Below are 144,179 nucleotides of genomic sequence, written 5' to 3'. Positions count from 1 at the left end.
CACAGCACTGCATACATACAGTTGAAGTCTACATTTACGTACACTTAGGTTGGAGTCATTAAAACTAGTTTTTCAACCACCACAAATTTCTTGTTAACAAACTATAGTTTTGGCAAGTTGGTTAGGAAATCTACTTTGTGCATGACAAGTAATTTTTCCAACAATTGTTTACTGACAGATTATTTCACTTATAATTCCCTGTATCACAATTCCAGTCGGTCAGAAGTTAACATACAATAAATTCACTGTGCCTTTAAACAACTTGGAAAATTCCAGAAAATGATGTCATGGCTTCAGAACCTTCTGATAGGCTAATTGACATCATTTGAGTCTACCTGTGGATGTATTTCAAGGCCTACCTTCAAACTCAGTGCCTCTTTGCTTGACCTCTGTTCTGATGAAACAAAAATAGAACTGTTTGGCCATAATGACCATCATTACGTTTGGAGGAAAAGGGGGAAGCTTGCAAGCTGAAGAACACCATCCCAACCGTGAAGCACGGGGGTGGCAGCATCATGTTGTGGGGGTGCTTTGCTGCAGGAGGGACTGGTGCACTTCACAAAATAGATGGCCTCATGAGGGAGGAAATTAATGTGGATACATTGAAGCAACATCTCAAGACATCAGTCAGGAAGTTAAAGCTTGGTCGCAAATGGGTCTTCCAAATGGACAGTGACCCCAAGCATACTTCCAAAGTTGTGGCAAAATGGCTTAAGGACAACCATGTCAAGGTATTGGAGTGGCCATCACAAAGCCCTGACCTCAATCCTATAGAAAATGTGTGGGCGGAACTGAAAAAGTGTGTGCGAGCAAGGAGGCCAACAAACCTGACTCAGTTACACCAGCTCTGTCAGAAGGAATGGGCCAACATTCACCCAACTTATTGTGGGAAGCTTGTGGAAGTCTACCCGAAACGTTTGAACCAACTTAAACAATTTAAAGGCAATGCTACCAAATACTAGTTGAGTGTATGTAAACTTCTGACCCACGGGGAATGTGATGAAAGAAATAAAAGCTGAAAAATATAATTCTCTCTACTGTTATTCTGACATTTCACATTCTTAAAATAAAGTGGTGATCCTAACTGGAATTTTTACTAGCATTAAATGTCAGGAATTGTGAAAACTGAGTTGAAATGTATTTGGCTATGGTGTATTTAAACATCCGACTTCAACTGTACAAAGTTAAAAAATCTCATGTTATGCATGAAAACACAACTCCTACCTTCCCTCTCTGTCTAGCAGTTATACATTCAGAGAAGCGTTTGATACACAAGTTACTATACAGAAAAACTAATACATAACACAATTATAACATCAACATTTATAATTGGCAAATGTAAAAATCAATTAGCTAATATATAAATAACATTGTCTTGCTGATACTGCCAAGTCTTAACTATGGTTAGCATCATCACGTTGCATTCGGAAAGTATTCAGACCCCTTCCCTTTTTTCACATTTTATGTTACAGCCTTATTCTAAAATGTATTAAATATGATTTATCATCAATCTACACACAATACCCCATAATAACAAAGCTAATTTATTAGAAGAAGAAAAACATACCTTATTACATTAGTATTCATACCCTTTGCAATGAGTCCAAGACCATTTCAAGGACAGCTTTTTTCCATCTACGTAACATTGCAAAAATCAGGAACTTTCTGTCCAAAAATGATGCAGAAAAATTAATCCATGCTTTTGTCACTTCCAGGTTAGACTACTGCAATGCTCTACTTTCCGGCTACCCGGATAAAGCACTAAATAAACTTCAGTTAGTGCTAAATACGGCTGCTAGAATCCTGACTAGAACCCAAAAATTTGATCATATTACTCCAGTGCTAGCCTCTCTACACTGGCTTCCTGTCAAAGCAAGGGCTGATTTCAAGGTTTTACTGCTAACCTACAAAGCATTACATGGGCTTGCTCCTATCTATCTCTCTGATTTGGTCCTGCCGTACATACCTACACGTACGCTACGGTCACAAGACGCAGGCCTCCTAATTGTCCCTAGAATTTTTAAGCAAACAGCTGGAGGCAGGGCTTTCTCCTATAGAGCTCCATTTTTATGGAACGGTCTGCCTACCCATGTCAGAGACGCAAACTCGGTCTCAACCTTTAAGTCTCTACTGAAGACTCATCTCTTCAGTGGGTCATATGATTGAGTGTAGTCTGGCCCAGGAGTGGGAGGGTGAACGGAAAGGCTCTGGAGCAACAAACCACCCTTGCTGTCTCTGCCTGGCCGGTTCCCCTCTTTCCACTGGGATTCTCTGCCTCTAACCCTATTACAGGGGCTGAGTCACTGGCTTTACTGGGGCTCTCTCATGCCGTCCCTGGAGGAGGTGCGTCACCTGAGTGGGTTGAGTCACTGATGTGGTCATCCTGTCTGGGTTGGCGCCCCCCCCCCCACCCCCCCCCCCCCTTAAGTTGTGCCGTGGCGGAGGTCTTTGTGGGCTATACTCAGCCTTGTCTCAGGATGGTAAGTTGGTGGTTGAAGATATCCCTCTAGTGGTGTGGGGGCTGTGCTTTGGCAAAGTGGGTGGGGTTATATCCTTCCTGTTTGGCCCTGTCCGGGGGTGTCCTCGGAGTGGGCCACAGTGTCTCCTGACCCCTCCTGTCTCAGCCTCCAGTATTTATGCTGCAGTAGTTTATGTGTCGGGGGGCTAGGGTCAGTTTGTTATATCTGGAGTACTTCTCCTGTCCTATTCGGTGTCCTGTGTGAATCTAAGTGTGCGTTCTCTAATTCTCTCCTTCTCTCTTTCTCTCTCTCGGAGGACCTGAGCCCTAGGACCATGCCCCAGGACTACCTGACATGATGACTCCTTGCTGTCCCCAGTCCACCTGGCTGTGCTGCTGCTCCAGTTTCAACTGTTCTGCCTTATTATTATTCGACCATGCTGATCATTTATGAACATTTGAACATCTTGGCCATGTTCTGTTATAATCTCCACCCGGCACAGCCAGAAGAGGACTGGCCATCCCACATATGCTCTCTCTAATTCTCTCTTTCTTTCTCTCTCTCGGAGGACCTGAGCCCTAGGACCATGCCCCAGGAATACCTGACATGATGACTCCTTGCTGTCCCCAGTCCACCTGACTGTGCTGCTGCTCCAGTTTCAACTATTCTGCCTTATTATTATTCGACCATGCTGGTCATTTATGAACATTTGAACATCTTGACCATGTTTTGTTATAATCTCCACCCGGCACAGCCAGAAGAGGACTGGCCACCCCACATAGCCTGGTTCCTCTCTAGGTTTCTTCCTAGGTTTTGGCCTTTCTAGGGAGTTTTTCCTAGCCACCGTGCTTCTTCACCTGCATTGCTTGCTGTTTGGGGTTTTAGGCTGGGTTTCTGTACAGCACTTTGAGATATCAGCTGATGTACGAAGGGCTATATAAAATAAATTTGATTGATTGATTGATTGAGTCTCGAAATTGAGCTCAGGCACATTCTTTTTCCATTGATCATCCTTGATTTGTTTCTACAACTTGATTTCAATTGATTGGACATTATTTGGAAAGGCACACACCTGTCTATATAATGTCCCCCAGTTGACAGTGCATATCAGAGCAAAAACCAAGCCATGTGGTCGAAGGAAATGTCCATAGAGCTCTGAGACAGGATTGTGAGGCACAGATCTGGGGAAGGGTACTAAAAAATGTCTGCCGCATTGAAGGTCCTCAAGAACCCAGTGGCCTCCATCATTCTTAAATTAAAGGAGTTTGGAACCACCAAGACTCCTAGAGCTGGCCACCCGGCCAAACTGAGCAATCAGGGGAGAAGAGCCTTGGTCAGGGAGGTGACCTAGTACCCAATGGTCACTCTGACAGAGCTCCATAATTCCTCTGTGGAGATGGGAAAACCTTCCAGAAGGACAACCATCTCTGCAGCACTCCACCAATCAGGCCTTTATGGTAGAGTGGCCAGACGGAAGCCACTCCTCGGCAAAAGGTACATAACAGCCCACTTGGCCCACTCCACCCGTTTGCCAAAAGGCACCTAAAGGACTCTCAGGTCTGATGAAACCAAGATTGAACTCTTTTAGCCTGAATGCCAAGTTTAGCTTCTGGAAGAAACCTGGCACCATCCCTACGGTGAAGCATCATGCTGTGGGGATGTTATTCACCGGCAGGGACTGGGAGACTAAAGATGAACAGAGCAAACTACAGTGAGATCCTTGATGAAAACCTGCTTCAGAGCGCTCAGAACCTCAGACTGGGGTGGAGGTTCACCTTCCAATGGGACAACAACACTAGGCACACAGCCAAGACAACGCAGGAGTGGCTTCGGGACAAGTCAATGTCCTAGAGTGGCCCAGCCAGAGCCCGGACTTGATCAAACATCTCTGGAGAGACCTGAAAATAGCTGTGTTCCCATCCAACCTGATAGTGCTTGAGGATCTGCAGAGAAGAATGGGAAAAGCTCCCCAAATACAGGTGTGCCAAGCTTGTAGTGTCATACCCAAGAAGACTCGAGGCTGTAATCGCTTCCAAAGGTGCATCAACAAAGTACCGAGTAAAGGGTCAAAATACTTATGTAATTTGGTATTGCATTTTTTTATTTGTAAGAAATTTGCACAAATTTCAATATAGCTGTTTTTGCCTTGTCATTGTTTTTTTTGTGTACATTGATGATGAAATAAAAAAAACAATTTAAGAAAGTTTAGAATAAGGCTGTAACCTAACAAGATGTGGAAAAAGTCAAGGGGTCTGAATACTTTCCGAAGGAACCTTATGTACTGTGTCTATATCACCGACTTCTATCCTCTGCTCTCCTCGCAGTCTACTATATTGATGACAGACATTATGACCAACATTTCCTTTGGTGATGTTTGGTGGTTGGCAACTGTAATGGAATACTTGTTAAAAATAGAAGAATGTGCTTTAATTTGTCAAGGGGATCTAGGCTGACAATTTTCGTAAAGTCCACTATAACAGCCTTCAAAGGCCCCTGACCCAGGGAGGCGGCAACCCTTGACCTTATTTGTGCCCCTTTTAGGACTTTTTTCTGGTTCTGGCCAGATGGTTAAATTATCAAAGAGTTTTTATGAGAAAAATCTGCAGGCAAGAGTAGAGGAGTATATTTTTCTCATTGTGTGGATGCTGACTGGAAGGAGTCACGGAGCCTGCGTAACATCCGACTCGCAGTGGGGAAATGGAATTGAAAACATGGGATGAGGGTATGTGTCCACACGTGGACACTACCAAATACTGATCTATGGCAGTTGTTCTTACATTGCTTACTTGTTATTATAAATATCGACTTACAATGTAATGAGTCTTCAGAACTTCATAGTAGCTTACTAAATTCTAAATACATACAATCACATTTTCTCATCTTTGTCCAGTGGATATTACTTGAGGTAGCCTGTGGAGTATTATGACTCCCTCTGTCCCCCGAAAACAAGCTGGCGTGTTTTTTATGGGCGGTTGCAGTGCCAGCCAGCAACTGATGTGACAGTGAGTCTTCTGAGATCTGGGGTGAGGGGTAGAGTTGTGTGTCCCAAGGTCACAATAACCTGCTCTGCTCACATCACTCGTGGCATCTTTATGAACGACGGGCCATTAGGCTGGATTAGGTTTGTGTGTGGAACCCCTCATTCCTCGCACAATCTATAAACCTCTCAAAACAGGAATATGTGAAGAAGAAAAGTGTTGTGTGTGCACGCGTGTTAGTGTCTGTGTGCATTTTATGTTGCAATGACAATTGAGCTGCTCTCTGTGTTGTGGAGCCATGATAATGGTCTACTCCCCTCTCAGCAATAGGTGCATGGCTCTCTCTGTGGTAAAGATAGCTGCTGTTAACATTACTATTTGGCTATCCTTCACCACCCAAATTTCAGCTGCTTCCGCTGAGCATAATCATAATCTTCTTCATAGAACTGAAATATCAACACGGCCATGCACTACATGACCAAAAGTATGTGAAACACCTCCTTGTCGAACGTCTCATTCCAAAATCATGGGAATTAATATGGAGTTGGTCCCACCTTTGCTGCTATAACAACCTCCACTAATCTGGGAAACCTTTCCACTAGTTGTTGGAGCATTGCTGCGGGGACTTGCTTCCATTCAGCCATGAGCATTAGTGAGGTCGGCACAAAGGTGTTCGATGGGGTTGAGGTCAGGGCTCTGTGCAGGCTAGTCAAGTTCTTCTACACCGATCTTGACAAACCATTTCTGTATGGACCTCGCTTTGTGCATGGGGGCAATTCCATGCTAAAACAGGAAAGGGCCTTCCCCAAACTGTTGCCACAAAGTTGGAAGCACAGAATCGTCTAGAATGTCATTGTATGCTGAAGCGTTAAGACTTCCCTTCACTGGAACTAAGGGGCCTAGCCCAAACAATAAAAAAGCCCATACCATTATTCCTCCACCAAACTTTAAAGTTGGCACTATGCATTCGGGCAGGTAGTGTTCTCCTGGCATCCGCCAAACCTAGATTTGTCTGTCGAGCTGCAGAAAGTGAAGCGTGATTCATAACTCCAGAGAATGCGTTTTTACCGCCTCAAAGTCCAATGGTGGTGAGCTTTACACGACTCCAGCCGACGGTTGGCATTGCACATGGTGATCCTAGGCTTGTGTGCGGCTGCTCGGCCACAGAAATCCATTTCATGAAGTGCCCGACGAACAGTTATTTTGCTGATATTGCTTCCAGAGGCAGTTTGGAACTCGGTAGGGAGTGTTGCAACCGAGGACAGACTATTTTCACGCGCTACAGCACTGTTTGTCTATGGAGATTGCATGGCTGTGTTCTCGATTTTATACTCCCTTCAGCAACGGGTGTGGCTGAAATAGCTGAATCCACTCATTTGAAGGGGTAACCACATACTTTTGTATATATAGTGTATTTGTGTGGATGTTGCCGCAATCTCAAACAGAAGTAGAAAACCGAATTTGGAATTTGCCCCAATCCCTCTCTTGCAAGTTCTGGGCATACCTAACTATGATAATGATATTTGTTTGTGAAAGTGTTGTGGTGTTTTCAATTCGTTTTAACCCCCTATATCGAATCGATAGACGACCTCGAAGATGAGAGAAGGATTGATTGTGAGGCACATTGCTCAGGCACTTTAGATGGTTATTGCCACCATTTCACCTTGTTTTTTTCCCCTCCAGTCTTCATAACTATGGTAACCTAAGCTGTCCCCAGCCTGGACGTTTAATGTGGCCATTCCTGTTCCTGATTGCACTCTGAGGTTGAGCAGGATCTCAAGCCACTGGAAGCAGTTAAAATAATAGGAGCTGACCACATGTTTGAGGTTATGAGAAGGGGAAGGATGCCCGGGCCCCCAACATGGAAGGACCAAACAAGTGCTATGGGAACTTTTACAGAAGCTCCCAACTTATGAGAATCAAGACAATACTAAAAACCATTCATTATGACAGAGTTTTGTTTATGAAACCGTTGTTATATAAATTGATCTGGTTTGTGATCACTCCTGTCAGAATTAAAGAGATTGGGTCTGTATTTTTAAATCCCCAGCGAAAAGGTTAAAAAAAAAGAGGTTACAGGACAGGTACTTTTAGTTGGCCACCTCTGCCCATCAAGGTATAGTTAGATTTTGAGATATCTGCAAACTTGGCTTATGTTAACCCTATAGTCATTACTGATAGAGATAGTAGGTTAGCTGCCACATCTACTCACCAGTAGTGACAAGGCAGGCATTGTGTGTGTGCATAGTTAGGTCAGTCTGTTACATCTGGTACTTCCTGTTTACCTTCCCCTGTGGGGCTACCCCTCAGATCCAGCACATAATAAAAACTACATTTAATTTGTACAGCCCTTTCCATTACAGTGTTATCTTTAAGGTTCATTGCTCTCGTTTATATGTCCAGGACACTAATTCATGTTTAATATTAGAGGTTGATGTGTACTCTCTCTGTGTATTGGGTGAGCAGTGGAGAACACCTGTTTTCAGTATTTATGTTTTTGTACTCATAATTGCCTATACGTAACATCAATAAATATCCCTTGAAATAATTACACTAAACATTCTGTGCCCTCTGAATGAGATTTGTTTCTCTATGTTTGCTCCCTTCCTCCCTGATGATGGCCAATGTTGTTTTTTTTTGTCACCGTTAAATCTCAAGGTTTCGGGGACACAAAGACCCCATGGCAGTGCACTGGGCTGGCTGACCCTCCCTGCAGATGGCCAGAGGATCAGAGGCTGTTTGTCTGTCAGCACGCTTAAACGAGCGAAGATTCAGGGTTCCTTCCCTGCGGGGGAGGAGGGTGTCTGAATAGGGGCATTTCCACCAGCTTCTATAGCCTCCCACAGAGCATTTGTAAAATGATTTGCGGCAAATTTGTTTAATCAATATGGATGTGGGGGTTGGATTCCTCTTTTCCCCTCTTTTTTTTTTATCTCCCTCTAAGTCAGTCATCGGTCACTGGTGTGTGTTTGCATAAGGAGAATACATAGGCTAAGCTAAGGTGAGGAGTCATTGACCACACATAGAATGTGGGGAAACAAGCTTGGTGATTATTACATCAGGTCACACCAGTTTGAAGTACTCAATTAAGATGAGGGGCAGAATAATAGTTTTCTTTCTCAGGCATTGTGAACTCATTGTCAACTGGAAAGAAGTTTAGCCTACTGTTCAAATCCTTCACTGTGATGCCATGTAAAACACTACATCAGCCAGTGTGAGTGCTTTACAGGGTGCGTCCCCTCTCCAAAAGCTTCAATCCTTGCTCTGTCATGTAGGAAAGCAACAGGAGTCTCTCTGTCATTGAATGTGTGATGTCTTGGTGTCGGCTACAGGCAGGTGGTTTCACTCCCATTCTATCTGTCGCCGGGGACAATTGACATCTGTGGTTTCTTTCCCTTTCACAACTTGTACTTTCTTTCAAGCTCTATAACCCCCCACCCCCCCGCAAGCAGGGCAAGCTAAGGCTGAGGGACAAAGCTCGGACATGGCATTATGTCAACTGTTCTTCTCTTTCTTAAAGATTCATGGTAATTTCATACAACCCTGCGTGTTGATTTACAGGCTAATAGCCACAGGTGGATCACTTGTTTTCTACCTTGTTGTTCAACAGGGAAACAATTCAAACGGATTTAAACATATCCGGATGTATTTTAGCACGTGACAGGTTTTGAGTGAATTCCAGGTCACTTGAATGCCCGTAAAACATGATATGGAAAGGCTATGATAACATGATATGATACAACATCCTTACCCAGTTACAGGGACTTTACAGTTGTCGACCTCTGAGGTAAAACCTCTAGAATATAATGAGAAGTTAACCCTTCACACTCTGCAGGCCTATTCTCTGAATGGAAGCGACCAGCTAACCAGGGGGTGGCTGCTAACACAATTGCTTAGCGCCATAAATGTTTTACACAGAGTCATTTGGAGTGAGGATCATTTCGGCCAAGGTGACATTAGCCATAATCTACTGCTGCATGTCTCATGGTTGCTAAGCTCTGGTGTCATCTATACACCTTATATGGTAAGGGATGATCTAGGTTGGGGAACCTTGTCTAGGGAATAACACCACCAAATATCAACACTATGTAATTTGCCATGTATAATTTTCATTTTTGAGCAAAAATGATCAAAAATCTAACTGCTAACCTATTTGCACTTCTTCACACAGATGGTGACAGAATTCCTAATTTCATTCAAATTTCTTCAGCCTGTCAATTTTCAAAGGGGAAGCAGGATAGAAAAGAATCAGCAGAACATCCCATATCTTTGAATGGAGAGCAGCAGATGTGGCTGTGAATAACAAGAAAAGGACTATTAGACCTCCCCACGTCTGACCATTGTTCACCTCCGCCAAGGAGGCCGTTTATAGGGTTGCTATGACAACAATAAGACACTTTTATCCATTTCCCCCTGCAGTGTGCATGTAAATTTCAGATCAGAACATAGCTGGTATTGTTGACAGAGGATGGAAACCAAACACAAACAATGCCAAAGTAAGCCTAGTAAAGACGTTTGCATATATCCTACTATGCAATGGCAGAATGGCTAGATATTTACACATATTAACAATTTATCATAACTATTCTAACATTTCAGAGAATGTAGCCTTTGGATAAAGATTCCATGAAATATTAAACCTCAAAGAAATATCAAATAATAAAATGGTTTACTAGTTTCGAAAGTGTGCTTTTATAAAATAACTCCATGATAAAACAAAGGTTAAATGAATATGCCACACAATACAAATGAAATGTATTGTGTGGCAGTTGCCCACATTTGATTTCTATTGAATCCTTTCACGAAGTTGAAGCCCTGGTTCGAATCCAGGCTGTATCACATCCGACTGTGATTGGGAGTCCCATAGAGCGGCGCACTACTGGCCCAGCGTCGTCCAGGTTTGATCGGGATAGGCGTTATTGTAAATAAGAATTTGATCTTAACTTACTTGCCTAGTTAAATAAAGGTTAAATAAAAAAAAGTTGAATAAAAAGGTTGAGGGGTGTCTGTCTGCTTCTAGGAATGTTGTAAATACTCAGTGAAGAGCCCAGAAAAACCCACCGCTCTACCAGTTCCTCCCACTTGAGCCCATCCACCAGGGATAGTTCCCCACCAGCTGTCCTGTCCAGACCACCCCACCTTTGCCAGCGCACCAGCCCATCACATCCTCTCTCCTGCTAGCCCATCCAGGCCTCTCCGTCGCCAGTTCGCTACCACCACTAGTGTCTGAGGCTTTGAACACAAGGATAATGGACACACATTGTCAAGTGCCTTATGTTGTGTTTTTGATTCAATTCGCTTAAACTGCGAAGGTCACCTAGGAGTTTGTAGTCTTACGTCTTTGTGATTAGGCTAAATTAAGTGTATTGGAATAAGTAACCGTTAGTTATGACTGAAATGTCTTATTTTGTTTGTGTTTATATATGTGTTGATCTTCCATGAATTGTAATTTGTGTTATTCTGGTTTGGCCAGTAACCGAAAGGTTGCTGGTTCAAATACCGGAGCCGACAAGGTGGCAAAATGTTGCTGTCGCTTAACTCGAATTGCTCCAGGGGTGCTGGACAATGGCGACCCTGGCCGTGAGACCGCTCCCTGCAGGTGTCTCAGGGGGAGTTGGGATATGCACCAAAAAATCAAATCTATAATAAGTCTAACAGGACAAATATAAGCACCCTCCAAATTATTATTAGAAGTGAGAGGATGGAAACGTCACTAAATACAACTACGGTGCCCTCCACTAATATTGACACCCTTGGTAAATATGTAAATATGAGCAAAACGGGCTGTGGGAAAAAAAAGTATTTGCTGTTTATCCTCTTGGTCTTTCATTCAAAAGATTCACAAAAATCTAGCCTTTAATTTAAGTAAAATGATTGTGAAATGTAAACTCAGCAAAAAAAGATATCTTCTCTCACTGTCAACTGCGTTTATTTTCAGCAAACTTAACGTGTAAATATTTGTATGAACATAAGTTTCAACAACTGAGACAAACTGAACAAGTCCCCACAGACATGTGACTAACAGAAATGTAATAATGTGTCCCTGAACAAAGGGGGGGGTCAAAATCAAAAGTAACAGTCAGTATCTGGTGTGTCCACCAGCTGCATTAAGTACTGCAGTGCATCTCCTCCTCATGGACTGCACCAGATTTGCCAGTTCTTGCTGTGAGATGTTACCCCACTCTTCCACCAAGGCACCTGCAAGTTCCCGGACATTTCTGGGGGGCATGGTCCTAGCCCTCACCCTCTGATCCAACAGGTCCCAGACGTGCTCAATGGGATTGAGATCAGGTCTCTTCGCTGGCCATGGCAGAACACTGACATTCCTTTCTTGCAGGAAATCATGCACAGAGCAAGCAGTATGGCTGGTGGCATTGTCATGCTGGAGGGTCATGTCAGGATGAGCCTGCAGGAACAGTACCACATGAGGGAGGAGGATGTCTTCCCTGTAACACACAGTGTTGAGATTGCCTGCAATGACAACAAGCTCAGTCTGATGATGCTGTGACGCACCGCACCAGACCATGACGGACCCTCCACCTCCAAATCGATCCCACTCCAGAGTACAGGCCTCGGTGTAACGCTCCTTCCTTCACCGATAAACGCGAATCATACCATCACCCCTGGTGAGACAAAACCGCGACTCATCAGTGAAGAGCAGTGACGGTGGGTTTGTGCCCATAGGCGACGTTGTTGCCGGTGATGTCTGGTGAGGACCTGACTTACAACAGGCTTACAAGCCCTCAGTCCAGCCTCTCTCAGCCTATTGCGGACAGTCTGAGCACTGATGGAGGGATTGTGCCTTCCTGCTGTAACTCGGGCAGTTGTTGCCATCCTGTACCTGTCCCGCAGGTGTGATGTTTGGATGTACCGAGCCTGTGCAGGTGTTGTTACACATGGTCTGCCACTGCGAGGACGATCAGCTGTCCGTCCTGTCTCCCTGTAGGGCTGTCTTAGGCATCTCACAGTATAGACATTGCAATTTATTGCCCTTACCATATCTGCAGTCCTCATTCCTCCTTCACGTTCCCGCAGATGAGCAGGGATCTTGGGCATCTTTCTTTTGGTGTTTTTCAGAGTCAGTAGAAAGGCCTCTTTAGTGTCCTAAGTTTTCATAACTGTTACCTTAATTGCCCAACATCTGTAAGCTGTTAGTGTCTTAACGACCGTTCCACAGGTGCATGTTCATTAATTGTTTATGGTTCATTGAACAAGCATGGGAAACAGGGTTTAAACCCTTTACAATGAAGATCTGTGAAGTTATTTGGATTTTTACGAGTTATCTTTGAAAGACAGGGTCCTGAAAAAGGGACGTTTGTGAAATAAATATTTTTCTCAGAAACGTGTGCCACAATTATTGGCACCCCTAGAAATTATTATTATATTATTATTATATTATACGTTATATTATATTATACGTTATATTTTACGTTAAGTTCACCTGAGTGATTAAGTGGTAAGCCATGACTTCTTGTTTGACTGGGGTATAAATAAGAGGTGACATACAGGCCAAGTTCCCATCGTCATCCATCATCCAAGGTTGTTGAGATGCACAAATAAGGACATGTCTGTAAGGAAATAGCTCAATAGTTGAAAATGCCCATTTCCACTATCAGGGCAATAATTAAGAAGTTTAAAGCAACTGGAGATGTTAACAATCGGCCTAGAAGGGGACGTGTGTCTATATTGACCCTGGTTTGTGTGGCCCAAAAAATCTCAACGTTTTACAGCTGAAGAATTACAGACGATAGTTGGATCTTGGGGTCAGAAAGTTCCCAGCTCTGACCAGACGCCACATACATAACCACAAGTTGTTTAGGGGGGTTGCATTAAAAAAGCCTTCGCTGTCATCAAACAACAAACTCAAGCGCCTACAGTTTGCCAAACATTAATGGAACAGGTTCTATGGTCAGATGAGACCAAAATAGAGCTTTTTGGAAACATACACCAGAGGTGGGTTTGGCGTAGACAGAACGATAGCCATGCAGAAAAGTACCTCATCCCCACTGTGAAGTATGGTGGTGAATCTTTGATGTTGTGGGGCTGTTTTTCTTCCAAAGTCCCTGGACAACTTGTTAAGGGACATGGTATCATGAACTCCATCAAGTACCAGCAGATATTAAATCAGAACCTGATTGCCTCTGCTAGAAAGCTTAAATTGGGCCGTGGTTGGATCATCCAGAAAGACAATGATCCAAAGCACACCTCAAAATCAACACAAAAATGGTTCACTAACCACAGTATCAAGGTTTTGCCATGGCCTTCCCAGTCCCGACCTAAACCCGTTAGAAAACCTATGGGATGAGCTGAAGAGCTGAAGGATCTGGAGATATTCTGTATGGAAGAATGGTCTCAGCTCCCTTGCTGTGTGTTCTCCAACCTCAGTACACATTATAGGAGAAGACTCCAAGCTGTTATCTTGGCAAGGGGAGGTTACACAATGTATTGAATGAAGGGGTGCCAATAATTGTTTTATGGTCAGAATTTGTTTTTACTTTCAATGATTTTACTTTATTTAAAAGGTTAGATTTTTGTGAATATTTTGAATGAAAGACCAAGAGGATAAATAATAAAGCATTTTTTTTCACAGCCGTTTTGCTCATATTTACCAAGGGTGTCAATATTAGTGGAGGGCATTATACATTCAGATTTGAAACGTTTTTGTTATTAGATGTGTACATTTGTCTCATACTTCTTTGTTACAACCAGGCGTTGGAACCGGAATTATTTTCCTATCGCTTCTTGCTGAACAGAACCATCATTTTTTTTGTTTCCGTTAACTGTTCCAACCAGCAAAATAAGGTTCTGAACCGGTTCAAACCCCCTCAAAAATAACAGTTTAAATCGTTCCTTCCTGTTCCTTTTTAAACCTCTGAAATCATTACATTTAGTTTGATATTAAATTACTTCACCAATCAGTGCGGATAGAGCAGCTTGCTATGGAGCAGGCAAGCTATAGTCGTTTACATGCATTGGACAGACAAGTGTAGGGCAAGAAGCGCTGGACATCTTGTTATTGCATGTATTATCTGAATTAGGCACACAGAATTATACCTACAGAGGAGGGGCTTCTATGAAGGAACTTTGAATGACTTTGAACTTCCGAGACTTGGCTTAGCGTTTCACTAGCGCTAGCTAGCTAATGTTAGCTAGATAGCAAGTTTGTGTGTGAAGAGTGGCAACAGAATTAAAATAAAAACACGTCTTACCTTTTTGCAGTTAATACATCCAATGTGAAACGTGATAACTATAGTATCCTTAACTAGCTTGAAAAAGTTACTCTAATTTAAAAAAATCTCTCTCCCTAATTTCTGAATCACGCTTGTAATGTCAGTAGGCTGCAGGAGCATATGCTTCGGAGGGGCAGGTTCAGGTAGCCTACACATGTACAGACATTGGCAAATATTTTTTGCTGGAAGGCAGACACTGGAATAAGTTTCTGTGTGAAAGAGTGAGGGCTTTGCATGGGCGCTTTGTTTTTTTTTGTTTTTGTGGGACTGCAAAAAAAAATGCCTGGAACGTAAAATAGCGCTATTAACCAGTTCCCATGCTTTTAAAATAACGACTCTGTTCCAGAACATTATAAGATCACTTTTGATCCAGGTTTTGATTCTGTTCCTCGAAAATGTTTGTTATTTTCTGGTTTACAAAAGCACAAAATCTGGTGTAGCAGGTATGAAATAGGGCATGTACCTTAAAGTGCTTTGTAGCTAAAAACGATTCTGTAAAGAGTCATACAGAAAGAAAACACTGACACAATTGTAACTATAGATACTATAGGTTCTATGAGAGAAGCACAGGTGGATTTGGGGTTAGTACAAATCAATTTGGGCAATGGACCATTCCTTTTCACAATATAATTTGGTGCCTTATGGTGCTGTAACATAATGCTGTTAGAATGATTGGTTAGGAATTATAAAGGCCTATCAGTCTGACTCTGAAATTTTCTGGGATACAGTGCTTTCGGGAAAAGTATTCAGACCCCTTGAATTTTTCAACATTTTGTTACGTTGCAGAATAATTCTAAAATTGATTAAAAAAATGTTTTACTCAGCAATCTACACACAATGTCCCATAATGACAAAGCGAAAACAGGTTTAGAAATTTGCTAATTTATAAAAAGAAAAAAAAGATACCTTATTTACATAAGTATTCAGACCCTTTGCTATGAGACTCGAAATTGAGCTCCGGTGCAGCCTGTTTCCATTGATCATCCTTGAGATGTTTCTACAACTTGATTGGAGTTCACCGGTGGTAAATTCAATTGATTGGACATGATTTGGAAAGGCACACACCTGTCTATATAAGGTCCCACAGTTGATAGTGCATGTCAGAGCAAAAACCAACCATGAGCTCGAAGGAATTGTCCGCAGAGCCCTTGAGACAGGCACAGATCTTGGAACGGGTACCAAAATAATTCTACAGCATTAAAGATTCCCAATAACCCAGTGGCCTCCATCATTCTTAAATGTAAAACGTTTGGAACCAACAAGACTCTTCCTAGAGCTGGCCGTCCAGCCAAACAGAGCAAATCAGGGGAGAAGGGCCATGGTCAGGGACGTGACCAAAAACCTGATGGTCACTGTGACAGAAACATTTAGGCTTTGTCATTATGAGGTATTGTGAGTTGATTGATACAATTACATTTAATACATTTTGGATTAAGGCTGTCAAGGGGTCTGAATACCTTCCAAAGGCACTATGTCTACTAACCTACTAAAATGGTAATTTCAAACCAAACAAGCATGATTTTCCCCTCTATCGGTAACCTTGCAACTGAAAGACACAAACAGAGTCACCGCATGTTGCGTGCTCAAAAGTGAAGTAAAATACATGGAGGCATAATTGAATAACCCTATTTATTTACATAACTCTATTTTTAAAATGAGACATTTACTGCATGGCTAGAAAACAGATGAAAGAGACGATAGTTTTGTAATTTGTAGCCTGTTTACCTCATAATACATTTTAGCCACTAAAAAGGAATATTCCCAATTTGTTTGGAGGGACTACTGAACAATGTTGACAGGTTGATTGTATTTCTTGGGGGATTGTGCATGTAAATCAGTGAATCCTGCTATGAATGTGGTCCACAAGTAATCTAGTTCTTGTATGAACAGCTGACATTTAAATAACACTTTAAAATTCCTATTTTTTATTTGCCTGATGTAAGAAAACCACCAAAGTTGACAGACACCATGTAAATAAGTATGTAAATTTCAGGGGTTGGTTCTGTAGCAACAGATGAAGGAGAGGTTTGCCTGTGCTGTAAACAATATCTGTGGTACCAAACAGTGCATCCATATTTCATCACCACACTTTCCAAAACATTGTGTTGGCGTGCCTGTGTTCAATGTTTAGTCAGCATAACACTTTACCAGAAACTAGTCACTTTACCATCTGGCTGCAATTTCTACATATTAGCTAATCAATCAATGTGAGTGCATATACCATGTGGGAGCACTTGTGCTCATATGATTCACCTCTTATGCACCAACCAGGAAAGGCATACAAATCCATCCTCGCTAAGAACTAACTAGGAGATGCTTGATATGCTACTTTACTGATGGTCATGATAGTCTATCAGACCTGGGTTCAAGTAGTATTTGTTTTCTCTCAAATGCATTGAGCGTTAGATTGAGCCTACCTGGGAGTTACATATGGATGAGGTTTGCTTTGCACGTTTGGGACTATTCCATTGTGCCAGGCAATCTCAATCTAGCACAGCTCAAGTATTTGAAAGAAAACCAATACTATTTGAACACCATAGGTTAACTAAAGAAGGGACTCATCTCCTGCAGCCCCTCTTCCTATCCAGCAGCACCTCCCACCCAGTAAACGTTTATAGCTCTCCGGCCCCAGATTACATCTCAGATTTGAAGGATTGGCCCCCTGTTGACTCACAGCTTGATGGTGACTGCCTGGCCCTGTGTGTTTGCCGTGTCTCAATTTCTCTAGCACTTTTTTTTCTCTCAGTATCCGACACCACATCAACCAATGCCATGATAGCTACTTAGTGACACAGCAAAGGACACTGGCTGCATTTCAGTGATCACTATATCAGTGATACATTTCCAAGAGCAATTAACATGTACTCTATTCTGTTTTCAAGACGAATTAAATCAGTATGCCGTTTTCAATTTCTGAATGGAAAAATGGAAAATGGATCCCATGCAGCCAGTCCATTCATGTTTTACTATTGGCTTGTAAATATAGACTCATAAATAATCTCTGGTCAATGATCGACTGGTGGTGAGAAGTGGGCACAGCAGGGTCCCTCCATACATACAGTGACTCCTTGTTCCCTCAACACTTTATTGTTTGTTGATAGAAGCAGTTGTCATAGTCGTGCAATAACAAAAGCCTGACTATTAGTGTGTTTACCTCTGGACAGGAACCCGGTGGGCAATTCTCCATTAAATTACAGCCATGTGTGGGATCCTGAGCTGATCAACCACTAAGAGAATGAATATGTATTGGGTCGTTCCACTAAAAGAGTGCCTTTTGCCCTTTCACATTTTAAAAGCCTGTTTTATTAAATGAATTGCCTTTTAATATAGACCACACGGAGAATTAAATAAATCTGTTTTCTTTTAGGTAAATAAAGACATATAAATAAATAAATAAAATAATGTTCCTCCGTGCATTCCTGGTGGCTTCAAGGAAGATTTTACCCCATTTAACCCAAAATTAAGTTAAGTTTTCACCATCATTGTAAAGCCCTAGTTATTTTGTTGGTTTGACAAAAGTCATTTCTGAATTCATAGTGTTTATTTCATGTGATTAGTGAAACATTTTACGTCTGTCCCTCATTTTAAGGTCAAGTCTGTTACGTGAACTGAACTTTCGTTTTAATATGGTGAAACGAATTCCTTAAAAAAAAAAGAACAAATCTAAAAGAAACATTGAACATCTATTAGTGAAAACAGTGTAAAAGCAGGTGAGCTGGTTCTACTCTTTGGCCACTTCCTGGTGTTGTGTGGTGGAAAACTGAGCAGGTCAAGCCTAACACGTCAACCCTGTTACCCATAGATAGACAGGCTAGAAATATTTAAACAAAAGTTTTTGTGTAGCTGGCATTCAACTGCCACTCCCTATGGCACACAACAAGCTTCCATTCCCCATGTCACAAGGGGATTCATGGCTAATTTAAAATGAAATCGTCAACCCGGTTACGGTCAACCCTGTTACTTTATTTGGCACTTTATAGGTACTTACTATATTCGTCTTTTTATTTAACCTCTTGAGATGGGAAAACGTGTTTTTATGAAGTGGCAGGCCCTTTGAAGTTGAACATGTGCTCTTTATGAAAGAATGTAAAAAAATAGGTGAAATCGAAGTTACACTTCACAAAAGGCACTGAATTGGTGGAGTGACCCTACAGTCAATTATGTCATAAAATGTGTAGTTTTGCACTGTCCACACCTACTTACAATACTCAGGCAGACAACTAAAAAAGACAGAAGCCCAAGAGGTTACTGCTGAGTTGTTTGTGGAATTCCGTGGCACATAATTTCCTCCTGCAGCCCAACCCCCACCTCCCATTCAGTGGTGTGAGACAAATAAGAAGTCATCTTGTTATCTTTGAAGACTCACATCTCTATCTGAAGGCTTGTGTAAATTCCACTTCCTGTGTGGGACTCAGTTCACGTCATGTTTCACCCAGGTGTTACAACCATTTCTGCATCTATTAAGCACTTAGCTCTCTGAAACTATCCTTCCTGAGCGATGGAATACACTTCGTGTAAATGTAGAACTTTAGTCTTCAATAGTTTGAAGAAAAATACTCTTCCACTGAGAAATAACGTGGTTCTATATAACAAATTCAGACTTGATACAATTTGGAAATAATTGATGGTCACCATTGTGACAAAGCACTGGTTGTTCAAACAATACATCAACTCTGAGCTTCAACTTGTGAAACCCTCTCAAACGCCTTTACGCCTCAATGCTCTCAATCTCTATTCTAGCCTTTTGCCCAACAAAATATGTTAATACATGTGTTCATGAAAAGGGAATTGTTTCAAAGGGTGTTTTCCGATGGATATTGAAAACCACCTAACACTATAGATCGGTCGATGAAAGCCTTTGGATTGGCTGGTTGTCACTGCGTGTATAGATGGTTGCACAGTCATAGAGAATAAAAGCAAATAACCAAACAGAAACTAAAGCTATGGTGCTTTAGAAAATAACAACGCTGATGTTATGGCCTCCACTACTCAAAGTTCCACACTTCCTGTCATGGTAAAACCTTCATCTGACCCCTGTATATAAAATAAAACATCATTTAGAAGACTATCATAAAAGAAGTGCCACCAAACTCTTTTCTTTTTCACTCTCATTCGTTCTTCAACATTGCTCATTTATTTTTATTTAACCTTTATTTAACTAGTCAGTTAAGAACAAGTCAGTTAAGAACAAATTCTTATTTAAAATGACGGCCTAGGAACAGTGGGTTAACTGCCTTGTTCGGGGGCAGAAAGAACGATTTTTACCATGTCAGCTCAGGGATTCGATCTAGCAACTTTTCGGTTACTGGCCCAACACTCTAACCACTAGGCTACCTCATCAGTTTTATTGGAAATCAATTATTGCATGTAAACTGTTGCTCTCTTTTGTGTGGACTTAATGGTGTTATTTATGGTTTCTAGTGAGGATGAAGCATTTCAGAGACAGCCAAAGAAAAGACAAAAAGAGAGGAGAAAATAATACAAATTAGATCTGGGGACACACAGAAAATCTGAAGTCGGTGATTGAGTACCTAAGTAACCGTTAAAAGCTCCCAAGGAAGACTGCCTGTGTAGTTTCCGGCTCAGCTCAAGGAAATAAATAATAACTCTTGTGAAATGGTCAGAGGACCCTGGTAACTATGGATGTCTTAGTATTTCATACAAGGTCAGTCCTCAAGAGGATGCCCTTTTCTTCATGTTTTTTGAACAATAATACATTGCCATTTGGCTGGTAACTTTCTGCAATCAATCACTCATCAAAGTATGTGATTGGAGTGCAGGAACTATGGACACAAAGAGACAACTCATTTAAAGCAACTCATAAAGAAGGCTCCTAGATGGACATTTTGATTATAAAATGGGATTTCTGAAATACCACAGATACCACCACCATTGTGACTCTTGTTAGAATTCTATGTCGTTTAAAAAGTATTGGGCAGAAGTATTGTGCTTCAAGTAAACACGTTTCATTGTAAAACAAAACGAAGATAAATTCCAAGCCATGCGTTGTTTCCTAACATTAGGGAACTTAAGAGGACACATTATGTGCTTGGTTCACCTCTTAATGAAACAGTTTACAGTAACACAAATATAATGTGGTCTTAGAATGATCGGTAAAGTCATTTCAGTAGATGTATTTATTTTTTACTCATTATTTTGTATATCCTAATCCAGTGTTTCCGAAATGGGGGAGACCCCTAAGGGCACGTTCTGGTTTAGCCCATTGCACTAAATAACTGATTCAAATAATGAACTCATCCTCAAGATTTGATTATTTGAATCAGCTGTGTAGTGCTTGGGCAAAAAACAAAACAAAAAAACACCCCATGGGGTCCCCATGACCAAATTTGGGAAATGCTCTCCTAATCAAATAAGTACATCAAATATTGAGCTAAAAGAGATCATTACTTTTCTCTCATGGTGTTGATTCTTCTGGGTCCTACAGTTGATTGCGAAACAATTCAAGACTATCATTAGAGAGAAATGTAAATGTCATTCCTCAGCGATGCATTGATATTGACAAGGTCATGCTGGCACTGATCAAATGTTAGATTTATTTGTTCCCTGCAGCGTATGTATTCTTTCTGCTTGGCACATTAACCAGGGTTCAACAAAGTTTTTTACACCTACAGTATGATTACCACTAGGCTTTGATTTTTTTTTAGAAATCCACCATAACAAAAATATATAAATTAAAATGTAAAGTTATACATCCTGTCTTTCCTTACTTTTCCTATAGGTCAACCCACCTGGGAAGCTTGTATTCAATTGCTAACCATCTACCATCTGTTTTAACCCGAACTGCTTTCATCTGTTTTCGGTCTTTTCCTCTTTATGTCTCTTCATCAGTCTATATGAGAGTTTAAGGTTGCCTTCATTCAAATGAAAGCCTACCCGCCATCCTGGTTGTGGGGAGTATCATGCTGATGTGAAATATCTCAACCTTTCCAGACTGCTCCACCGCCTTTCTTGTTTTACTAAGAGTCCTAAAAAAAAAAAGTAATGTTCAATTTACAATTCCTTTCCAAGTGTTAGACCGTTATCGTTTGTCCACTATGAGCCAGTGTAGCTGTTGGTTGCTTAGTTGCTGAATGCCTGGTTAAAAGTACAAGGATATTTTAGAATATCTCTCCATCGCTCACATGTAAGAAGAGTAGCATTCAAAGCTTTTGACTAATGTATGATTTAAAAAACAACAACATTTAGACAATTTATTTTACTAGGCAAGTCAGTTAAGAACAAATTCTTATTTTCAATGACGGCTTAGAGGCAGAACAACAGATTTGTACCTTATCAGCTCGGGGATTTGAACTTGCAACCTTTTGGTTACTAGTCCAACGCTCTAACCACTAGGCTACCCTGCCAACCCAACAATGCTACCTGAAGTCAATGTTGTATGTTTATATGACCCTTAACAACATGTTTAAATATGAAAATGATCAGGATTTAGAAATGTGATGGAATGGCTACTTTTGCCACTTCACAGATGTTATACAGTGCCAACTCTTGACACTGTCTTTCAGAGTTTCCCTATGTACAAACATGTACAATTGATAGATACAGTTCCTTGCGAAAGTATTCGGCCCCCTTGAAATTTGCGACCTTTTGCCACATTTCAGGCTTCAAACATAAAGATATAAAACTGTATTTTTTTGTGAAGAATCAACAACAAGTGGGACACAATCATGAAGTGGAACGACATTTAGTGGATATTTCAAACTTTTTTAACAAATCAAAAACTGAAAAATTGGGCGTGCAAAATTATTCAGCCCCCTTAAGTTAATACTTTGTAGCGCCACCTTTTGCTGCGATTACAGCTGTAAGTCGCTTGGGGTATGTCTATCAGTTTTGCACATCGAGAGACTGACATTTTTTCCCATTCCTCCTTGCAAAACAGCTCGAGCTCAGTGAGGTTGGATGGAGAGCATTTGTGAACAGCAGTTTTCAGTTCTTTCCACAGATTCTCGATTGGATTCAGGTCTGGACTTTGACTTGGCCATTCTAACACCTGGATATGTTTATTTTTTAACCATTCCATTGTAGATTTTGCTTTATGTTTTGGATCATTGTCTTGTTGGAAGACAAATCTCCGTCCCAGGCTCAGGTCTTTTGCAGACTCCATCAGGTTTTCTTCCAGAATGGTCCTGTATTTGGCTCCATCCATCTTCCCATCAATTTTAACCATCTTCCCTGTCCCTGCTGAAGAAAAGCAGGCCCAAACCATGATGCTGCCACCACCATGTTTGACAGTGGGGATGGTGTTCAGGGTGATGAGCTGTGTTGCTTTTACGCCAAACATAACGTTTTGCATTGTTGCCAAAAAGTTCAATTTTGGTTTCATCTGACCAGAGCACCTTCTTCCACATGTTTGGTGTGTCTCCCAGGTGGCTTGTGGCAAACTTTAAACTACACTTTTTATGGATATCTTTAAGAAATGGCTTTCTTCTTGCCACTCTTCCATAAAGGCCAGATTTGGGCAATATACGACTGATTGTTGTCCTATGGACAGAGTCTCCCACCTCAGCTGTAGATCTCTGCAGTTCATCCAGAGTGATCATGGGCCTCTTGGCTGCATCTCTGATCAGTCTTCTCCTTGTATGAGCTGAAAGTTTAGAGGGACGGCCAGGTCTTGGTAGATTTGCAGTGGTCTGATACTCCTTCCATTTCAATATTATCGCTTGCACAGTGCTCCTTGGGATGTTTAAAGCTTGGGAAATCTTTTTGTATCCAAATCCGGCTTTAAACTTCTTCACAACAGTGTCTCGGACCTGCCTGGTGTGTTCCTTGTTCTTCATGATGCTCTCTGCGCTTTTAACGGACCTCTGAGACTATCACAGTGCAGGTGCATTTATACGGAGACTTGATTACACACAGGTGGATTGTATTTATCATCATTAGTCATTTAGGTCAACATTGGATCATTCAGAGATCCTCACTGAACTTCTGGAGAGAGTTTGCTGCACTGAAAGTAAAGGGGCTGAATAATTTTGCACGCCCAATTTTTCAGTTTTTGATTTGTTAAAAAAGTTTGAAATATCCAATAAATGTCGTTCCACTTCATGATTGTGTCCCACTTGTTGTTGATTCTTCACAAAAAAATACAGTTTTATATCTTTATGTTTGAAGCCTGAAATGTGGCAAAAGGTCGCAAAGTTCAAGGGGGCCGAATACTTTCGCAAGGCACTGTATTTGACCCGGTTAAGGTTTTCTATGCCACTGTCATCATGCTACCTTCTACACATTATTTTAAGAAATAACACTGCTGACATTGGCCAATTCAAATTTAGCAATACAACAGCAAGCAACAATCTTCTTCTCGCAAAATGCAGGAAACGGCCAAGGGCTAATTTGTTCATGCAATACTGCCTTTTTAACACATGCCAAACCTAGATGTGCTTTCTTTTCATAAACATATTGTGTGATAGCTCTTCATGTGGGATCATTTTTGCATTCAGTTAAAAGCTTGTGCGAATAGGCGTATATTGTAATATTCTAACGTAATTATTATATTCAGTTTCCTACTGTTCGGTCGTGTGGTCAGGTGCCACAAAGAGGGACTTGGGAAAATTGCAGTTGGCTCAAAACAGGGCAGCATGGCTGGCCCTTAAAAGTACATGGGGAGCTAACGTCAATGACATGCATGTCAATCTCTCATGGCTCAAAGTGGAAGAGAGATTTACAAAAACAAGTAATGAGGAAGTCAGAGGTGTTGATAAGCTGAAGGTACCGAGCTGTTTTGTTTAAAATACTAGCACACAGCTCAGACACCCATGTATACACCACAAGACGTGCCACCAGGGGTCTCTTCACAGTCCCCAAGTCCAGAACAGACTATTCCACATCAGGTAACTGATGCAAGCAGTAGAATCAGATTTAAAAAGCAGGTAAGAAAACACCTTATGGAACAGCGGGACTGTGAAGTAACACAAATGTAGACAAGTGCATACACACACACACACACACACACACACACACGATAACATTCACACTATACACACGTACACATGGATTTTGCGTTGTAGATATGTGGCAGGGGAGTAATGGGCCTGAGGGCACACAGTGTGTTGTGAATTCTGTAATTAACGTATTGTAATGCTTTTAAAAAGGTATAACTGCCTTAATTTTGCCAGACCCCAGGAAGAGTAGCCGCTGCCTTGGCAGCAGGTAATGGGGATCCATAATAAATACAACATTTAATGGTGGAAATTGATAATTACTCTTGAAACGTTTGCCCCAGTTTCATGTACTTTCTAGGGTGTACAGTAGACTATAAAGCGATTTCAATGCTACCATTTGAGTCACCTCATATAAGTCATGACATCTGTCCATTTTCCAAAAGAAGGGACATCCTTTTGGTTCCCACCATTTCAGATTTATGACACAACAGCCTGCAGTTTGAATTGTTAGTTTGAACACAGCAGAAACATTGTGTTCAATTATAGTTTCTTATTGGGGCTATAAAGCGTCTAGACAACCCTCCCCTCTTTTTCACCTTCAGTCAGTCTCTAAGTAAAAAGCATTTGCTTTTCTGGATATATGGACTTGTCTTTGTCTCACAGCTATCAACCTTTTTTTTTCAACTCCCCTTTATTCGACAGTTGCTGAAGCTTACCTTGGCTAAAATGTGTGTAGCCTTTTAGCTGCTTGATATGATTGTCATCTCTATACAGAATGGACTGAATTCCACATCCTCACTGCATGGAAAACTTGAACACCTTCCAGCACATGCACACAACAACAGAGAGGACAATGGGGTGGTCTGTAATCTGGAGTTAGCCATGTCCTTACTTAGTTTTCCATTTTTGCTTTGAATGCCTTTTTTTACAATCTGGATGTCCTCTCATTGTATAGTGGATCTGTGTGTTACACATAAAGTATATACAGCTTAAAGACATCCCCCACAAATACAGTATATTATAGCATTAAAATGATTATTACAGTATGGTTCACCACTAAGTTTCTACAGTTTCGGGCCAGTAGGGCTCTTGATTGGAGTGATTGGAGTGATTGGAAGTCTGGGCCAAAGTTGTCTCTCTTGAGGAAGAGTCTTGTCTGTCTGTACTTCTCTTGCATGTGATTTAAACCAACCTTGAAATATACATGTGATATGTCATTTTTTTAAAACAATTTTAATAGGAATAAATATATTTTCAGTTAACAGAAACACCTTCACATAAGTTATTGGTAACTAAATCAATGACAAAACTGATCATGTACAGTGCCTTAAGAAAGTATTCATACCCCTTAACTTATTCCACATTTTGTTGTGTTACAGCTTGAATTCAAATGGATTAAGTAAAAAATAAATAAAATCTACACACAATACATGACAAAGTGGAAACATATCTAATTTACAAAAGTATTCACAACCGTAAGTCAATACATGTTAGAATCACCTTTGGTAGCGATTACAGCTGTGAGTCTGTAAGAGCTTTGCACACCTGGATTGTACAATATTTGCACATTATTGTTTTAATTCTTCATGCTCTGTCAAGTTGGTAGTTGATCCTTGCTAGATAGCTATTTTCAAGTTTTGCCATAGATGTTCAAGTCAATTTAAGTCAAAACTGTGACTAAGCAACATTCAATGTCGTCTTGGTAAGAAATTCCAGTGTATATTTGGCCTTGTGTTTTAGGTTATTGTCCTGCTGAAAGGTGAATTTGTCTCCCGTGTCTGTTTGAAAGGCGATTGAAACAGGTTTTCTTCTAGGATTTTGCCTGTGATTAGCTCCATTCATTTCTTTTTTATCCTGAAAAACTCCCCAGTCCTTAAGGATTACAAGCATAACCATAACATGATGCAGCCACCACTATGCTTGAAAAGCAGTATTACTGTACAGGCTTCCTTTTCTCTCTGTCAATATGTTAGTATTGTGAAGTAACTACAATGTTGTTGATCCATCCTCAGTTGTATCCTCATCACAGCCATTAAACTTACTGTTTTAAAGTTAGCATTGGTCTCATGGTGAAATCCCTGAGCGGTTTCCTTCCTCTCCGGCAACTTAGGAGTTAGGAAGGACGCCTGTATCTTTGTATTGACTGGGTGTATTGATGCAGCCTCCAAAGTGTAAATGATAATGTCACCATGCTCAAAGGGATATTCAACTTCTGCTTTTTACTCATATACCAATAGACAGGTTGGTTGTTTAGCAACTAAAACAGACAGGGTTGCATTAAATTGTTGACAACATGTTAACTATTTAGTCTCCAATGATTATAGAAAACATAAATACATTTGCACAATGAACTCGTCTCTCAAATACATTTTTTTGCCATATTAGCATTGGCATGAAATCAGTCAAAACACCTCAAAGCAAGACATGGTATCAAGAACAAGATTAAATTAGCTGAAGCGAGTCACATACGATTCCCCATATGGCAGTTTTTTGTCATTGTCGGTAGCTATCTGGCCATCCAGAATCACAACTTTTTTGTGACATTGTCATCTAACCCATCTATTGGTGCCCTTCTTTGCGAGGCATTGAAAATCCTCCCTGGTCTTTGTGGTTGAATCTGTGTTTGAAATGCACTGCTCGACTGAGGGATTTTACAGATAATTGTATGTGTGGGGTACAGAGACGGTAGTCATTCAAAAATCATGTTAAGCACTATTATTGCACACAGGCTTGCCATAACAAAGGGGTTGAATACTTATTGACTCGAGACATTTCAGCTTTTCATTTTTAATTCATTTGTAAAAATGTCTAAAAACATACTTCCACGTGATGTGGTATTTTGTGTAGGTCAGTTACTCAATTTAATACATTTTAAATTCAGCCTGTAACACAACAAAATGTGGAAAAAGTCAATGGGTGTGAATACTTTCTGAAGGCACTGTAAATAATTTTATGAATGATCTTAATGATTTTTTGTAACTTTTACAATTTCACAATACTTTTTCATTCAGCTCACCTAGATCACAATGCAAAGGATAGAGTGCAGGGTTTATGGATCATAAACAACATATTTGACTGGACATTGGAAGAAAATGACAGATTAATATGAACTAAAATCTCTGCAAGGGATTATTAATTTCTCAAAAAGGTTTTTCAAAATGTTCTACATGATGAAATACACTTTAATGTGTACCCTAAACAAACTAAATTGAATGAAATGATTATCGAAGTTACAATATTTCCATATATACAGTATAGCAGATTTTGTAGTTCTGTAACTCTTTTACCTCCCTCCCCATCGTTGCCCATCCACTAGTATCGCATCTCCCGCCCCCTTGGCATTCTGCTATTCTCATCAATGGGCCCTATTTGAATAAAGTGTAAGCACTTGGCGTGGAGCCAATCAGCTGTCAGAGGACCATGATACATCGCAATGCATTATTGATAATAATAATTCCTTTGACATGCGCATTTGTACTTCAGGGGCTAATTTTACAACCCGAAGAATTTGTAAAGAAGGGACGAAAATTGCGTTACTATTTGCTCCCGATGGTTGCACCATGTCGAGGCGCAAGCAAGCTAAGCCACAGCAAATCAATTCCGATGAGCCCGGTTCGTCAGAAAATGGTGAGTTTTTGGACTGTTAAACTACTTTTGGAAAGAGTCGCGCAGGGTTACATTTATCAAATGTTGCAAGGTAGCAACCTTTTTATTTGGAAAGTTATTCATTGTTTCTCCTCGCACTTTGACCTGGCTGGATCATGACCCTTGGAACTGACCATGCATTTAAAAAAAAAATGTATAAGCCTGCGAGTTTGAAGTTACCATTTTTGCCAATATACAGTTTACTTTTTGAAATTGTGTAAGCGGGTTTCTTGTTTGGAAACCTTTTGCGTTTATTCGTGAATATTCGTATGAATAAAATACGGTTTAATCTGTTTGAACATCAATTGATCAATCGATTGCGTTTTGTTGAATAGAGTCAAAGCCCACTGTAAACGACATGATGCCTTAACTTTGAGTTAAGTTTCTCGAAAATGTTACCAATGGAATACGAAACTGGAATAGCTGGGTGACTACTAACGTTATTGCTGTAGGCTATTTAGAATGTTAATGTTTGGCTGTATTTTAGAAGATTAAAAAAGGTAATTGTAGAGAAATCCGTTGCACGTCTTTTGATATTTTTACATAGGCCTAATTGAAGAACTATGTTCCGCACCAGAATTTGATTGCATGTGGTGTTTCTCCTACTTTGGACTGTAGAAGTTTTTATTTGTGCTCAAATACATGGCATAACGTTGCACTTTTGTCAGTGTTTGATGCAATGTATTTTGGGGGCAAGTTTATAAAAGGTTCCAAACAGTGTGGTATGAAATGTGACTCAGAAGTAAGCTGATTTAAAGGGAGGGGGGGGGGGGGGGGGGGGGGGGCAGTGGTAGGTTTGTAGGCAAGCAAGGGTTGGCGGTGCGGCTTGTGTTGCCATGTAGGCTTGCCATAGTAATTAACTTTATGAATGATTCTATTGATTCTACTTACATGTAGGGTACGCTGCTTGATTGGGAGTGTGCATATGTTCGATAACTTCTTGTTGGTGTTTCTTTGATCTGAGAATAGTTACGTTCCATTTTATACAGGTTAACAATGTACTCTCATTAAGTGGCATCCTTGTGTAGTTTCACCTCGTGCCATATTGCATTTTAGGTGATCTGATACAATTTATGCGCCACCAAGTGGTCATGTGATTTTTATTTTACTTGACACAAGTGGGAAAGTCAGTCTTGTTATTTAGAAATGATTTATTTGTTTTCTACTTGCTTTCCCTTAATTTTTCGGGTTCTTGATTAGTTTCGTCTCTGAAAATCGCCCACTTTTTTGCATAGTAAATCTTAAAGGTAACGTTCTCCTCCCTCTGCCTACTGCGTTATGCACTGCAACAGCATTGCAAATTTGTTTGACAATGAACGGATTCGGAATACAATGCCATTTGCCATTTTTTTTCCACCCGATTCCAGTTGCCTGGTGAGCGATTAACAAGGGCAGCAACAGTTTCGTTGGAAGGATGCAGACAGATGGTCTACCCCACAGAGAGTACATTAGCTTTTGACAATGCGACTGGTTGTGAAATGGACTCAGTCGGCAGACATAAAAAATCATCACTTATTTATTCCAGTCCCATTTTGCTAGAATTTACTTTTCATGTAAATGAGAAGTTGATGTGCGAGACGATTGCCCCGGATCATTTCTGGGTTTTAAAGGCAAATCGATGGATGCCTTTTTATATGAAGCCACTGTTCTGACTGATTATTGTGAGCATAGGTACACAGTCGTTTTGTTTTATATTGACATGGGTTTTAAGTTCAATTCTAGTACAGGTCGTATAGATCTTTGTTTATAGTTGAATAGTCGCAGACTTGAATTATTGTGGCAAATTCAGGCATATTACACAATGAATATTGGTTTACATGTCCTTATAATAAAGTGTGCTTGTTATCGGGAGTCATTTACGTTTCTAAAATGAAATGAGTGTCAGGAAAGACAGGCTGGTCTTATTTTTTTTTATCCAGGGGCGGCAGGTAGCCAAGTGATTAGCGCGTTGGGCTAGTAACAGAAGTTGTTAGATCGAATCCCCGAGCTGACAATGTAAAAATAGGTCGTTCTGCCCCTGAACAAGGCAGTTAACCCACTGTTCCCACGGCGTCATTGTAAATAAGAATTTGTTCTTAACTGACTTGCCTTTTTAAGTAAAGGTTAAATGACTAAAATAAATAAATAGACATTGGTTGCTTGCCCCTGGTGTTTTTGTCAGATGTTGCCCTCTGCTGGCAGTAGTGCACTGAGCCCAAATTGCACGAAATCAATGCATTGACTGGAAATGTGATTGAGAGAGGTTTTTCATGAATGTAAATGACTGATTCAAGTTTTGCCCACCAAGCAATATTAATTTATAATGTATATTAACCTCATTATTTATTGAAGTATTTGAATACCACCTTGAATGTGTGTATATAGTAGCAGTCAAAAGTTTGGACACACCACCTCAACATGGAATCATGTGCTAACAAAAAGTGTTATTTTAGATTCTTCAAAGAAGCCACACTTTGCCTTCTCTCAACCAGCTTCATGAGGTAGTCACCTGGAATGCATTTCAAAAGGTGTGCCTTGTTAAATGTTGATTTGTGGCATTTATTTCCTTAATGCATTTGAGCCAATCAGTTGTGTTATGACAAGGTAGCGGTGGTATTTTAACAAAATAGCCCTATTTGGTAAAAGAACAAGTCCATATTGTGGCAAGAACAGATCAAGTAAGCAAAGAGAAAGTACAGTCCATTATTACTTGAAGACATGAAGGTCAGTCAATCTGAAAAATTAAGAACTTTGAGAGGTTCTTCAAGTGCAGTTGCAAAAACCATCAAACACTAAGATGAAACTGGCTCTCATGAGGACCGCCGCAGGAAAGGAAGACCCAGAGTTACCTCTGCTGCAGAGGATAAGTTCATTAGTTTACCAGCCTCAGAAATTGCAGCCCAAATAAATGCTTCACAGAATTCAAGTAACACACATCTCAACATCAACTGTTCAGAGGAGACTGTGAATCAGGCATTCATGGTTGAATTGCTGTAAATAAACCACTTCTAAAGGACACCAATAAGAATACTTGCTTAGGCCAAGAACCACGAGCAATGGGCATTAGACTGGTGGAAATCTGTCCTTTGATCTGAGTCTAAATTTGAGATATTTGGTTCTAACTACCGTGTATTTGTGAGACGCAAAGTACGTGACTGGATGATCTCCGCATGTGTGGTTCCCACTGTGAAGCATGGAGGTGTGGGGGTGCTTTGCTGGTGACACTGTCAGTGATTTTATTTAGAATTCAAGGCACACTTAACCAGCATTCTGCAGTGATACGCCATCCCATCTGGTTTGCGCTTAGTCCCAATATCATTTGTTTTTCAACAGGACAATGACCCAACACGCATCCAAGCTGTGTAAGGGCTATTTGACCAAGAAGGAGAGTGACGGAGTGCTGCATCAGAAGACCTGGCCTTCACAATCACCTTACCGCAACCCAATATAGATGGTTTGGGATGAGTTGGACCGCAAAGTGAAGGAAAAGCAGCCAACAAGTACTCAGCATAAATGGGAACTGCTTCAAGACTGTTGGAGAAGCATTCCAGGTGAAGCTGGTTGAGAGAATGCCAAGTGTGTGCAAAGCTGTCAAGGCAAAGGGTGGAGAATTTGGAGAATCTCAAATATAAAATATATTTGGTTTTATTTAACTTCTACGGGATCGGTATCCCCCACGGGACGTTTAATGTAGGCTAATGTGATTAGCATGAGGTTGTAAGTAACAAGAGAATTTCCCAGGACATAGACATGTTTAATATGGGCAGAAAGCTTAAATTATTGTTAATCTAACTGCACTCTCAAATTTACAGTGAAAGAATACCATGCTATTATTTGAGTGTGCACAATTGTGAACTTGAAAGTTATTAAACCTATTAGGCACGTTTGGGCAGTCTTAATACAACATTTTGAATAGATTTGCAATGATACGCATTGGATCAGTCTAAAACTTTGCACATACACTGCTGCCATTTAGTGGCCAAAATCTAAATTGTGCCTGGGCTGGAATAATACGTTATGGCCTTTCTCTTATATTTCAAAGATGATGGTACAAAAAAACGCATGTTTTTTTCCCTTTGAATGATCTTTTACGAGATCTATGTTCTCCTAAATTCATTTTACATTTCCACAAACTTCAGAGTGTTTCCTTTCAAATGGTATCAAGAATATGCATATCCTTGCTTCAGGTCCTGAGCTACAGGCAGTTAGATTTGGCTATGTAATTTTAGGTGAAAATTGGGGGGGGGGGGGGGGGTGAACAATCCTTAACACTTTTTTGGTTACTACATGATTCCATATGTGTTATTTCATAGTTTTGATGTCTTCACTATTATTCTACAATGTAGGAAATAGTAAAGTAAAGAAAAACCCTTGTAGATTTTTCCAAACTTTTGTGTGTGTAAAAAATATATACACACATACACTACCACTATCTTGTTTGACTGAAATTGAAAAATAACTCTAAATGATAGAATTGAAATTCAACATAGAGATGTACTTATACTGCCTATTTTAATTATATCCAGGCTGTAATTAATTTACATTCGTTGGTTTATTGTTTTTAGCCTGACATTTCCCTATTATCATTACAGGCGTTCTACAAGACGGTCAAACTGAAGAGAATGGGAATGAGGTGAAGAGGTTTAGAATGGACGAGATGAAGGTCTGCAACAAATGTTGTGCTGAATTCATCGATGAGGCTGAGTTTTTAAAACATCAGAATAATTGCACTAAAAGTCATGAGATGGTCATCATGAAAGATGGAGAGGGGAGAGAAGTACCAGATGACTTCTCACAAAGTGACTTTCAGAAAGACCACAGTGACTGCCAGTCCAGCAGTAATACTCTGTCAAAGTCCAATGCAGTGTCTATGGAAAGGATGGAGGAAGAACCAAAATCAAACAGTGAGGAACAACCATCCAAACAAGACCAGGTGGAGATGTCTGACAGTCCCAGGCCTGAGATGAGTTGCCATCAGCACCAAGCCTCATCCAAACCCCAAGATTCAAATGTCACCTTGGAGTCCATGCCTGGCACCAAAGTGGCTGTCACTCAGCACTCATCGAACAGTGGTTTGAACAACTGCAAGTCTCCACAGGCCTCCCAGGAGGCCTTGCAAGCCATCCCTGTGATCCTGGAACAGCTAGTGGCCCTCCAGCAGCAGCAGCTCCAGCAGATCCAACTGACTGAGCAGATCCGTATCCAAGTGTCAATGATGGCTCCACAGAGCCTCCACTCGGCCCTAGGGGCAGCAGTCGACCCCCTCAAAGCCTTAGGAGTTCATCTCTCCCAGCAGCTCTCTGCTGCAGCAGCCCTGATCGGCAAGAGGACTGGCAACCAGAGCCTCTCGCTAGAGTCCCTCAAACAGGGTAAACTACCTCTGTCCAATGGCATTCCCACCTCACTGGATCGAGGCATGGGGCCGATGCCCTTCAAAGCCGATATGTTGAAGGGGCTCCCAGACATGGCCAACCACCTACCAGCGATACTGCCTCATTCAACAGGCTCCGTGGTCTACCAAAGTCCCCTCACTAGCCTCTCATTAGGGATGGATCCCTCTAAGAAAGTAAAGAGCAAGATCCCAAATATGCCTGAGTCTAAAAATGGGTCTGGTGGCGACAGCATGTACAAGCACAAATGTAAATACTGTGGGAAAACGTTTGGGAATGACAGCGCACTCCAGATCCATTTGCGCTCGCACACTGGAGAAAGACCATTTAAATGTAACATATGTGGAAACCGTTTCACAACCAAAGGAAACCTCAAAGTGCATTTCCAAAGACACAAGGAAAAGTACCCTTACATCAGGATGAACCCACATCCTGTGCCAGAACACCTTGACAACATTCCCACCAGCAGCGGCATCCCCTACGGCATGTCAATGCCCATTGAAGAATCCAACATGGTGGACATGAAGCCAATGCTCGGCCTCCCATCTCCAGGTTTCCACCCATCAGCACTGCAGGGGTTCAAGCCTTCATTTGATTGTTTCAGGAGTGACCCGTTCTCCCAAAGAGCGTCATCGGGAGGTGACTGCGTGTCAATTTCCTCAAACATGTTCAATCACGAAATGGGCTCTGATCAGGACCACCAGGTATCTAAAGAGCTAATGGGAGCGCTGCATCACATGAATGGCAAAGGCCTTCCTGGCGACCACAACAGCTCTGAAACTGCCAAGCTACAGCAAATGGTGGATGGACTGGAAAAGAGGACCAATGACCCAAACGAGTGCTACATCTGCCACCGGGTGCTCAGCTGCCAGAGCTCCTTGAAGATGCATTACCGTACACATACGGGCGAGCGGCCCTACAAGTGTAAGATCTGTGGACGTGCCTTCTCCACCAATGGCAACCTCAAAGCTCATTACGGTGTTCATCGGGCCAACACGCCCCTCAAGATGCAGCACTCTTGCCCCATTTGCCAGAAGAAGTTCACCAATGCGGTGGTTCTTCAGCAGCACATCCGCATGCACATGGGAGGCCAGATCCCTAACACCCCCATGCCAGAGACCCAGCTCGATGCCTTGGAAGAAATTGACTCCTCTCTGCCTGACGAGAAGTCCATGGACACCAACGGCTTTGAGTGCATGGTAGACCAAGACGCAGAGCTTGACTCTCAAGAAAAGCCAAGTGACACCTCAGATTCTCTCGCACCATCTTTCTCTGAGGAACCACACCAACCTAATCAGGACCCTCAATTCTCTATGTTCTCCAGCATAGCTGCTCAGGAGAACCACATGAAGAACCTCACCTTGGCTCTCAACCTGCAACGCCAAAGCGGCACTGCCTCGGAGTGTGATGGAGTGCCCCCCAATGAGTCCCCATCAGCCGCCGAGTGCATCCGGGAGCATGAGTGCCGGAATGGCCGCAGCCCTGACATCTCAGACTCTGTCTCCTTCCACTCGTCATCACCAGTCAACGGACTGGCTGCTGCCTACATGGCTAAGTCCCCCGAGTCAGCCGTCCCTGAGGATTACACCCGGAATGAGCATAGAACGGACTCTGACAGCAGCTCTCAGGATGCCAATGGAGCTCTGGACCTAACGGCACCCATCTTTACCCAAAAAAACATCAAAAAAGAGCCTGGCCTACCCTTCACTAATAGAGAGTATGGTAAGTGTATAAGCCCCTTTGATTAGAATGTGCTTTATTGTAAATCAATCACATTCCCTGTAGGGTTTTAAAAATAGGTTGACTGGGAGTAATCTTGATTATTGTTTATTAACTGGATTTATTTTTCTTCTCTTAACAGCTCCCAGCCATTTGCCTCCTTTTATGAGGGTGCCTCCCAGTCTGGTCAAACTGGAGAGGCAGATTCCCCCAGAGAGCTCCATGGGCATGGGCCCTCTATTTGTCTCCCAGATGCCTCAGGGAGTGGGAGGGCAGCCACGGGATGGCTCCAGTGCTCACCGTAGATCCAGCAAGCAGCATCTGTGTAACTCCTGTGGCAAAAACTTCTCCTCTGCCAGCGCCCTTCAGATCCATGAAAGGACCCACACTGGCGAGAAGCCCTTTGGCTGCACCATTTGTGGCAGGGCCTTCACCACTAAAGGCAACCTCAAGGTAAGGCTTTTTTTATAGAAATGAAATGCTATTAAAGCCTTTGTCTTTCATGGACTCTCTGGCCTGGTATGAAACAGCTAACTTCCTGCAATTCTAAACATTTTGCCATGGGGCAAAGAGTAAAATGTGCCGTTTTTTTATATATAGTTAATCTAATGCTATTTTGCCATGAGGCTGAGAATGTTTTGCTGTGTTGACTGTAATAAATGTACTGAATTATGAGCTTGAGGCCTGATGAGCTGTCTTTGCTAAATGAACAAATTAAGTAGGCGTTGGCATGGTGCATATAGCCATAGAAGCACAGTGACATATGCCTCAATGCAGTCATAGTCATGGATTATTGGGGGTGTGGCTTTTAGTTATTTTTGTCCACCATCCCATCAGAGTGAATGTCATTCCAGTGCACTGCTTGGTATGAATTATATCTGATAGTGTTTGTATGTTTAGGTAAATAGACAAATGTCCTATTTGGAACATGAGTAGAAAGCATCATTTTTGTTGTTGCTTTATCTGATTGGGTTGGCCTGGCTCGCCAGTGGCTGGGTCTGGGCCCACACGTGCCTACGTGGCTGGATTGTCCCAAGTGGATGTTAAGTAATTGTCAACATTTTGATTAACTAGCCCTAACCTTAACCCTTATCCTAACCCTAAACTTAACCCTTACCTCAATCCTGGCCCTAACCTAAAACATTACCCTTACCCTAACCTTAGCAAGCATTTGCTTATCAACAGGTGGTTTAATAGTCTGACCACCTAAATGGAACTATACAAATAAGTGTGACCTCATTTTCTGTAGTAATATCTATTCCATGCTTGTTTTAGGTGCACGTTGGAACTCACATGTGGAACAGCTCTGCGAGGCGCGGCCAGCGCCTCTCTCTGGACAACCCCATGGCCCTGATGGCGATGAGCTCAGAGTCTGGCAACATGATGCCAGAGATGATGCCATCTCCCAGGGAACTGGGTCCTCCTCCGCCGATGAACTTCGACCAGTCTCTATGGAACCAGTACACTGCAGCTTTCACCAATGGCCTGTCCATGAAGACTAACGAGATCTCTGTGATCCAAAATGGCGGAATGCCTGGTAGCCTAGCCGGTGGTCCTACGGTCTGCTCTACTGGAGGCCTGATGGAAATGGATGGGTCCCACTCTGGCCTGCCTGCCACCATGGCAGAGATGGAAAGGAATGGCTCAGAGTGTGTGGCTAGATCTCAGTTCCAACATTTCATGGAGGAAGGGAAAATTGCAGTGAACTAGTTGTAAAATGGAAGAACAAAACAGTTTTATCTGTTTTTGTTTTGCTTATAGTTTCTTTGTCGATTGTGTACGGATTTTGAATATTCATAGTAGCAATGTTAGCTAACATTGCCACTTGGTCCTTGACTGGTACAATCAACACGTGCTATTCCAACACTTTCAAGAGATAGTCCATAACCCTTGCTGAACATATTGCTGTTTTTTTGCAAAGCCTAGTTGGAACTCTCAGTAACTTAAATGATGCAGCTCTTCCCTTTTCATTTGAACAATTCACCCCTTAAGTGTTATTTTTAGTTGAAGTTGCTCAAACTACTGTAGGTGTATTTACGGTTATATTTTTCTCCATAATATATGCGGGTATTTCTGTGACACTTTTTAGTCTTGTATCCTGAAGTTGAATGTATGGCTTACTTGAAACCGCTTTGATTCAGAATGTCTCTCTCCTTGACGGAAGAACCTGTAGGATTTTGTCTAGCATTATGAAAGCTTCAGTGTATGACCGATTGTGGACACCATTGTTTTAGTGCAGATAAACAAGTGGTTGTCCTGATTCCTCTACAGTACATAACTACTTGGCTCTTGACCTATTGTGTGCCATACATTTTATGAAATGTGTGTAGTTTCAAAATGGCCAACCGTCTTGCAACGATATTTCATAGGAAAGTGTTTGATATTTCAAGTTGTCTGCAGCTGCTCGGAGGTGGTCTGCTGAGAGTTATCCGTCAGGTGTCATATACTTTTGTTTGATCCAGACAGACTGATTTGCTCAGTCATCTGTTTTGGATGTTGATTATGTTTCCAGGTAGTTTACAGATGCTGAGACAATAGTTTCTTTGCCTTTCTCTCTAAAACTGAAAAACCTCATGCCAAGTGCCTAGCTTGAATTTGAATTGTTTCTATATTGTCTATTTTTTCTTTTTTTAAAGCACCACAAGATTGTAATGACGGTTATATTTGTCTGTGTGTTTTGACTGGTACTATATTTTTCCATATTGCATTGTTCCCGGAAATGTTTTCTTTTCACTAATTTACAAGATGACCTTTTCCATATTTTTGCTCCCAATATTCCTTTTTGTAGAGCTTCTGCGTCTTTTGGTGGGTTGTGTTCTGAAGGCTATGGTTTGCGTCCCAAATGGTACCATATTCTCTACATACACAGGCCCTGGTCAAAAGTAGTGCAGCGTACAGGGAATAGGAATACCATTTGGGACACAACCCATAAAATGCTGAATGCTCTCAATCATGCCTGCACTTTATATTTCTTCAAACTTTTGGTAAAGCTTGTCATTTTAATGGTTACGTGTCAAAACCCTCATTTACATTTACCTTGATCTTCATATAGGAGTGCACATCAGCGATTGTCATATTTTCTTAGTTTGAGGACTTGGAAACATTGACTTCAGAATTTTACTCTATTTAACTCAATTCCCAGCCCTATTAAGTTTGACATACTTCAATAATTCTCTCCATTGACTGGGACTCTACATTATTTTTATCCATTGTGGAATCTTAAACTTTTTGTTTTGTTATTTATATTGTGTATGATGCCAGAGCTTTGGGGGCTACACTCTACCTCATTTAGATATTAGTTTGTCCTCCACCTACCCTCAAAGTTAACACAATGGGTACATTCACTCTCTGATACATTTTGAGTAAGCAATGATATGCTTTCATTCTTCGCACAACCTACTGAGTTGTGTAAGTAATGAATGTATCACTGGACTCTTTGCACAACTCAGAATGCACAGATTAACTCTATAATCCTGCTGTACATCCCCCATTGAAATGCATTTACCAAATTGTGCCTTGTTTTAAAAGTAAAACCATGCATCAGAACTGCTTTGAGGTTGTCTATACAATTCAAGAAATTGAGCCTGTGTAGGCTTGTTTACAATGTAAATGTCCTTTTCCTTATCACGTAAAATGTTACTTTCTGGTCTTTCTGAAAATAGAAATCAGGGTGACCTTTCCAACTTTGGTTTGCATTCCTTTGTCAGTTCCCAGCATGCCATGAATTACTCTAAAAATCGTGTGTTTTATTTAATTGTTTGTATGAATTTGATTTATTTAGTTCAGTCTATGGAAGAGTTAGCGTTTCAGTTACAGGATTAACTTTGCTCTGTCTCCTCAGAGCATGGATTTTGGATTAATTACCTCATGGGTTTGTTCTTGCTACTTTTCTTTAATTTGCATTGTGCACATCCCTGATTTCCATCTTGTCTCCTTCAGATGACTTTCTTGGAGTTGTTGGTTTGGTTGTTGATCTCACATGTGTCCCAGAAATAAATGTTTGGTCCCAGATTTTGCATCAACTAAATTAATTTGCATCTCCAACTAGCCGTATGTTGTCTGTTCTCATTTTCTTCCCACAATCAAAGCTAACTATCTGTTTTGTGACCTCTGATCAAGGACTAAAGTGGTCTTCAAATGTATAAGTAGCCTAATTAGTTTATCCAACCATTAAAAAAAAAAAAGTTTTTAAAGATAAAAGCCCCATGGCCATCTGTAGGTGTAGACCTATTCCAATTTGAATCTCTTGACATGTGCAGGGTTAAGATACACTATCTTGAAATGGTCAAGACTCAAGCATTGGCTACTGGGTTCAAGTTATCTGATTCAGTGCAGTCTCTCAACAAGCCTAGGCCAATATTTGTGGACCTTGGAATGACAGTCACTTCCGTCCATAGCTGTACTCCATCTAGTCACAACCCGCAGAGACTGCTAAGGGGAGTTTGCCTGGCGTCACCGTCAACTGGGGCTGCAGGAATGACGGACAATATTCCTTTACAACCAGTAAGACACAAAAAAAGACACGACAATAAAAACAGGAATGGGTAAGAACAAAAAAATAAATTTACACTAAGTAGAAATGAGAACATCGATATTAGGAGGATGTTAGGCTGTTATTTAGCTCGTTGGCTAATAACATAATGAATTGTTTACCAAACCGCGGACGAATATATTCGCTACATTGTAACCGTTCTAAACGTTCAAGATAAATGCTATTTTTCATTAAAAAAATAACACAATGACGGGATTTGCCTTGGTTGGGGAAATGTGTAATCGAAATGAGTATTTCATTGTAGCGAAAGGGATGACACAACCTTGTTCCGGTTGCTGAATGCCCTGTCGGTGCTAGTGGGCCTACACTATTCATCGTCTATTATTTGTTTATCTTGACTAGATAGGCCTATAGAACGGAAAAACAACACTATCATTATGCCTAAAACACAAGGTGGGGTAAAGTAGCGTGGCTGACTGGCATTCTTTGTGTCATTGCGTTGAACCAGCCCCAGGCAGGGCAGGCCTTATGAGAATTGGGAGACAGCCAGTGATTGACTTGGGCAGGAGCTCACCGGAGTGGATTACCTGCACCTCAGAATATTAGTTAAGTATTGTGGAGCTCCACCTAAATATAAACAGTGTACCTGCACATATTTCAGTCAAAGTAAGGCACTGGGCACAGCAAACCACCACGATTGACTATGGACACAATACGGATGATGATGCGATTTCTATGAAGTTTATGATATTTCCTGATATATGCAATGATAATATTGCGTCATAGAGTTGCACCAATTGTAAAGTAAAGCCTAACGTCTCATGTCCTCCAGTTGCATCAAACTCTTTGTGTTCCGGCGGAAGTTATTCATTGTCAATGGAGCAGTCTGCAATGCTAAGTTGGGGGTGCCGCACTAGGCTGTGGTGCGTTCTGTGTACCGCGTGCGTTCAATATTTTCAACTCGTGCGTTGTTTTACCGTGCGATGGTACAAACGGAAGTACACACAGAATCCAACTAGGTTGCTTCTAGCTACTTGAAAAGCGAAGCACATGTGATGCAAGTACTGAAAATGCGGTGTAGACACCCGGCAAAACAAAACGCTTATTCATCTGGTGGACATCTGGCAAAATACAGGCCACACAAGACTAGCCTGCACACCTGTCCGGGCATCCCCTTTGCACCTCATGTCCCCATCATCCGATCAGACAGGAAAGGGCAATCTCAGAGATGGCGCTTGTCAGAGCATTTCAATTTTAGATTTGAAATAAATTACAAATTAGTAGGTTTAAGATGTACAATAAAATATATACAGTCAGGTCCCAAATTGTTGGCACCCTTAAAGATGAGCAAAAAATACTGTATAAAATAATTCAAATACTGAGCTATATTGTATGTTCCAAAAGATTGGACAATTATATTTCATACTAATTGAATTGCTAAGAGAAAGATATTTTGTTAAACATTTTTATTTCAAGATAGGGGTCAAAATGATTGGCGCCCCTGTTTTCAAAACCTTTCAAGGATAACCTTGCGAGGATAACGGCACTGAGCCTTTTTCTGAAATGTTTTATGAGATTGGAGAACACATTGGGAGGGATCTTAGACCGTTCCTCCGTACAAATGCTTGATATCCTTCTTCTGCGCTTATAGACTGGCCTCTTCAATTCAAACCAAAGTTTTTCAACTGGGTTCAAGTCCGGAGATTGAGATGGCCATTGCAAAATTAGATTTTGTGGTCAATTAACCATTTCTTTGTGGATTTTGATGTGTGCTTGGGGTTATTGTCTCGCTGGTAGAAGCATCAGCATCCTAGCAGAGGCATCCAGGTTTTTGGCGAAAATGTCTTTCTACTGGTAAAGTTCATGGTGCCGTTGACCTTAACAATGGCCCCAGGACCAGTGGAAGCAAAATAGCCCCATATCTTCAAAGCGCCATATTTTACAGTAGGTATGGGGTTATTTTCTGCTCATGCATCCTTATACTGAAAAACCGGAATAATACAAATATATTCATATTTTATTTTTTTGCAAAACATTTGTAGTGCACTGGGCCTTTACTAGTCCTTTATTAGTGGACCGATATAGACATCCGTAGCGCAGATAAATAAAAAAAAATCAGCATTACCCAAAATACTTCCCGCAGCTATGTCCACAGTCAATGATTCATTATCCAGGTATTCAGTCCCTAGATATGTGTAGAATATGTGATCTGTAAAAATCATAGAACATTATGACACATGGCAGCCATAAGATTAGGTCACGTGCTGCCCTGCTTGCCTAGATGAAGTGGAATGCTTTGTTTGAGAAAGGTGTATGGAACTAAGACCTTGCTGCCTAACACATGAAGCCAATATTTACTGAGTTGGGGCCCACCTCTGTGGTCCTATTGACTGACTGAAGCCTTGCTCACCACCATAGGAAAGAAACATATTATTTGCATGTTTTTGTAGTGGCATTTCAGTGAGAGGGAAACACTAAAAGGGCCAGTTTCCCAGACACAGATTAGGCCTAGTTCTGGACTGAATAAATACTTTTATGGCATTTCTTCATTGAGCATGCTTTTTAGTCCAGGGTCTGTGTTCAAAAGCGTCTATGAGTAGGATGTTGATTCAGGATCAGATCCCTCCCAAGTCCATATAATCATTATGATTTTAAATGCAAAACTGATCCTATATCAGGGCTGTTCTGAGACTTTTTGTGAATAGAGGTCCTGGAGCAGCCTTAAAGCTGATATAGGGGGCTGGAATAGGGTGCCATTAGACACACCAGCTATTTAAATTTTCATGTTGAAAGACAATATCCCAATTACGGCCCCAAAAAAGTGCATGTGCATTTAACTTTTTGGGCAACCTGACCAAATTCACATTGACGTATCTATAACTGACATTTCTTTCTCATTGAAAGCCAGTCTAAGAAGCGGTAGATGTGTTCTATGTGCACTATTTCTATGCTTTCCATTCATACGTTTCGTTTTTGCATTTTTTACTTTTGGTTTTGTACACCATCTGAAAAGAAATATACATATATATTTCACAGCGGTTTAAATTGTACAATGATTCTCTACACTGTACTTGCTTGTTTTGTCAAATAAACAGAAATTAGGGGACTATTAGAATTTGAGCAACCAGGAAATGGTGGAGCGATTTCTGCAAAGTGTATCTTTAAAGGGAAACTTCGGGATTTTGACAATGAAGCCCTTCATCTGCTTCGCAAGAGTCAGATGAACTCATGGAAACAATTTGTATATCTCTGCATCCTGTATGAAGGAAGTTAGAGGTACTTTTGTGAGCCGATGCTAACTATCGGTAGTGCAATTAGCGGAAGTCTATGGTATCTACCAGCATGTTAGGAGTTACCAAAGACTTCCAATCATTGTGCTAACGCTAGTTAGCAATTGAGCTAACACTAGTTAACTTCTTTCTAACTGCCTGCAGACTCTCTGACTCTGGGGAAGTAGATAAAGGGTTTTATTGGCAAAATCCTGATGTATCCATTTAACCTGGGTCAAGGAAACCATCCCTAATGATGTACTACACTGGTGTTCCTCAGGTGCTGCCCGTGGTCGAGGTGCTGCGGCATGGGGGACTTTCGGCCGCGGACAGTGTGGCTGGGCCACCCAGAGAAGAGGGAGCAGAGGTACCCCCGGAATGTCATTAACAACCAGAAGTACAACTTCTTCACCTTCCTCCCAGGGGTGAGTGTCAGGGACTTGGGGTCAACCAAGCAACTGTAATTTGCTCCTCATTCACAACACAACAAGCCTGAAAGAGTTTAGTGGCAAAGTGGGGTAAGTATTGAGTGAGTAGTAGGGCTGACCCCGTAGATTCAGATATAACAAATATTTTAATCAAATGAGCAGTCTTGTTAGCCTGTGTTGTTTAGCCTATGTGCCTCTAGTTCACAGGGGGTTGGTGGTACCTTAATTGGGGAGGACGGGCTCGTGGTAATGGCTGGAGCGGAATAAATGTAATGGTATCGAGCACTTGGTTTCTATGTGTTTGATGCCTTTCCATTCACTTAGTTCCAGCCATTATTATGAGCCGTCCTCCCCTCAGCAGCCTCCACTGCTCTAGTTGCTTAGTCTCTTTATTGTTTTGTCATGACAAGTGAAGCGAAACCACGGCAAAAATACTAAGGAGTGTTTTTGTTTCCCTTTCAGATTTTTCAAGCCTAATTTTACTATGAATTAGGTTTTCAGACATTTGCTAGTCTTAAAACATAGCCTTTTTTTGGATATGAGGTCGGACATTAAAAGTAGTCCAGATTTGTTTGGAAAAACAAAAGCAAAGAGCAGTCCTTTTTTGCATTGCAAATTATGATGATTTTTATTTACTTTAGATAATGTCAAGGAATTATTTTCGGGTCAAAGTCTCAAACACATTATTGTTGTTGTATGCTGTCACAGTAGCAATGAGAGAACACAAGATTTCCCTTTGTACTAATCTTGCACATTGGTGGTAATAAAATTCAGCCAAAGTGTAGTGTGACTGTTAAATCTATACTTGACTGTGGGTGGCACTGGAATGTTGTTGAGACATACACTGTATATACAAAAGTACGTAAACCCCTTCAAATTAGTGAATTTGGCTATTTCAGCCACACCCGTTGCTGACAGGTGTATAAAATCGAGCACACAGCCATGCAATCTCCATAGACAAACATTGGTAGTAGAATGGCCCGTACTGAAGAGCTCAGTGACTTTCAACGTGGCACCGTCATAGGCCACCTTTCCAACAAGTCATTTTGTCAAATTTCTGCCCTGCTAGAGCTTCCCCGGTCAACTGTAAGTGCTGTTATTGTGAAATGGAAACATCTAGGAGCAACAACGGCTCAGCCACGAAGTGGTAGGCCACACAAGCTCACAGAATGGGACCACCGAGTGCTGAAGCATGAAGCGCAGGAAAATTGTCTGTCCTCGGTTGCAACAGTCACTACTGAGTTCCAAACTGCCTCTGGAAGCAACGTCAGCACAGTAATTGTTTGTCGGGAGCTTCATGAAATGGATTTCCATGACCAAGCAGCCGTGCACAAGCCTAAGATCACCATGATCAATGCCAAGTGACGGCTGGAGTGGTGTAAAGCTCGCCACCATTGACCCAATCAGTGGAAACACGTTCTCTGGAGTGCTGAATCACGCTTCACCATCTGGCAGTCTGACGGACCAATCAGAGTTTGGCAGTGCCAGGAAAACGCTACCTGCCTTAATGTAAAGTTTGGTCTAGGGCTGTTTTCTATGGTTCGGCTAGGCTCCTTAGTTCCAGTGAAGGGAAATCTTAACGCTACAGCATATAATGACATTCTAGCCGATTCTGTGCTTCCAACATTGTGGCAACAGTTTGGGGAAGGCACTTCCCTGTTTGAGTATGACAATGCCCCGTGCACAAAGCGAGGTCCATTCAGAAATGGTTTGTCGCCTCCCGGGTGGCGCAGCTGTGCCATCAGAGTCCCTGGGTTCGCGCCCAGGCTCTGTCGTAACCGGCCGCGACCGGGAGGTCCGTGGGGCGACGCACAATTGGCCTAGCGTCGTCCGGGTTAGGGAGGGATTGGTCGGTAGGGATCTCCTTGTCTCATCGCGCACCAGCGACTCCTGTGGCGGGCCGGGCGCAGTGCGCGCTAGCCAAGGTTGCCAGGGGCACGGTGTAGCCTCCGACACATTGGTGCGGCTGGCTTCCAGGTTGGATGCGCACTGTGTTAAGAAGCAGTACGTACGGCTGGTTGGGTTGTGTATCGGAGGACGCATGACGCCTTCGTCTCTCCCGAGCCCGTACGGGAGTTGTAGCAATGAGACAAGATAGTAGCTACTACAACAATTGGATACCACGAAATTGGAGAAAAAAAGGGGTAAAAATCAACAAAAAATAAAAAAATAAAAATAAATGGTTTGTCGAGATCAGTGTGGAAGAACTTGACTGGCCTGCACAGAGCCCTGACTTCAACCCCATCAAACATCATTTGGATGAATTGGAACTACGAGCCAGGCCTAATCACCCAACATCAGTACCCGACCTCACTAATGCTCTTGTGGCTGAATGGAAGCAACAGCAATGTTCAAACATCTAGTGGAAAGCCTTCACAGAAGAGTGGAGGCTGTTATAGCAGCAAAGGGGGGGACCCTGATATTAATGTCCATTATTTTGGAATGAGATGTTCGACAAGCATGTGTCCACATACTTGTGGTCATGTAGAATATAGAATGTATTTGTGTGTGGATGTTGCTTGCCATATGGTTCAACAGACAAAATAACAATAACAGCTTATTTTCGTCTTCGGTTTCAAGATGTTTTCTGTTTTTGTGCCTACTGAACATGACCCTGATTTAACATCACAGGCATATATTACTGTACTCCTATAGTGTAAAGACACATCGATGATTGGTTCTTGTGTTCATGTGAAATCATATTGTTCTGTTGTGTGTTTTCAGGTGCTGTTTAATCAGTTCAAGTACTTCTTCAACTTGTACTTTCTGCTCCTGGCGTGCTCTCAGTTTGTCAATGAGCTCAGGCTAGGTGCTCTGTACACCTACTGGGTTCCTTTGGTAAGCAGCATTTTTTTTTCAAGTAATGTAGCATTAAGTATATACGTGATCCACTACTCACTTGCTAATAATACAATAATGTCTAACTGGGTTTGTCTTATTTTTGATTTTCAGGGATTTGTTTTGATCATAACCATCGCGAGAGAAGCAGTTGAGGAGATCCGATGTTATTGTCGAGACAAAGAAGTGAATTCACAGATCTACAGCAAGCTCTCAACAAGAGGTAAGGATTTATTTTCAGTCATTGCACACAATCTGCCGACTGAACAATAACATAAATACCATCAACAAAACGTAACCACTCCTACAAATCAAAATCCACCAAATTTCCTGACGCAACCATTGAGATGAATATAAATGCCTAGTTGAATTTGAATAGTGGGTGTCTCCAGTTAACTGTATGAAGGTTGGTCGTGTCCTGTTTAAACTGGGAGGGGAGTGATGCCTTAATTCAAAGCAGAGATGTAAAAGTGTACACATAAGAGGGCTTGGAATAAAATGCTACCAGCAATAAAATCCCAGAGACCTCTTGTGGTTTCCATCACTTTTCCCCTTTGATCTGGCAGCTTGTTTTACTCATAAACAAAATGAATGGTTGCTTCCATGATAGTGCCCCCAGTGACTTGCTGCATGGGGTCTGGGTTATGAGAGCCAATTGCATGAGATCCCTGTAGATTGTTGTTCTACTCTAACTGAGCAAGTACTTTGTCAAAGGTAAAAACAAACAGTTGTTTACCCAGGATGTTTGTCTAATCCTGTATACTTGCAGGATTCATCATTTTAAAGTAGACCATTCTTAATTTATGTTTATTTCCTTGAAGGAATTTGATTTCAGATGGATTATTACTGAAATGTATTAGGACGTTTTTGTTTATTGATAAGCTGCCCTCCATCAGATGTTGTAAAAAGCAAGCTCGACTACATTTGAATTATCTTTGTGAAACAGAACAGTTTTTAGACTCCCATACACCTAAATGCATAGCAATATTAATGTCCTTTAATGTCTTACATATGCAAAAGCCTGAGGTCACAGCAAAGGTCATGGGTCAGTGACCCCCTCTAACAATTTTTGCCTGTTCATTCCAAATGGAATGGAAGAAAAGGCTCAACTTCCCCCGCCCTTCTAACATTCTTTCAGGTCTAGGCCTACATGGAAAATTACTTTCCCCAAATTTAGTGAAAGGAAATCTATAACAACAGTTGTCCACATTTGCTAGGCAATCGGGAGGTGACAGTTGGACATAAACAGTCATATTTAAAAGTGTTTCTGTATAGGGCCATGGGAAGAGAAGAATGAAGAGCAGGGTTTTAACTGTGTCTTTGAATGACGTTAATGACACCAGGATGTCTCACTACCATAAATCCTGTTTAGCTATGTGAACGTTTACATGGTCGTTTTAGATTTTTACTTGTTTGGGTCATTTTTCTCTAGTCTTCCCCTCGGAAGAGGAATGGAATGTCCATAAAACAACATACGCTCATATCTGTTCATCCTTTGTTTGGTCTAACCACAATACAATTATGATTATCAAAAAGAATTTGGTCACCTCAACTCAACGTTCTGCAATCTAAAAATGCTTATTGAATATTCATTTTACGTTTGTTTTTATTTCAGGCACTGTGAAGGTGAAAAGTAGTGGCATTCAAGTTGGAGACCTTATAATCGTGGAAAAGGTTTGTATCACTTCATAGATTTCGCCCTCAACTGCACCAAAACAATCGTAGGCTAAACTTGTAGGATATAGTTTTACCAGATAGTTGCACTTAAAAATACTTTAAGTTAATTTGTCATATCCATGTAGGAAAGTTAAAACAAGGCAATCAATTGGGGTTACTATTGTTGTCATTTGTGAGGCTAATTTGAATGTCACAACACTGGTAGCATGCTGTCGCTGTTAAAAGTATCTTAAGTAATTCTAACAGATTTTCCAATCTGTTTGGCCAGTTGCCTCTTGTCATCTTTTTTTGCTGGCTATTGTAGAAAGAGTAGATTCTGGGAGTCTTTGTATGTGAAATATGAGAAGGGAGTCCTCAGTTACCAAATGGCCACTTCTTTCAGAAAGGTTCAGTTAAACACTGCTGAAGGATAGGTCACACATGTTGCTCTCTATACATTTGATCTATTTTATCCATGACTGAGAGACATTCAAAGTAAATCGAACTCTGAATTGTTACGATCTTCAGATATGAAATTTGTTAAAATATCTAAATATACAACTTTGTACTGCCACATGGATCTGAAGTGCCACAGTAAATCTTAATTTAAACCATCGACCACTTAAAATACACCATGCCCCAGCTCAATGTTTTGAAGTCTGTCAACTTAAATAGCGTTGAAAATGAATCTTCCAATAACTCTGACCAGGACTCAGTCACAGTGAAGTCTGGGTCAAACAGAGTGTAAAGCCCGGTCAGGCTCCCAGTTTGGGTAAGTAAGGCTGGATGATTTGCTGCAGGGCTTATTATTATGACTAGCTGAATGAAGGTAATGTACATTAAAGGCAAAATGTCTGAATGTCTACAGTCAGAGGAGGGGGGTTGTAACAGGATGCAAGTTGAAGTCATGTTTTTCTTCTCTGTCTTTGTAGAACCAGCGAGTTCCCGCTGACATGATCTTCTTAAGGACCTCTGAAAGAAACGGTAAACATCTGCTGGTCATTCATCCAAATCTCCAAAACAAGATAGTTGGGGAAATGGCATGTTTTAAAAGGGTGGTGAGGTGAAGGGATTACTCTAGATCCAGGACAGGAAGTGTAACAATGTCTAAAATTGTAATGAGGTCCATTTAAGTTGAATGTTGATGATGGGTTGTGGTAGAAGAAGCATGGGACATTTATTTTCCCTAAGATCTCGATTGACCATTTTTGTCTTTCAAATTACAAGTTGCATCCTAAGGAAAATCACCAAGATATGCAAAGTGTAGAATAGAAAGAACATATCAAATGCAAAGAGAAGATGGGGGAACCAAGGTACAAAGATGGAGCCTAATCTGAATAAACAAATGTGGAATTGGATGAGATTTGGAAGAGTGATGACAGAAACACAATGAATTACTCACATGCAAAACAATGCTGTCTCCGACAGGCTTATTGTCTCATACACAACAAAAACACCACTGCCCCCTCGATAACTTGCAACGGTTGGGATCCATTGAAAATGTGCAATAAAACACCATAACCTTACACTTTTATCATCTTGATTTGGGGTAACACAAACTATATGATGCATGCTTGGTTGCGGTTGTGCTTTTCTATAGGGGGATGAAAAAAACATATGTTTATTTTACTGGAAAGAGTGTTTGGTTGGTTATCTCTATAACACATGGAGGCCATTAACTCAATAATGAAGAGCCTAACTATGATCTGTGTTCTCCGCTACAGGCAGGCAGGATGATGCGGGCTAGGGTTTGGGGGCTGGGTTACTGGGGGCTGTGGGGGGATGAGGGCTGGGTTGGCATGGATGCCTCTCCACTTGTTGATCCCCAGATTAATGTGCAGTTGGGCACCATTCATATTTGAACACTATTTTGTAATAAGATGACCTTTGTCATTCGGGAAGATATGTTTATGTTGAAAGATAGAGGGAACAAAGGATGCACCAAATAAAATAACGGCAGAAGTTGAAGCTAGTGACAAAACTGATAGGGTAAGACATATTTTTTTTTTCTTTTGATATACAGAAATAAGTTATTGGTACCACAGAGACCCTAAACCCTTATACCGTAGAGCCCCCTAGAGGTGTTTGTTACTCCATTCTAAATCATCCGTTCTCCTCCCTTATCCCAGGCTCCTGCTTCTTGCGTACTGACCAGCTGGATGGAGAGACAGACTGGAAACTACGCCTCCCGGTGGCCTGTACTCAGAGACTGCCCACTGCTGCTGTGAGTCACCACACCAAATGGCTGCTCCGCTATGTCTATAGTAGAGTGCAATGTTGGCACTTCACTGACTGCAGACATCTTTAGTAAAGTAATGCCACATCTCATGTTTTTTGGGGATGTTCTTAGAAGTGTTGTCGGTTATCAAGTGACCATGTTGTGATTGCTCCTCCAGGACCTTCTCCAGATCAGATCCTATGTGTATGCGGAGGAACCAAACATTGACATCCACAACTTTATTGGCACTTTCACCAGGGTGAGTGTTTTACCTGGACAAATCTATTTGACTTTTCTTGAATAAGACCTGCTAAAGACTCACATCAAGATAATTGCCACCATATCTAGTCAACTTGGAAGAAAGGCTGTTTTCGTAGGGTAATGCCACTCACTCTGTGTTTTGTGTCCTATGTGCTGTGCTTTAGGAGGATGGAGACCCTCCAGTCAACGAGAGTCTCAGTATTGAGAATACTCTGTGGGCCAGCACTGTCATCGCCTCTGGTAAATACTAATTCCTCCAGTGGTGTAACTAGTACCAGCCCGCCCGCCCCCCATCTCTCTCCCTCCATCTCTAGAGCCGTGATGAGGCGTTACTTCCTCCACGATTGATGTGCTGATGATTTGTCCTCCTACACACACACACACACACACACCGGCGCAATCAGACATTTGGTCACTTAGAAACAGTTCAGGGGTAGTTAACTATTAGACAACATTTTCCTATAAGGGAAAAAACCCAACATAAAGATTCCAGAGTCTAACCTATATAACATATGGTAGTAATTTGGCAAATTGGCAGTCTGTCTCACGTATTCCTACTGTCGTTATACATTTCAAAACACCCTTTCACAACCAGGGAAGTCGCTGAAATTGCTGCTATATGCTGTATTACATGTTATGGTTCATGATTCCAGACTTAAAGTCTCAGCCAATTACTATAATGTTCTTTCTCTGTAGGCACTGTGGTGGGAGTTGTTATCTACACAGGCAAGGAGCTCCGGAGTGTGATGAACACCTCAAACCCAAGGCACAAGGTATATTCATGTTAGTCACAGTAAAACACCCTGCACATGACGCTTTCCTTTAGTAGACAAAGACATGTATATTATCTGTAGGTTTATTAGGTTATCATTTTATCATGACATTTCTTAGAAAATACCCTAGTAAACGCTGTACCATAAAATAAAGTGCTACTAGTATTAGTATAATTTCTGCCAATTGTATTTTCTATAATATTGTATTGAGACTGTTCTGAGAGTGTTTCAAAAATATTTGTACTGCCTGATGATATTCTCCTTGTGGTTCTTCTAGGTTGGCCTCTTTGACCTGGAAGTGAACTGTTTGACCAAGATTCTGTTTGGGGCTCTGGTGGTGGTGTCTCTGGTCATGGTGGCCCTCCAACACTTTGCCGGCCGTTGGTATCTGCAGATCTTCCGCTTCCTGCTGCTTTTCTCCAACATCGTCCCAATCAGGTTTTAACACACTTTCTGTCTCCATTTCAATGAGATAATTTTAAAGCATTCAAAAGTAATCTGTAACAATGTAGTTACACTTGTAATAACTGGGTTATTACACAGGTTTGAGAGCAAAGTAAGTGTTACCAAAAGGTGTTATTTTCAATTGGAGCTTCATGTACATCAACATCTATCCTTGCTTATTTGTTTCTACATATGCTTATGAACATGTTTGATGGAGAACCTAAAAACCATTGATATCCAAAATGTGTATCTGGGAGTCTTGTTTTTAAATGAATAAAATGTGAACCTTTGTGTCCAGCTTGCGTGTGAACCTGGACATGGGCAAGATGGTGTTCAGCTGGATGATCAGAAGAGACTCTAAGATCCCAGGTACGGTGGTCCGGGCCAGCACTATACCTGAACAACTGGGACGCATCTCCTATCTGCTCACTGACAAAACAGGTGAGTCTGCTACTTTTGTGGTTTATAGACATAAATGTGTCATTGCGGGCCGCCGGACTATCACAGCTATGTGTCTGTGTACTCTGTGTATTGATCTGAAGCGAGAGTGCTTCCATTAACTTCCATCCGCTTAGTCAATGTGTACGATTACACGCACACTAATAGTTTGATATTAAACTGATTATGGCAGAAGGGGGAGTATGGCATTAGTCATGTAAACATCTTACCCTGATTTATCTTAATAAGATCATAATCAAAGTAAGCATATTCAGGTTAAAACAACAGTTTTTCTGAGAAATGTTTCAAATTATTAGGACGTGTAAACGGCTTAATCGGCTTTCCAGCGGTGTATTTGATCTACCGTATGCCACCGCTGATGGCGCAAGCCTGCCACTTGTGCGTGAGTGAAGTGAGTTTGGAAAAAACGAAAGTATGCATCTTAGAAATCGTTTTCACATACAAACTTTATATGTTCCAACTCAGAATTAAATAGTCTTCGCCAGGGTTGGGGAGTAACGGATGACATAAACCTGTAACTGTTTTCTCAATGATGTTCAAATAAGCATAAAAAAAAGGGCCCAATTTTAAGTTTGTTGTGCCTGAGCGAGTCTGACCACAAGTCAGAGAACACTATGCAGGCACACCAAATGTGTTTGATGGATCGTGGAAAAAGAGCAGGAATAGGCTTTTGTAGGCTACCGTCCAATCTATGTCTTCCAATGGTGCGACTGCTGTCGGCATCCAAAGATTATCTAACTTGTGTTACGAACTAGCTCGAAGCCCATAACAAAGAGGAAGGCACCGCGGAGATGAAGAAATAACAAACATATTTATTAAATAAAGTAAACTATTATACATGTAACAATGGTGTGTGTAGTCAGTAGCGTAAGTGAGTGGATGAGGTCATAGATGGTGATAATGATGGGTGTTGAGAGGTGCCAAAACAAATGAACACAAAGAAGCCCCAAATTGCCACAACCAAAAACAACACTGTGTCTGCGTTGAGAGAGTCTCCTCGATGTATGGGGGAAAGGTATATTTATCCCCGGGACACACCCGACCGCAGGTGTGTCCCATTTAGCTAACGACCTTCCCGGCTCCTCCCGCCGACATCCTATTAAGGAAAACAAGAGCAAAGAGAAAGAATTCGGCAGACAGAGTGGGAGGGTCGTCACACTTGATTAAATGCTTGGAGGTAAGGATGACAGCAGTGGTGTAGCCTACCGGCAACACGGATATCACTTAGGCCTATTATAGGCTACATAGCGCATTGACGTAAATCACACTGCTGCACTCTCATTTAGCTATTTGTGCCTTATGGTTTGTGGTTGTTGTGGATGGCTGTTCACAAATGTGTATGTGTATTTTAACCCAATAATGGTTGAATTTAAGAAGTTTAAGGTGCCTATCAATCATTGTTTTTGAGACCAGAAGTGTATTCATTACAGAAACTGTTTAAGAACCAAATGGAAGCAAACAGCAAAACAAGAGTTTCTATTTGACAAATTCTGGTAGGTCCCTCCCTGTTTTGTTCCATTTGCTACCGTTTAAGAAACGTTTTGCAACAGAATCGGTGTAGTGAATAGAATTTATCCAATAGAAACTCTGATAATAATTATTTTACCGTAGGCCTAACGGACACATGCACTTTGCAGATATGCAGATATCAAAGTGTCACCAACAAAAACTTTGACAATAGGCCTATAACAAATGCAGCATATGAAAAACATATTTCATATGCAAATAGTACTTTTTCGGTAGTGTTCAAAGCATGCCATTCCGAGAGCAGCATTTATTTTTCAACTCAAAGCAAGATTGATGTTTATTGGTCCTTGAGGCAGAACTGAGGGATTTCCTCTAGATGGGCCAGCTTCAAAGTCAAAATGCGCTATATTGTAAAAATGTATGAAAACAAAAATGTCTTAATTTAATGTTAGGCATTAGGGCTAGCAGTGTAGTTAAGGTTAGGTTTAAAATCTGATTTTATGACTTTGTGTATGTGCCAGCTACCAACCTAAAGGTAACTGAAAGTAATCAGATTACATTACTGAGTGTGGGGAAATGCAAATGTTATGTTACTGATAACAATTTTGGACTTGCAACTAGTAACTGTAAGGAATTACATTTAGAATCTAAACTTACCCAACCCTGGTCTTCGCAAAAATAACATGGTCACTGTGGTAGAACATGTATTTTGATTGCCAATTTTCTGCATTTAACAAAAGGCCCATCAGTTGCCTAATTTCAGATGTGTCCATGAAAACAGGCTTATTAAATAATTTAAAACTATCATATTAATCTGACTATCCACATTAATCATTGTTGTGTGCATGTAACTGTGCTCAATATCGCATCGGACGTAACTGTGGTATAAAACGTGTAGTATTTAATGTTGGCATAAAACAGCTTAACGTTGTAGTGCACAGGAAGAGTCGAGTGGCTACGTAATAAGAATGCATGTATCTTTGCTTCAGTGGTCAGGAGAGGAAATTGACACAACGGACTGACATGTTGGATGTGAGATGATAGTGTTGAAGATGTGCTAAGGTTGTGTCCAGTATGACATTGCTAGGGCTGACCCATCCCTAGGGCTTTGGGCTGTGTGCGACTCTCAGAGACATGCTACTTATTGGAGCTTTAACTTCTTAATTCTACCCCCCCACTTTTTCCAATTTCCGCCTGAAGACATACCCAAATCTAACTGCCTGTAGCTCTGGCCCAGAAGCAAGGACATGCATATTCTTGGTACCATTTGAAAGGAAACACTCTGAATTTTGTGTAAATGTGAATTGAATGTAGGAGAATAGAACACCATAGATCTGGTAGAAGAAAATACAAGGAAATTAACATTCGTTTTCTGTTTTTATTGTTGCTGCATCATCTTTCAACTGAACAAGAACATCCACACATACAGATAGGATGCTGGGGGTGGTAGAAATGGAGAACATAAGATGGCAACAGTATTTGAAAAAAGTTTTAGAAAGATATCTTCAGGAATGAGTGAGCTACATGACATTGAGCATGTAGTCACCCAGGTGTCCCACACAAGGTGCCCAAATGTACCCAAGTGGCCTATTTGGCACAGTGATACATTGAAGTAAATTACTATATACAAAACACTCAAATGCCATTCTAACATACCACCCCACAAAAAAAACCCAAAAAATGAACATTTGAAACATTTTCAAATAACAAGGGTAAACTATTTACACACATTCAATGTACAATGTACAATGTACAATATTGTGAAGACCCTCAGTCCTCTACACAATATTGTTCTTCTGATGCCATGCCCAATAGCAGTCTCTTTCTGCTGTAAAGCACAGGGTTACTGAACAGCTGGTGCAGGTGATGGGGCATTTCCTGTGACAGAGGACACAACGACGTCTCCCTATTGTGCCCTTTTTGCCCTGAGGCACATTCATGCCTGCAGAGATGAATCTGGGCAGGTGAACACTACTGGTTGGAGCAGAGGGGCCAGACGTAGAGGGGACAGAAGGTGCTACAGTGGACTTGCTGTAGCTAGCAAGCTCATGGATGAGCAGCTCCCTGAAGGCTAGCTGTGAGATGGGGGGATGTCCACAGCTCTGAGCCATTTCCTTCTGGAGGATGAAGGCGTTCACCACAGCAATGTCAACGAAATGATAAAAAAATGTCTTGTACCACTTCATTGTCTTGTGGAGAACGTTGTAGTATCCAATAAGCGCATCCGAGAGGTCTACACCTCCCATGCTTTTGTTGTAGTCCTTGATTGCTCCAGGAATGGGGACATTCTTGGTGGTCCATGCCCCAGCAGCGTCCTTCACACGCCTGACGACGTGATCTCCACTGAAGGACTTGTGGATACTGGAGCACATGACCACCTCTCTGGTGTCCATCCACTTCACAAAGAGCAGGCCATCTTCACGGATCCATCTCATGGTACCCCGCTCAGCCCGCTTAGGCATGTCATTCACCTTGGTTTTTGGAAAGCCCACTCTATTGGGCCGAATGGTGCCACAAGCCCACACATCCCGCTTCCTCAGCTCTGTAAACAGGGTAGGGCTTGTGTAAAAGTTGTCCACAAAAAGTTTGTAGCCCTTCCCCAGCAGTTGAAAATCTAATAACTGCATAACAGAGTCATAACTAAGTCCATTACCGGTCGCAAAACTGTTCTTCCCCTCATAAATAAAAAAATTGCATGTGTATGCACACACCGAATCAGCCAAAACAAACAGTTTGTAACCCCATTTAGTTGGTTTGTTGCGCATGTACTGTTTTAGGCCAATTCGGGCTTTTGAAGCTACCATCCTCTCATCTATGGAAAGGTTCTGGGCAGGCTGAAAATAGGTTTTGCAAGCCTCAACAATGCTGGGGTAGAGAGGTTTTATTTTGCACAGCCTATCAAACCTAGCTGTGCCTCTCTTCTTCTCGTTGTCCTCATCAACTTCTGGGTCACTGATATGAAGCGCCCCTGAGATTGTCAGAAACCTTTTGCATGATATGACCGTGGATGGGAAAGGCAGTTGATAGAGGGAAGCAGTTTTCCAGTAGTCTTTCAGGGTTTTTAGCTTCACAATACCCATGTAAATGACCATGGACATGAACCCAAAAAAATCTGAAATGGCAATGGGCTTCCATCCCTCTTTCTTGCCTGCCTGCTTCTTAGCACCATACTTGTTTGTGTTCGACACCAAGGAATCAACAACTGCCGAGGTGAAAAACAGCTGAAAAAGTTGAATGGGGCTGTACTTAGAGGTCATGTCCAGCTGAGGTCCTGTTGGCCTCTTCGGTCTGAATACTGGAGGTGTAGGCAACACATCCTCCTCCAGCACAGAGTGCCAACGACCCTCCTCCTCTCTGATTGCAGGTTTAGCCCTTCCCCACCTCCGCTTCTTTGTCACAGACTTCACACCTTGCAGGGCAGGGGTAGGTGTGGAGCCGGAGACAGCAGGGGTCCGGCTAGATGGTCCAGCTCCTTTCAGTGGGGGCTCCCAATCAGAATCAGAGGGACTGGGACTGTGAAATAAAGACAAAGAAACACAGATTATATTAGAGTAGGGAATGTAAATCACTCAGGTGAGGTTCAGACACACAAGGCCAACAATAAACATTCATGTTTAGATAAAGTACATTACATTTAGGAACACGCGCAAAGGGAAAGCCATGTGGCCAACAGTAAACATTCATGTTTAGATAAAGTACATTACATTTAGGAACAAGCGCAAAGGGAAAGCCATGTGGCCAACAGTAAACATTCATGTTTAGATAAAGTACATTACATTTAGGAACACGCAAAGGGAAAGCCATGTGGCCAACAGTAAACATTCATGTTTAGATAAAGTACATTACATTTAGGAACACGCGCAAAGGGAAAGCCATGTGGCCAACAGTAAACATTCATGTTTAGATAAAGTACATTACATTTAGGAACGCGCAAAGGGAAAGCCATGTGGCCAACAGTAAACATTCATGTTTAGATAAAGTACATTACATTTAGGAACAAGCGCAAAGGGAAAGCCATGTGGCCAACAGTAAACATTCATGTTTAGATAAAGTACATTACATTTAGGAACGCGCAAAGGGAAAGCCATGTGGCCAACAGTAAACATTCATGTTTAGATAAAGTACATTACATTTAGGAACACGCGCAAAGGGAAAGCCATGTGGCCAACAGTAAACATTCATGTTTAGATAAAGTACATTACATTTAGGAACGCGCAAAGGGAAAGCCATGTGGCCAACAGTAAACATTCATGTTTAGATAAAGTACATTACATTTAGGAACACGCGCAAAGGGAAAGCCATGTGGCCAACAGTAAACATTCATGTTTAGATAAAGTACATTACATTTAGGAACACGCGCAAAGGGAAAGCCATGTGGCCAACAGTAAACATTCATGTTTAGATAAAGTACATTACATTTAGGAACGCGCAAAGGGAAAGCCATGTGGCCAACAGTAAACATTCATGTTTAGATAAAGTACATTACATTTAGGAACACGCGCAAAGGGAAAGCCATGTGGCCAACAGTAAACATTCATGTTTAGATAAAGTACATTACATTTAGGAACGCGCAAAGGGAAAGCCATGTGGCCAACAATACAAACATTTCATTACTGAATATATATATATGTCAAATATTTCAAACAACTGCATGAGAATTACTTACCAATCGAGAATGGCATCCTCACCACGCAGAAACATGTACTCAAAGTTGCTGTCCACACTTGACGCACAATCTGATAGATCATCTGGGATTTCTGTGTCACTTTCTCGTTCAATCTCGCAAATAATCTCTTGGAGATCCGTATACTTGGACTTTGCCTTTGCTTTTACAGCTTTACTCGCCATAATTACTTCAATAAAAGAGCGGAAAATTATCTTGACTAAATACTGCGTTGCGCAAAGAAAATGGCTCCTTCTGGTAGAAATTCCAATGGCGAATGGCTGCGTTACGCTCGAGTTTCGGTCAAGAGCTGGTCTTCCCTGATACAAACAATTGCTATTTCCATTTACCTAAGCCCATTGGCTATCTACCAAGCAAGATTTCAAGAGGATCAGTGGTGATTGGGCAGAAATACAGTCATTCAAAGATGCACAGGTGAGATCATTGGCGCGTAATCAGGTCATTGTTTGCTGGGTTCAAATCACCTCCTTTCGGTCAATACGCACCTAACAAGGTGTCGTTGTGTTACTAACAAACAAAGGATTTCACAGAAACCAACCATGACTAGATAACGTCAATGCTGTGTGACTGATTGCATCCCATGTCTGGTTGAACGTCGAAGGATACGGAATTCAGGACACAAGCCTTTTACAAAATGTGTCGTTTTATGCATGGAAACATGATTTAATCGAACAAAGCAACCATTTATTGTGAAGATTGGACCTTTTGTATTGCCAAAAGAAGAAGATCTTCAAAGGTAATTGATTATTTTAGTGCTATTTCTGGCTTTTTGTGACGCTAATGTTTGGATGGAAAATGCTTGTAATACTTGTGTGTGTGGCGCGCTGTCGTCAGATTATCGTAAGATTGCTTTCGCTGAAAAGCATTTTAAAAATCTGACATGGTGGTTGGATTAAGAGGAAATTAAGCTTTTAAATGATGTTAGATACATGTATTTACAAGAAAGTTTAACATTACGATTTGTGCATTTAGTATCTTTGTGCTATGCTATTTCACCGGAAGTTAGCCTATGTGGGACGCTGACGTCCCACATAGGAGCAAGAAGTTAAATCAAAACAGGCCTGAAGTCTCCGGTCTCTGCACACACACACACCCTCAGGAACTGGCCTGTACCCCTCTTAAATTTACGACCCTAACGGCCAATAAAAGTATACTGGATTTTCCCACATAGTGATAAGGTCGATAGGGGTCAAAGGTCAGTCTAATGTATGTGCTGTAGGGGGCTCTCAGGTCATCCTGAAATACTACATACAGAGAGAGAGGCTTTTAAAGTGAGTGTGAGGACAACCAGGACACTGGCATCATGGAAATGGTTTCAGGAACAGCTACTTGATCATAGTGTGAGTTCTGTAGACTGTTTAAAAATCACTTTTTAAATGATGATCATAATTGTAACACCAACATTACCGTGTGTTCCCACTTTCAGTAGAAATGTTTCAAATAATATATAATAAGATACAAATAATATACATTGTGCTTGTGTGTTTGATGCAGGAACTCTCACCCAGAATGAGATGGTGTTCCGTCGCCTCCATCTTGGAACGGTGGCCTATGGAATGGACTCCATGGATGAGGTGCAGAGCCACGTGTTCAGTGCCTACACACAGGTAAAACAATAACCATCATCACCAACCGTATAGAGTAGGGCTATCCCTGACAACAACAAAAACTTGGGCGACCGAAAGTCATCTGTTCTTTCAATCAATCGATTTGTGGATTTCTTTTTACGTGTATTTTTCAATATATAGACACAGCCTATGTGTTTTAATAAAAACAAGTATATGCATTGAGCTTGTCTGATGCTTTAAGCTCATTGTTTGATGAAATAGCACACAAATGACTCAAGAGGGAGCCAGAGATCTAGAGGAAGAAAAAAAACTTGACCGACCATCCTCCTTCTACTGGCTTTCACAGATTCTGCCATTACTCTTGCCAGTAATAGGCTACACGAGGAGTCGACAACCTTTCTCATTTATAATGCCAATTTATCTTAGCGTTTCTACAGATCTGATTTCCAGTTATGGTTTTCATATATTTTTGTGGAACTGTTTCAATTAATTGTTTCATATCTGAAAATCATTGTCATGTGGTTAATCAAAAATTATATTCAAATCTAAATGAAAATGATACAAAACTAAAAAAGGAATTTCTATTGCCGTTGCCAACTATGTAAAAATAGCCTAAATAAAGCCAACAAATAAAAACATTGCAGCATGCAGGTGGAAAATATCCTCATTTAAAACAACTATAAATCACATTGCTATGCATGGCCTGTCTGCAACAAACTTGAAACACAGTATCAGCTATTAACTTGGGTCCAGCCAAAATCTTGCCCTAGCGACATTGTATAAAGTATTCTGGGCCAGTGAGCAAGGTACACAGCTGTAGGCTATTTGCGCAAGGGATAAGACGCAGTGCTTGACTTGAGCAGGAGCTCATTGGAGCTGAGTACCGGCACCTGTTTCTTTTAAAGAATGTTAACCTATTTCAGTCCAAGTCCAGCACTGATAGGAAGCAATAAGGCAGCCCTATTTCAGGACATTTCCACTAGATCCGAGTATGACATTTTTCCCTTTCATGCTGAGTGGTTATCGATAAGGCAGACAGCTGGAAAGATTTTTCAAATAGCCTACATTGAGGAACTGTTGTCATTCTCAATGGATGTAAAAACAGACTTAATTTGCTTGCTGTTTGAGGTGGGGAAAAAAACACTACTTTGAGAAGCTCCACAGATCATTAGTGGTGACAGAAGTCAGGGCATTCATACTTGTTGTGCTTTGCGGAGCAGTGCAGAGCTTTTGTGAAGAAAGTTGTCAAGGAAGTGAGTATGTGTTTATACAGGATGTACCGCCCCCACCTACCATCAACCAATCGTGTCAATGTGGAGCCTTACAGAGCCCTCCGAATTGTTACAACATTTTGGAGACGCATGGTGATTTGGTACAGAGCTTGATATGGCCTCTGCATGCCTCCGGAGGCTCCGGAAAAGCATGGGCTTTTAGTCTAGGCCTCCCCAATGGATTAGTTCACTGAGATGGGCGCAAATATATACACTACCGTTCAAAAGTTTGGGGTCACTTAGAACTTTCTTCTGAAACTCGTCAGTTTATTCTTGTTCTGAGAAATGAAGGCAATTCCATGCAAGACATTTCCAAGAAACTGAAGATCTCGTACAAAGCTGTGTACTACTCCCTTCACAGAACAGCGCAAACTAACTCTAACCAGAATAGAAAGTGAAGTGGGAGGCCCCGGTGCACAACTGAGCAAGAGAACAAGTATATTAGAGTGTCTAGTTTGAGAAACAGACGCCTCACAATTCCTCACTTGCAGCTTCATTAAATAGTACCAGCAAAACACCAGTCTCAACGTCAACAGTGAAGAAGCTACTCCGGGATGCTGGCCTTCTAGACAGAGTTGCAAAGAAAAAGCCATATCTCAGACTGGCCGATAAAAATAAAAGATTAAGATGGGGAAAAGAACACAGGCCGGCTGCATCAGATGAGCTGGCCTCTACAATCACCTGACCTCAACCCAATTGAGATGGTTTGGGATAAGTTGGACCGCAGAGTGAAGAAAAAGCAGCCAACAAGTGCTCAGCACCTGTGGGAACTCTTTCAAGACTGTTGGAAAAGCATTCCAGGTGAAGCTGGTTGAGAGAATGCGAAGAGTGTGCAAAGCTGTCATCAAGGCAAAGGGTGGCTATTTTGAAGAATCTCAAATAAAATATATTTTGTTTTGTTTAGCTCTTTTTTTTGGTTACTACATGATTCCATGTGTTATTTCACAGTTTTGATGTCTTTACTATTATTCTACAATGTAGAAAATAGTAAAAGTAAAGAAACTCTTGAATGAATAGGTGTGTCCAACCATTTGACTGGTACTGTATATATATATTTATATTTGCTACTGCTCGACTAAAAAAATTTTGGTCGACCAACAGCCTATCGACCAAACAATCAACCAGTCGAATAATTGGGGTCAGCCCTAATATAGAGATCAATGTGGCGCACATAGACCGTCATTGACAGAAACGTAGATGTAGAACTATGGCTCTGCATCAGTCCATATGGGCTGTGTTCAACAAATGTATCACTAATCGGTGAGACAGCCGATGTTTGAAATTCTGTGTTAAAACAAGTAACAAAAACCTTGTCTTTGTAACTTATTGTTTTATCACATATCAGCTGTGTGATTATTGTTTGACCCATAATGACTTTTTGTCCCTTTGACACCAGAGGTTAGTGGAGCAGGAAACCGGATTAGCCACTAGCCCCAGAGCCCACGAACACTGGCCGGCCCTAGTTTAATGGCACCATCATTGACCCCTGTGGAAACACAACGCCTGGCCTAAAAATAGATAGTAAAGCTGATTGTTCATTTTTTTTCTTTCTTCACACATCTGGTTGTGTTTACTTGCCGTGGGTCTCTGTGGATGGTTAGGCCTCCCGAGTGGCGCAGCGGTCTAGAGGCGTCACTACACAACCGGCCGTGATCGGGAATCCCATAGGGCGGTGCACAATTGGGCCAGCGCCGTCCCGGGTTAGGCCGTCATTGTAAATAAGAATTTGTTCTTAACTTTTATTTTACCTTTAAAAGCTGACGGCCTAGGAACAGTGGGTTAACTGCCTTGATCAGGGGCAGAACGACAGATTTGTACCTTGTCAGCTCATGGATTAGAACTTGCAACCTTTCGATTACTAGTTCAACGCTCTAACCACTAGGCTACCCTGCCGCCTCTGACTTGCCCAGTTAAATGAAGGTTAAATAGTCAAATGGCTTTGTGTGTTAGTCATTTTAGAACTGAGTCAGTTCAGAGAAGTGTTCTTTTTTTAGCACTACAAAACACATATTTCTTATACTTTGACATAGTGATAAGGAGGCTCACAGGTACAAGTAGATCCATGTTTTTCCCACAAATAATGTATTTATCTGATGACTGTATGCAGTGGTGTAAATTAGGTTAAGTATATTTAGAACCAAATACTTTGAGACTTTTACTCAAGTTGTATTTTACTGGGTGACTTTTACTTGAGTCATTTTCTTTTAAGGTACCTTTTACTCAATTGGGTACTGTTTGTCAATCAATGAATAGCTGAGAAAAAAGTTAGGTGTAAAAAAACGCTCTACCAATCATTGAAAACCTTGCAGGTAGACCGATGCTTATAATCCAACTCAGTGGGCTAACTTTTCTTTTGTACACCTTCCTCCCCACAGCCCTCTCACGACGTCCCAGCATCCAGAGCTCCGGCGGCTACTAAGGTTCGTAAGACCATCAGCAGCCGTGTGCATGAGGCGGTGAAGGCCATCGCCCTGGTGCACTGTGTGACGCCCGTGTACGAGGCCAACGGCGTGACGGACCAGGCCGAGGCAGAGCAGCACTATGAGGACACCTGTAGGGTTTACCAGGCCGCCAGCCCAGACGAGGTACATAATGGCTCACCCTCAATACTAGACATCGCTGTCCATAAACACAGCAACCGGAGGATGTTAGTATTTGCCTCGGCGCAGTTATAATATACTCCTTCGTTAACGATAGACCAACATATACCAAAATAGCCTGTGAGAAATGTGTTGTCTACTCAACAGCCTCAAAGGTTAAAGGGAATTGTCACTACGCCAATTACAGTAGGTACGGTGACAGTAGAAGAATGGAATCCAGATTAAAATATGGAGAGAGTCACTTCAAATGGTTTTGCAGCTTGAACCCTTATCAGTCCCTGCAGTTGACTACCTGCTGCCCTTGAAGGAAACCTTGAGGAGACAAATTACATTCCACATGTACCTAGCTGTGACCTGGATCACTGTGAATCGTTTGAACTTCAGGAAGAAGGCTGAGGGGGAATTCAGCTTGATCCTTTTCCTGCGGTGTAAATACGGATTTCCTTAATGTGCTCCCCAGTCCATTGGGCTTAGCCTATCCACCCTTTGAGTCTCCTACCTTCATAGTAGATACTTTGATATGGCCCACAGAAGTTGTTTTGTGGTGAGTTGTGGCCTAGTGTATGCTGAACTTCATGCAATACAAGCATTGTTTTCCAGAAAATGAATTGTGGGATAACAACATTTCTCACAGATGACAAAATCAGTCAATGTGTAGATATTTCCTTTCTTGATTGAACTTTTTTTTGCTGTTGTTACTATAGGTATATTTGATTCGCTTGATATGATCTGGGCTCAAATTCAGTTTGCTTTTCAATGGCTTCTCAGGAAGTCCATAGATATATATAGTTTTGGCTGCCGGTTGTCGTGGTCACAATGCCAGTGACAGTTGGATGTGTGGTTTTTGGTAGGAATCCATTCACAAGCCATTTATCTAACTTGTTTTGTTCTGTTGGATGTGATACCTGTTTGGCAGACGTAACTCATTTTTGTTGTTAATCAAATCTAAATGAAGGGTCCTGGTTGTAGTGTGGAGTAATTTTTCCACAGCTTATGCTTTTACATCTGCTTATTTAGTACATCTTATATATTATGTCTAAAATATTGTGGTATCTACTCAAGAGAAGTGTGTTCCTATAACAAAACGCCGGAAGAGTATCAAGTATTTCTTGACGGTTCCATTTCCAAGCAGGACCAATAAGAACTTTCGCTTATGCCAAGCTGTGGTTTTGACTCCAGCCATTTGCCAGTAGCAGACCCAGCTCAATTAAACTCTAGACATTCCCATTACCAAGTGCTGCTGTTGTGGTGGAGGCCGATTCACTGCATGCCTTCACAGTGAATGTAGCCTTACTAATGTTACCATGACTAAGTCAAGTTCCTCATTCTCCCCAACTTGTATGACCAACACACAAGCCAAGCATAGCCTCAGACCAAATATTATCATGGAATAAGTATTATTTGTTAGAAGGAGGAGAGGAGCCATGGTTTAGGACTGGACTTTAGGTGTTTAGGGTCCAACCAATGCCTCGTTCTATCCATTCGAGATCTACACTGAGTCTACCAAACATTAGGAACACCTTCCTAATATTGAGTTGAACCCCCCCCCCCCTTTCCCCCCCTTCAGCCCTACAAGGTGGTGAAAGCGTTCCACAGCGATGCTGGCCCATGTTGACTCCGATGCTTGGCTAGGTGTCTTCCAGTTCTTGATACACACAGGAAACTGTTGAGCGTGAAAAACCCAGCAGCATTGCAGTTCTTGACATAAACCGGTGTGCCCGGCATCTACTACCATACCCTGTTCAAATGCACTTAAATATTTTGTCTTACCCATTCGCCCTTTGAACGGCACACACACACACAATCCATGTCTCAATTGTCTTGATGCTTAAAAAATCCTCCCCTTCATCTACACTGATTGGAAGTGGATTTAACAAGTGACATCAATAAGGGATCATAGCTTTCACCTGGATTCACCTGGTCAGTCTTTGTCATTAGAAGGAGCAGGTGTTCTTAATGTTTTGTACACTCGGTGTATATTAGAGAGCGGTCAGTGTTGGCATGAGGGATGAATTGTTTTTGATCTTGTGCTAATATCTGGAAGTTTTGAGAAATGAATAACTTCTGACCCCCCCAGAAATGATTCCTTCAATGATTCCAAATGTCATTTGTACCGCTCCCATGTTGTTGTCATGTTGTGTTGCTACCATGCTGTGTTGTCATGTGTTGCTGCCTTGTTATGTTGTTGTCTTAGGTCTCTCTTTATGTAGTGTTGTGGCTCACCTATTGTGATGTGTGTTTTGTCCTATATTTATATTGTTTTTCACATTTTTATCCCAGGCCCCTGTCCCCGCAGGAGGCCTTTTTCCTTATGGTAGGCCGTCATTGTAAATAAGAATTTGTACTTAACTGACTAGTTAAATCAAAAATAAAAATCTGGCTTTATCCTCATGTGCCATTCAAAAGAAACCAGAAAAAACATGCAGCATGCGTCTTTTAAAAGGATTTTCTTCCTAGTTTGTTCAATCAATTTGTCAATCAATTTTCTTTGAGTGCAGAAATGCTTTTATTATTGATTTGCGCTGAAGTAGAACTGTGTTCTTTGCTCACTTTGATATTTCCTGCTTATTGCTATTTCCTGTGAAACGGTACATCATGTTAAAATGGTCCATTTACCTCACCAAACTGATCTATTTTGATAACCACCATTCACCAAACTGTCTCCTCTGCCTTGCCTTGCTAGGTGTCGCTGGTGCAGTGGACTGAGAGTGTTGGACTGACCCTGGTCGGGCGGGACCACAACTCCATGCAGCTGAGGACTCCTAGTGGACAGATCCTGAACTTCACCATCCTGCAGATATTCCCCTTCACCTATGAGAGCAAGCGGATGGGAATCATAGTTCGAGTAAGTGTAGCTGACTGGGATATAAATCGGGGTTGAAAATGCAAATTCCAGTCATCCATTTACAATTGCCAGCGGTGTTTGCCTTCCGGAGCTGAACTAATGTATTGTGGAAGATGATTTGTATTTTGCTTGATTGCCCGCCAACTGTCAGTGTTCGGATGTAACTGCTCTTTTGAAAGATACATTCTATAGCTGACACCAGTGGGGCCAACTGCTCTTTTGAATTATACGTTTTCTGGCTTTTGAACCTGGGCATTGGTCCAGTGATCCATCAAGACGGAGACTGATCTGAAAAAGACTTTACCCGGCTATGAACCCTATGACTAAGTCTCTGTGCTGTCTGCATGACTAACTATTGTTGTTGGCTTGGATAGACCTGGTATAACTCTACTTCAGGAAGCCTGGGGTTGAACTTGGGTTCCTCAAGAAAATATTTTGAAGCATGTTTGAGAACAAACTTAAGTTTCCCTTTCTACGCAACCAACTGACAATAATAAACTCTTATTTTTATGTGCATCCCTACATATGTGCATCTTTATGTGCATCCTTGCTGAGAGTCAGGGGGAAACCCCAGAATATACCTTATTGATTGATGTGAATGTTTTTCTTCTATTTTGTTTGTCAAGCATGGAGTGACAGTGGTCTGTTTTGCAGGATGAGTCTACAGGAGAGATTAGCTTCTACATGAAGGGTGCAGATGTGGTGATGGCTGGCATCGTCCAGTATAACGACTGGCTGGAAGAAGAGGTAGATTTTCCTTCCTCGAGTCGAGAACAAGTCATTTTTAGTTTGAATAGAAGACCACCCTGATTTGAATATATCATGTTGAGATCACCTTTAGAGGTTGCTGTCAATTTAACCTTTTGGGGGGGGTTCAGAGTCATTGTGAATGTTTGAACATTCTGTTCTGATATTAATATTTTAGTGTTACTTTTGCTCTTTCTTCCAGTGTGGGAATATGGCCAGGGAAGGTCTGAGGGTCTTGGTCGTTTCCAAGAAGTCTCTAACAGAGGAACAGTACCAAGACTTTGAGGTTAGTAGCATTCCCTCTCTGTCTTTGAATGAGCTTAAATGTTTCTGTCATCACGTTGATACTTAGCGGTCGGGACTGTGCCATAACCAAAGCCAACAGGAGGAGGATGTTGTTTAATGGAGAATGAATTGACTGTCCTGAGCAACCAAGCCCGCTGTCGGTGACCTTGACATTTCAGTGTTTCATATCCATTTGGCAAACTCATTAGTGAGACTGAAGCCCAGGGTATCCATCTTGGTTTGAGTTGGCTTCTGCAAGCACATCCACATAGCAGGTCATAAAGACTCAGTCGGTTCAAACCAACACCACGCAGGAAGTGTTATGACGGCGTTGTAAAGAGAATGCCAATTCATTTTGATGTCTGAGAATGAAAGATGATACCGAGTGTGTTATAGCAGTTATAACAACATTAGTTGTTCATTTCTACTAGTTGACGCACCTCCCTCTTCTTGTGTTGCTGTGCCCCAGTTAATCATTGTGTTGGTTACCACTCCTCACAATCCCAAGGAGATTTCAGTTAAATATTGTTTGTTGTTGTAGGATGACAATATACACTGAGTATACGAAACATTAGACTGGCCAGGTGAATCCAGATGAAACTATGACCCCTTATTGATGTCACTTGTTAAATCCACTTCAATCAGTGTAGATGAAGGGGAGGATTTTTAAGCCTTGAGACAGTTGAGACATGCCTTGTTTATATCTGCCATTCAGAGGGTGAATGGGCAAGACAAAATATTTAAGTGCCTTTGAACGGGGTATGGCAGTAGGTGCCAGGCGCACTGGTTTGAGTGTGTCAAGAACTGCAACGCTGTTGGGTTTTTCACGCTCAACAGTTTCCCGTGTGTGTCAAGAATGGTCCACCACCCAAAGGACATCCAGCCAACTTGACACAACTGTGGGAAGCATTGGAGTCAACATGGGCCAGCATCCCTGTGAAACGCTTCAACAGAGTCTTTGAAGAGTCCATGCCCCAACACATTCAGGCTGTTCTGAGTGCAAAAGGGGGTGCAACTCTATATTATGAAGGTGTTCCTAATGTTTTGTACACTATATGTATAACTAATTAGTTTATATTCCTCAACATTAGCACGCACTGTACAGGTTTTGGTATGTCCTGTATATCAACCTAGTACCTGCCAACAACAACAAATACAAAAACTAAATAGTTTCCACAGATACTTTCACCATTGTTCTTTAAATGTCAAAGCCTGTTGTTTGATGCTCAGATCACACACACACCCATTCTCAGGGCGAGCGAGGCAGGCAGTGTCTCCCCTGCAGCCCCAGTCCCATTGCTGGAGTGTATAATTTTGTGAGCTGGCTGGTGGGCGGCGGTGACTCACTCGCTTAGTGACTCACTCACTCACAGAGTTTGTGTTCCTGAGTGAGTCACTCAGTTTTTGCTTTATCTCACACTGAAAATTGCCCTCTGAGCTGGAAACTACTGGGTGTTTACTTGCTGATCGATGTTGTTATTCCTTTGACCATCCAGAACGTGTTACATTTGATGAATTTGTACGTCTGACAGTTGATAAATCAATCTAGTTCAACTCCAACATGCTATATTCCAATATTGTAGGCATCCAATCGAAATCTTTTCTTCATATTTTCTCCTCTGCTACTTTCTCCACCCACAGGCCCGATACATCCAGGCCAAGCTGAGTGTGCACGATCGGTCTCTGAAGGTTGCCACGGTGATCGAGAGCCTGGAGATGGAGATGGAGCTGCTGTGTCTGACGGGGGTAGAAGACCAGCTTCAGGCTGATGTACGGCCCACCCTGGAGATCCTACGCAATGCAGGCATCAAGGTCAGGGGAGGTCACCGGGGCAGAGGGAGACTGCCGCATAGCAACAACACTTAGCAGTTCACTTCAATACACTTTGTTTATCCCTGGGCTTTGTGCCCTCTGTAACTGTTGTTATGTCATTGTTTGAATGTGGATAAGAAAAGTACAAAAAAAAGTTAATCACCCAGAAATTGTATTTTAAAACTGTTATTACATGTGTAGGTGTGGATGTTAACTGGAGATAAGCTGGAAACAGCCACGTGCACAGCTAAGAACGCCCATCTGGTGACCCGCAACCAGGACATCCACATCTTTAGATCGGTGAGTGGAGAAGCAGTAGAGGGCATTTTTCTGTTTTACCACTGCTATTTCAATATCATATTTATTGTGGATTAGAATAAATAGCTTTAGCATAAGGAGTCATTCTTAGTTCACAGGGGCATCCACAGTTTCCTGTCTGCCCTGACCTTATTGGGACATCCACCCTCTGTGTGGTGAAGGCCCATAGCGATGGTTATGTAGTCCCCCAGCCTAGCCAAGATCCGCTGGATAGCTAGCAACCCCATCAATAAATATCTCACACAGGAATGAGCATCCAAGCCAGTGTAAAACAGACCTGAGCTCTCAAAATCTGGTTTCAAATACTATTTGAAATCATTTCAAATACTTTAGATGTGTTTGAATGATCTTCCCTGTTGCAATATAACCAATGGATAAGTCCCAAAAGTACAAACCCCGCCAACCCGACACTCCAGGCAGGCTAAAGAAAACGCTCAAAGTATTTGAAAGATTTCAAATAGCTTTTGAACCCAGGTCTGGAAACAGGCTGGTAAGGACCAGCTGAACCACTCCCTTGGGTAACACAGTGACAGAGAACCTAACTTCCTAATTTGTTTTGCAGGTTTAGCTCTCAAACTGCACTGCTGCTTTGATAGTCCTTTGAGTTCCCTTTTGGCTGATCTCCAGTTGCAGAAAGGGAGAGCTTGCCTGCCATAGGAATGTTAGGAGTTGTGTACAACAATTGTTACTGGAAGAGGATAACAATGGCTGGCACAGCATGAAAACAGTCTCCTTGCTTCTCCCAGCGGAGCAGGGCAGGGGCTGTGACTTTTGATTGGACCAATAGCCAGGGCATCTGCTATTGGCTTCCTGGTTCGACACAAATGGCACCTGGGTTGACGACTTGACGTATGAACAGGCAATAGGAGAGGAATATAGCCATACCAGTGCAGAACATTGGTTGACAGATTGATGTCTTGCGGTCATTTCCAGTTCCACATTTTCAAAAATATTGAGTCCACATGAGTTTGATAGAGTTGCAGAAACTATGGGATGTTTACAATCAACCTCCATATTTGATAATAAATAGTAGTCTATAGAAACCAACAAAATGATCCATGGTTGAGCTGGTCCTCCTTTTATAACTTACTTTGGCATTTCAAATCACATGTTCTGGTTCTGGTTTGCATGCTCAGTTGACAGTTGATCAGTTCACCCTGATGCTAATCTAGCGTGTGGATGACAGTTGCAGTAAGGAGAGCAGCTACTCCTGTGGGTTAGATAGCTATCTGTGTGTCTGTATGTCTGTGACCATGATGGTAAGCCCTATACTGTCTGTGGTCCTAGGTGACGACGCGAGGAGAGGCCCACCTGGAGCTCAACGCTTTCCGGAGGAAACACGACTGTGCCCTGGTCATATCAGGGGACTCACTGGAGGTAAGCTGAGCACCGTCCTCACTCTGAACAATTGACCTTTTCTGTGTAAGACGTACCAAAGCAATGTTACTGAAGAGGCCTTTAGTGGTGGCTGTGGCATTGGTAAGAGTCAGTCTAACATGGGAAAAAGTCTGAGACACCTTGAGAACCCTCAGCTTGTTTTGAGTTTTATCCTATCACACTGCTGCATTGTATTGGGTCTCAATTGACAACTTCCTAGATAAATGTAACAGACGTTGAGGAAGGAGTCTACATCATTGATAGAAATACAGACGTAAACCACAGTCGGTTGTTGGCCCCTGGCTTGTTGTTCAAGCCTCGTCTGTCATACTGTCATACAGGTGTGTCTGAAGTTCTATGAGTACGAGTTTATGGAGCTGGCGTGTCAGTGTCCTGCTGTGGTGTGTTGCCGCTGCGCTCCAACCCAGAAGGCCCAGATAGTCCGGCTGCTGCAGGAGCGCACAGGCAAACTCACCTGTGCTGTAGGTGAGTCTCCCCAGTGTCAGCCCCCAAGCTATTCTCTATTGGGACATTACAGTGTTAACAATTCAGCTCACTTAAACTCTCCAATGGCATGGCATTTCACTGCAGGGTTACTGATCTGTATGTTAAAGATGTTGAAGGGTATTGTTTTCATGATGTGGTCTTGATAAAGAGTTTGCAGAGGTCAGATCACGCACACGCACGCACGCACGCACACACAAACACACACACAGCCGTCTCTCGTGTGAGTCACATTAACAGACGTATTTCTCCTGACACTTCCACTGATATCTGTTTGTTTTCTCTTAGGGGACGGAGGAAACGATGTCAGCATGATCCAGGAAGCCGACTGTGGCGTGGGAGTGGAGGGCAAAGTAAGAATCTCTCTGTCCCTGTCGCCTTGACGCTCTGCTTTCACACAAACACACACACTCTCTGCCATCGGTATGTGTTGTGTGTTTCCTGAGAGTCGGCTTCCATCTGGCCAGAGCGTCTTTTTAACATACATTTGTCACTTGTTTATGTCATATCATGCACAGATGATTCCTTTTTGACTGTGTGAAAGCATGTCATGGGTGTAGAGGAAATGAATGTGACAGAGTGGTATTGTCTTTCTGTTCTGATTGTGACTGCTTGAACTGTAGTGCTGACGGGTCAACCATGCAGAGTTCCTACCTCATTGACAGATTGCTCTTTCTGACCCATTCAGCAAATATGGACAAGAGCTCCACATAAACTCAATAGTTGGTAATTATTGGCAGAAATGGGGAACTATACAGTATTTACTCAGTGGCAGTTTGGCCTTTCCAATTTTCAGTTGATCACTTAGTTTCAACTTTTCCTCAACTTTTGGACCTACTATTCTTTATATACACTCGTAAAAAGTGTTTTTCTGGTTAAAGAAGACCTTTGCTAACCTTTTTGTAAATGTCTCTTATTTTCCACCACCACGTTGTTTGTTAACAGGAAGGGAAGCAGGCATCGCTGGCTGCCGACTTCTCTGTGACTCAGTTCAAGCACTTGGGCCGACTCCTCATGGTCCACGGGCGGAACAGCTACAAAAGGTCTGCCGGCCTCTCCCAGTTCGTCATCCACCGGAGCCTGTGCATCAGCACCATGCAGGTAGGCAGGACCAGGGTACCAAAGGGTGGAGCGGGGTGTGGAGTGAGTCAGGACAGGCAGTGCCAGAAGCTTCTTTGGGAGCCTGCAGAACCAGACCCAGAGCCCCAATTTCAGTGGGTAGTGAGGGTACCTAGAGACAGGCATAGTGAGTTGGAGCAGGGTGGGGAGTGAGTCAGAGCAAGGGACCCCAGGAGCTCTTCTAGGAGGCCACAGTTTTCAGTGTCAAAACCAAGCCTCAGCCCTTGTGAGTACCACAGCCCATGCATCCAGCTCTTCAGCCTGCTAGTCTCCCAGACCAAGGAAAAAGGGAAAGCCATGTGAGTCACCAGGCCATAGACTCATTCGATAGGGAGGCCCCCATGTGTCTCAAATTAACGCTGCCCACAGCCACAGCTGTTAAGTGTTTGATATAGGGCATGAGCTGGCCCAGCTCTGTCTGGCTGCTGCTCAAACCATGTAGCATCATACTAGTAGTCAGTGTTAGTCAGTTTTCTAAACTACGTAGGTGAAGTAGTACCTCGCCATAGTGATAATAATAGGTTTATAATCTATTCTTAGAGCTATTACTTCAATCAGTTGACTCATTTTTAGATGAAAGTAACGTGTAGATAGTTTTGGCAAATTGTGTCAATGGTGTTTTGTCGTTGTGTATTACAGTTGTCAATGCAACGTTAAGCACACGAGTTCTACATCCGGCAATGATGACTCATCCGTGATCTCTTCTTCCTCCCCCAGGCTGTGTTCTCCTCTGTCTTCTACTTTGCCTCTGTCCCCCTCTACCAAGGATTCCTCATTATTGGGTGAGATGATCTTTTCTGTATAGCGGTGGCTTATCACAATGGCATTTCAGCTATGTGTTAGCTCCATGTTTTGTTGATATTTAGATTGTGTTGACGCAGTGTTGCTAAGACACTACTATGAGATGACTTGAACCCTTACTGACTCGTCAAAACCCCCTCTATCCAGCCTTCGAATGGAGGTCAGAGAACTGTACCGAAATCTGCGAGAATTAATATTAGTAGCCACATAACCATACGTGACTACATGTTCTCTGGCAGTTAATGTCTGGTAATGACGTGCCTGAGAAATGACGTGGGTTTTTTTTGTAACTAAAATGATAGTATTCTCTTACTATCGTCTGCAATCTGCTAATTATATTTGTGAATGTTCTTTGTTTTAGCTACTCCACCATCTACACCATGTTCCCTGTGTTCTCCCTCGTGTTGGATAAAGATGTGAAGTCAGAAGTAGCCATGCTCTATCCCGAGTTATATAAGGATCTCCTGAAGGTAATACATGTCTTTATTGGCCGGTATGATTTGCATGGTGTTATCAATAGGTAAACATTGTTTTAATACATACTGCATAGACTTCTCTCCGCCCTCGAGAACACTTTACACGCAGATATTTGCACATATCTGTTTCCCATTAAACGTTTAGTACTTATTGTGCGTGGATTCATTGTTCAAATCCTTCTGAATATTCCTCTTTTTTTCAGGGTCGACCTCTGTCCTTTAAGACATTTCTGATATGGGTCCTAATAAGTATTTATCAAGGTAAGTCGGTTGTGGAAACAATGATACATTCGGTAGCTTGAGTATCTATTGATATGCATTCCTATAGATAGGAATGTTATGTTTTGTTGTTGGAAAACAACTAATCCCTTAGGCCTTTCACACACAGGTACTACTTTAGAAACTGCCCTGCCCTATGGTGTAGGATCCATGATGCTCCCCACCAACCCACACACTTTCTTTTTAATTGCTAGTAGTAGAGTTTATTTATGTCTGTGCTTTTTGTAAATGTTAAATAACCTAAGGGGGTTTTGCCACGGCCCATTTGTGTTGCAAAGGCGTTGCCAGAAGCATCCAAACTACACCCCTAAACCTTTTGTCTATCGCTCAGTGCTCAATCCTTACCTCCCACCTTTCCCTCTCCAAATAGTTTGTTTAGTAGAGTATCCCAGTTGATGGAAGATCCTTAGCCATGATCCTTTTTTTCCTTCTTCTTTGCTATTGAGTGGGCCTGGTTTCTGTGTTTAAGGCCGTTGGTGGGTTGTTTGGTTTTTATTCCGTTACAGTTTTCCACAGAGGCAATGTTTTGTATGCTTTTAAAAATAATAATAATAAAAATAATAAGAAGAAGGTTACTTTATTGTCAAATGTATACGAATGTCTAACAGGAAAATGACTTCTGTCTGACCCTGACCCTTCCACAATTTTTACTCAATGTGATGAGAATGTCGTTGTATTCGATACAGAACTAGGATACATCCCATGTTAGATCTGTTGGTATTAATTACATTTTCAATCGCAGGAAGTGTGTTTTTACGTCCCTTTTTAGAGGTCACATTAACAATCAGAGAGGTTATGGAAGCGTTTAAAAAAATAAATAAAAAAAAAGATGGAAAAGTGAAAAAGTTCCTTTTCCTCTTCCTGACATGGGAAACTGTGAGAAATCTTGACATCGATTCCCTTTTTTTTAATGCAAAATATATAGATCTGGTTGTACTGTGTTGAAAACTTTCTTAGTTGTATTTCAATTGTCCATTTTTCTTCATGATAGCGAAGTGTTGTATAACGGTTCAGGTTGAGCATTACAGTTACAGGTGTTGTGTCTTAATTTTGTCACTCTATTGTCGCAGAGAGTTTCCCTGTGCCACATGAATTGAAATGACCCTTGTGATTTACAGTACCAGTCAAAAGTTTGGACACACCTGCTCATTCCAGGGTTTTTCTTTATTTTTACGTTTTTCTATGTTGTAGAATAATAGTAAAGACATCAAAACTATGAAATAACACACATGGCGTCATGTAGTAACCAGAAAAGTGTTAAACAAATTATAAACATTTTAGATTCTTCAAAGTAGCCACCCTTTGCCTTGATGACAGCTTTGCACACTCTTGGCATTGTCTCAACCAGCTTCATGAGGCACACTTTTCCAACCGTCTTGAAGGAGTTCCCACGTATGCTGAGCACTTGGATGCTTCTCCTTCACTCGACGGTCCAACTCATCCCAAACGGATGATTGTGGAGGCCAGGTCATCTGATGCAGCACCCATCACTCTCCTTGGTCAAATAACCCTTACACAGCCTGGAGGTGTGTTTTGGGTTATTGTCTTGTTGAAAAAAATATTATAGTCCCATTAAGCGTAAACCAGATGGGATATTGCTGCAAAATGCTGTGGTAGCATACTGTTTTATTTATATATATATATATATATTTTTTTACCTTTTATATAACTAGGCAAGTCAGTTAAGAACAAATTCTTATTTACAATGACGGCCTACGCCGGCCAAACCCTAACCCAGATGATGCTGGGCCAATTGTACGCTGCCCTATGGGATTCCCAATCACTGCCGGTTGTGATACAGCCTGGAATCGAACCAGGGTCTCTAGTGATGCCTCTAGCACTCCGCTACAGTGCCTTAGATCGCTACGCCACTCGGGAGCCCAAAGTGTGCCTTGAATTCTAAATAAATCACAGACAGTGTCACCAGCAAAGCACCCCCACTCCATCACACCTCCATGCTTCACGGTGGGAACCACACATGCGGAGATCGTCCGCTCACCTACTCTACGTCTCACAAAGACACAGCGGTTGGAACCAAAAATCGCAAAGTACAGCTGTCTATTGCTCGTGTTTCTTGGCCCAAGCAAGTCTTTTCTTATTGGTGGCCTTTAGTAGTGGTTTCTTTTCAGCAATGAAGGCCTGATTCAGTCTCCTCTGAACAGTTGATGTTGAGATGTCTGTTACTTGAACTCTGAAGCTTTTATTTGGGCTTCAGTCTGAGGTGCAGTTAACTCTAATGAACGTATCCTCTGCAGCAGAGGTAACTCTGGGTCTTCCTTTCCTGTGGCGGTCCTCTTGAGAGCCAGTTTCATCATAGCGCTTGATGGTTTTTGCGACTGCACTTGAAGAAACTTTCAAACTTTCAACTTTTCCGAAATGACTGACCTTCATATCTTCAAGTAAGGATGGACTGTCGTTTCTCTTTGCTTATTTGAGCTGTTCTTGCCATAATATGGACTTTTACCAAATAGGGCTATCTTCTGTATACAACCCCTACGCAACTGATTGGCTCAAACGAAGGAAATTAACTTTTACCAAGGCACACACCTAATTGAAATGCATTCCAAGTGACTACCTCATGAAACTGGTTAAGAGAATGCCAAGCGTGTGCAAAGCTGTCAAGGCGAAGTGTGGTTATTTTGGAGAATCTCAAATATATATTTTGACTTTTTTTTTTGTTTACTACATGATTCCATATGTGTTCTTTCATAGTTTTGATGTCTTCACTATTATTCTACAACATAGAAAATAGTACAAAATAAAGAAAAACCCTGGAATAATAAGTAGGTGTGTCCAAACGTTTGACTGGTTCTGTACATAGTTCATTCGGGAAGTATTCAGACCCCTTGACTTTTTCCACATTTTGTTACGTTAATGTCTTATTCTAAAATGTATTCAATAGTTTTCCCCCCTCAATCTACACACAATATCCCCATAATGACGACAAAGCAAAATGTATAAAATAAAAAAAAATGGTAATATCACATTTGCATAACTATTCAGACCATTTACTCAGTACTTTGTTTAAGCACCTTTGGCAGTGATTACAGCCTTGAGTCTTCTTGGGTATGACGCTACAAGCTTGGCACACCTATATGTGGGGAGCTTCTTCCATTCTTCTCTGCAGATCCTCTCAAGCTCTGTCAGGTTGGATGGGGAGTGTCGCTGCACAGCTCTAGTCTCTAGTCTGGGCTCTGGCTGGGCCCCTCAAGGACATTCAAAGACTTGTCACGAAGCCACTCCTGCGTTGTTTTGCTGTGTGCTTAGGGTCATTGTCCTGTTGGAAGGTGAACCTTCTCCCCAGTCTGAGGTCCTGAGTGCTCTGGAGCAGGTTTTCATCAAGGATCTCTCTGTACTTTGCACCGTTCATCTTTCTCTCGATCCTGACTCGTCTCCCAGTCCCTGCCGCTGAAAAACATCCCCACGGCATGATGCTGCCGCCACCATGCTTCACAGTAGGGATGGTGCCAGGTTTCCTCCAGATGTGACGCTTGGCATTCAGGCCAAAGAGTTCAATCTTGGTTTCATCAGACCAGAAAATCTTGTTTCTCATGGTCTGAGTCCTTTAGGTGCCTTTTGGCAAACTTCAAGCGGGCTGTCATGCCTTTTACAGAGGAGTGGCTATCGTCTGGCCACTACCATAAACGCCTGATTGGTGGTTCCAAATTTCTAACATTTAAGAATGATGGAGGCCACTGTGTTCTTGGGGACCTTCAATGCTGCAGGAATGTTTTTTTTTACTTTTCCCCAGATCTGTGTCTCAGATCTGTCTCGGAGCTCTATAGATAATTCCTTCGACCTCATGGCTTGTTTGCAAAAAATTCAAAAATCCTGTTTCACTTTGTCATTATGGGGTATTGTGTGTAGATTGGTGAGGATTTATTTAATTTAATCCATTTTAGAATAAGGTTGTAACGTAAGAAAATTTGGAAACATTTGGAATAATTTCCGAAGGCACTGTATATAGCCACTCAATCATGCTTTTTAATGGCACCAAAGTGTCTACCGGGTTGGTTGAATTCATTTAGTGATTAATTGAATAATTACATTTTTTTTCAACAATAAACAACAACAAAAACATACACAGCTACACACCAATGCAATGGCAGTGCTCTTGACGTTGTGCTGCCTGTTCTCTGTGCTCCTAAGGCAGTATCATTATGTATGGGGCGTTGCTGCTGTTTGAGTCAGAGTTTGTCCACATCGTGGCCATCTCCTTCACCTCACTGATCCTCACGGAGCTGCTGATGGTGGCGCTCACCATCCAGACATGGCACTGGCTCATGATCGTAGCCGAGCTGCTCAGTCTGGCCTGCTACATCGCCTCGCTCGTCTTCCTGCACGAGTTCATAGGTGCGTAAACATGCATACTGTACTCAAACACGCACACAGACACGCCATCACACACAAATTTCTCAGCCTAGTCAGTAACATTGCCTCGCTCGTCTTCCTGCACAAGTTCATAGGTGGGTAAACACACATACGTATAATAGCCAAATAATTCCTATGTCAGGAGTTTTGATACTGATTGAAGCAAAAATAATGCAGCTACAATTTGATTTACAAGTACACAGTGATAGATTTGATAGTGATGGACTTTCCCATTTTTACTGCCGCTGCATTTGTACGTCAGTGTTCAGTGATGACAGGCTCTTCTCCATTCATATAGCCTCTGGTGTCCAGTTAGCCCTGGGCTGGCTGAGACCTGGAATGTACTGCCTGTAGGAAGTCCTGCTAAAGGTGAATAAAGTAACAAATAGTACCAGAGGAGTGCAGCCAGCTAGCCTCCATGTTAGTTTCCTGCTCCAGCTACCACACACACACTGGCCAAGGTCTTTGTGTTTATGACCAAACAGAGGCTGTATCTCAGAAACTACTGTACCACATGTCGAACATCACATTTTACATTTTTTTTTTTATAGAAACTGGTTTGTCACTTAAAAAGCGTAAGGCTTCGTTTACACAGGTAGCTTAATTCATTATTATTAGTTGATACCTTTCTGATTATTTCCCTAATGTGTGAACAGCGAAAAACCACATGGAATCTGATATTTTGACTTCCTATTTACACCACCTCCATATGTGGATCTGAATCCTGATACAAAGTCGATCCTCCATATGTGACCTCTGACGGAACCCTCAGATAAGATATTTTTGCTCAAATGTTGTTTTTTGGACATGACCTTTACCATGACAACCGCCCCAAAATGTAAAGGAACAGTGACAGGAAATGAGCATTGCATTTGTGTGCTACTTCAGAGGCTACATCTGTGTGAATGAGCAAATCTTATATGGGTCACATATAAAACTGTGGACAGTCAGAAAAAAGTATTTGTATATACAGTTGAAGTCGGATGTTTAAATACACCTTAGCCAAATACATTTAAACTCCGTTTTTCACAATTCCTGACATTTAATCCTAGTAAAAATGCCCTGTCTTAGGTCAGTTAGGGTCACCACTTTATTTTAAGAATGTGAAATGTCAGAATAATAGTATAGAGAATGATTTATTTCAGCTTTTAATTCTTTCATCACATACCCAGTGGGTCAGAAGTTTACATACACTCAATTAGTATTTGGTAGCATTGCCTTTAAATTGTTTAACTTAGGTCAAATGTTTCGGGTAGCCTTCCACAAGCTTCCCACAATAAGTTGGGTGAGTTTTGGCCCATTCCCCCTGACAGAGCAGGTGTAACTGAGTCAGGTTTGTAGACCTTGCTTGCACACACTTTTTCAGTTCTGCCCACAAATTTTCTATAGGATTGAGGTCAGGGCTTTGATGCCCACTCCAATACCTTGACTTTGTTTTCCTTAAGCCATTTTGCCACAACTTTGGAAGTATGCTGGGGTCAATGTCCATTTGGAAGACCCATTTGCGAACAAGCTTTAACTTTCTGACTGATGTCTTGAGATGTTGCTTCAATATATCCTCCTAATTGTCCTACCTCATGATGCCATCTACTTGGTGAAGTGCACCAGTCCCTCCTGCAGCAAAGCACCCCCACAACATGATGCTGCCACCCCTGTGCTTCACGGTTGGGATGGTGTTCTTTGGCTTGCAAGCCTCCCCCTTTTTCCTCCAAACATAACGATTGTCATTATGGCCAAACAGTTCTATTTTTGTTTCATGAGACCAGAGGACATTTCTCCAAAAAGTACAATCTTTGTCCCCGTGTGCAGTTGCAAACCGTAGTCTGGCTTTTTTATGGCGGTTTTGGAGCAGTGGCTTCTTCCTTGCTGAGCGGCCTTTCAGGTTATGTTGATATAGTACTCGTTTTACTGTGGATATAGATACTTTTGTACCTGTTTCCTCCATCTTCGCAAGGTCCTTTGCTATTGTTCTGGGATTGATTTGCACTTTTCACACCAAAGTACGTTCATCTTTAGGAGACAGAACGCGTCTCCTTCCTGAGCGGTATGATGGCTGCGTAGTCCCATGGTGACTATACTTCGCACTATTGTTTGTACAGATGAACATGGTACCTTCAGGCGTTTGGAAATTGCTCCCAAGGATGAACCAGACTTGTGGAGGTCTACAATTTTTTTTCTGAGGTCTTGGATTTTCTTCTTTGGATTTTTATTTTTTTTTTCTTTGGATTTTCCCATGATGTCAAGCAAAGTTTGAAGGTAGGCCTTGAAATGCATCCACAGGTACACCTCCAATTGACTCAAATGATGTCAATTAGCCTATCAGATGCTTCCATGACATCATTTTCTGGAATTTTCCAAGCTGTTTAAAGGCACAGTCAATTTAGTATATGTAAAGTTCTGACCCATTGGAATTGTGATGCAGTGAATTATAAGTGAAATAAATCTTTCTGTAAACAATTATTGGAAAGATTACTTGTCATGCACAAAGTAGATGTCCTAACCGACTTGCCAAAATGATATTTTGTTAACAAGAAATTTGTGGAGTGGTTGAAAAACGATTTTTAATGACTCCAACCTAAGCGTATGTAAACATCCGAATTCAACTGTAGAAAGAAAATCAGATTTGGTTTCTTAGGCTGGCTGTGTACAAATGCAGTAGTTGTGTAGATTCTGATCATTTACTCGCTTTTTCCAAACGCTATTTTAAGCCTTTATGTGGGGTGTGAAGGTCAGTTTCAGACCACTGAGCATTATGACTTGAACATGGTCAAAAGTGCCCTTCTCGTCTTCCTCTTTCGTAAAAGAGAGGCCATTTTAACTTTTTAAAGTCACAAGTGACACCAAAGGTACATAATTTCCCTGAATGGAACAGCTTGAATATAAGTCAATTACATGGCAAGCCATTTCCCCCATCTGCCATATATTTAGATGCTAGGTCTCCCCCTAGTCACTAAATGAACTGAGTAGTGGCAACTGAATCAAAAACAGTAGTCATACTAACCTGATTACATTAAGACATACTTACTCAATTCCTCATATACAAAACATATTTGTTTAAATGACCCACCATCCTGCCCTCTGTTTCCTTGGCTGTATCTAGATGTATATTTCATCGCCACGCTGTCGTTCCTGTGGAAGGTGACGGTCATCACCCTGGTGAGCTGTCTGCCCCTCTACATCCTCAAGTATCTGCGCAGACGCTTCTCACCGCCCAACTACTCAAAGCTCACCTCCTAGAGAGCCCTGCTTCTGTGCATAGGGAGGAGAGAGATCTCTGCTCGCACACCTCCCTACATCTCATCTAACAGAGCCGGCGCTTTATAAGAACCTAAAGGGTTCCCTTCCCCTTTAATTTATTCTTAAATGTTCATGTGCAATTGGAAGAGATGGTGTGGGAAGAAAAAACAAGTTTGATTTGAGAAGAGAGAAAGTTGTTGTGTAAGTTTCCCCTGTTTAGATGTAAAGACTGACAAGTATGACTGGGTATGTTTCCAGACTGATTGGCTTGGTGGTTACCGTAACTGAAGTTCTGTGTTTTATCATGGTCACTGGTCTAAAATGTGTGAATACCATCAGGATATATGTGCCATAATGAACTAACAGAGGGCTGTGTACTTCTTAATCATGGACTCATTAACAATATAGATCAGGTTTGGTATCTAAACATCGGGCCTAGAGAACTAACAAGGAACACTTGATTGGATTTGACTAACATACAGTACATAAAAGAACAACACAAGCGTGTCAGTCTGAAATGCATTGAATTGGTATTTATGTTTAAATTGTACATTATAAGAGTAATCATTGTAGTTCTATTGGAAATATAGTGTGAAATACACTGGAATCAAACTTTTTAATATCCCCTTTTTCTTTTCTTTTTTCTTTTTTTTTTTTACACATCAACATAATAGTTGTATTACAAATTCAAATGTTTTTTTATGGCACATTCTGTTAATGGAGAACACTGGTATTTAAGTAGCGTTTCTCAAGGACTTGTTGCAATTTTATGTTAACAATTCTGGGGCTTAGAGATGAACCAGTGCACTGATCAAATTCTGTTTGTGTATGTGTTTGTGCGTCACCCAACGACTATAACCCAGCCAAGTGGAGGTGGCTTGGTTCTTTTAGTATAGCATGCTGACCCACTGTCTCAGATGTCAAAAGCTGTGTCTTTGTCATTTTGTACGTTTGGTAAAAGAGATTGTGTCTAAACTGAAGAGCATGGTCAATATTCAGCCACTAACTGGATGCTATTTGTAGCCAAGCCGTATGTTCCACTTTGGCCGTCAGACTAGCTGTGTGTCCGCTAGGCCAGGGAGTCTGTAGGCTACCCTGTCACGTGGTCACTGCCCACTCCTGACGCCAGTTCTTGCCACCCTGTATCATTGCATGATTCACTTTAGTTGTGACATGAAGCCAATTCAAGCCATAGCTGAAAATACTCTGACCACTGTCCGTCTGCCCTCTCCCCTCACCCAGAGCTGAGCCCCCACAATTCCCAGTTCTTCTCTTCTCACAGACATGTCTGGAATAGAAGATAACCATTTTCACCTGCACAGAGTGAATGGCCCAGTAGAATGTGTTGATTTTCAATAGGTATTAGTGCACATTTTAAAGAAAAATATGTAATGAATTCCTCACATACTATTCCTCGGGAAGAGGAGGAGAAAGGGAAGAGAGACGACTGGTACAAAAAAGTGTAAATAATTACATTGTGTCGTAGGCTAATGTCCCCATTTTTTATATTATTTTCGCTAATGTATTATAAAGATGTAAACTAATACCATTGACGGGTTACTGTTAGAATTAGTGAATCATTTGTGTCAGAGTACATACAGGGTGTCATAACTACTAATTAATTGTTTTTCTTGTTCAGTTGGAATTACAGGCATTTTGTATTTTGTGACCTACTCTTCGTCTTTCCTTATTTTAGTTGACGTTTCAAACATTATTCAAAGCCTTTGAATTTGACATGCTTTTTTTGTTGTTGCAAGGAATTTTGTTAAAACTGACAGCTGTACTCTTTTCTTATGTGGACTTTGAAGGTTTCATACCATCAATTGTGGTAGAATGACACTACATTCTTTGACTGTTTTGTTTTTTTAAGTATTGTGTCTTGCATAATTGTAAATAACCTGTTTAATTTATTAACCTTGATCATTTTGTGTTGGTATAATTGCACTCTAGTTAGCAGAACAAAAAGGGAGGATCGTGTTGAATTGTGAATATTGGTGGTGATAAAATAAATCTCGTGTTTTCCTTTCTAGTTACCGAACCCTTGTCATTTCTCTAAAATCCTTTTTGTAGTCATTTTTTCTGATATGTTTAGCTTTGTGTGAGTTAATTTAAGTGCTTGGTTTTGGTACAGAAGGCCAACATTTCCTCCAGTAAAACTAGGCCTATAGTATACTCAGACTGGACTGAGGCTGTACTATGTTAGAGCGTTGAGCCATTAACTCTGATTCAGAGGGGTTGTGGGTTAAATGCAGAAGACACATTTCAGTTGAAGGCATTCAGCTGTACAACTGACTAGGTAACCCCCTTTCCCTTTGCTTTCCTTTATTGTAGAGGAAATCTTCCTTATTGTAAATCAGCGTTTGTCTCATTTTCACCAGAGGAGGGAGTCCCTGACACTCAATAAAAGCTGCTCTCCTCATACAGTCAGCCACACTTTCTGACAATCACATCCTGTAACCTTCAGTGTGGAAGGGTGAGTCTATGCCCTGTCTTTTTGACCATCTAATGTCCAAAAGGGATTGTATCATGATAGGGAGTTATATGGGATTTATTAAATATGATAAAGTATAAAATATATTTTTCAGTTTCTTTTTTTACGAAAAATCTGTCTTAGAAAATATTACTTGAATCTCACACCAAATTAGAACATGCACAAGCTAAAATGTATTGAATCTCTCAAGATTTCAAGAAATTGTTTGTTGGAACCAAGCCTCAGTCCAACCAGTAAAACGTGGATTCAAGCCCCACACTACTGTATGTTCATAATAAAATCCTACTCCTCCGTCCAACTTTTTCTTGTTCCATGGCCCACATGCGCAGGTTATACCATTTAAAATAAACAATTTAAGTTAATCAGCCACATGAAAACTGAAATTTCACCCCAGAATCAATAGCAATGCCCTCTAGAACTATTTCATCTGAGCTTCAAGCAATCAACAGAGCCACTCGTTGGAGCATTGCCAAACCTACAATTCAATCAAAAGAGGAGAGATAGTGAGTCCCCAATATGACTCCTGGTATCAGGGAGTCATCGACAGAGAAAGACAGTTTGTATTTCAATGTATTTTTAATTACTATATTAAGCTAAGGAACTCCTTTGGCTTAAGTCAAAGCATGTAAACAATGATGTGAAGCTAGTTGCATAATGAGAATTTTAATAAATAAACATTTTTTATTAGAAGGACGACCAAGCTCGTTTGAAATATGTCAAACCCTGTTTGCTGTACTGTGGGGATAAATCAAAAGTGGCAGATTCTGACAAACCAGTCAATGCACTTCAATCTACTACATGTTCTATTTCGCCTAGTGTAAACAAAGGATTTTGGTGATGACACACCATAGGAAAGTGTGCTGAGCATTCACACACCATTTTCAACAGCTATTTATAGCCTGGGAGGACTGGAATGCTTTGATTGGTCTAAGCACCTACTACTACTGCGAAGGATGGGCTGTTGTATTTTCCCTCCTATTGCAATCTTCTATAACACCTGTTTCTATGGAAGTCAATGAATTTAGCAGACTGCTACCGCATTGGTGTCTATGGAAGAGCCTGAGGGAACTATCTTTATTTATCCACCATCTTTGGTAGAAGTAGTACTGTACTACAAGTAGGAGATGCAGCTATTCATATAAGGGTCGGAGGTTATTGTTATTGAGGTGCTGGGTGAATAGACAGTTCCAGGTCCTAGGTGTCTCCCGTGGGCCTGAGTGGCACAGGGCACAGCACAGAGGTGACTGAATGGTTGGTTTCTGGCTGCTTATTCTCGATCATGTACCACTGAATAAAGAAGTCTCACCATTGATCCAAAGAACTCAACACCTGGCTACCGTGGAAACAAACAGAGAAACATGTCATCCCTCTGCATTTCTAATGAATGGGTGATAGAAGGATGTCAGAGTTACAGTATGAGTTAGGATTGGAAAATTGGTACTACGGCAGTGAATAGTGTCTTCTGGGGGGATATTGTTTCATGGGATTTCATAACGCTGCCTGTGCTCAGGAGGGGAAAAAGCTATGTAACTTTATTTTCCAGTGCACTAAAGCAGAGAAATGTGTTAAACAAACAGAGTATCGATCAAACTCCTATTACACAAGTGGATTGTTTCATCTGATGTGGACATGTAGTTTCCATACTGATACGGAATGTATTAGTTCATTGAGTTGGAAAAATAAAAAAGGAAATGTTTTCCAGAGTTGACATGCTGTGGCAGAACAGAAACAGGATTACTTATTACACATGACATAATATACTGCCCGGTTCTACTATCCAAGCATTTTAATTCAGTTCCATTACCTAGTGTTCTGTCAAAGCAGCAACATGAATAACTTGGAATGTTTTTTTTTTTTTTAGAGAACTTTAGAATGTTTAAGGAATGAAGTTCTAAACACTGGCTGAAACAGGGAACAGGAAGTCCAAACAGAAATCTAAATGAATTAGGAATGTGGATTTTTGCCAAGAGCCTTCTCTACTGGTTAGTACAACATCTATATGTGTAAATTGTAATGTGCTACACACTACAACTATGTAAATAATGAAGCTCAAGACAAGACAGCAGTACCACCATAGAGATATTATTAAATGACTAGTAATTATTAGTATTCTAATTCCTAATTCTATTAAGTAACACATTAAAGGTAGACTCAGCAATATGACATCATCATATTTGGGGCGACTCGCTGCTTACAGAAATCAATAACACAATTCTAATCTGCCAATATTGGAGGGGAAGGGGTGCTGGCAGTCTTGGAAGATTGGAATTTTGTTGTTGTTGATGTTCGTAAGCAAGAAGTCTTGTCGATGACAAAGTCATATTGGCGAGTCTACCTTTAATGAGACAATTTCATTATGGATTTCTTAGGGAGAAACTAAAATGGAGTCAAATGTCTACACATCCCTTTAGCCGTCTGAAAGCTTTCCATGAGACATGATTATAATGTGCCATCCATTTCCATATCAAAGTTCCACTGCTCCACTAGTTTAAAAACTGAAACACACATGTTGCACTAGGAAAACTAAATGGGGTAATGCTATAACCCAGACAACGCTCCCTAAATGAGCTGGTTTACAGTGATGGAAAATCCTGCATGAACTTGGAAAAAGTGGGTTCTAATGGCAAAAAACGGAAGTGCAAAATCGTCCGTCTGGACAGGCTTAGTCAGTTTTCCCTTCTCAAACATATGCCTTATTAATTTACTCATTCATAACTTGAGTTACATAAGAGTCACGTAACAGTGGAGGAATTTACATCTGGTAGACAAGGGATTTAACTCGGACGGTCGAAGAGTTAGGCTACCCCCAAAATGTATGCTCTGAATTGTGTGGTTTACAGCACAGTCACTGACTGCAGGCACTTAGTTCACCCGATAGTCTGGGTCTACCACCCAAATCCTTTCAGTTACCCCTCTAAACCCATGTCAGAACTGGAACCAGATCCCTGATTATGCCCTTTATAGTACACAGTTTTTCCTATGGATAGCTCTGCTGCTCACGTCACTAATGTCAACACTGAATCAGTAGCTTCTCAACAACGCGTACCACCATTGGGTATAAAGATACTTGGAAGTCCCACTTTAAATGAACAAGAACTTTAAAAGCTTTCGGAATGCCTACATAGGTCCTCACAAAGTCTTTATAGAGTGTGGAAAAGGAGTTACATTTGGCAATTGAAAGTGTGCCCAAGAGACCATAAATGTACAGGAACATGGTGGCAAGTGAGTCCTCCCAGAGCTATACACTACTACATTAGCCTATATATGAACCATATGAGTGAATGGTAATCCATCCACGAGTTCCATATACTCTGGGTGCATCCTGTTACAAGGCACTATTACATCTAGTCAGCTATCTTTGTATCATGTAGCCTAGGAATCAAGCTACAGGCGTGTGCAAGAGAGTAAGGGCTGATACAGACCTGCATGTTTGTGGTAACTTATGTCCACTAAGCTTACCTTGGCCTCTCTGTATGTCCCATTCCTCAGCTTCCTCCACTGGGCACCACAGGGAACTCGTTAATGCGCTGAATTAGGTTGAAACATTTATTGGTTTGAGTTACCTGGTCTCCATGACTTATACAGACCTTTCCAAGATAAATGCATCAGTTAGACCTTTATTATGTGATTCATTGGCAGTGTGTGTAACTGTGTATTGAGTGTGAATAGACTTACAGTAGCAAATGTACAGAATAAAAGTCCATAAAAGGACAATGCCCCTGGAGCTGACTGTGTTGCCAAAATCCCATCCAATCCAAACAATGACATGCCATTGTTGACCATTGGCATAGAAGCCAGTATAGGGCCTTGTTCTTAAATGAAATATGCTATCATAGGGGAAATGTATGTAATAAATCTGTCAAGTGCTTGTGAATTGTATATGTTTTGTAAAAGTTCAATCTTTCTTTTTATATAGCTGTTATGAATAATATTCCGTTTTTTTGTAAGATGCTTTCCATTGGGAATTTATGCCACATTTATTTGCAATAGAAATTTTGCTGGAGTCAATTTAGCGGTCTAGGATTTCATACCTTTTCCTGCCGTATATTGCCTCATTTGTAATGTCAAGATGCAAGACTACAACTTATACAACTTATTAACAGCAAGTTTCCAATAGAAAACATTGCATGTTCAGCAGGGCAAGCAGGCCATTCAACCAGACTGAATTGAAGGGATAACCCACTGGGCACAGACATCAGTTTAATGTGTTGTTTGGATTTACATTTGGTTGAGTTGTCAACTAATGTGAAATGAACAAAACATTTCACCATGTCATTGGATTTAAGTTGGGTGAAAAGAAATACAAAATACCCTGACGTTGATTACGTTTTTTCAAATCCAATCAGTTTTCCACGTTGATTCAACGTCATCACATTGATTCATTTGGTTGAAATGATGTGGAAACAACGTTGATTCGTCCAGTTTTTGGGACGTCTCGGACTAGAGGTCTTCACGGGTTCAACCGAACCCGAATACCCGAGACCCGATCTGGGACCGTGTCCAAAATTCAAACTTTCCCCTCGGGTCTGTGTCGGCTTCTGTGTGATTGTCATCAGGTCTTGGGTCTATGATAGGGGCGGCAAGATGGGGCGCTACAGATGGCTAAATCAGTCTGCTAATACAGGACTACTAAAGGCCCAGTGCACAAATTTTTCAAATTTGAATTATATATTTTTTAATTCTGATTTTTCAGGGGGTGCTGCAGCACCCTCTACACTGCTACTTCCCGTGGCAATGGGGTCTATGTAACTACAGCTGATAGACCCGAGTGGACCCGACCACAGCACTGCTTAGAATATAGAACATTTATTTTATGCTAATACAAGGAATTTATTGACTTATAGAAGGCTTAGCCAACATATAAAGACCTATTCGTTAACCAGAATAACAACTTGGCTGATTTAAAAAACAATGTCACTGGGTCCAATCAGGTCTGGTCTAGATCGGGTCTAGGTCTGGTTGTTGTAGGGTCGTTCGGGTCCGGGTCTGATTGCCCTCGAGTCTGTTCGGGTCCAGGTCCAACTATTTTGACCTGCGAAGACGTCTACCTAGAACTACTGCTGATTTTTAAAACTCAGTTAATGCACAAGTTACAGTAAGGTGACCAGCAAACATTAAAACTTTGTAGCCTAAAAAAGTGATGTACTACTGTATATAGTATACATAGGCCTACTGTTTAATTTTTTTTAGCCCCTGTCCTGCAGTAATTTTTTTTCACATCCCTACAATGAAGTTCTTGTGTGCCACTGTCTGCGAGAAGCCACAGAAATGCCTTGGCGCAGGAGCCGGAGACGTCATGGATTCCTGAGTGTGGGCTTTGCAGGAAAGCCCTGAGTCTCCGAGATGGAGCCGCTCCAGGTTTCCATGGCAAAGCGCATAAACAGGAGGAAACACTGAGGGAATCCCGTTATTTTACAGCATTGGACCATTATAAACACCCAGAGCGGGGAAGGAAGCCGCTCTTGATACTCAAGTAATCCTTAGAGCAAGGAAAGAAGTTCAAACCATAACCATAGCTTGCTGGAGTCTATTTTAGCTCCATGTTTTTGAATTTATAAAGGAGTATTGGAAGTCTAATATTTCATTTTAATATTACCTTTTTTTTATGCAAGTGGGTTTCTACTGCTATTATAGCAGAATAGTTTTTCATTTTTAAATATATTTTTAAACTTTATTTTCAAATGTTTAGAGAATCTTGGAGACTGGCACAGTACCACACCATGAGGTCGATGGATCAAGGTATGGATGCCGCGTGCTGAATAATGATAATCTGGTAATTTATCAACCCTATTGATTTTCGAGTAGCTTAGTCCTAGACATGTGTTCATGTATAATTGTACATTGTATAATCCACAAAATATGATATATTGACTGTGTAGTTGTATATCGTGTGTGGCATATCTGGACTGTCAGTTAGTGGTTTGGGTATCTAACTGATGGACATGAGTTGATCAGTTTATTCCATGGTGATTCCGCTATTTGCCTACATGCCCTGGGCAGCGGCGAGGGGAACGCTAGCGCTATGTAAGGTAGGCTACGCTACTGTAGTGGTAGACTTCACGTCATTGTAGTCACATGAAAATGAGCCTTCATGTTGTAGTAGATTACATTTACATGTTTAACTATTAAAATAAAACATTCATGACTGCAAGCTATAATGAGCAGTAAGGTATCAAAATTCATATGGCTATGATAAAATATTAGCATTATGAATTGTGACTGATATGTGCACGCGCTCAGTGCGTCCTGGGGAGTTCATCTTCTATGTTGACAATACCAAGGCAAGATGTGTATGGCTATTGAACAGTTTGGTTTGGGATGATTAAGGACATGATTAAACCTGCTTAGCTGATGTTTTGGCGGTGTCGAGAGGTGGAACTGCTTTGGACGGAGCGGTCAAATCGGCGAGCAGCTGCTCGTGTAATAGCTGTCTCGAAGCCATACCCATCCCACTCGCGTTGGAAGTTCACGGCGAGAAAATGTAGGCTATATAGAAATAATGACGCTCAAATGGGAAATAATTAAATAAAACGATGTGTAGGTTTACATCTCACATCTCAGTGTTCGAACTTGTAAACAAGGCTGCATGGGATTTATCTCAAAGCTACTCCGTGCAGACATGGCAATATAATGCCGGAGCAGCTTGTGGATTTGACAGCTCTACGCAATTCCTCCTCCCACACCGTCAAAACATCAACTAAACAGATTTCGGCTAAAGCAGATCTGATTGAATCGGGCCCTTAAGGTCATCAATTATAAAAATGTGTAGGCTCTTTTCAAAAAATTACTTTTGACACATTTCTGCTATCAAGGCATTATTGTTCAGTTATTCCTGTTAGGAACAATTAGGACCCCTCCCAGACATATTTCCTACTTTTGCTGTAGGCCTAAACTTTCACAATGTACCTATTGTTGTATGGTGTTATGACAAGATGTTATTATAACGCTATAACTTTACAATGGTTGTTATAGCTGATACAGTAGGGTTTACAAATGTAATACCTACACATGGTCTTAAACTTGTTCCACTTGTTTAGACACGAAGGAGTCTAATTTTTCTGTCAATTTTTCTCTAGCCTGATCTTAGCTAGATCTGTCTGTGCTGTCTTACAATCTCATATATTCATTGTCATGCCAAAGCACAAACTGACCTGGGACCAGCAGGCTAGCTCTCTCAATTCAATGTATATCAGGGCCCGTATTCATAAAGCATCTCAGAGAAGAATCGATGTGCTAAGGATCAAATAAAATACCATTTCAATTCCCCTTGTCCTTGTAAGGGTGTATGGCGACCTGTGCGCGAGCGGTTCGCTGATGTGAACGTTGTGAACGGAGTGCCCCATGGTGGAGGTGGGATTATGGGCATGGGCAGGCATAAACTACTGACAATGAACACAATTGCATTTTATCAATGGCAATTTGAATAAACAGAGGTACCGTGAGGAGATCCTGAGGCACATTGTTATGCCATTCAACCTCCGCCATCACCTCATGTTTCAGCATGATAATGTATGGCCCCATGTTGCAAGGAGCTGTACACAATTCCTGGAAGCTGAAAATGTCCCAGTTCTTCCATGGCCTGCATACTCACCAGACATGTAACCCATTGAGCATGTTTGGGATGCTCTGGATCAACATGTGTTTTCCAGTTCCCGCCAATATCCAGTAACTTCACAAAGCCATTGAAAAGGAATGGGACAACATTCCACAGGCCACAATCAACAGCCTGATCAACTCTATGTGAAGGAGATGTGTCATGCTGCATGAGGCAAATGGTGGTCACACGTGGTTTTCAGATCCATGCCCCTACCTTTTTTTAAGGTATCTGTGACCAACAGATGCATATCTGTATTCACAGTCATGTGAAATCCATAGATTAGGGCCTAATGAATTTATTTAAATTGACGGATTTCCTCGTATGAACTGCAACTCTGTAAAATCTTTGAAATTGTTCCATGATGCGTTTATATTTTTGTTCAGTGTAGTTTATAAAGGGTTTAAAAGTAATTAATGAATGAATTAATGTATTCATTAGAACATAGACCATACCAGTAAACCCCCCAAACAATACATAAAAAAGGTCATTCATAATTATGTATAATAATGATGTATTCATTTTATGTATTGACTCATTGATACAGCATGGGTGGGTGAAAATGCTGCAATTACTGTAACTTTGAATTCAAACTGTAAAGATATTGTGCACAATAGTAGCTTACAGTATACTATAGCCTACTTGGACACACTATCTTTACAGTTTGAATTAAAAGTTATAGTAAGACACCTAGCCTATATATGTCATGCGTAATTGTTTGGTGCCAAACACCCGGGGGCAGCACCACTTCAACTGTACCACTGATGCAACTCGTCACTATGAAGTTGTGCACCTGCAACTGTTCTGTCAGTGATCATAGGGAGGCGTGATCACTCCGCGTTTGACACCTTGCATCGTATTTATTTACTTTGTGAAATAGACACCCCTTGTCTCACCATGCGGTTAAGTTTGAAACAGGAAGCTTTAGCTACTACTACGATACTGATCGTTCTTTTCAAAGCGTTTTACTGATGCATCAGGGTCGCATCATCGCTTCAAATGAGCAAGTAAATAGTCTCTCCGCCTCCAACATCGCATGGCCTTAGTGGATAAAGACAACAGCCAGCGTAATATCATTGATTCTACAAACTATATTTCCTTTCGTTTTTCTCATAACTTAACTGAGTAAATAAGACAGATGAACTCGTTTTACGACGGAAAAAACCCTAGTGATTTAGGGTTGGAAGAGGAACTGAGTCAAGTGAACTGCCAAGATGAGTTGGAGTTTGACTACCTGTTTGAATACGAACCACCTTGCGACAACTTTCCCGGGGAAGATCAAGGTTTGTCCAATGGTTTGTCAAGTCTCCCACGCGCTTTTCAACTTTTATATGCGTTATAGTACTTTAACGACAAATTACTTCTTAAACAATGTTCTGCTCTCAAAAACGTTTAATTCATTGGCGTCATTGAAAACAAATATACAGGAAGTAATTTTGACAATGTTACTTTTCTTCCACTTCTAGTTCTAGTAGTCATTACTAAACATAAATAAAAAAGTTGACAAAAATGATACGATTGATCCTGTATTTCTTATGCATGTTTGTATACATTGTATAATCACACTGTAAAATAAGATGTTGATTCATTTGTAAGGCAACCAGCTGCAACAGGATTGTGAGTTGGCTCAACATTTGGGCATATAGCTGAACCAACATACATTCTCAAATTGAATTGTATGGTCATTCTACTTAGAATTTTAGGTTGAGTGAATTCAACTTCAGAATTTTTTGGACATTATTTGCATATTTCCCAGTGTGCTTTGCCTTGTGAGTGAATTGTACTTACAACTCATGACTGTATTTGTCAGCAACAGAGATGATGGGTTTCAGTCCTTTAGCCTTCACCAAGTGAGTGTTTAAGTGAATATGTTATCTTTACAATTAAAATCTGACAATACATTGCAAATGGCCGTTCATTGAGAGCCTAGATACATCCTAACACAGTGGTCCAATACTCCTGTTTCAAGTTTCCCTACTGGTTTACAGTACTGATGTGCAGTTTGAACAATTTTGTTTTTTTAACAAATCCTTTTACTGACTCTGGATTCATGATTCAACAAATGATACAGTTGGATTCAGATCTCCATCTCAACCTAAAATAAAAGTTAAAGAATAGGATTAAGCCAGTGGCTCAGATGGAACTATCCAAGCAATAGATGCATCTTCTTTAAATGTTGCGTTGTCAACCAAACACAATTCAATATTACTTTTGTAATACAGTAAATAGCCTAAAGTTAAGGCGATTTTACAGTATTTATTTGTCTTTAAAATTAGTAACACATCCCTGGACACATTTTGAGGTTACTGTAACAATAAATGTCTTCTTATGTAATAATAGAAAGATAGCATGGAAATGTCACAGGTCTGTGGAGATCTTCACAATTGATAGAACAAGCTGAGCAGAATCTCAAATGGCATTGACAACTTGCACCATGTACTTAAATAATCAATCCAGGTAATTTGGTTGTGCTAGTAGATGAAGCACAATGATAACACATTAAGTTGTTGTAAAATAAACAAAATATCTGACATTGTATTCCCATTAAAAAAATGATCGAAAGCACAGTGATATCACATTTAGGTAACAACTAAACCAAAAATCAGACATTGATTTTCCATTGGAATTTGGTTGTGTTTTTAAATGGTTGAAAGCATAGTGATAACTCATTGGGAATTCATTAAACTTTTGACTGTCTTTTTGAGGTTGGAATCTCATTGATCAACGTATCAACCAAATATGACCCAATTCTCCACGTTGAAATGACGTGGTGTGCCCAGTGAGTAGCAATCACAAATGTACATCGTTTGAAGCACACACTCTCAGCCACGAATGACAGCTCCAATAAGGCAATTATGGCGAGCGAGAGGCTTGTAGAATCACTCAGGACCCACCGGTAGTGGTTCCTGCGTGATCTGGGAATTACTGAATCCAAAGAACTAAATGTTATTTTGACTAAACGAGTTTAAAAGATCAGAGTCAATAAAAAGAGCCAAACTTCCCATCGCTACTTTACAGGCCACATCACTTTGCAAGTCACATTATGCTGGCTTGCAAAGTGATGTATATGTTGTATTGGAATCCAGCCAGAATGAGGATATCCAACAATTCATCCCAGGTGCCTGGTGAGGGGAGGACAGCTCACAACAATGGCTGGAATATAATATCAGTTCTCAATGTTGATTAAACATCAAACAGAATTTTTTGGTTGAAATGACATGGAAACAACATTGATTCAACCAGTTTCTGCCCAGTGTGTTTGATTCCATTCAAGCCATTACTTTGAACCCAACCTCCCCAATTACGTAGCCACCATGTGTTTGACAATATCAATCACTCACAACATGTATTGAGAATGACTGGCCAGATAGGAAAGAGTTGTTAGAGGCTACATAAATCATATTAACTGTAACGGCCATCTCCGCAACGGGTGCAATAAGTCAAACCATTAACAGATTGGATTGGTTTCGAAAAATGTATGTTATTTATGTTTGTGTAGCATAAGATTAATCAACCCATCAATGTACTTGCAGAAATACAGGTATTGAAACAAACATTTCTGAAAATCAACCTGTAGTATGGCATGCTGGGAAATATGATAATAGTGGGTGTGGTTTTGAGTGGTTTTGATCAAACATGAAGTTGTAATTTTACTCAACAAGCTGGTTCAAATTCAGCCCACTTCGAGCAGTTTGTTGACTAAACAAACTTTTAACACGTTAGCTCAAATTCTTGTCCTTCTGAAGTCCACTCAACTCAAAGAAAGAATAAAGCAATTGGTTAAGTTGATTACAGTGCATTGGTAGAGCTTGTTTAAACACACTTTCCAACCACAAAACATCATGACATTTGTTTTATGTACATAATGGGTTAATGGTTACAAATAGAGGACCCTTTTGATGTGATTTGTGAATAATTTCCAAATCTAAGCCTTTTGTTTTATATAATTGTTAATCAAACTGATCTAAGGGATTGAATAAAAATGATTAACAATATGGTTATTTGAAATGGTTTTTATTAATTTTGATTAATTGATTAATTCAATAAACACAGAATTTCAATTCAGTGTGGCTCTCAACATGTGCATTGAAAACATGTACGTTTTGTAAGATATGCGATTTCGGGGGGAAAGTGAATATCTTTAGTGAGAAATGATTTTACAGACTATGGGCAATCCCTTTTATAAATAATGTATTTTGTTGTACTTTCATGTGTTTTCCTAATGATTTCTCTTCCTTGTTTCCTATCTCCTGTAGATGAGCCAAATCTCTCCTCACAGAGAGTCAGCCCTCCATCTGGTCTGGCCTACATCCAGGAGGAGGCTTCCCCCTACAGCATTAAGTGTAGTGAGCACAACCCAGAGAGCCTCTCTGGCTATGAGCACCTGGAAGCCAAAAACTACCTGGACCACTCCAGGCTTGGGGGCATTGCCCTGAGCCCCAGGATCGAGATCACACCGTCACGTGAGCACTACAGCGATGGACGAGATTCCCTGCAGAACCACACTCTGAACATCAGCCCCCGTCCCACCCTGACCGTCCCGGGCCACGAAAGCCTGGCCTACCGTGAGCCCCAGTGCTTGAGCCCAGCCTCCAGCAACTCCTCCACCAGCTGGCACTCGGAGAGCTACTCCCCCTGGGCCTCTCCCTGCGTGTCCCCTAGTAGTGGCCAGACCGGGGCTGGGGACCTCTGGCCCCGCTTCCAGAACATCCACACCGGCTCCCCCCGCACCTCCCCAGGCACCTCCCCCCGCACAGAGGAGGGCTGCATCGCCCCCCGCTCGCCCTCCCCATCCCTCAGGCCAGGATCCCGCTCCGCTTCCCCACAGGGCAAACGCACCTACGACATGTACAGGAACACCAGCCTGATCAACGGGATCCCTTCCAACAGTCCTTCCCCCCATAGGGGCCACGAGGAGCATCCCCAAAAGAACGCAGGGGCCCACTACGGGACCTCCAACAGTCTGGCTGAGGCCATGAACGGCTATGGCACTGTCCAGCCTGGTCTAGTCCCCACCAAGATAGTGAAGACAGCCAACCAGGCATATGCCTTCTACCCAGAGAACCACAGGGAGGTCAACTACCTGGTGTCCTGTGAGCAGGATGTTAAGAATAAAACTGGGGCTGAATCCTTCTTTGTGATCCCTCCCATCTGGACCAAGCAGATGGTCCCCAACCTCTGCAGGTGAATGGTGTAGGAAGCCTGTATAGGTGCATCGTGTAGTTTTATTATGAATCTGATTTAGTTGTTAATTTGTATGTTTGTATGACCAAGCTTTCATTGCTCATTAGGAACCACAATTTAGCGTGCCTAGTCATTGCACAAGACAAATTAATACTTTTCCCCCATGTCTTATTTCCTTTAGCATCCCATTGTCTTCTCTGCCCCCTCTGGAATGGCCTGTCCCCAGCCGTACAGACCAGTACAAGCTCCACGTTGACGTGCAGCCCAAGCCCCACCACCGAGCCCACTATGAGACAGAGGGGAGCAGGGGCGCGGTCAAAGCCCCCACTGGTGGTCATCCTGTTGTCCAGGTACGCTGCATCCCACTGGGCACAGACTTCAATTCAACGTCTGTTCCACTTTGGTTCAATGTCATTTCATTGAAATGACATGCAAACAATGTTGATTTAATCAGTGTGTCCCCAGTGGAATGGCTCTGTATCACTGTTAGAAAATAAGTTGATTTATGGAAGTCTTTTTTGGTTCTTGATAGAATCTTTTCACTCAATGAAGCACCCTCAAATAACCTTTTTAAGAACCCTTTGGTGAAAGGAATCTACCTTGAACCAAAAAGGATAATACATTTCCTGGAACCAAAAGAGTTATCCTACAGGTTCTAGGTAGCCCCCTTTAGTGTAGGACAGCCCTAATAGGAAGGCCTGTTGTGTGTAATGGTATTTTCTAGTCAGTACATAGCTATGCTACTACTGTCCCAGGGCCTGGCTTAGGAAAATTACTACTGTGTGTTACTGTGTACGTTCTACAGTATATGTTATTTACCTCATCCTTTCTCTATCTCTCCCTTTCTCTCTATATACCTCCCTTTCTCTATCTTTCCCTTTCTATCTCTCCCTGTCTCTCTCCTTCTAACTTTCTCTTCTTCCTAGCAGCCTGCTACACTCACTGAAATGAGTTATAATGTGCACTGATATCTTACGCATGTCAGCTACTGTTTCATCAAGTCAACTCCCAGCCATTATTACAGTAAACACCTTGCAGATTATTGTTTTTGTCTTCATTTACTATGAGCAACAGCTTTTGTGTTAATTGTTTCAAACCAAAGTGTCATGAGAACACTTGTCTTCTTGCAGAAAATACACTGCTGCTTTGCCTCTCACGGACCAATGTTTTAACCACAAGCAGTTGTTTTGGCCCATTTACACACAGGTCACATTACCCCCAGTGTACTCTGGAGACAGGAGTGGTGAACTTAAGTTCAGGCATACTCATATGAAAAAAAAAGTTATGTTTTGCTATATAGAGCTAGTATCACTTTTTTACATGTTCAATCTAAGCTGAACATAACAGAAGGCATTTCCACGTCGTCCATATATTTAGGAAAGAAGTAGGAAATAGAACTTTCAGTTCATATTTTAATGTTTCCAAGGCAACATCTGGAAAGCTTACTTGTTGTTGTTGATTGCCAGAACCTGGCCAGGTGGAAATTAAGCATTTCTCACTTTCCATTTTCTCTGGCTCTCTTTGAGGTCAGTGAGCTGTGCCTGGTGTCGTCTGATCACGTGGCTGGCTAGGCGCGGCCAAACTACTCCCTCTCAGTCCCAGACTCTGAACTCCCTCCACTTTAATTTTCCTAGTCCCACTCGCTCTGACTCACTCACTGCAACCATAGCAACCAGCTTCTCAGATGGCCTGTTCTCAGATAGAATTCCTCTATTTTACTCATTGTGTCAGACTCAACTACCTGTGTTCAAGACCACTCATGTCACTATAGTTTTTGCTTACATTGAGCAGTTGTAAGGAGGTTCACCAGTGAAAAAGCTCTACAACAGTGAATGTGAATATTGTAATTCTCACTTGACTTTAAAGAGGAAACTATGCTGTAGGCTACTCAGGTTCCTGGGATGTGCCTCTTTCTCTCGGTCAGCCCCCCCATGCCTGTTTCTCTGCTGTCTGTGTCTGTCTGTCTGTCTGTCTGTCTCTCTCGCTCTCTGTCTCTCTCTCTGTCTGTCTCTCTCTCTGTCTCCCTGTCTTTCTGTCTCTCTGTCTCTCTGTCTCTCTGTATGTCTGAGCAACAAGGAAATTAGATGAGATGTGATCTCTGCCATGCCTCTTTCAGCCAAACTCTGCCCCCTCACTATACTCTTCTCACCTGTCGTAAAATACACACACACACACACACACACACACACACACACACACACACACACACACACACACACACACACACACACACACACACAGAGAGAGAAAGACAGATTAGTGGAGAGACCAGAGACTACCTCGGAAGGAAGCATGCAAAAACCACAATGTGTGAACTTGCAACTAAAATTATCTTTCTGAAAAATCATGAGCTTGAAAATGTGTGTGTGTGTGAGACAGAGAGACAGACGGGGTTTTAGTGATGAGTTAAGGGGACTATGTAAAGTGTAGACGTCTGACAAGGTTGCAAGCATATTTTGATTATTTATCTGAATATTGGCAACAACTAGGCCTACAGCTACTTTGCAATTGTATGCAATGATTTTGATAAATATTTGTGATTAGGCGTTTTACATCATGTTATAAACATGTATTTACTATGTGGCCACCTCCAATTCTCCAAACCATTCCACTGTAGAAGTACTGGAATTAATGTAGACCTAGTCTTTATTTTGTCTTGAAAGTATCCGTGGCACATGTGGCTAAACTAAGGCAGTCATATTCTAATAAGCATGCCAATGAATGATATTGATTCCTATGGAGCTCCTTTGAATTCCAAAGACAGCTACTTTAGAACAAAGAGCTGCTAGCTGATATTCAAGGTTGAGGATACTAATGTTTCCAGCAGTGAGTATTTCTGCTGAGCCAACATCTAAGTAATTTAGCAGACACTCTTATCCAAAACAACTTAGAGTAGTGAGTGCATACATTTCTATATATTTTTTGCACTGGTCTCACATTGTAATCGAACCAACAACCCTGGCATTGCAAGCGCCATGCTCTACCAACTGAGCAACATGTGACCCCACCAGGCTACCCTACCAGGGGGTTAGCTTTATGTTCATCCAAAACTGTTAGCAGAAAACTGTCAAAGAAGATGTAGTTATAGAGTCATTCACCCTCAAAAAGCACAAGAAAGTGGATTTCAACACCCACCATCTCAGATTGTTCTGAAATGGTTTTGTTTCTGTAGTTAGAAAAAAATAATATGAGCATCACTGCAACATTATTTTGGTGAAAAACATTTTAACTAATTGATTGCCCCCACATTGTAAATTTAAATGTATGACATTCATGAAATATTTAATAAATATAGTACCCAATATCCAATTTTTACCAAACCTCTTCTTAACAATGATTGAGGAATCCAAATAAATGGTCAAAAGCCACCCATGGACCCCCCCAATTCCCACACCAAGTAGTATGAAGCTGTGGTTTGGAGTACAGTTGAATCATACTATGTTATGTATTCTCAGTGAATTTGGTGGGGATTTTTCACCTGTTCAGAGAAATTAGCCATTGAAGTAGCTTGCATTTCCCCCCATAAATTAGTGTGAAAGTTCCAGATTTTGCCACTATTCCTGCTACTGCCAACCTATTATCCCTTTTGCTGATCTCTTGTGTTTATTAAATGGCTCACAACAATGGTTTGTAGAAAACCAATAGCTTTTGTTCAAGATGAAAATGAATTGTGTCCTCACAAGTCAAGCCAGTCCTCCATGAAAGCAATCAAATGTGTCCTTCTCTTAGCAACGAATGCCTCATCCAACTCTCCTAAAAGGTCCAACAATTCATGGAGGTCTGGCATAAATTGTGAAGATGACCACACCATTTACAGTGCCTTGCGAAAGTATTCGCCCCCCTTGAACTTTGCGACCTTTTGCCACATTTCAGGCTTCAGACATAAAGATATAAAACTGTATTTTTTTGTGAAGAATCAACAACAAGTGGGACACAATCATGAAGTGGAACGACATTTATTAGATATTTCAAACTTTTTTAACAAATCAAAAACGGAAAAATTGGGCGTGCAAAATTATTCAGCCCCCTTAAGTTAATACTTTGTAGCGCCACCTTTTGCTGCGATTACAGCTGTAAGTCGCTTGGGGTATGTCTCTATCAGTTTTGCACATCGAGAGACTGCAATTTTTTCCCATTCCTCCTTGCAAAACAGCTCGAGCTCAGTGAGGTTGGATGGAGAGCATTTGTGAACAGCAGTTTTCAGTTCTTTCCACAGATTCTCGATTGGATTCAGGTCTGGACTTTGACTTGGCCATTCTAACACCTGGATATGTTTATTTTTGAACCATTCCATTGTAGATTTTGCTTTATGTTTTGGATCATTGTCTTGTTGGAAGACAAATCTCCGTCCCAGTCTCAGGTCTTTTGCAGACTCCATCAGGTTTTCTTCCAGAATGGTCCTGTATTTGGCTCCACCCATCTTCCCATCAATTTTAACCATCTTCCCTGTCCCTGCTGAAGAAAAGCAGGCCCAAACCATGTTTGACAGTGGGGATGGTGTGTTCAGCTGTGTTGCTTTTACGCCAAACATAACGTTTTGCATTGTTGCCAAAAAGTTCAATTTTGGTTTCATCTGACCAGAGCACCTTCTTCCACATGTTTGGTGTGTCTCCCAGGTGGCTTGTGGCAAACTTTAAACAACACTTTTTATGGATATCTTTAAGAAATGGCTTTCTTCTTGCCACTCTTCCATAAAGGCCAGATTTGTGCAATATACGACTGATTGTTGTCCTATGGACAGAGTCTCCCACCTCAGCTGTAGATCTCTGCAGTTCATCCAGAGTGATCATGGGCCTCTTGGCTGCATCTCTGATCAGTCTTCTCCTTGTATGAGCTGAAAGTTTAGAGGGACGGCCAGGTCTTGGTAGATTTGCAGTGGTCTGATACTCCTTCCATTTCAATATTATCGCTTGCACAGTGCTCCTTGGGATGTTTAAAGCTTGGGAAATCTTTTTGTATCCAAATCCGGCTTTAAACTTCTTCACAACAGTATCTCGGACCTGCCTGGTGTGTTCCTTGTTCTTCATGATGCTCTCTGCGCTTTTAGCGGACCTCTGAGACTATCACAGTGCAGGTGCATTTATACGGAGACTTGATTACACACAGGTGGATTGTATTTATCATCATTAGTCATTTAGGTCAACATTGGATCATTCAGAGATCCTCACTGAATTTCTGGAGAGAGTTTGCTGCACTGAAGGTAAAGGGGCTGAATAATTTTGCACGCCCAATCTTTCAGTTTTTGATTTGTTACAACAGTTTGAAATATCCAATAAATGTCGTTCCACTTCATGATTGTGTCCCACTTGTTGTTGATTCTTCGCAAAAAAATACAGTTTTATATCTTTATGTTTGAAGCCTGAAATGTGGCAAAAGGTCGCAAAGTTCAAGGGGGCCGAATATTTTCGCAAGGCACTGTATTTACATCATGAGCAAAAGCTATTGGTTTTCTACTCAAGGTTGCAACATAAATGATGTGACCCATTTAGTAAACACAATAAACCAGCAACATTTGATAAAATGGTGTGGCAGTAGAAGGAACAACATAATCTATTGGGCAAAACCTGGCATTTTTACTCATTTATCGGGAAATATGCGAGCTACTTCAATGGCTAATTTCTCTGAACAGGGGGAAAAAAACATCCACAAATTCACTGAGAATACATTACATAGTATGAATAAACAATACTCCAATCCGCGGCTTCATACTACTTGCTAAAACCATAAAGAACTGATATTGGACATTTGGGTGGGCTTAGAGTGTTGTTTGGGGGGGGGGGGGGGGGGGGGGGGATCCATGGGTGACTTGACCATTTATTTGGATTCCTCAGGTCTTGATAATTGTTAAGAAGAGGTTTGGTTCAAATCGGATGTTGGGTTTTATGTTTATTGAATAGTAGTTGAATCCTATAAATTAACATTTCAACAAAATAATGTTGCAGGAATGCTTATGTTATTTATTTTTTAACTACAGAAACCATTTCAGAAGCATCTGAGATGGTGGGTGTCATAGCTTGCTGAAATTAAATTGAATGACCATATAGGCAAATAATGAGAAATTATTAGGGGGGGCAGAACAGGCAGAATAGGAACTTGAAAAACTACCCATTATGAAAAGTGTGAACATCTTGACTTCATGTAAAAAAATATATTTATTAGAGTTTCTTCCAGTTGCATGGCTACAGGGGAAAGGAGCCACTGGGCCTGCAGATCTTCATCGGGACTGCAGATGAGAGGATCCTGAAGCCCCACGCTTTCTACCAGGTTCACCGCATCACGGGCAAGACGGTTACCACCACCAGCTACGAGAAGATCATCAACTCCACCAAAGTCCTGGAGATCCCTCTGGAGCCCAAGAACGACATGAAAGCAATGTGAGAGAAGTTAGAGTAGTGATTCATGTCAAACACCACCCATACAAAGCAGTGTCCTTTGAAGACTGGTTCAAACAGTATTTGTTTTCTTTCAAACTCGTTGAGCCTGTTTACTGAGCCTGTCTCCAATGCCACCAGATAAGCGGGAAAATTTTAAACTGATGGGAATATTCCATTGGTTCCAGGCATGCTCTTTTTCTCTCCCCAATTTTGTGGTATCCAATTGATAGTTAAAGTCTTGTCTCATCGCTGCAACTCCCGTAAGGACTCAGGAGAGGCGAAGGTCGAGAGCTGTGCATCCTCCGAAACACAACCAAGCCGCACTGCTTTTTGACACAATGCCCACTTAATCCGGAAGCCAGCATCACCAATGTTTCGGAGGAAACACCGTACACCTGGCTATGTCAGCATGCACTGCTCCCAGTCTGCCACAGGAGTCGCTAGTGCACGTTGGGACAAGGACATCCCTGCCGGCCAAACCCTCCCCTAACCCGGACGACACTGGGCCAACTGTGCACCGCACCAGGCTGCGACAGAGCCTGGTTGCACAGCTAGCACTGCGATGCAGTGCCTTAGACCACCGTACCACTTGGGAGGCTGTGCCAGACATGCTCAATCAAGTTTTTGAAATAAAACTCATACTAATTGAACCTAGATCTGATCTCATTAACCATATCAGTTGTGATCATAATGCAACACATGGGTATCTGTACAGGGCTTACAGTAGTTAATCCTCCTATCTCACAGAATCGACTGTGCTGGGATCCTGAAGCTCAGGAATGCTGATATTGAGCTGAGGAAGGGCGAGACGGACATCGGACGAAAGAACACTCGTGTGCGTCTAGTGTTTCGTGTGCATGTACCCCAACCTAATGGGCAACACATCTCACTGCAAACCGCCTCCCATCCTATTGAGTGCTGTAAGTACATTCATAGTTATTCATAGTTATTTATTTAAAATGTATTTAACCAGGTCCCATTGAGGCCAGAATACCTATTTTCAAAGGCAGACATATTACCCGTGCTCTTTAGTGTGATAAGCATATAGTCTGTGGTTCTATGTGGTCTTTCCCTTCTATAGCCTTCTATTGATGTGCTATAATTAATTCAATAAGGCCTGAGGGGGTATGGTATAGTGGCCATACCACAAACCCATGTGGTGCCTTATTGCCATTATAAACTGGATACCAACCTAAATAGATCAGTAAACAAGTATTTTAGCTTCATACCCATAATATAATGTCGGATATACACATAGCTGAAATGCTGTTTCAGGCAATCAGCATCCAGGACCCAAAGTACCTGATTTATAATGTGATTTGGGTTTAACATGTGGTTATAGTGTATTTTGATGTTACACAATGCAGTACATTTCCGTGTATGTTTCCTCTTCCCTGTTTTCATTGCACTGATGTTAACCAGAGGGAACACACATAATGAATAAACATGGCTAAAACTCAGAGTAGAGCTGATAGTCCAGGCACATGGATGTACAAAGACTGTTTTATGATTAGGCTAGCAGCTCTCAAACCTCAACTCTTTTAGGTGTGTGTTTGTTGTGTGTGTGTTTATGCGAGTGTGTGTGTTTGTGTGCTTGTGTGTCTGAATCCTAGTTAAAAGCAAAACATTACTTACGTGTAGGCTAACATGTCCAGGGAACATGAAGTCCATGTACCAGTGTATGCTATGCCAGTGACGTGCGTAGAGTTTGGTGGCTTTGTAGGCACTGGTTATCAAAGCCAGATTTACTCGCAAATAAACAATGAAGCCCAAGTTCACCATACAACAGATCGCTCCAAAAACCAGAGTAACATAGGCTATTAACCAAAATTTTCATGAAATGGCAGGATATTTAAAATGATCTGACAAAATAACACACTGCTTAACTCAGCTCAGCCATATACCAATGTAGCATCTACATTTACAACTAAAATGTGGCACCTTTTCACAATTCTTCCAATGCACGGTGTGTAAAAACACACACACACATAATAATATTATGATGTGAACTATAATTACACACACGTACAGTGCATTAGGAAAGTATTCAGACCCCTTGACTTTTTTGACATTTTGTTACGTTACATTCTTATTTTAAAATGGAATAAATATTTTTTCCCCTCATGAATCTGCACACTAGACCCCATAATAACAAAGCAAAAACAGGTTTTTAGACATATTTATTACAAAATAACTGAAAATATTACAAAATAACTTAAATATCACATTTACATAAGTATTCAGACCCTTTACTCAGTACTTTGTTGAAGCACCTTTGGCAGTGATTACAGCCTCAAGTCTTCTTGGGTATGATGATAAAAAGCTGTATGATGATACAGCTATTTTCAAGTCTCCAGAGACTTGGGTTCGATTGGGTTCATGTCCGGGCTCTGGCTGGAGCACTCAAGGACATTCAGAGACTTGTCCCGAAGCCACTCCTGCAATTGTTTTGGTTGTGTGCTTGGTGTCGTTGTCCTGTTGGAAGGTGAACCTTCTCCCCAGTCTGACGTCCTGAGTACTCTGGAGCGGGTTTTCATCAAGGATCCCTCTGTAATTATCTCCGTTCATCTTTCCCTCAATCCTGACAAGTCTCCCAGTCCCTGCTGCTGAAAAACATCCTCAAAGCATGAGGCTGCCACCACCATGCTTCACCGTAAGGAGGGTATTGTTCAGGTGAAGAGTGGTGCCTGGTTTTCTCCAGACGTTACGCTTGGCATTCAGGCCAAAGAGTTCAATCTTGGTTTCATCAGACCAGAGAATTTTGTTTATCATGGTCTGAGAGTCCTTTAGATGCCCTTTGGCCATCTCCAAGCAGGCTGTCATGTGCCTTTTACTGAGGAGTGGCTTCCGTCTGGCCACTCTACCATAAAGGCCTGATTGGTGGAGTGCTGCAGAGATGGCTGTCCATCTGGAAGGTTCTACCATCTCCACAGAGGAACTCTGGAGTTCTATCAGATTGACCATCGGGTTCTTGGTCATCTCCCTGACCAAGGCCCTTCTCCCCCGATTTCTCAGTTTGGCCGGGAGGCCAGCTCAATGAAGAGTCTTGGTGGTTACAAAGTTCTTCCATTTAAGGATGATGTAGGCCACTGTGTTCTTGGGGATCTTCAATCCTTCCCCGGATCTGTGCCTCCACAAAATCTTGTCTCGGAGCTCTACAGACAATTCCTTCGCCCTCATGTCTTGGTTTTTGCGCTGACATGCACTGTCAACTGTGGGACCTTATATAGACAGGTGTGTGCCTTTACCCCAGGTGGACTCCAATCAAGTTGTAGAAACATCCCAAGGATGTTCAATGGAAACAGGATGCACCTGAGCTCAATTTTGAGTTTCATAGCAAATGGTCTGAATACTTATGTAAGTTTGGTATTTCAGATTTGTATTTTTTATACATTTACAAAAATCTATTAAAGCCAGTCGTTATATGGTATTGTGTGGAGATTTTAGAATAAGGCTGTAACATAACAAAATGTGGAAAAAGTCAAGGGGTCTGAATAATTTCCGGGATGCACTGTATATAACAAATAACCCAGCAAACTAACACTGGTTCTGTGATTTAAAAAATGTAACCAGTTGAGGCCAGTTGAGAACAAGCTCTCATTTACAACTGCGACCTGTCCAAGATAAAGCAAAGCAGTGCGCCAAAAACAACAACACAGAGTTACACTTGGGATAAACAAACGTACAGTCAATAACACAATAGAAAAATCTATGTACAGTGTGTGCAGATGTAGTAAGGTTAGGGGGGTAAGGCAATAAAGAGGCCAAAGTGGAGAAATAATTACAATTTAGCATTAGCACTGGAGTGATAGATGTGCAGATGATGATGTGCAAGTAGAGATACTGGGGTGCAAAAGAGCAAAACTAAATAAATAACAGTATGGGGATGAGGTAGTTGGGTGTGCTATTTACAGATGGGCTGTGTTCGTGAGGGAGATATAAGTCTCCAGCTTCAGTCATTTTTGCAATTTGTTCGAGTCATTGGCAGCAGAGAACTGGAAGGAAAGGCGGCCAAAGGAGGTGTTGGCTTTGGGGATGACCAGTGAGATATACCTGCTGGAGCGCGTGCTACGGGTGGGTGTTGCTATGGTGACCAATGAGCTGAGATAAGGCTGGGCTTTACCTAGCAAAGACTTTTATAGATGATCTGGAGCCAGTGGGTTTGGCGACGAATATGTAGCGAGGGCCAGCCAACGAGAGCATACAGGTCGCGGTGGTGGGTAGTATATGGGGCTTTGGTGACAAAACGGATGGCACCGTGATAGACTACTACATCCAATTTGGTGAGTAGAGTGTGGGAGGCTATTTTGTAAATTACATCCCTGAAGTCAAGGATCGGTAGGATAGTCAGTTTTACAAGGGTATGTTTGGCAGCATGAGGGAAGGAGGCTTTGTTGCAAAATAGGAAGCCAATTCTAGATATAATTTTGGATTGGAGATGCTTAAAATGTGAGTCTGGAAGGAGAGGTTACAGTCTAACAAGACACCTAGGTATTTGTAGTTGTCCACATATTCTAAATCAGAACCGTTCAGAGTAGTGATGCTAGGAGGGCGGGCAGGTGTGGGCAGCAATCGGTTGAAGAGCATGCATTTAGGTTTACTAGCATTTAAGAGCAGTTGGAGGCCACGGAAGGAGTGTTGTATGGCGTTGAAGCTTGTTTGGAGGTTTGTCAACACAGTGTCCAAGGAAGGGCCAGGTGTATACAGAATGGTGTTGTTTGCATAGAGGTGGATCAGAGAATCACCATCAGCAAGAGCGACATCATTGATATATACAGAAAAAAGTGTTGGCCCAAGAATTTAACCCTGTGGCACCCCCATAGAGACTGCCAGAGGTCCGGACAACAGGCCCTTCGATTTGGCACACTGAACTCTTTCTGAGTAGTTGGTTGAACCAGGCGAAGCAGTCATTTGAGAAACCAAGGCTATTGAGTCTGCCGATAAGAATGCAGTGATTGATAGAGTCGAAAGCCTTGGCCAGGTCGATGAAAACGGCTGCACAGTACTGTCTTTTATCTATGGCGGTTATGATATCGTTTAGTACCTTGAGCGTGGCTAAGGTGCACCCATAACCAGCTCGGAAACCAGATCGTATAGTGGAGAAGGTACGGTGGGATTCGAAATGGTTGGTGATCTGTTTGTTAACTTGGCTGTCGAAGACTTTAGAAAGGCAGGCCCGGCTGGATATACTGTAGGTCTGGAGTGGATATAGGTCTAACCGTTTGGGTCTGGAGTGTCTCCCCCTTTGAAGAGGGGGATGACCGCGGCAGCTTTTCAATCTTTAGGGATCTCAGACGATACGAAATGGAGGTTGAACAGGCTGGTAATAGGGGTTGCAACAATTTCGGCAGATCATTTTAGAAAGAGAGGGTCCAGATTGTCTAGCCCAGCTGATTTGTAGGTATCAAGATTTTGCAGCTCTTTCAGAACATCAGCTATCTGGATTTGGGTGAAGGAGAAGCAGGGGGGGGCTTGGGCAAGTTGCTGCGGCCGGGGTAGGGGTAGCCAGGTGGAAAGCATGGCTAGCCGTAGAGAAATGCTTACTGAAATTCTCGATTATTGTAGATTTATCGGTGGTGACAGTGTTTCCTAGCCTCAGTGCAGTGGGCAGCTGGGAGGAGGTGCTCTTATTCTCCATGGACTTTACGGTGTCCCAAAACCTTTTGGAATTAATGCTACAGGATGCAAATTTCTGTTTGAAAAGCTAGCCTTAGCTTTCCTAACTGAGTGTGTATATTTGTTCCTGACTTCCCTGAAAAGTTACATATCGCGGGGGCTATTCGATGCTAATGCAGTATGCCACAGGATGTTTTTGTGTTCGTCAAGTGCAGTCAAGTTTGCCAAGGGCTATATCTGTTCTTAGTTCTACATTTTTTGAATGGGGCATGCTTGTTTAAGATGGTGAGGAAAGCACTTTTAAAGAACAACCAGGCATCCTCTACTGAACGGGATGAGGTCAATATCCTTCCAGGATACCCGGGCCAGGTCGATTAGAAAAGCCTGCTCGCTGAAGTGTTTTAGGGAGCGTTTGACAGTGATGAGGGGTGGTCATTTGACCGCGTGCCCATTGCGGATGCAGGCAATGAGACCGTGATCGCTGAGATCCTGGTTGAAGACAGAAGAGGTGTATTTAGTGGGCAAGTTAGTCAGGATGATACCTATGAGGGTGCCCATGTTTACGGATTTAGAGTTGTACCTGGTAGGTTTCTTGATAGTTTGTGTGAGATTGAGGGCATCTAGCTTAGATTGTAGGACGGCCGGGGTGCTAAACATATCCCAGTTTAGGTCACCTTACAGTTTGAACTCTGAAGATAGATGGGGGGCAATCAATTCACATATGGTGTCCAGGGCACAGCTGGGGGCTGAGGGGGGTCTATAACAAGCGGAAACAGTGAGAGACTTATTTCTGGAAAGGTGGATTTTTAAAAGGAGAAGCTCAAACTGTTTGTGCACAGACCTGGGTAGTATGACAGAACTCTGCAGGCTATCTCTGCAGTAGATTGCAACTCCGCAACCTTTGGCAGTTCTATCTTGATGGAAAATGTTGGACATTTCTGAATTTTTGGTGGTTTTCCTAAGCCAGGATTCAGACAGATTCAGACAGATTAACCTCTACATCACCAGAGGACCAGAGGATAAGGGTACGCTACGGCTAAAGGCTATAAGAACTGCTCGTCTAGTGCGTTGGGAACATGAGAATAAAAGGGGCAGATTTCTGGGCATGGTAGAATAGATTCAGGGCATAATGTACAGACAAGGATATGGTAGGATGTGAGTACAGTGGGGGTAAACCTATGCATTGAGTGACGATGAGAGAGCTTGCATCTCTGGAGACACCAGCTAAGCCAGGTGAGGTCTCCCCATGTGTGTGACAAAAGAGCTACCTAAGGCATGTTGAGCAGGACTAGGGGCTCTACAGTGAAATAAAACAATAACTAACAGAAACAGCAGAAGACAAGGCATATTGACATAAGAGAGAGGTATGTGTAGCAGAGTGATCATAGGGTCCAATGAGCAGCAATAGGTGAGTCCAGGAGCCGTTCGGTAGTCGCTACTATGCTAGGCGAGCGGGAGGCACGGCGTTCAGAAAGCTAGTGGGCCGTGGCTAGCAGACGGGTCTTCGGCAACATCGCAACGGAAAAACCTGTTGAAACCATATCGGACGATTACGTCGGCAGACCAGTCGTGATGGATAGGCGGGGCTCCGTGTCGGCAATAAAGGGTCCAGGCCAATTGGCAAAAGAGGTATTATAGCCCACGAATTAGCGGGTATACCTCTTCGACTAGCTGGGAGATGGTTCTAGCTTGAAGCTAGCTCAAGGCTAACTGGTGCTTGCTTCGGGACAGAGGCATTAGCCAGCAGTAGCCACTCGGTTGTAGCTAGCTAGCTGCGATGATCCTGTGTAATGGCCCAGAGCTTGCGGCAGGAATCCGGAGATGTGGTGGAGAAAAGCAGTCCGATATGCTCTGGGTTGATATTGGGCTGCGCAGACTGACAGGTATTGACCGAGCTAAAGCTGGCTGGTGTCCGGGCTAAAGGTGAAGACCGCTAGCCGTGGCTAACAGTGACTACTAGCTAGTAGTTAGTTAGCTGGCTAGCTTCTGATGGAGGTTCCAGTTATAGCGTTTAAAAATAGCAGATCCATACCACATTGGGTGAGGCGGGTTTCAGGAAAGTATATTTAGGTCATAGGTAGAAAGTGAAAAAACGATAAACTCCATATTTACATGGGACAAGACAAACACACGTCCGACAGCTACGCCATCTTGGATACAAAGTTACTAGAACATTCGTTTGGTGGCGGAAAATGTTCACAAACACACATTTTTTTCAAACATAAACACTGTCCAGTTGTGCTGATGATTATACAATGTTTATATAAAACATTTGCTCACGTTGCAAGAACATTACCAGTAGGGATGACTATTTTCCTGAAAATCTACCAAGTTTCAATCAGAAGTGCCCATTTAAAGCGTTTAAAACCAAAATATGGTCACTATGCCAAGTTTCTCCCAAAATAAGATTGTCGCTGCACCACATTGCCGGCTTGACTGCACTATGTAAAGATTTCACAGCAAGTGAAACTGATATTTAGTAACGATAGAGTAACTTTGATCGGCAATGACATTGTTGTGAAATGCGAAACAGGCCGTTCATAAATTCAGAGTGTTATCATGTTTCTCCATTAATTCAGCGCATTTCATCTCGACACAGAGCGTGCTCAGGACACACAGACCTCACCCCGAGTAGGCTGAAGTGTTGTCGAATCATACAAACGTTGTAACGGCAGTCAAACAAAAGTCAAATGACCAAAGTTGCTAAACTTGCTAGATAACTGTCAAATTACAGAAAATCTCAGATTTGGCAAAATCGAGTTGATGACTGTACAGATAACTCATGAATAGCGGGGAGATAAAAAGAGGAAATGTTTTGAATATCTAGGCCTAAACGCTGTTTCCTCGTCTCCTCACTCCCTGCCGCCCTCTCCCTCTCCCACCGCGTTGTTTTCAACAGCAGTTTAAATCAATATTGCCTACTGTTTTCTAGAAATTTGGCATTTTTTTGGGTTTGAGCTCATTTCATCTCTGTGACATCAGACTAGGCCTGGGCTCAGGCTTCAGCTCACCATGCTTGGGTCGGACCAGGATCGAGTTTTCAGTTCTGATGAAAACTCTGAACTGCGACTTTGTTTGAAGTAAATACACTAGGCTAAAGGGTTCCATCCGACAGCCTGTTTGGATAATGTGCTATTTTATTTTTGGCCAATCTGCTGCTGCTCATGTTGTGTATTTTGTAGAATTACATTAGTGAGACTTTGAGGGAAAATGTTGTAATTTCCCGGGTCTTGTCATATTTTTGGGGGAAATGTGAAGAGTGGTCCCGGGACAGTTCTGGAATCCCGGTTACCGGTGCTAATCCCTAGTTCCCAGAACACGTTTCGTCTACACTTTAAAGGTTCCCAGAATGTTTCATTAGGTTGTGGGAACAGTCTGGTGGGAACATTGTGCGGACATCACAAAAGACATGTTACAAAAACTGTCCAGTTGTGCGGATGATTGTACAATGTTTCTTTTAGGGTACAAAAAACATTCACCTGATGGTACAAGAAAGTTCTCAGAACACATTTTTAATGTTCTTCAAAGTTCCTTACACATTCCTTTAGGTTGTGGTAACATTGTGGGGACATGACAAGAGATATGTTCCCATAACACAAAACTGTACAGTTGTGCTGATAATTACAATGTTTTTACTATGTTGAAAAAACACGCCTGATCTTGCAAAAACATTCCCAGAACACATTTGGTATGTTCTTTAAAAGTTTTGAGGGGATATGACAACAGATAGTTTCCCTAACACAAAATCTGTCCAGTTGTGATGACATTCTCACAATAGTTCTATCAGCGTGCACAAAACATTCCCACAATGTTTTTACAATGTCATTCCTATGTTCCCAGAATTATAAAATTCAATTTTGAACAGTCCATGGAGGTTTATTTCATGTGTTAGTGTTATCTTACTGTTGAGGAAGTTAGTTGTACAAAAAAAATCCATGTAGGAAGACACATGGCAATTATTTGGAATCACATGACAATTTATTAGACATTTATTGTACAAAATGTAGATTTTACCGTAGTTTGTTTGTAGTTGTAAGTGAGGATCGAACCTGGGAACTTTGGAGTGTTGTTTCTGGAATGAATCCAGTGCATCACAGGGATGGGACTAACACAAATACACAAGCTGTTCACACCTTTACTCTGACTTTCAGGTTGTGGTCTTTGTCTTTGCAAAAGAGGATACCAATACGTATCCTCTATTCTTTCTTACTCCACCAATCTTCTTTACATACTGTAAAGTTGGGATGTTTTGACTTTTATTTTCACTACAAACTTGATTTCAGAAATCATGTAAAAATGTTGCCTGGCAGATTGGAGTGAGGGGTATATAAACTCAGCAAAAAAAGAAACGTCCTCTCACTGTCAACTGCGTTCATTTTCAGCAAACTTAACGTGTGTAAATATTTGAATGAACATAACAAGATTCAACAACTGAAACATAAACTGAACACGTTCCACAGACATGTGACTAACGGAAATTGAAAAATGTGTCCCTGAACAAAGGGGGGCTCAAAATCAAAAGTATCAGTCAGTATCTGGTGTGTCCACCAGCTGCATTAAGTACTGCAGTGCATCTCCTCCTCATGGACTGCACCAGATTTGCCAGTTCTTGCTGTGAGATGTTACCCCACTCTTCCACCAAGGCACCTGCATGTTCCCGGACATTTCTGGGGGGGAATGGCCCTAGCCCTCACCCTCTGATCCAACAGGTCCCAGATGTGCTCAATAGGATTGAGATCTGGGCTCTTCGCTGGCCATGGCAGAACACTGACATTCCTGTCTTGCAGGAAATCATGCACAGAATGAGCAGTATGGCTGGTGGCATTTTCATGCTGGAGGGTCATGTCAGGATGAGCCTGCAGGAAGAAGACCACATGAGGGAGGAGGATGTCTTCCCTGTAACGCAAAGCGTTGAGATTGCCTGCAATGACAACAAGCTCAGTCCAATGATGCTGTGACACACCGCCCCAGACCATGATGGACCCTCCACCTCCAAATCGATCCTGCTCCAGAGTACAGGCCTCGGTGTAACACTCATTTCTTCGACTATAAACGCAAATCTGACCATCACCCCTGGTGAGACAAATCTTCGACCCGTCAGTGAAGAGCACTTTTTGCCAGTCCTGTCTGGTCCAGTGACGGTAGGTTTGTGCCCATAGGCAACATTGTTGCCGGTGATGTCTGGTGAAGACCTGCCTTACAACAGACCTACAAGCCCTCAGTCCAGCCTCTCTCAGCCTATTGCGGACAGTCTGAGCACTGATGGAGGGATTGTGCATTCCTGGTGTAACTCACGCAGGTGTGATGTTTGGATATACCGATCCTGCGAGGACGATCAGCTGTCCATCCTGTCTCCCTGTAGCGCTGTCTTAGGCATCTCACAGTACAGACATTGCAATTTATTGTTCTGGCCACATCTGCAGTCCTCATGCCTCGTTGCAGCATGCCTAAGGCACGTTCACGCAGATGAGCAGGGACCCTGGGCATCTTTCTTTTGGGGTTTATCAGAGTCAGTAGAAAGGCCTCTTTAGTGTCCTAGGTTTTTATAACTGTGACCTTAATTGCCTACCGTTGTTGTTAGTGTCTTAGCGACCGTTCCGCAGGTGCATGTTCATTAATTGTTTATGGTTCATTGAACAAGCATGGGAAACGGTGTTTAAACCCTTTACAATGAAGATCTATGAAGTTATTTGGATTTTTACAAATTTTCTTTGAAAGATTGAGTCCTGAAAAATGAAAATTTTCTTATTTTGCTGAGTGTAGATGTGCATATGTATGTACAGTGCGGCAGGTAGCTTAGCAGTTAATCGAAAGGCTGCTGGTTTGAATCTCCAAGCCGAATAGGTGAAAAATCTGTTGATGTGCCCTTGAGCTCATCAAGTGCACCAACCCTAATTGCTCCTGTAAGTTGCTCAGGATAACAACATCTGCTAAAATACTAAAATGTAAATGTACCAAGACATATAGTTTGGATCATAATAGCCGTAGTTTGCATCATAATTTAAGGATTTTAGTACAAAGGGAAATCTACTAGAAACATTAGGATCCTGTTGGCGCAGCAGACTAAGTAGCCTACAAGGCTTGAAGATGGCAGTTATAATAATGTTACATTACACATTAATATTAGCAGAACATTATCATGCATTATCACAGAAGTATGTTTTTAGAAAAATGATTGATCATCATGGATCACCTTACAGAATATCTTCATGAGACCATTGTAGGAATATTCCCTGCTTGTTGTTATGGGTGTTTTGAATAACATATCCATCAACATTTGCAGAACATTTTAGTTGTGCCAGTATGTTCTAAGAACATTACCGGAACACTGTGTTATTACATTACCTGGAACCTAATGAGAACATTTGGGGAATGTTCTGTGGTGGTTGTTACAGATGTTGTGCACAACATTTTAGTGAACGTTAGGAGAACATTCCCAAGGATATTTTACTTAAAACATGTCCTTTTGTTAGATAAAACCCTAACTAGAACTTAATAGGAATCGTACATAATGTTCTGGGAATGTTCCTGGTTTGCTGGGAAGATTCTAACGAAATTTCCACATCAACAATCGAAATGACTGAAAATGTGTCTTGTCACAATGAAATTCTAGCTTGATAAATCAAATGCATTCAAAGGAATGCTGCCTATTCACACGATTCAACAGTACAACCCTGCAGTGGCAGCGATGTGGAAGTCGTTGTGACGTTTCAGACAAGTGGACAGTCCTGTACTCGCTGTTCGCCTGCCCGACAGTTAGCAGTAAGGGATATGGTTGCCTGTCATGTCTTGTAGAGGTATGCTGCCTCTGTCTGGTCGAAACTTTCATTATGGTTGGCGTTCCTCTCTTTCGAACCCTCCAAACAGAGCCTTACATTATTCCAACTTGGAATATTATTTGAGGTGCAGTATAGTCCATTTGTCCGGTTGTTTTTGCTAGCTAGCTTCGAGTTTGATCAGTTCAAGGGACGTGAGCGCCAAATGATGTAGCTTACCCCAGGCAATAACCACACAACATGTTTAGGCCATACTCATGCTCAGAATATGAAATCGAGCTCAAGGGCAATAAATGAAGCTACTTCAAGCTAGGCGAAGCAACGACGCATGTACTGACCCCGTCCATTAACAGGGACTGGAGTCAGGAATGGCCGCAGCATCAACGATTTGAATGGATTTGAATGGCTAGAAAGAAAGGCATGAACACCCTGGCACAGTTCCTGAGGTTTTGATGCAGTTTCAGCACATTTTTTTCGTTTTTGAGCATAAAAACCACCATAATCATTAAGAAAAAAACATTAGATAACAATTTTTTAAAATGTGTCTTTTATTTGGCTTTTCATGACAGTTTTTGTTTTCTAAATTAGATTATCACAGGGTAAGCACTGCCTACCCTGATTGCACGTCACTGTGCTGTGCAAAATTATGTAGTGGGTGCTGTCCAACACTCGGATGCAATCTCACTCCGCAGTGTCAGAACATTGTTGTCTGATGAGCGAAAGAAAAATATGCAGTCATGCTCCCCAGCAAACCTGGCATCACTGAAAACCAGTCAAGTAAAAGAACACCCCCAACACATCTGTTAAAATGGCCAATAAGCAAACTAAACTGTGTCAGTGGTGTGTGTGTTTGAAGAGACTAGCTTCCAGGTATTATCCTCTGTGTTGACTCACAGTATAGTAGGCTGTCCGAAGGTCACAACTGTTTGTCTACACTTCACACACCTCACTGGAGATAGGTTTTCAGTCTTTCAGGCGGGACGTGATGATAAGCTTGAGTAAGTAACTTCCATGAATTTGGTCTCAATCTCATCATGTGTACAACATGTTTTTAGATTTAATTGCCACACACTCTCTAGTAGTAAACATGATCCGGCTAAAAGGAAGGCAACTCCTTATGCTGGCATTGCTGACAGTCGATCCCCAATAATAAGGTCAGTCACTAAAAGAGAGGAGCAGAGAGTCAAGCCCTGATTTTCTGTAGTAAGGTATTGGTTCCCTAAACATGGCTGCCTCCATAGAAATAGAATTACTAGAACGGATATTCCCTTTCAAGTCACTGGGTCTGTAATGGGTGAACTGGTGGCCATATTGAGTGCACCCATAGGTGTTCCAGTTGAATTGTCATGGTCTGTGGAGCTTTTCCGTTCTAGCAAAGTATACTTCTATGGTTACCACTGTCTCTGTGGCTGCAACTTCAGTGCCACTGCTTGATTAAGCTATCAGTCCTGGAAATCTACAGTACCGGGAGAGGATACAGTACAGCAGCCAATCAGTGTCTACATCATGGACAGGTCACAGGGTTTATTGAACATACTCCAACATACGCTCCATTGCATAATGATGATAGTGTTGGAGAGGTCCACCCTCCATGTTCCTTCCCCCTCCTCCCTCAACCCCTTTCTGTACTGTAGGCTACCACACGCTGTCATATGTTTCCACTGGACAGAGTCCCACTTCCATGATGTGCTCTGTTTGTCCAGGCCTGTGGCGTGTAGCCGCAATTGACACTAGAACATCAAATTCAAACAAGATCTCTTCATTCATATATACCAAGTAATTGCCCCATATTAATGTCTACACAAATCTAATATTCAGACAAATATTTAAATTGCACAATGAGGAAATATGTTTTTTTTTAATTAGCCGGTACTAGTCTCATTGTAATCAGTCAACAATTACCTTGTGACTTCAAAGCAAACATCAACCAGAGATCAAACAGACTATCCCAAAATGACCTACCACAGAGTGTGTAACATTGTCAAAGTAATGCCATGCTCTGTCTCCTGTCCTACAGCTCTACCCACTACGCCAACACGGCCTGTCAGTACCACAGTGTGTAACGTCATGTTCTCTCTTCCATCTCACAGCCCAGCGTTCCGCCCATGAGTTGCCCATGGTGGATAAACAAGACATGGACAGCTGTTCTGTCCTGGGAGGTCAGCAGATGATTCTGACGGGACAAAACTTCAGCTCCGACTCCAAGGTCATCTTTATGGAGAAAACCCATGGTGAGTATTACTCAATATGAGTCAACACCTCTGGGGGTGGAAGTGGATGATGGTGGCATGGACCATATTCTATATGATGTCCCACCTCATCTGTTAAAAATGTTACGGTTATTTTACTAGAGTGAAATGTTTGCCGGTATTCTTCTGACCGTTGTTAGATTCTGCTGAGAGAGAAAAAACACTCATACAATACGTGCCAGTAGCATTGAAAACGTTTTGGGAATTTTCCAAACTTTACATAGGAATATATGGGTATTTATTCACTTTTGACCTTTTTGCAAGTGTTTACCCTCATAAACCAGCCATGATAATCAGATGTAGACAGTTATTTCCCATGCTCATTTAGAGGCAATTTACTTCACAGCCCTATATTGTTATTATTATTATTATTATTATTATTACTCTGGTTGATCATGCCTCCACAAATTTCGCTCACTAGTGCCACAGCACCACCACCATGCTGCATTTGACCTATGAATAATTTGCATGATCCATCAGATAAGGCAGCAGCCTCACTCTCCTGTGCCCTCTCCTTCCTCGCCTGTTATCCATGTGTTATGTTATCATTATGCTGTTTATTTTGTTGTGCATGGAATAGGACCTCTGTTAAGGAATAGGACCAAGCGGAATTTGACCTAGCGGTTAAAAGCGTTAGTCCAGTAACCCGAAAGATCGCTGGTTCAAATCCCCGAGCCGGCAAGGTGAGCAAGGCAGTTAACCCCCAACAACAACTGCTCCCTGGGTGCCGATCAAGGCAGCCCCCCCCTCCTACATCTCTGATCCAGAGGGGTTGGGTTAAATGCGGGAAGACACATTTCTGTTGAAGGCATTCAGTTGTGCAACTGACTAGGTACTCCCCTTTCCCTGCACAATACTGTAGACGAGCTTCAAATACCTCAGTACATTAGGGGGGGAAAAAAGTGATAGTAGGCTTACTTGTGACATCGCAGTACCAGAATTCTACCTAAAGTGCGCATTTACTAGTGTGTGTACTACTGCATTCTTATTGGTCTGCTCTATCCAGTCATAGGCCTTGTGACACAATTATTTAACTTGTACATTGGAATGGCAGAATCACCATTACAAGATAGTCTCAGATATTGCTGTATTAATCAATGTGATTGCGTAATAGTGACAAAGGCCACCATACTTTCTGTCTGTCATTTGAATCCCGACCTTTCCTCCTCACCCACCGCTCAGATATTTGCATGACATTCCAATTCCTTCTGATGCTAAACGGTGCCAACCCTTTTAGGATAAGGAGCTTATCACAGCAAGATAGGTTTTATTGTGGGTTTATTTTAGAACTTCACACGATTATTTAACAAGCTTACTGAAGTATTAGTATATTGTGCAGATTGTTCATGTGCTTCATTGACAGCTTACAGGATTGTAAGCTGAGGAGATGTACTTTGTTATAGTTGTCAGTCACAGTTTTCAGTACAGTCTTTGTTGTCCCGCTCTCTGTCGCCTCAATACAGACTGCCTGTGTAGTGAGGGATATATAATTTATGGCACCTCAATATCCTCAATACTGAGTCCAGAGAGAAGAGTGGTCCTCATTGATCCATCTACAGCACTTACGGCAGCTATTTGGTTTACCTTGGCATTCGTCACCCAAACACTAACCATAACGCCAGCTCTTATAAAGCCAGATGCACAACCTAGGGACTATTCTAATGTAACTATTTATTCCTGGTTAGCTGTTATGTTATGTTTTTGTTATATATAGCTTGGCCATCCAATCTTTGTTTATAACCTTCCATAAATCAGATCTAGGTTTTTATTTATGGTCCTTTAGTTGTTGTTGTTAATAGCCCTCAGATGTCTCTGGACTGCATGGGACAGCAGAAGAGTAGCCTAGTGTTTAGATGCTTTATCTGTTACTAGTCTGTTAGCATAATGGTTGTGACTCATTACATCCATGGCCTGTCTGAAGGCTGAGTATGGGGAGCTTTGAGGCATGGGCTTTCCGGGGGCCGAGTGTGGGGAGCTATGATACGTGGGCTCTCTAGGGGGCTGCTTCAGCTAGAACTTGGACCTTGTCTGTCCAGGTTTTTTTTAAATCAAGGCTTTCCTGCTGTCGGGTTACGACACACTGCACTAATGGCTAGTATTGGAGACGCAAATAAAAAAAAGTAGATCTACGTAGAAGAGGGATTGCCATTGTTTTGGAGAGGTTCTCCATGTGACCCAGAGTTCTGGAACAGTAAGGCTGTGAAATCCCTTTGAATGGGACACAACTGGCTCTGGCCTTCTCTGGCTCTAGGAGACACACGCATGCATGCACGTGCACACACACTGTGCACACACACACACACACAGCTGGCTTCGGCTGGGGCTCCTCTGGCTCGATCTCATGGACGTGGCTCCACGAGGGGAGGAGAGGAGTGTTCCATAAGACATTATTTGAAGGTCCGTAATAAACCATTTATAAGGCATTAATAAATCGTTACTCCCACATGAACCATTTACTGATCATTCGTAAAGTATTTTTGCAGTCCCTAATCTAAAGTGAGTGCTATTACATGTTTTGAGTGACTAATGTCAATTCTCACAAAAATAAGGGTGTAATGATTAATAAATGGTGAGCAAACTGTTTGTAAATGTCTTATAAATGGTTTATTATGGCCCCTAAAGTGTAAAGCCAAGCTGGGCCTCTTCAACTCTTTCTGGCTGCCTCCATTCCTAATTACCAGAGAAAAAAGAAAAGACAAGGGGTGTCCCGTAGAGTAGTTTTGGAACAAAACGCAAACAAATGTAAAACGCCAAGAAAGCAACAGTCATCACCTGTCGTTACTCTGTACTGAAACGGAGCGAGTTGATCATAAAACGAGAGAAAAAGAAAACTTGGCAAGACATATGGAATCCCCCTTTCTCCTTCTGACTCATTTCAGCCATATGCGTTTCATTTGCAGTCTGACATAAAGGTTTCCAACATAGCATTAAACAGATATCCGACTGCTAAATACAGGATTTCTTTCTTTTTTGAGAAAATGCTTAAGCTGTTTATTTTTAATAGAGAGCTAATCTAGTTCAAATGTCTAAAATGTTGATGATAACAAAAAAAACATTTGGGGTTATTTGTGTGTTTCGGGTTGACATGTTGTCAGTTTGTTATCTTGCTTTTGTAAGTTTATGATCATCAATGACAAGAAGTCATCGTCAGCATAATTTCCAACACCTGAGTTGTTGACCTATACTCTTTTTCCAGTTAACTGTAAATGACTGCAATATGATGAAATAACATTAAATGACACAGCTAAATGCGGATAGCAGCAACAATACCTGTGCTGTCATTTACCCAGCACATCAAAAATGTTCAACACATTAATGTTACATTATTGAGCAAGACCTAACCTTGAGGTATCAATTAAATGCCCTACAGCGCATCTTCAAGACCCGGAATTATAATCTTATTAAACTCTGCAAAAATTCAATCTGAGTTCATTATTTATTTTTCTATCTTGGGAAAGGGCCATAAAAAATCTTCACAAGGCAAAGAGGAAAATAACATCTCTGAATTTAAAGGAAAAGTCCACCGAAAAAGTATATTTTGGTATTTGTTTCATTATTCCATTGTTAACATAGTCTCAAAAGATATGTAACTTTCAAAACACAGAAATCATCCCTGTATGATGCATTTTGCATCATATGATTCTGCGTTTTGCATCATATAATGCTACATTTATCATACAGGGATGCTTTCTGTATTTTGAAAGTTGCACATCTTGAAAACTTGATAGCTGACAAGCAAAACGTTTTGGGACTATGTCAACAATGGTCTAATGAAACAAATACCAAAACATAGCTTTTGGGTGGAATTTTCCTTTAAGCAAAAATATGATCTTTTACATTTGAAGAGAGCCAACAACTGTAGGTTACACTCAAATTAAGCATACTATTTCACGGATAATAAACCTGTTAAACAGCCCTCACAAAACGAATACACGCCAAACCATTTCTCATTTTAAAAGATAAGGATAAAAATGCTTTAATTAGAAACAACAATCCAATTAATTACAATTTTAAAAGCTTCCATGAAAATCTATAGAAATCTGAATTAAATTACCTTTACATAATAACAAAACTCATAAGTAACAGAATGGCAAAGTCTTACCAGACTTGATACAAACAGGGTTTATTAAAAATGTATTCACTATAATACAATATGCAAAAAAAAAAAGATGTAGATATATCACTTATGGCTGTTGATGCCTAAAAGGCTTTAGACCTTCTTGTATGGCCTTTTCTATTCCAATCTTTGGAAGCATTCAACTTTCCAACTGAAATAATACATTTCATAAAAAATATTATATAAATATCTTAAAGCAATTTAAAAAAAAAAATAATACATCATCTGCTGAAATTGCTTTAGAAAGGGGCACGAGACAGGGATGTCCTTTCTCCCCCCTCCTGTTTGTACAGGACCCAAACGTAACAGGTATCAGTATTGGTAAACATTAATATCAACTAAACTTATTTGCCACCGATCTGTTGATATACAATGACTAATTTTGAAAACTCAATGCCCCCCTTGTTAAGAATATTCAAATATCAGGAAATAAAATGAACATGAAAAAACTGAAATAATGGCAATAGGAAAAATAATAACTCATGATCTACAGCAATCCTTTAAGTGGACCACAAAAAATACTAAATACTTAGGATGCTTAAAAAGTAACAACAAATATATAATGATAATTAAATGGAGCAATCTTCCCAGAAATCTAAATAAAACTCTTTAGAATGGCATGCTTTTAACAAAGTTTTTATATTTATATTTGGTAATACCTATTACCCCACCGAATACATTCTTTAAAAAAGTATACTCGGCCATAAGAATTTATATGGGCAAATGAAACGCATAGAATAAATACGAACGTTTTACATGTCCCTAAGTTTGAGGGTGGTTTATACCTTCCAGACTTGGAATTGTGTCAACTCTCCACCCAAAACTTTTACTTGAATGTTATTGTTAAATGCACTCAAGAGGAACAATGGGGATCTATTGGAGATGTGCATGCTCCTCCCCAGAATCTTTTCACATGTCTGTTTTGAAAGGATGGAGTTAAGAACATGAACAACTTCCTAGTTAAGAATCCCTTCATACCCAGACAGGTTTGGCCTATTTTTGATCACCAGTGCGTCAACCATCAGCCATTGGACCAAAGCTCTCCGCCAGGGTGCCTTTTTAGAATAGACTTTTCTTAACCTCTAAAATAATTCCAATATTGCTTGACACAGAGTAAATATGTGATTTTATGTATGATTTCTTACAATATATTATGGGAAATATAGGTTCAGATAATGGTTTTACTTCATGATAAATCTGTAGCTGTCTCTGGCTGTAGGTGAGCAGAATGGTGAAAGAGGAAGTGGTGAGAGTATATATATAATCTATGTGACACAAAGAGTCTCCTAACTCCTCTTGCGTGTTAATAATATGGCCTATGGGTTAGTGGCAGGCAGACAATGATGTGAAGGTTGAAACCAGGCATTGTGTTCTGAGACAAAGCGGAGAATCCTCTACCACGCTGGCTCAACCTGCCAAAGAGACAATAGAGCTCATGAATTCACTATAAACACACGGAAACATCTGAGATATACATTTTTACTGTTAGAATTCATTTTTAATTGGTTTGCAACTTAGCATGTTTGCAATTAATCAAAAGCAGAGTAGCAAATGCACACATTTTCTGGTTTTAGATAACCTCTCCCTGTACTGTGTTCCTGTTTTTGCTGTCTCCAACAGGGTGTTGTAATTCACCCTGAAATATGTATATGACCTGAAACAACCATTCCCTTCTCTGTCTCTGCAGATGGACAGCAGATTTGGGAGATGGAGGCAACTGTAGACAAAGATAAATGTCAGCCTGTAAGTATCAGTACTTTTACAGATGGCCCACTTCTCGATGTCTGAAAAGGTGGTCAAAACAGTCCACTGATTATAATGTGGGAATTGTCTGTTCGTTTGTTTAAATAACATTTTTTTTTATAATAATGTCATACTTTGTCACAAATTTAATTGTTTACACATCTACAGTGGTTATACTCTGAATACAATTTCTAATAATAATGTGACAGATTGATATGAAATAAAAATTATGTCATTTTAACAGAGTCTGCTGTTTGTTGAAATACCCTCCTATCGCGACCTGTCGATTTGCCATTCCGCCAAAGTGAACTTCTATGTCATCAACGGAAAGAGGAAGCGCAGCCAGCCTCAGCACTTCACATTCACTCCACTGGCAGGTATGGAACCATAAGCATCAGCAATAAGGAGGCAATACCCATCATATGACTGTGATGGTCTGAGTGAACTGTGTGTTATTTTAGGTGCTTTTGTGAAAGAGCATTACAATTATGTAGGAATGATATCAAGTCACATGTTATTCCATGTCATTAATATGTCACTAAGATTAATGATTGGTGTAGTAGATTATAGTTACTTTAAGCAGTATGACTTAACCCCCACTCATATCTCTGTTGTCTTCCGTCTCTCCCACAGTCCCGTCCATTAAAACAGAGCCTGTGGATGACTATCCTTTCTCCATGACCCAGATTATGGGTGTGTCCCCCCAGTCCTACTACCACCATAGCCCTGGGTCCCGTGGGATCATCCACCCAGACAACGGCCTGGTCTCCAGCATGGCCTCCTGCCAGCAGGTCCGCTCCGGCCTCCCCACCCCCGTCCCAGACACCTGCTTCCAGCAGCAGAGCCCAGCCATTGTGTACTCCCGTGGGGGAAAGAGTCTGAGCGGCAGTCCCGGGGGGCTCTACCAGCAAACTGGGGAGATGCGGGTGATGCCCGACCCACACCGCTCCGTCCTGGTTCACACGGGCTCCCCAGCTCAGTCGTCCCCGCTGGGGGCCCAGCAGCAGCAGCATGGAGGGGGCCAGGGCCAGCACCCCTCCATTATCCAGTTCTCCCCCAACAACCAACACTTGCTCCGGGGAAGCGACCCTCCACCTCTCCAGCCTGACAACCATCAGCACATCATCTACTGTGATGGCTACCCTCAGCAGTCTGGAGCCCAAGCTCACTCCCCTATCTCGGCCCACTCCCCCCAACATTACCCAACCACAGTGATCCAGCAGCAGCCCTATGTGCCCAAGGCGGTGCCCAAGGGCAGGTCTTCCCCTGGTGGGATGGAGGCCCAGAGATGCCCCCCTGGAGAGGAGCAGAGAGCCAGCCTCCCTGGAGGACGGGTCACAGTCAAGGAGGAGAACCTGGATCAAATGTACCTTGATGACGGTGAGTGTAAGTTAGTGCCAGGCTTTTATACATCAATATAATTAATGCTCTTGAATGATGCATGGTGGTGTAACATCCCTGCGATTTTGTTATTTGCCTTCTAGGCAGAGTTCCTCTGTCCAGTGTCTGTGTTCTTTTCCCCATCTTAATCTTAATATTTTTATTGTCCCAGAGTCGCCTCTTCACTGTTGACATTGAGACTGGTATTTTGAGGGTACTATTTAATGAAGCTGCCAGTTGAGGACTTGTGAGGTGTCTGTTTCTCAAACTAGACAATCTAATGTACTCTTGCTCAGTTGTGCACCGGGGCCTCCCACTCTTCTTTCTATTCTGGTTAGAGCCTGTCTGCGCTGTTCTGTGAAGGGAGTAGTACACAGCATTGTATGAGATCTCCAGTTTCTTGGCAATTTCTCGCATGGAATAGCCTTCATTTCTCAGAACAAGAATAGACTGATGAGATTCATAAGAAAGTTATTTGTTTCTGGCCTGTAATCGAACCAACAAATGCTGATGCTCCAGATAGAACTAGTCTAAAGAAGGCCAGTTTTATTGCTTCTTTAATCAGAACAACAGTTTTCAGCTGTGCTAGCATATTTGCAAAAAGGTTTTCTAATAATCAATCAATTGGCCATACTTGGATTAGCTAACACAACGTACCATTGGAACACAGGAGTGATGGTTGCTGATAATGGGTCTCTGTACGCCTATTGTAGCCGTTTCCAGCTACAATAGTCATTTACAACATTAACACACACTGTATTTCTGATCAATTTGATGTTATTTTAATGGATAAAATGTGCTTTTCTATCAAAAACAAGGACATTTCTAAGTGACCCCAAACTTTTGAATGGTAGTGTATATATTTATTTTGCAGGCTGTACCATATGACATGAAGTGAGTGAAGTTGTACACAATTGTGCACACTTTTCTGAGACGCGCTTTGGCTCGTGACCGCTACTTTTAAAACTACTGGCTGAAATGATACATCACCTCTGTAGCATAAAAAAATATTAAATAAAAATACTATAGAATGGGCCAATTATAGAATCAGGGTTGACCGTAACAGGGTTGACTGTAACAGGGTTGAAGGAAGCTTGTTGTGTGCAACAGGGAGGTTCCCCCCAAAAAAATGTGTTAAACATTTCTAGTCTACAGTACCAGTCAAAAGTTTGGACACACCTACTCATTCCAGGGTTTTTCTTAATTCTTTACTAGTTTCTACATTGTAGAATAATAGTGAAGACATCAAAACTATGAAATAGCACATATGTGACCGAGTGCCTCGATTCGGTCTTATTTAGCATCGTTCACACCCTCTTAAGCTTTAGCCCAAACCATCTCTTTAAGGGTTGATCTGAGCATTCAATCATAACAACAACAGTCAAGCACCCAAACTACCTTGTTGAGTGTTCGTAAATTTGTCAGTTATTTTGCACTCTGGCATACTCAGACGAGAGTGCTCTGAAATCGGAGTAGATAACCAGAGCGAATTTACCAGCTACGTCTATCAACAGTTGTCGCAGTGACATTCTATTGAAATGGTTACTTGCATAGCGGAGTCTTTTGGTAAGACATGTAGCTAGCTAGCTTGGTAAACAATGAACCATAATCACATATCATGACGTTACTACCCTGCATGAATCTGCAGGTAGCTAACCAACCAGGTTCAATGTTAGCTAGCTAACATTAGGCTATAACTAGCAAAGCAAATGGCTCTTAGATATGAATAATAAGTTCATACATGTAACGTTAATTAGCGACCCAGCCAGCTGACATTAGCTGGTTAGCTAACAGTGCACTTTAACTTGAAATGAAAATGACTTTCTGTCAAAATTAGAAACGTCTACCAGTATACATCATAGATGCATGCTTCTCCCTTTCATGGATGCCATGGTTGCCCTTAGATTGAAGATGTAATCCGGAGACAGGTGTTTTCTCCTTCTCCTTAGCTATCATACTCTAATTCCACTGATTCCACTAATTCCACTGAATAACACTTATTACACGTACTACACACTACATTTTGTTTTAAGCCGCGTCAGACATGACTACCTACACATACTGACCAGCTCAAATAGACAGAAGCGTGCTATATGGCAGACCAATCCGAACTCATCTGTCAGCATGTCCATCCCACTCATTATCTCAGCCAATCATGGCTAGCGGGAAGGTTGCTCACTTTTTCTGTGGCTAAACCAAATAGACTCGTAATTTAACCATTTTATTTGTATTTACAGATGGCATACACGTCTGTTATTAAGGCACATGAAAGTTCACATGTTCCAGAAGGCATTTCTGCCAAAAATCACATTTTGATTAAAATAAAGTTTCCGTTAAAATGGCTCTCCTGTGAAGCAGTGACCCACGATATACGCCTAGTTTCCTGAAACGAGTCACATATGGAATCATGTAGTAACCAAAAAAGTGTTAAACAAAGATTCTTAGAAAGTAGCCACCCTTTGCCTTGATGACAGCTTTGCACACTTGTCATTCCCTCAACAAGCTTCATGAGGTAGTCACCTGGAATGCATTTCAATTAACAGTTGTGCCTTGTGAAAAGTTAATTTGTGGAATTTATTTCCTTCTTAATGTGTTTGAGCCAATCAATTGTGTTGTGACAAGGTAAGGGTGGTATTCAGAAGATAGCCCTATTTGGTAAAAGACCATGTCCATATTATGGCAAGAATAGCTCAAATAAGTAAAGAGAAATGACAGTCCATCATTACTTTAAGACATGAAGGTCAGTCAATCCGGAACATTTCAAGAACTTTGAAAGGTTCTTCAAGTGCAGTCGCTAAAACCATCAAGCGCTATGATGAAACTGGCTCTCATGTGGACCGCCACATGAAAGGAAGACCCAGAGTTACCTCTGCTGCAGAGGATAAGTTCATTAGAGTTACCAGCCTCAGAAATTGCAACCCAAATAAATGCTTCACAGAGTTAAAGTAACATATCCATCGCAACTTCAACTGTTCAGAAGAGACGGCGTGAATCAGACCTTCATGGTCAAATTGCTGCAAAGAAACCACTACTAAAGGACACCAATAATAAGAAGACAGTTGCTTGTACCAAGAAACACGAACAATGGACATTAGACTGGTGGAAATCTGTCCTTTGGTCTGATGAGTCCAAATTTGAGATTTTGGGTTCCAGCCCCCGTGTCTTTGTGAGACGCAGAGTAGATGAACTGATGATCTCCGCATGTGTGGTTCCCACTGTGAGGCATGGAGGAGGAGGTGTGATGTTGTGGGGGTGCTTTGCTGGTGACACTGTCTGTGATTTATTTAGAATTCAAGGCACATTTAACCAGCATGGCTACCACAGCATTCTGCAGTGATTTGCCTTCCCATCTGGTTTGTGCTTAGTGGGACTATAATTTGTTTTTCATCAGGACAATGACACAACACACCTCCAGCCTGTGTAAGGCCTTTTGACCAAGAAGGAGAGTGATGGAGCACTGCATCAGATGACCTGGCATCCACAATCACCTGACCTCAACCCAATAGAGATGGTTTGGGATGAGTTGTGCAGAGTGATGGAAAAGCAGCCAACAAGTGCTCAGCATATGTGGGAACTCCTAGACTGTTGGAAAAGCATTCCAGGTGAAGCTGGTTGAGAGAATGCCAAGAGTGTGCAAAACTGTCGTCAAGGGTGGCTACTTTGAAGAATATAAAATATGTTTAGATTTGTTTCACACTTTTTTGGTTACTACATGATTTCATGTGTTATTTCATAGTTTTGATGTCTTCACTATTTTTCTACAATGTAGAAAATAGTAAAAATAAAGAAAAACCCTTGAATGAGTAGGTGTGTCCAAACTTTTGACTGGTACTGTATCTGTGTATGGGTAGCAGGGTTGACGTGTTATGCTTGACGCGCTCAGTTTTCTACCACAAAACAACAGAAAATGGCCAAAAATATTAGACGCAGCTGACCTGCATTTACATTATGATTTGACTATTAGATGTCAGTGTTTCTTTAAAAAATAGTTTCAACCAAAACGGTAGATTGGTTCACGTAACTGACCAATCCTGTTCAAATGATAGACAAACATAAATTATTCCCTAATCACATGTGCACTTTAACAACAATCCTTCCCAAGTTGCCAGTCCAGGAGATGTAGTTACTTACATATGTTCAACTTAGTTTTCCACTCAATGTGGAAATAACATGGATTATGAATCATATATTTATACTTACCCATGTCAGCCCCATTATCACCCTGTGAGATCAGAATAACTGACCACATCCAAACTACATGTTGTTGCAGTGTGATCACCAGACCTGATAATGATGTTGTCCCTTTAAACCTCTCTTTGGTTGGGGAGGTAGCTAGTCCTCGTCAGTGACAGGTCATGTCCTAGACCATGTGGAAGTGTTGTAACCCTGGTGATCTGTAGTTTGAAGGATCACCATGTTGTTCAGTTCAGCACAACCCAGTAAGAAATAGAGAGGGAGAGAGAGAGAGAGGGATTTCTCTGGCATTACTACAGACCAGGAAATGAGACTTCTCTTTTTTTCTCTTTCTTTCAATTTTTTTTTTATAAAACAACAGAAAAAAAAGAAAAAAATTAAGCAGCCAGCTCTCCTGACCGACCGCCTGGATGTGTTGACACTGTTATGATCTGAAAAACAAGTTCCATGGTAACCATTGTCAAACAGTGGAATGGGCTGCTTCAGAGAGCCCGGGAAAGCCTCTTTGTTTGTTATACTTGGCTGGGGTTTCCCTTGGCCCCACACCCCTCAATTCTGTGGAGAACACACTGGAGGATTTGCTTTTTTCCATCCCTGGCCCAAGATTCTGCCAATCTGGCACAAGAAAATCCTATTTGCAGCTGCTCTCCTCCAGAAAATCCGGTCTGATCTCCATAAGATAGCGCTTAGGGTGGGAGTCGGGAGGCAACAGCAGCAGGAAAAAGGAAAGGGCTGAGTTTGGATGGAAAAAATGAAACTGAGAAAAGGGTCCAGCAGTGGACGAGTGGAATTTTGTTTTAGATGGCCTAACAGGGTTTCCCTCTGTAAACAGCAACAGCGTTTACTGTTTCTGATTTAACACAGAGTAACTGGGAGAGTCATACTGGGAGAGTCATACTGGGTGGACTGTGTTTGCAAGGTGTTGGTCTGAGAGCTCCCTACCAATATCTCTCTCTCTCTGTCTTCCCTCTGTTCTGGACTTTTATTCTGGTAGCTACTAGAACAATCTCCCTAAAAATCTCATTAAACTGTTCAGAAGAGACGGCGTGAATCAGACCTTTATGGTCAAATTGCTGCAAAGAAACCACTACTAAAATACACCAATAAGAATAAGATACTTGCTTGGGCCAAGAAACACTAGCAATGGACATTGGCTAGTGGAAATGTGTCCTTTGGTCTGGAGTACAAATTGGAGAGTTTTGGTTCCGACCGCCGTGTCTTTGTGAAGACGCGGTGTGGGTGAACGGATGATCTCTGCATGTGTATTTGCCATCGTAAAGCATGGAGGAGGAGGTGTTAGGGTGTGGGGGTGCTTTGCTGGTGACACTGTCTGTGATTTATTTAGAATTCAAGGCACACTTAACTAGCATGTCTACCACAGCATTCTGCAGAGATACTCCATTCCACCTGGTTTGGTGGGACTATCACTTGTTTTTCAACAGGACAACGACCCAACACACCTCCAGGCTGTGTAAGGGAAAATATTCATATTCATGAAATCACAAGTGAAATATAGAGAAACACAGTTTAGCCTTTTGTTAATCACCCTATCATCTCAGATTCTGAAATTATGCTTTACAGCCAAAGCAAGACAAGCGTTTGTGTAAGTTTATCGATAGCCTAGCATAGCATTATGTCCAGCTAGCAGCAGGAAGCTTGGTCACGAAAATCAGAAAAGCAATCAAATTAACCGTTTACCTTTGATCTTCGGATGTGTTCACTGACGAGACTCCCAGTTAGACAGCAAATGTTCCTTTTGTTCCATAAAGATTATTTTTATACCCAAAATACCTCCGTTTGTTGGTCACGTTATGTTGAGAAATCCACCGGAAATAGCGGTCACGACAACGCCAAAATTATATCCATAATATCGACAGAAACATGGCAAACGTTTTTTATAATCAATCCTCAAGGTGTTTTTCAAATATCTATTCGATAATATATCAACCGGGACAATTGGCTTTTCAGTAGGAGCGAGAGGAAAAATGACTCTGTCTTTTACGCAAGATTCACTCTGAGAGCCCTCAGCTGGCCACTTACGCAATGTAGTCGTTTACGCTCATTCTTCAACATAAAGGCGTGAAACTACGTCTAAAGGCTGTAGACACCTTGTGGAATATGTAGAAAAAGGAATCTGGTTGATCTCCCTTTCAATGGCCAATAGGGATGCATAGGAACACAACGGTTTCAAAATAAGAGACACTTCCTGATTGGATTTTCCTCAGGGTTTCGCCTGCAATATCAGTTCTGTTATTTAGAGTGATTTCTATCCTAAGCTGTCAATTATATGCATATTCTAGCATCTGGTCCTGAGAAATAAGCCATTTTCTTTGGGAACGTTATTTTTCCAAAAATAAAAAATAGTGCCTAGTTTCAAGAAATTTGTGGAGTGGTTGAAAAACTAGTTTTAATGACTCCAACATAAGTGTATGTAAACTTCCGACTTCAATTGTAGCTGACAGCGTCTAAACTTGACCTAATTTGTATTCATTATTACAGGAAAATAAACTCACAACAATGTTATTATTTACAAGTCAATGGCGAGCTAATTACAGAAAATAGTTTACGGGTGTGAGTGTGTCGAAATAAAAGCAGGCTATTCTATAGAATAATTTTAGAACTTGTCTCATAAACTTTAACATGCAATGAAAACGACTTTCTGACAAAATGTTGAAATGTATAGTATCTAAAAAATGTAGCTAGCTAGACTCTCTTACCCGTAGACATGGATGAACGCTTGTCCCTCTCTGTCACGGATGCCATGGTTACCCTTAGTTTGAAGTTGTAATCCAGAGATTTTTATACAACAGCTATTACAACAGCCTTCTGTGTTCTCTTTTCGACTCCCTCCGCATTTGCCAACAAATGCCAGAATTTTCTTTATCTCCTTAGCTATCATATTCTGCTTCCACCGGGCATTCCATAGATTTCAAAATGCAGTCCTCCAGACAGTGGAGAGCCTTATCAACACTTTTTCAGTTCTTTGTGATAGCTTTCAAAAAAGCCACTTTAGAAAGGACTACCTACACATACTAAGCAGCTCATGTTATAGACAGAAGCGTGCTACATGGCAGACCAATCCAAACTCATCTCTTGGCATGTCCAGCCCATCCATTATCTCAGCCAATCATGTCTAGCGGCAAGGCTCCTGACTTTTTCTGTGGCTTAACCAACTAGGCTCGTAATTTTACATTTTCATTCATATTTGCACATGGCATACACATTTGTTATTAGGGCACATGAAAGTTCACATGTTCCAGAAGGCATTTCAGACAACAACAAAAAACACTTTTAAAAAATAAACATTTTCAAATGCCTCTCCTGTGAAGAAGTGACACAAATGGTTCTCTTTTCTGTGTGTCCTTTTGGGGCAGGTGTGTTTCTTTGAACATTGCTATATCAATATGGTTTCTTCTTAGGATATCAAGACAGCAGGAACTTTTAATATGTGAGTTCAGGCCTGTAAAATGTCAAGAGAGAATAGCTAGCGTTGCCATTGTTTAAAAAAAAGTAGTATTAATATTGTTATTATTATCTTTAGTGTTAAAAAGCCCATGGATGTGAAACAAAAAGCAGGACCCACAGGGAAACCCACCCAGTGAACCATTCCCCCCTTCCCTCCCCTTATCTATAACATGTCTTAAACAGCATATACAGTGCCTTGCGAAAGTATTCGGCCCCCTTGAACTTTGCGACCTTTGCCACATTTCAGGCTTCAAACATAAAGATATAAAACTGTATTTTTTTGTGAAGAATCAACAACACAATCATGAAGTGGAACGACATTTATTGGATATTTCAAACTTTTTTAACAAATCAAAAACTGAAAAATTGGGCGTGCAAAATTATTCAGCCACCCTTAAGTTAATACTTTGTAGCGCCACCTTTTGCTGCGATTACAGCTGTAAGTCGCTTGGGGTATGTCTCTATCAGTTTTGCACATCGAGAGACTGAATTTTTTTCCCATTCCTCCTTGCAAAACAGCTCGAGCTCAGTGAGGTTGGATGGAGAGCATTTGTGAACAGCAGTTTTCAGTTCTTTCCACAGATTCTCGATTGGATTCAGGTCTGGACTTTGACTTGGCCATTCTAACACCTGGATATGTTTAGTTTTGAACCATTCCATTGTAGATTTTGCTTTATGTTTTGGATCATTGTCTTGTTGGAAGACAAATCTCCGTCCCAGTCTCAGGTCTTTTGCAGACTCCATCAGGTTTTCTTCCAGAATGGTCCTGTATTTGGCTCCATCCATCTTCCCATCAATTTTAACCATCTTCCCTGTCCCTGCTGAAGAAAAGCAGGCCCAAACCATGATGCTGCCACCACTATGTTTGACAGTGGGTATGGTGTGTTCAGGGTGATGAGCTGTGTTTCCTTTTACGCCAAGGATTGTTGCCAAAAAGTTCAATTTTGGTTTCATCTGACCAGAGCACCTTCTTCCACATGTTTGGTGTGTCTCCCAGGTGGCTTGTGGCAAACTTTAAACGACACTTTTTATGGATATCTTTAAGAAATGGCTTTCATCTTGCCACTCTTCCATAAAGGCCAGATTTGTGCAATATACAACTGATTGTTGTCCTATGGACAGAGTCTCCCACCTCAGCTGTAGATCTCTGCAGTTCATCCAGAGTGATCATGGGCCTCTTGGCTGCATCTCTGATCAGTCTTCTCCTTGTATTAACTGAAAGTTTAGAGGGACGGCCAGGTCTTGGTAGATTTGCAGTGGTCTGATACTCCTTCCATTTCAATATTATCGCTTGCACAGTGCTCCTTGGGATGTTTAAAGCTTAGGAAATCTTTTTGTATCCAAATCCGGCTTTAAACTTCTTCACAACAGTATCTCGGACCTGCCTGGTGTGTTCCTTGTTCTTCATGATGCTCTCTGCGCTTTTAACGGACCTCTGAGACTATCACAGTGCAGGTGCATTTATACGGAGACTTGATTACACACAGGTGGATTGTATTTATCATCATTAGTCATTTAGGTCAACATTGGATCATTCAGAGATCCTCACTGAACTTCTGGAGAGAGTTTGCTGCACTGAAAGTAAAGGGGCTGAATAATTTTGCACGCCCAATTTTTCAGTTTTTGATTTGTTACATTTTTTTGAAATATCCAATAAATGTCGTTCCACTTCATGATTGTGTCCCACTTGTTGTTGATTCTTCACAAAAATATATAGTTTTATATCTTTATGTTTGAAGCCTGAAATGTGGCAAAAGGTCGCAAAGTTCAAGGGGGCCGAATACTTTCGCAAGGCACTGTATGTTGGGGGGGTCTTAAGGTATTGCAAAACATAAGTAAAGTAAAACATAAAATAACTAATAATTAACCCCTTCAGACCTTTACATTTAAGTTAGCAAATTTTTAAAAAAGAATGAAATATTGCAACTGAAAATACAAGCCTAAACAGCCAAATATTCTCACTATTGTTAGCAATAAACTCTAAATTACCTTAAACATAGGAGGAAGAATAAAAAACAAGCAAAAAAGGAATTGTGTGGAAGCCCATATGGGACTGACATTCTATCTTGAACAGTTTAGCCCATAGGGGTGTAATGTGCTGTAGCCCCGTAAGGAAGCAACCCTAGTCCGTATGGCTCTTCAATGTATGGTACTTCAATATATTGGAAATATTTCATTAATTGGCGTGGAGTCATCAATGTCGAAATGTCCTCGAACATAGGCAATCTAATAATAACAAAGTCCAATGTTCAGAAATAATAATAGTGTTCCTTTTACCCAATTGAGGGGTTTCTCATCATCGTCTTATGCTGAGGGCAGCACCACAGCCATAGGCTAGGCTGCGTGATTGTGCGTGGATAGCATACCTGAATATTGAGTCAGCCAAAAGCCTAGATCTGTCAGCTCTTCCCCTTGTGCGTTGGACATTTTGTGTGCTTATCGAAGAAGTCTTGAGCCTCCTTGGCAGTAGAAAACGTGTGTGTTGTATTCTGGATGGTCAAGATGAGATTTGCCAGTTGGATGAAGCTATATCTCAGGTTTGTCTTATTTCTACTTTTTAACTCCTTTGCTAACATTTTACCTAACCCTAACCTTAACCTTAACGCCTAACTCTAACCTTAATCCCTAACCTTAACTCCTAACCCTTAACCCCTAGCCTAGGTAAGGTTAGTCACTTCACTAACCTCGCTAACTTTAGCCACCAAGAAAATTTAATTCGTTATGAAGAAAATCATGTACTGGACACGAATGCGAAGAAGAAGAAAACACAAAAACATAACGTATAGAAAATTGTATGGTGGACACCATTTTTTTGTGTGTGTGTCTGTCAAAAATGTTGAATAAGTCATTTGTGTCTACTGTATTTCATGATAACCTGTGATTGTGTGTTGGCTATAGGTGAAGTTTGAGAGAGCATCAGTAGAATACTTTTTCTTAAACACAGCCTTCAGTTGTAGGGTGTGAATCCACCTCCCCAGTGCCACTTGTAGTTACACACCCCCGCTCCACCTTCAAACCCTTTCTTCAAAACAAAGCACAGGAAGATGGGGAATGCAGAAAGTCCCATTGTCTTTCACTACTTAGATGTCAAGGTGTGGTTTATGCCCTAAACATTCATTTATTTGAACTTCACAAAGACGTTTTCAGAGAAATAAGAGTCTCAAATTAGTCACTCAGATCTCTCTTTCACACCTTGCTCATTTCGAAAAGGTTTTTAACTCTGGAGCGTCATGATTCTGTGGTTTCGATTATAGAACTATATCATCTTGGTCGTGCTGCTCTCTGTGGTGTGACCGAGATAAAGGGCAATAGAAGAAAGCAATGCATTTCATTATGAGTAAAACTAAAACATGGAATGGGCTTCACATACTGTACTCTAAAGACCTCTTCTAGAAGCTAGTGTCTTTGCTCATATATAGGCTAACACTGTCTTGTACTGTGAAGGTGCTGTCTATGACTTAGAAAGTGAGTCAGGATGCACTCTTGCACCTGCATCTTTCCGTGCCCACTCATGCTATAGGTGTAGGGAAACGGACTGGAATTAACCCCCAGAGGCAGTGGCGCAGGTGAAAATATTCCAGCAGGTGAAAGGAGAGAGAGCTACTATTCAGAGAAAAAGCACACCATAACAGCATGCCGAGCACAGATTAGTTTTAGGTCCCTTACGTCCCACTTATGAGCGAGCAGATCAACGACAACAATAGCAACATGCCCATGGTCACTCAGAGAACCAGAGTTAAGAAACTCAACTGGGTTAAAGAGTACTGTATTCTGAGAAGTTTACTTTAGCACTCACTCACTCACTCACTCACTCACTCACTCACTCACTCACTCACACCACCACCTCATAGGAGGCAGTGTGAAGTGACTGAGTCAGCTACTGTACTGCGTGTGTCTCTCTCCCACCCCTGGTTGGTAAACAAACATGTTTATTGGTGCAGGACTCTAAAGCCAGACACTCATCTATTGTATGGTCAAGTCTGAGTGTTCCCTGGGCCAGCCTTAAATGGCCAGACCGTGCCAACCCTTCATGAGGCTCAGTTAAAGCTCTCTACTGTATAACTTCCCAGCCTGACTTGCTCTGGAGCATGACTCGCCTCTCTAATCCCTCTTTTTTATACTCAGGAGAATCCTGTGGCCCCGTTGAGTAGTTGAAGGTTTCTTTAAGGCATTAGGTGTCAAAGGGAATTCCACTAGAGGATAAAATAAACATGGACGTTGAGGTTCTGACAGCAACCGGGCCGGTTTGGCCGCTCTAGTTGGTTTGCCCTCCCTGTTTCAGATGCAGCTCTGCTCTGCTCCATAAAGTGTGCTTAGTGTTGAACTGCTGTAAACAGCCATGGTTTATTTATTTTCTCTTTCAGATGATCAGAGACAGAAGGAGTCGAGAGGACTGGGAGGAGGATAGTCTAGCAGCTACTCTTAATGATAGAAGTGGGCCTAGAGTTTGCTCTGCTGGCAGGCTGTTTTAGATCAGCTTCTGAATTGTTTGTCAGGGGGAAAAAAAATGCATATCTGATAGATAACTCAGTGACTTGCAATAACAAGCGAAGGTTATTGAAAACTACAGAATCATGTTTTATCTTAACTGTACCCTGTTTTATCTCATTGTAACTACACAAACAGGGTTCAAGTATTAGTGCATACTTTGCAACCAGTTTCACTGAGAATTATTTAGGGTAACACCATGCCCAGACCGGACGCGCGCATGCGCAAATTGATTTTGTCCCCCCACACCAAGCGCGATCACAACACGCAGGTTGAAATATCAAAACAGAACCACTTATATTAATTTGTGGACAGGTCGAAAAACATTAAACAATTTATGGCAATTTAGCTAGCTAGCTTGCAGTTGCTAGTGAATTTGTCCTATTTATCTAGCTAGCTGTTGCTAGCTAATTTGTCCTATTTATCTAGCTTGCAGTTGCTAGCGAATTTGTCCTGGGATATAAATGTTGAGTTGTTGTTTTACCTGAAATGTACAAGGTCCTCTACTCCGACAATTAATCCACACGTAAAACGGTCAACCGAATCATTTCTAGTCATCTCTCATCCTTCCAGGCTTTTTCTTCTTTGGACTTTATATGGTGATTGGCTTCTAACTTTCATAGTATTACCACGACCGCTCGTTGGCGCGCGCGAGAAGTGTGGGTGCAATGATTGAATAACATGTATGCGTAAACTTATTTTGCGATGCTCACGCACGCGACGCGAGCGGTGTGGTCAGCATGTAAAGGCTGTTGTGTGTCTCTGAGGGAGTTACATTGGTACACACTGCTCAGCCAGGGATGAGTGTATCTGTGTGGGTTGGTTGACGGTGTCTGTTTTCGCTTAACTTGCTGTTTAATGGCAGCACCCTTTCCATTGTCCCACTATATAGGTCAATGCTTTAAAAAGGCCCCCTAAAAGCCCGTTGGATATTGAGTTCCTCTAAAACCCGGGTGGTACTGCTTACTTACTTACTTGCCCCATTCATCCCTTTTAAGTGAAAAGGTTTCCTCTTAAAAAAGATTGATCATATTTTCATATATTTTAGGATGCTTCATATCAGTGAAACTACTGTATTAACTGAGACCCAACCTCCCTGTGAATGTTCAAAACATGTTATAGTATACCACGCATGAACATGAATGGGTTTAGCTTTTAAAATCACAGATGTACTAGAATTAAAGGCATTTTGGCTCAATTTATGTCATTGTCAACCAATTTCACCCTATAATTCCTCCATTTTGGGCATGCCTTAAAATGTTCCCTAAAAGTCAGAACAAGAAGCCATGGCGCCAGGCTCTTATGTCATAGTGCCAGTATACACAGTGTGCTTCCAGAGCTGTTGGAGTTGTTAGTTACTGATAAAGACAGATCGACTGCAGTACAGAGGATGTGGCCTATCCGGACACACTACATGCTCATCATACTGGACATTCCTCTGAGCTTACTACAGGTTTTCCCTATTGTCAATGTGAATCAAAGTGTGATTACATACTGTTGTAGTGTAAGCTACTGCTACAGTAGCTATCTTATTGGTTTCGTGATGTTATACAATCACTCTTTGTTTTCATATAACCATCTGGCTGTGGTTTATGAATACAATACAGTATTCAGTTTGACACCTTGCAGTATAGGTATAATTTTTTATATTTCACGATAGGCCTATAAATATGTTGTAATGGTCCCCATACAAACTGATCATATTAAGCTAAATGAGAAAGCGTACAATCATTGTTTGTAGACTTTTTCAAATGGTAATATATCTGAATTACTTAAAGGTCCAACGCAGCCATTTTTATCTTAATATCAGATCATTTCTGGGTAACAATTAAGTACCTTACTGTGATTGTTTTCAATTAAAATGGTCAAAAAGAAACAAAATTAGCTTCTTAGCAAAGAGCAATTTCTCGAGCAAGAATTGTTCTAGAATTGTCTGGGAGTGGTCTGAGGGGGGAGGGGAAAACTGAAAACTACAGTAGCTGTTATTGGCAGAGAGGTTTGGAACTCCTACTTATTGGTCAATTAACTAATTTACCACCTAGTGACAACTCCATCAAACCAAAACAGGTTGAAATTTCAGGTGCTCTTTTCAAACAGCTCCTGCACTAAAAGGGCATTATCATTATTTTCACAATTTCACAATAATTCCAAAATGTGTTGAAAATCACGTTTTTGACTGCACTGGGCCTTTAATGGTGGTGATCTGTTTTTAATACATCTTTATTTACCCTCATCGCAGAGCTCCCAGACATTAACTTTAGACAGGTTTCATCACATCACTATGTGTGTAAAATGTGTTTCCCCCACCTTACACACAACATGGTGTGTGTAAGCACTCCACACACCTTGACTGAGTCTATTTTTAGAACACTGAAGCTGTGAAAGTTTACATTTATTCCCCCTGTGCTGTGTGTCACCTGGCTGTCAGCAGAACAACAGGAAGTAATGGGGGAGTAAAAGAGCGGTAGAATCGTATACTGAGGCCCTCCTCCTAGTGGACACTCTGTGCCAATGCAGCTCATGAACTGTTGCGGCATATTCTGTTATCACTACTACAGCCAACCTGGACAGTAATCAGCAGTTCTTGGTGTTGTGTCCCTTGATGTTTTACTGTCGGATCAGTATGTTTTTGTCAAGATGTTATGCCCTTTTCTACGATGTAATGTACCTTTATGAGCATTTGTTGTAAGAGAAAGGAAAATATGAAAAGGCCAGAAGTGAAAATTGCCCTCTCTGGAGCTGTGAAATGCTGCCTGGGAAGAACATATGACAGTACAGTATTACATCAAACACATTTTATGCTCTGACTAACTAACGCCCAGTACTTGTTTCTCTTCTCCTCCCTGTAGTAAACGAGATCATAAGGAAGGATCTGACCGGCGTGCAGGCCAGAGGTCAGACATAGACGACAGCAAACAGGAAGTGGACAGCTGCAGCTCGCTCTGCGTCGCCACGGGAACTTCTTATTCTTCCCTGTGTGCCCAACTGTCCATCTCCATAACAACTATCAACTATCAGCTACCAGCATTTTGGCTGTTCAGTCCTTTTTCTACAAATAACTGTTTCTCAGCTAAAAATTCAGTGCCTTTTACCCAATGCCAAAGAACGTTCTACCAAAGAAAATCTTCTTAATTTTTAGGATCATCGTAAACTAGATTGTGCCTTGTTATTTTGTATAATGTAGAAGAGAGGGTGAAAATTCATTAATTCAAGCAAGTCACAATCATGGCAGTAGCTGTGGCAATACTCGGTGTTAAAACCTTATGCAAACCTTTCAAGGAACTTTCACCCTCTGACACATCTTGTTGACACTTCTACTAATGACACCATGCATAAAATATGCCAACATGTCAGCATTGCACTGTGATATGTGTATTGTGTTATGAAATGTAATGACCGAAATTCTTCTTGAGCTTACTTTGATCATCTCATCTTTCTACTCTAAAGGAGACGCACACTGCCATCCTAATAACCCCCAAAATATTTGATGGAATGTTCATCTCCCCATATTCTTGCTTTTCAAAGTTATGTGCACTGTTTAGTAGGGGAATCGTTGTGTATGTGTATTCTTACATGGTGTGTTGTCTTTATTTCAATATTTAATGTTTTTTTTCCTCATTATGTTTGAGTCATGTGATGAACTTAATGTAACTAAAATGTATATTACAGTATAAGCACTTGATTTGCCGAAGAGGCCAGTGTTTTTAATACAGGTTATTATTTTGAACTGCTTAGAGAAAAAGTATTGTACATTTCTCTATGAATTATTGAATATTGAATTAGCCTCAAAAGGCTTATATTCAAATAGTTACATGCAAATCCTTACACAGGAAATAATTAGTGGGAAATGTAATAGCGTATTGTTCCCAGTTACAAAATTAGCAGGCTATAAAGATGTCTAAGCAGGATAGTTTTTGAGTGTATGCCTACAATACATTTGACTACAATAGTCTTTCAGTGCCTTCAGAAAGAATTCATAACCCTTGACTTATTCCACAATTTGTTGTTACTTTACAGCCGGAATTCAAAATGGATTAAAAAACAATCTTGCCTATCTACTCACAATACCCCATAATGACAAAGTGAAAACATGTTATAAGAAATGTTTGCAAATGTATTGAAAATTAAATGCAGAAATATTTGATTGACAAGTATTCACACCCCCCGAGTCAATACTTTGTAGAGTCACCTTTGGCAGCGATTACAGCTGTGAATCTTTCTGGGTAAGTCTTTCACACCTGGATTGTGCAACATTTGCCTGCTGAAAGGTACATTTATCTCCCAGTGTCTGGTGGAAAGCAGTCTGAACCAGGTTTTCCTCTAGGATTTTGCCGTTGCTTAGCTCCATTCCCTTATTTTTTTTATCCTGAAAAACTCCCTAGTCCTTAACGATTACAAGCATACCCATAACATAATGCAGCCAGCACTGTGTTTGAAAATATGGAGAGTGGTGCTCAGTAATGTGTTGTATTGGATTTGCACCAAACATAACACTTTGTATTCAGGACAAAAAGTGAATTGCTTTGCCACATTTGTTGCAAACAGGATGCATGTTTTGGAATATTTTTTATTCTGCACAGGCTTCCTTCTTTTTACACTGTCAATTAGGTTTGTATTGAGCAGTAACTACAATGTTGTTGATTTATCCTCAGTTTTCTCCTATCACAGCTGTTTTAAAGTCACCGTTGGCCATATGAGACCAATAGCTGCCCTTCTTTGCGAGGCATTGGAAAACCTCCCAGGTCTTTGTGGTTGAATCTGTGTTTGAAACACTGCTCGACTGAGGGACCTTACAGATAATTGTGTGTGTGTGAGGTAACCATTCAAAAATCATGTTAAACATTATTATTGCACACAGAGTGAGTCCATGCAACTTATTATGTGACTTGTTAAGCACATTTCTTAAAACTTTTGAACGTATTTAGGCTTGCCAATACAAAGGGGTTTAATACTTATTGACTCAAGACATTTCAGCTTTTCATATTTTATTAATTTGTAAAAAAAATTAAAAAATATCTAAAAACATAATTCTACCTTGATATTATGGGTTATTGTGTGTAGGCCAGTGACACAAAATGTAAATGTAATACATTTTAAATTTGGGCTTTAACACAACAAAATGTGGAAAAGGGGTGTGAATACTTTCTGATGGCACTGTATGCTTTTCTCATTTTTGTTATTATTATTCTTATTTTATTTAACTTTTATTTAACTAGGCAAGTCAGTTAAGAACAAATTCTTATTTACAATGACAGCCTACACCGGCCAAACCCGGACGACTCTGGGCCAATTGTGCGCCGCCCTATAGGACTCCCAGTCACGGACGGTTGTGATACAGCCTCATGGGTGCCCAACTTATTAGTTGCCTATTTGATTGTAACATTTATCAAAATCTTTGGAATTTTTAGTTCATACAGAGAGAAAAATGCACATAATATGTGTAAAACATATATTATAGCCTACCTATTTCTATCGTTTTTTGTGTAATACATTTTATTTCTTCCCGCAATGACAATCAGCAATATACAATATATGTAGTGCTTATTATTGTCTGCATATACAATAACATCCCAAGTAGTCATACCTGTACTGTACATACTCTGCCTTACATTTCCAAGATAATCCCACATTTCCAAGATGAGCTGTGATTTCTTTATTCAGTGTCATTGTCATTATATGTGTATTTTGATGTACAATCAAACATGAAATCAATAGGATTTCCTGCATGTACAGTCAGGTCCATAATTATTGACCTTGTTGATAAAGCTGACCAAAAAGACATTATAAAATCAATTATACAAATATTGAGCTCTATTGTATGCAAACAAAATTTGGAAGTTATATTATTTTATAATAAGACAATTGCTCAGAGAAAGATTTTGTTTAACAAGTAATATTTTTTTTTTTTATGTAAAAGGCGGATCAAAATTATTGCCACCCCTGTTTTAAATACTCTAGCACACTCCCATTGGGAGGATAATGACAGTCTTTTCTTTTTTTTAAGATGTTGGGAGGGATCTTAGAGCTCCATATATAATTTTTTCAGATCCTTGATATGATTTGTTTGCTCTTATGGACTGCCCTCTTCAATTCAAACCACTGGTTTTCAATGGGGTTCAAGTCTGGACTGAAGTTTGATAAACGGCATTCGCACTTGGATTGGAACCGGTGCTCTGGTCAGAAGACAGGAAATAGAGCTCTTCGGACACGGAGACCAGTTTGGCGTTGAAAAACAGAAACATATGCAGAAAATAACCTCATATCTACTGTAAAATCAGGTGGTGGATCTTTGATGTTATAGGGTGGTTTTGCTTCCACTGGTCCTGGGGACCTTGTTAAAGTTCAACAAACAGCATCATGAACTTGACCAAGTGCCAGGACATTTTAGCCCCAAAAAACCTGGTTGCCTCTCATTGGAGGTTGGAACTTGACCGCAAGTAGATCATCCTGCAAGACTTTAAGTCCAAGCATTAACAAAATCCACAAAGAAATGGTTAATTGACCACGAAATCTACAGACATGAACCCAATTGAAAACCTATGGTTTTAATTGAAGAGGCCAGTCCAGATGAAATATATATTCTGTACTGAAGAATGGTCTAAGATCCCTCCAA

General features: G+C 41.4%; 3 protein-coding genes across 8 annotated transcripts; all 3 read left to right on the top strand.

Annotated features, from left to right (window-relative positions):
* Positions 1-27,900: 27,900 nt before the first annotated feature.
* On the top strand, positions 27,901-39,327 carry LOC110492058 (sal-like protein 4). 2 transcript variants are annotated; one of them, XM_090201649.1, is made up of 5 exons: positions 28,058-28,190; positions 31,521-31,738; positions 32,780-35,299; positions 35,439-35,749; positions 36,572-39,327. In XM_090201649.1, the coding sequence occupies exons 2-5, from the start codon at positions 31,639-31,641 to the stop codon at positions 37,004-37,006; spliced, it is 3,366 nt and encodes a 1,121-aa protein (XP_090057775.1). In that variant the 5' UTR covers positions 28,058-28,190; positions 31,521-31,638; the 3' UTR covers positions 37,007-39,327. The 2 variants fall into 2 exon arrangements, with proteins under 2 accessions (XP_021421713.2, XP_090057775.1); XM_021566038.3 differs by lacking the exon at positions 31,521-31,738 and having other exon boundaries at positions 27,901-28,190.
* A 358-nt stretch (positions 39,328-39,685) lies between these two features.
* Positions 39,686-83,924, top strand: atp9a (ATPase phospholipid transporting 9A). The gene is made up of 28 exons (XM_021566036.3): positions 39,686-39,840; positions 43,338-43,482; positions 46,210-46,323; positions 46,438-46,546; positions 47,939-47,997; positions 48,912-48,963; positions 50,109-50,203; positions 50,376-50,456; positions 50,623-50,698; positions 51,155-51,231; positions 51,509-51,669; positions 51,974-52,116; positions 59,780-59,892; positions 63,500-63,709; positions 66,408-66,569; positions 67,224-67,316; positions 67,519-67,602; positions 69,243-69,413; positions 69,615-69,713; positions 71,019-71,108; positions 71,450-71,594; positions 71,901-71,965; positions 72,558-72,713; positions 73,449-73,513; positions 73,894-74,002; positions 74,212-74,269; positions 78,437-78,640; positions 81,759-83,924. The coding sequence occupies exons 1-28, from the start codon at positions 39,773-39,775 to the stop codon at positions 81,893-81,895; spliced, it is 3,141 nt and encodes a 1,046-aa protein (XP_021421711.1). The 5' UTR covers positions 39,686-39,772; the 3' UTR covers positions 81,896-83,924.
* Positions 83,925-89,826: 5,902 nt separating this feature from the next.
* On the top strand, positions 89,827-143,202 carry LOC110492056 (nuclear factor of activated T-cells, cytoplasmic 2). Of its 5 annotated transcripts, none has more exons than XM_090202886.1 (10): positions 89,827-90,125; positions 96,237-97,164; positions 97,346-97,514; positions 103,336-103,538; positions 104,286-104,458; positions 118,021-118,161; positions 123,984-124,039; positions 124,284-124,416; positions 124,673-125,419; positions 140,416-143,202. In XM_090202886.1, exons 1-10 carry the CDS (start codon positions 90,068-90,070, stop codon positions 140,469-140,471), a joined length of 2,664 nt encoding a protein of 887 aa, XP_090059012.1. In that variant the 5' UTR covers positions 89,827-90,067; the 3' UTR covers positions 140,472-143,202. The 5 variants fall into 5 exon arrangements, with proteins under 5 accessions (XP_090059012.1, XP_090059011.1, XP_090059013.1 ...); XM_090202885.1 differs by having other exon boundaries at positions 124,673-125,425; XM_090202887.1 differs by having other exon boundaries at positions 89,827-90,159; positions 124,673-125,425.
* Positions 143,203-144,179: the final 977 nt, after the last annotated feature.

The sequence above is a fragment of the Oncorhynchus mykiss genome, chromosome 16, assembly GCF_057628025.1.
Source record: "Oncorhynchus mykiss isolate SJ-2025 chromosome 16, ASM5762802v1, whole genome shotgun sequence".
Lineage (NCBI taxonomy): Eukaryota > Metazoa > Chordata > Actinopteri > Salmoniformes > Salmonidae > Oncorhynchus > Oncorhynchus mykiss.
The sequence above is the reverse complement of the archived record's forward strand: the minus strand, read 5'-3'. Positions and strand labels throughout refer to the sequence as shown.

Coding starts and splice junctions, on each gene's coding strand:
- atp9a (XM_021566036.3), top strand. CDS start 39,773: ATGACGGACAATATTCCTTTACAACCAGTAAGACACAAAAAAAGACAC. Junction 47,998..48,911: donor ACCTTATAATCGTGGAAAAG/GTTTGTATCACT, acceptor CTGTCTTTGTAG/AACCAGCGAGTTCCCGCTGA. Junction 66,570..67,223: donor GGATGGGAATCATAGTTCGA/GTAAGTGTAGCT, acceptor TCTGTTTTGCAG/GATGAGTCTACAGGAGAGAT.
- LOC110492058 (XM_021566038.3), top strand. CDS start 28,028: ATGCGCATTTGTACTTCAGGGGCTAATTTTACAACCCGAAGAATTTGT. Junction 35,300..35,438: donor CTTCACTAATAGAGAGTATG/GTAAGTGTATAA, acceptor TTCTCTTAACAG/CTCCCAGCCATTTGCCTCCT. Junction 35,750..36,571: donor CCACTAAAGGCAACCTCAAG/GTAAGGCTTTTT, acceptor TGCTTGTTTTAG/GTGCACGTTGGAACTCACAT.
- LOC110492056 (XM_021566033.3), top strand. CDS start 93,119: ATGAACTCGTTTTACGACGGAAAAAACCCTAGTGATTTAGGGTTGGAA. Junction 93,264..96,236: donor CTTTCCCGGGGAAGATCAAG/GTTTGTCCAATG, acceptor TATCTCCTGTAG/ATGAGCCAAATCTCTCCTCA. Junction 97,515..103,335: donor GTGGTCATCCTGTTGTCCAG/GTACGCTGCATC, acceptor AGTTTCTTCCAG/TTGCATGGCTACAGGGGAAA.